The 144,179-nt window shown below is 38.7% G+C and overlaps 1 protein-coding gene across 1 annotated transcript; it reads right to left on the reverse strand.

The window, feature by feature from the left end:
* Positions 1–7,169: 7,169 nt before the first annotated feature.
* Asxl3 (ASXL transcriptional regulator 3) lies at positions 7,170–115,260 on the reverse strand. Its single transcript, XM_027400552.2, has 10 exons — positions 115,168–115,260; positions 113,407–113,515; positions 94,426–94,547; positions 82,930–83,047; positions 81,812–81,931; positions 71,684–71,847; positions 21,976–22,072; positions 18,933–19,038; positions 13,064–15,017; positions 7,170–10,916 (listed from the first exon to the last, which is right to left on the reverse strand). The coding sequence occupies exons 1-10, from the start codon at positions 115,243–115,245 to the stop codon at positions 7,170–7,172; spliced, it is 6,615 nt and encodes a 2,204-aa protein (XP_027256353.1). The 5' UTR covers positions 115,246–115,260.
* Between the last annotated feature and the right edge of the window lie 28,919 nt (positions 115,261–144,179).

The following is a 144,179-nucleotide window of genomic DNA, read 5'->3' on the forward strand; positions in this document are numbered from 1 at the left end:
TTCCCTTATGAGGGGTGTCCACTGATCTACTTAGAAAAAGCCCAAAGGGAAATTCTCAAACATCTCATTATGTGTGCGGGGAAGTGTACTTTGAACCACCCTGTTGGGACCCTGCTGGGTGACCTACAGTGCCCTTGGGGTTGGCTGTCCTGTCTGGTGACTAGGCATTCCTGTAGAGATGCTGCTAGGTGACCTAAGGTGCCCTTGGTCTCTCTCCACCTAATGACTAGGCTCTCACTTCCTCCTTCCACCTAGGCCTGAATGCAAGAATGCAAATTATCCACCCATTGCCAGGGGGCTTGGTGATATGGACCTTGACCTGAGTAAATTTCCACTGTGGCTGCTGTTGGTATATAAGTCTACTCCCTTCTGAAATAAACGGCATCCTCCTTGCAAGAATGACCCGTTGTCTTGTCTTTATTTAACCCTCAGATTCCCTCTCCAGAACCCGTGAAATGTAGTGCTGGCAGCTACAACACCACCCAGAAATGATTACCTTCAAAAGTGTGTGAGGGCTGAGGAGTTGGCTCAGCAGGTAACTTGCTCACTTGGGAAGCATGAGGAACCTGAGGCTAGTTCCTCAGCACACATGTAAATGATTGATTGGGCATCCATATGTACACTTGTGTATTCATATATACACATATGACCCCACACATGCAAAACACCAGACACACACATACATACTGTATACTTAGGTACTTCGGTACTTCTCTCATATATGTGTGCCTTTGTGTATGAGGGAGAGATCTGTAATGTGAGACAGTAAATGGTGATTTTTGCATAAAACATCACCATATAAATTAAATTTCCTGCAAAGGCACACCACGCACATCACATATTTCCTGATCACTGAGAGGTGTGCATGCAGGGAGCAGTTTCATCCACAGTGAATCCCAGCCAATCCTACAACTTTGCTGTCAGAGACATTCAGGTTGCTGAAGACCTCCTAGGATTCATCAGTTCCTTCCAAGATTAATGGTTGCTTTGCATATGAGGTTTCGGTATGAGTAGGCAGGATGGGGTATCACCAAACACAGCTACAAAACTTTATCGGAAGTAATGTGGCAAAATAGCCAGCCCCTGCTTCTTGGATCAGACACTCTTCTACCCAGTGAGCACCGGTGGCAATTAACTCCATGAGTAATTGGATAAAAGTGTTTTGAGGGACTAACAGCCATTGCTCACCTTACATTTCTGTATTAGCTATGACATTTGATGACCCCAACTTTTCATTTTTCTTATCAGTCTGGATAACTGTGTGCTTGGCAGTAGAGATCTTGGATCTAGGTGATCTTGGGTCAAGCAAAAAGACTCCCAATTACTTTTATGGACTGAGAAATATTCTACTAGGCTTTCTATCCTAGAAGAAAGCTTACAAATTATATCAATCACTTTCCTAGTGAGGTTGATTCTAATTTATTCTTTTTAGATTGATTTACATTTTAAGTGTATGACTGGTTGGCCTGCATGCATGTCTGTGTACCATGTGAATGCAAGGCCTGTGGGTATCAGAAAGGGTGTCAGAGCCCCTGGGTCTAAGCTGTACAGGGTTCTAAGCTGTTGTGTGTGCTGGTGATCAACCAGGGTCCTGTTTAGAGCGACGGATATTCTGAGACACTGAGAAGTATCTCTAGCTCTGAGAGTGCGTTTTTCTAAAAGTCTTCATTACCTTTGGTTAAACAAGATAGGCAGGTTAGAACTAAGGAACTATGAGACCTAGACAAAGGCCTTCATGGACACAAATAAATAATTTATAACCTAAGAAAGCCTGTTACTCAAATAAGGCCATATTAATAATTAAATTAAGGAATTTTTATGCAAAACTGTATATTCACTTCTAACTTATGAGAATGAATAAATTAAAACACATAAAACATTCAAGTCATTTTAAATAAATATCAACCTAAGGAATGATACTGTTCAATTTCTTTCTAAGGAACCTTTTAAATTTGTGTGTGTGCAGAGATCAGAAGAGCATGTTGGATCTGCTAAAACTTGAGTTATAAGTGATTGTGAGTCACTCAATGGTGATGCTTCTCTCCACCCTCATAGTTTGCTTAATTTGATATAGTGGATTTTGGACTAGATTAAGTCTGTGTAATAACAACACAAGCATGTACAAAGGCCTGTGATTGCAAATGAAATGAACTATGTTGCTAACCGGTTAACAGTGACTGAAAATACAGTGCAATTTAGACCCAGGCTCCAAAAGCAAACATACTCTTTCGCCATCTGGTGGTCAAAACGATGTTTTCCATGTGCATGAGGCACAGTAGCTGTGAGTTAACAATCAATTATATTTAATGGCTTATGAATCATCTTACCAGAAAGATGTGCATATTTCCTTAGCCTAGATAAACAATTTTGTTCTAATAGTTCACAGCACTGCACACAAATAACTACAGCTACAATAGTTCAGCTAGAACATAATATTAGCCAGAACAATTCTCTTAAAAAGATTACTTTCATTTTGTAACATAAAATGAATTCTGGCAGTAACAATTCATTTAACACGAACTTTTAATATAAGAAATTAAGATGTTTTTGACAAGGGCCTAATATTGCTGTGACTATGTAATTTATCAGACATCATCAATTTCAGTTTTTATTGTGTTACCAATACTTACAATCACATGCTGACAGTTCCTTACACCAAAAATAAGAGTGGCTAATTCAACGGTATATGCTTTTTCTCCATGTGTTCCTGAATAGAATGTTCAAATCTCATGACATTTAAAACAAATTAAATGACAACTCTTTCATGTCTTCATTTCTTTATTTTCTCCAGAATATTTTGAGAGTGAAACCAAATTCTTACTTGGAGAAAAGGAAAAACATAGAAACATAGAGAGACGGACGTTCCATTTAACTTACATTATCATGAGCAGTTACTTTTGTAGGCAACACTTTTTATTCTTTGTAGAAAAGAAGAAATAAAAAAAAACAAACAGCACCATTAAAGAATGCATGATCCCTGAATTCTAAACAAAACACTGCCTAAAACCTTCTCAGATGCTTGTCGCAGCCAGTCACATTTAGCAAGCATAACATTATTCAACTGTAGCAGTCTCATGGATTAACTGCTCCTCCTCCTGAGGGTTTTACACACCTTTCTGAGTTTTTCCTGTGGGAATAATATATTCTTTGGTAGAGGACTGAAGGAGGGCTTCACTCTTCTGTATGCTGATAGGAAATGTCTGTGTACAAGCAGGGCCTGGGCCCCCAGTCTGTGTGTGCCATGCGTGCTGTGTTCGGGTTGACTTCACATTTTGCTGTTTTACTGGAGGAGGAAATTCCGCCTTTGAACAAAAAAAGAGGCATTACATGGCTAATGTCAAACAGATGTAAACATTTAGAATACTGACGCAAAGAAAGAACAATACACACAAACACATTTAAAAAAAATGGTACTGAAAACATGAATGAGATCGGATTTCTGCGAAGCAAGGAGGGAATACAGCAGAGTTGGGGAACGGGGAACCAGGTAAAGCACTTTTCTGGGACATTCATGAACAGCACAAACACAATGAAGTCTCTCTACAGTCTAGATTATTCTGTGACTATAAAATATAGTTCAAAGCTAAATAGTGTATGCTATTAAAAAAAAAGCAGCTCCTTTAAATTATAGTAAAAATGCCTTTTTGTTCGCTTTACAGTGACAAACAGGAGGACAGGAGGCAACACAACTCTTACAGTGACATTTTGGCTACATAGGCCCCTGACAGTTGATGAGTTCTGTCGCAGGACTCTTTCACATTGTTCTCGGGGAACACAGATGGACCTCGAGTCTGAGCTCTGCGAGTTTGACGGGGTAGGTATCCCCGGGCAGCTATTAGGATGCTGGGCTTCCATACCAGGTTAGGACCAGGAAGTAGTGAAGCTTGGCTTCAGCATCTAATGCCTGGCCTTCATCACACCCCACTCAGAGAAGCAGGGAGACGGGCCACAGCAAGTTCTTCTTCTGAATTTGTGCGAGTGTTTGTAAAGGAATCAGGCTTGCAGCATCATGTAATTTAAGGAATCATAGTTTTGACTACATCATGAAGCACTGCAGGCACCAGCTGATTTCTCTATGCTTATTTGGAACTAAGTGAGAATAGCCAAGGTCCAGAAGTCAGCTATGCCTCTCCAGCTCACCCCAGAAACAGGTCCTGCAACCTGCCTCAGCCTTGTCAGTTTTCAAGTTTGTTTCTTAACACTAGGCCTTCACAGGGAAATATTCTACGCAACTATGGTGCTCTGGTCACTGTATTTTGCATTCTCACTTTGGGGAGGGAATATATTTTCATTTTGAAAATGAATTTGCATCAGAATGCTTTTATTAACATGCCCATTAACTAGCTAAATGTTTTATACACCTCAGGCATATGCATATCACATGGAGGGGAATAGGGCATGGCAGTCTCCTTCCCTCCCCTGCTCCAAAAGTGCTATTTTGAGAAATACATCCTTTGTGATTAAAAATAAATACATATTACATGTGCAGGTTAAGTTCCTGGTAGGGGGCTAACTGACCAATGATCAGGAAAATGCACATGAGAAGTTTGCACATTACATCACCATAACCGCATAGTAAATAGCATTGTCCAGTTGCACACACTCAGAAACATGTAGAATCAGGAAGCTGGGAAGCTGCTCACCTAATTCAAATATGCTGGCTTTCATAGAAACGTGAACGCATACCTACAAAACACCTAGCCGACATTTTGCTTCTGAATTTCATTATTGTACTCACTCCAAAGATAATGTCTCAGGAAAATAAACAAGAAGAGAACATTGAGAATTTGAACTGGGGCAGCAGAAAGAAGGAAGGTTCTAGGAAAAAATTATGCTCTTTGGACCTGGGTGACAGAATCCATGCACTATCAACATTTCAATTTCCAAACTTACTATGTGAAATATCCAAACATACAGAAGGACACTTTTCTTTATTCCCAGGAAGCAATTGGCAGGCAGTATTCAACAAAGGTGCAACTGACAAAAGACCCCAGTATCCCTTCAGCCTCAACTGTCCCTCTCATACAGAGTGCAAAGGCTTCGTAGACTTGGGTTTCTTTAACAGGTGTCAGGTACTGATGTTGTAGTTCAGAATCTGCTGGTGTAGACAGTATCTGACGCTGGAATAGCAGCGATTAAATAGGAAGGGGTAGGCATGCAAGTGTCACTGTGTATTGGGGTGCCCGGCTGTGAGGCTAAGAGCACAATCTTCAAAATTAAGATGATATCATACCCAAGCAGACCATAAGGGCATCACTGATAAGCACAGCGTGCAGATACACCAGGGCAGGCAGGCAGAAAGCTCACAACCTGGCCCTAAGGTTGCAGTCCTTGGGATATAGCTAAGTGCATCACTGACTTTTTCCATTGTCAATTCTGTTAGTTTTAACATGAAAGGCAGTAACAGACTGAAGCAGGGAGTCACTGCCACAGACAGGCCTTCCTTTGCTTTTCTTTCTTATGAGAAAGGATCTTTGACCTTCAGTACTTGTTAGAAAAATGTCTCTGTCACCTAAAGAAATTTGGCAACATCACAGTAATAAATTTAGAGGAAAGTACCCCACCCCAGTTGATTTTTTTTAACATAGTTTTTGTTTTCTTTCAGGAATGCTTTTTTTTTTTAACTCATTCCAGTTCACTTTTTAAGATACATTTTCATTGAATGTCAAAAATGTTTACATTGACACGATGATCCAGCATGAAAATAGGTTTCACTCTTACCCTGGACACAAGTGATCTTTCCCTCCAAATTCTTTTGTTTTTAATTCTACAGGCACAATCAATGGACTAATGGCACTGCGCATTTTTTGTGCTGTGAATCTGAAGTTAAATGGGTGTACTTTTCCTTCCTTTCATCTCCTGTGCTTTGGAGCTTGCTTTTGGGAACGGAGCCTTGTCAAGCACAGCTGCCTCCAGGGTGAGGGTAGTCAGTGTGTGGAAGTAGGTCAAACCATCAGTTTTCACTGCATAGACACTGGAGATAACTGTGAGATGCAGCATCCCTTTTCCACCTCCACTGTCCTAGGTATGAGGAAAGAAACAGCAACACATGCAGGAGGGAACAATTGTTTAAAATAAGGGTTATTTCAGAGTCAAAGACAACTGAATAGACTGGGCATCAAGAGGGGAGAAATGGTTTGGAGAAATGTTAACCCTTCCTTCAGCCTTCTGTAGTCCCTATCATCAATGACATGTGCAAAAGTAGATGGGCCTCTCTGCAAAGGTCAGAGGGCATTGGTGTGATTAAGAGCTCTAGTTGCTTTCCCCACCCCAACTGCCATGTGTTAACTGGATTAGAGTGATTAGAATGGCTAATATTTTATATCATCAACCCACTCACATGCATGTACAGTATTCTATTGTTTATTTTAAATGTCAGGGCATGGATTTCATATTTGCTCTTAAGAGCCACAGGTGGAATACCACAACCACAACACTCTGGGCCATGATGATCAGCCAATGGATCTTACATTATTGGATATTCAAGGGCTAGAATCAGACCCCCTGCAGCATGAAGCTCCTTTGTCAATTCAGATGCAATACATGATCAACCACAATTTGGGGACAAAATCCAAAGCCAATTCGGGTTTTCTGCCAGTCTCTGAGAAAGAGTGAGAAGAGAGCTAGAAGGGTGGACTCCACTGACACATCCTTCATGTACCTTCTTGATCAGGGTCAATAGAAATAATCACATCTTTAGGCTCCCATTCCTACTGTGACTCAAGCCACGGGGTAAGGATAGTTCCCACAGAATCGCTGCAGAAATGCTTGCTGCGGCATCCAATCTATGGAAAGACACCCGGCCAACTTAGGTCATGTTTGTCAGAGTTTTTCAACAACTCAGGATGCCCTTACTGTCTAGGCTTGGATTGAAAGAAAAGAAAAGAAAAGAAAAGAAAAAAGAATGAAAAAGAACATGGCAGTGATCTGTATACACAGACAGAAACACGTCAAAGCTGTGAATGGTAACTGAGCAGGCAAAAGCCATTCCTGTGTGCTGCACCTTCCTCTGGATGAGAAACATAAGAAAATAATCCCCTAGGAGAAACAAATGACTTGCTCCTCAATGAAATATGCCAGCACAGAAGCCGTATTTGACCCCTTGCTAATGCTGTTGGGCTTTTTCATGTTAAAACTGGGAGGGGAGCACTGCATCTTTCACTTGGCTCTTATCGGACAACCAGGCAAGCTACACAAAGTTTGGAAGGGCCTATGCAGTCATCGTGGCAGAAGGCCCCACAGCCTTTGCACACAATCATGGCTTTGAGCCGGCAGGAGCATTTCAGCTCTAACTCGTCGGTGTTGCTGCTGTCTGTAAAGTTCTGTACTGGCATCTGAGTGTTCTGGCCTGCCAGGCCTGGGGTGGTGGCAGGGCTGGAACCACTTCCCAGAATCCCAATGGACTTTTCAATGGCAGATGCTGCCCGTTTGAAACTTGTGCTCCCAAAGTGTATGGTGGGGTAACTTCCACAGAGCGGCTGCTGCTGGGGGACTGGTATCTTTTGAGCAGCTAATTGGGTGAAAGGCTTCTGAGGCTCAGAGAGCAAGTAGGAAGAAAAGTCGGCATTTTTTAATGCAAATGCCTTCAGCTGCTCTTTCACTTCATTCTGGTCGTATGAAACTTGTTTCATGCCCAGTTCGCAGCTGCTGCTCACACCTTCCTCAAAAGAAAGAGGCTCTGATTTGATATTGCTACATATGCCGGTGGACTGGGGCCAACTAAGTCGCTTAGTGGTTTCCATGGTAACTGGTGGTTGCTTTTGATCGGGCGGGACTTCTACAGTAGGGAGAGGTGGAGGTAGTGGAGGTGGTGGAGGGGGTGGAGGAGGCAAGGCCAAGGGTGGAGGAGGGGGGGGAGGAGGGGGTGGTGGAAGTGGCAGTGGAGGATGGACCACCGCTTTGCTTGGCATCGTGTGTGTGGTGCCTCCCCCATCCTCGCCTTCTTTTATGGGCATGTTGGGGGACAACATATTGGCTAGTCTTAGCTGGTGAGGTGCTGAAGGAAGAGTAACATCTCCCAATGCCTTTTGTTCAAGATGCCTATTGAAGGCAAATGCGTTGCAGCCCCCTGGGGTCTTGGGAGAGGTCTGTAATAGCGCAGCGGTGGGAAGGGGTCCCCTGGCAGCCATGGACATTTGGTAGAACTGCTGTCTGTGTGAGGTACTAGTGTCAGCGTGGAAGCCATCGTTTTTGTTCACATGGAACAAGCTGGGCTGGAAGCTACATGCAGGCAACAGCCGTTTTTGTTGTTTGACCTCAGGGCTGGGCATGACCCTATTGGTCATGGAGGACTTGTTAAGCCTCTCTTGCTTAAATGGCTGGCTGTGTCCTAGCTGACTCATGCCTGGACTGATGACACAGGGTACCGCTTTGACATCTGGCTCCATTGTCATCTTTCCTGGCTCACATTTAACTTGAGCATGTTCTCCCATGGTCCTAGCTGCTCTCTTTTTGGGATGGTTTTCTCGCTTTCTCATTTGGAGTGGTGCTAGAGTTCCTGCCAAATAGCCTTTACCGTCTGGATTTGGAGAACTGGACGGCATTTCTACCATGCTTCTCTCCAGCCCTGTCTTACCCACTGAGGTAGTTTGAAGGGGCAGAGGGAGCCTGTTGATTTCAAGTTTGGCTCCCAACCTTGGTTGTGGTAACACCTTTTCCAGAGGCAGGTTGCCCTGCAGTAACTGTGTCACCAGTGGGTTATTAGCTTCCACAGAAGACAGGCGGCAGCTTGAGCTGCCTGTGCTTGGAAGTCTTTTCAGGGTGTCTGTAGTCAAGGAAATAGCCTCTTCTGCTGGACTTGTAGCAGAAGGCTTCATGGCCTGTGTTTGTTGCCCAGTAGCATTGTTTGTCACCTCTGTGGCTTGAGGAGGACGCTCGGGGCCAGGGAAATCCTCAGTGTCCATTCTAAAACCCTTGTCTATTTCATGAGGTTCCGGCTTCACAGGAAGACTGACATTGGTGGTAAGATTCCGAGGGTGGAGATCAGACACATGTGCATAGTTGGCATGCTCTGTTTTGACAGCCTTTAGACCACTCTGCTCTGCATATTCTTTCTGTTTACTTGAACCTGAGTGACTAACCACAGGCTGTCCTGTGTTTCTCATTGGGTCTTCACTCCAGCAAATCCGGTTTCCTGGGTTATACTGATTGCTACAGGTTGTGTCTGTTTCACTCTTGAAAGTACTTGAGTTTCGTGCCTGCTCTGTAAAGCCATGGCTAGGTGCACTCACTTCGTTGACTTTATCTGGAAGAGCAAGGGGCAATTCTCGAAGACTGGTGCAAGCGGCCTGCAGTGTCTTACAGTCCTGTTTGGCTGTGGAAGTAGCAACGAAAACAGAACCATGGTCAACACCTTCACTTGGGACCTGCTCAGGTCTACTAATGACAGACACCTGAGGACATGCCACAGGCTGTATGGATATGTCTGTCCTCACTGGCCTACTCTGGGGATCCAAGCTTGTTTCTGCATTTCCAATGGATACAGTCAGAGACAAATTTGAGGTCAGTGTCGTGCTGTGGTCCACAATGACTTTACATGGAATGGATCTGTTGATGGTTGCTGGGGCAAAGCTGCCTGGTGGCTGCTGAGGTTTTCCAGAATTGTCTGTCCTGTTTCGAGGCCCTGAATTTTTGTCCAAGCTTTCCCCACTTAGCTTGGGAGGACTGTCATAAGAGTTTATAGCAAGCATGTTTCCTGAAAACATTGCAACTGGTGGGCGTGAAACCAGTGGGTCAGTGACAGCCACTGAATCACCACAGCTGAGGGCTGCTCTCATGGTGGCACTAATGGACACGGTGGTCTGTTCTTCACTCCCGGACATGGCTATCTTCTCAGAAGCAAATCTGTTACTAATTCCCGTGGGGGGAATCAAGACCGAGCTAGTGCAGAGATGGTTTGGCAAATTACTTCCAACGGTGGGAGCTGGCACAGAAGTGTACTGACTGGACACTAAATTAGCAGCCTTGCTACTGGGTACAAGCAGGGTCTTACCATCCATGGAGTTAGGCCGTCCAGTACCTTCTGGAGCAGCTGGGATAGGAGTTCTGTCGATACATTTTGGTACAAGGGCTATGCATGGAGTATCAGATCCCTGGATGGACTTCAACATGCTTATATTACAGGCAGAAATGGTACTGTTTGCACTGTCAACAGACATGAGGACAGAAGATTTGTCAACGGGACTCACAAATGGATGTTCTTTAATTGCTCCCGACACAGCAGTGCTGCAGACAGACATAGGGATGGGGTTGATGGGATTTTTATTAAGAAGCATGGGTACACTGCTATTTTCAGAAGAGGTAGATGAGACAATTTTCTCAGTTAAATGTGACACAGGAATGTTGTCATCAGAACTATGCACAGACAAGTTAGTGGCAGTTTCTGGAATCTGAGGTGGGTTCAGAGGCTGCTGTAATACAGTAGTGGTCTCCCGGAGGTGTGCGGGCTTGTTGCTAGGAGATCTACAGTTTGGATTGATGATGATGACACCAGTGGAACCTTCCATTTTTGTTTCTGGGGTAGAAGAGGCTTCCATGTTGAGAGGCTCTTCCTTGGAGCCAAGAGTAGGCAGCCGGGTCTCCTTGGAGGTCTGGAAGAGATGGACTCGGGCCTGATGTTTCGCAAAGAGCTTAGCTTTGGTCTGCTCTTTGATGTGGGCCAAGGTTCTTGCCTTCCCACCCTCTACTGGGCTTCCCATGGCTCCTGAGACAATGCTTGCTGCAGCTGCAACTGCAGCCGCTGCAGCAGCCTCTCGCTGGGCACGAGCTTGTTGGGCACGGGCCTTGATGTCTGCCAGGGTCCTGGCTCCTGTGTTCCTCCCACTGCTGACTGATGTACTAGTGGATGTTCGGGACTCTGCTTTAGAGACCGGCTGGCTCTTGATGATAAAAGGTGGCCCAATTTTAGAAAGCTGTATCTGAAAGAAGAATGAAATGACTCTTAGTATGTAACCAGTTAGGAGGATTGTGAAGCATGGTAACTCAATGGGGGCTGGTGGTTTGAAGACTATGGATGTAGCCCAGTTGGCAGAGTGCTTGTGTAGCATGCATCAAGTCTTGGGTTTTATCTCTGCAGTTCCAGCACTCAGAAAATAGAGCCAGGTGGTTCTCTGTGATTTTAGAGACAGCCTGGCCCACATAACTAGTTCCAGGCTATACAGTGAGATTAGATCCTATCATATGGTATGCATTGCACTTAAAGCAAGCCTGACCTCCATGAGAACCCCTGCCTAAAAGAAGGTGGTTAGTGCATAGGGGTGATCTGCACTCAGTGATAATGTGGATTGAAAGATATATCAATGTCTGAATGTATATTCAGGCTATAAATAAATAATAAATGCAGTGTGAATGCAACAATGAAGTCTTCATCTATGAAGGCATGAACCAGTGATTTAATTTAGGAGAACTTGAAGAATCTTCTTAAAGTCATGTATGAATAGAGCAAATCTTATGCTTCTTAGCATAAGATTATTTCATATATGGTAAAGCACACATATGATTGGGATGCCTGTGAGAGTCTGAGGCTAGCCTATGTTAGACAGTGATTTCCAGGTCATCCTGGGAAACACAGGGAGATCCTGACTCAAAAAGAGATAGATAGATTATAGATACATAGATTATATATACAGATACATAGATGACAGATAGATGATAGATGAGATAGATAGATAGACAAATAGACAGACAGACAGATATAGATAGGTCAAAAGACTTAGACATACTTAACTTACCTTTAAAATTATCTTCCCTGGTAGAGAAAAACAAACCATCTGAGATGTTTACAACTAGTTTAATCTCTCTTCATTTAGTTCAAAGAAAATAGCTCTGGCCAAGAAGCCTGAAAACCACATTTCTCACCCTTGGTTTGTATAAAGGTGACCTTCCTCTGGTAGGTCACTGTGTGTCTCAGTGGCTCCAGGATCAGAGAGAGGTATGGTTTGGACGGACTTTTATAACACCCGGCATGCTGCCTAACATGTATGTAATAAGCATACTGTGGAAGTTTATATTATAAATCAGTTCAGTTATTTCTTAAGATGTTCTTAATTCTACAAGTCCCTGTGATGAGGAAATATCCACTGTATAACTGTATCTACTGTATAAACATAAGTTGGCATAGACAAAAGCCACAAATACAGCAAAGCACAGCAAAATTTGTAACCAGAGATTTCTTTTGAATTAACGTTGATATTCAGTTTCCTTACTCATCTACAACGTTTTCTTTTTAAACTATTTTCTTAAAAGTAAACTGATCCAGGATAAAAGTATCTAAACAGGGTTATGTGTCTAACAAAAGCTTTGTAATTTGGTGACATTTGAGACCTCTTGACTATCTCAGCAAATAAATCTTGGATTTCTTGGTACTTCTACTGCCCCCTCTCTCAGTTAATAAAGAAATTTTGTTAATTTCCTTAGGAAATATTCAAAAGTGCACTGTAATATATGTTCCTTATCCTTGGAAGTGGTGGTTGGATGTTGAATGCTTGTTGGACCTTCCTTCATCTCTCAGTCCTGGCTTGGCTTCTGACAAACCCCTGGAACTTTAACATGTCTTTCCCAAGTTTCTCATCTGTATCTGGAAATCCTCAGAAGTACCAATCCTCTCCATGTTGTGTAGGATCTCCTATGCCCTGCTCTGCTCTGCTCCACAGTGTTCTTAAATCTTGCTGCCAAAACTTATGGATGGCTCAGATCTTCTTGCATGGGCTCAAAGTGTAGTATGTGTATGTGTGTATGTGCCACATTGTGCTTGCAAGTACCGTGGAGGACAGAAGGCATCAAATCCCCTGGAACTGTAGTTATAGGTGCTGTTGAGCTATCCGATATGGATTCTAGAATTAAGTGTGGGTCCTCTGCAAGAGCTTTAAGTGGTCTTAGCCACCAATCCCTCTCTGAATGTTCCTCTATGAAGTTTTTAAAAAGAAAACATAATGTTAGAGTGGATACGAATAGATGAGTTTACAGTTTGCTATGTGAAGCCTAAAAAGAGAAATACCTAATTGATTAAATTAAGTTGCCAGACAGGGGACCATATTTCCAGAATACTCTGTTTTAAATACCATACCTTGAGAGGGGGAACCCTAGGTTCTTCTCGTGGAGGCTGCTCTTTCTCAGGTGAACCGCTGGATGCTAGGCTTCGGGCTGACTGGTCTTCTTCTATCCTGGCTCTTTTCTCTTTACAGATTCCAAAGCTATGCTCCACAGTTTTCCTCTTTGATATCTCTGACTCTCTACTGTCAGTTCTTATCCCATCGGGTGACTTGGAGGGCTCTGATGTTTTGGAATTATGTGAGGTCTCCAGCCTATTCAGTGTGCTGGCCTGCTTATGTATTTTGTTTCTTGAGCCTTCTAAAAATGGAGCCTTATCTACTGACAAGACATACTGCTTGTCCTGTAGTTTAGCTGGAGGAACCTCATTTCCCTTAGTCTCTGCCTCTTCAGAAAAGACAGGGACTTCTAATGGTGAGGACACCCCTTTCTTTTCAGTTCTCTGCAGGACACTGTGGTTTTTAACTTTCATTATTTCTACAGTGGGAAGTTCTGGGATGGAAGGAGGATAAAGCTTCTCAATTTCAACATGAGAGTGACAAGGCTGCTGACTCAGAGTCTGGCTGTGTAATTCCTCAGGTGGAAGTGCTTCAGGCCCAATGGAAGAACTCATGCTGATGGGTTCCGGGATGTTGGACAAAGGCTTAGGGTGGGAGATAAGGTTCTCTCCCAGGGGCTTGGTAGGGATAGAAGGTTCATCTTTCTGTGGAGAGAGAGCTTCTTCCAATCCTGAAGGTGATTTTCTCTGTTGATGCACTGTTCTTTCATTCAAGGAAGCATTAGAAATTGGAGAAGTCTCTGCAGGAATAGGCAAACTGGATACAAAAGGTGTCTCAGAGGTGAGAAGCATGGAAGACACTGAGGAAGTTTCTGATGTCAGTGGTAAATCAGACATTGGAGATGCGTCTGATGTCAGAGGTAAATTGGACACTGGTGAAGCCTCGGATGTCAGAGGTAAACTGGACATAAGAGATGCTTCTGAGATTTCCGGTGAGGTGGCTAGTGGAGAGACTTCTGACATCAACGATGCATGAAGGCTTTCATCAGTAGGGTTTCTCTGGTTGTACTTATCTGCATTCTCAGTGCTGGACACCTCAGAACAGAATGTTGTTTCCAGAGAGGCTGGGGTGCATGACTCTTCAGACGTGGACTGTGTTTCCCCACCTGGGGATGGAAGGCTGGCACATGCTCCCTCTGGGCTCTCAGAGGAGAAGGAAGTCTCAGAGACACAAGCATTTTCCGAGAGCTGTTCTTCGGGGTCACTCTGTAGCTCCATATCTACAGCAATTCCGTCATTTGGAAACTGGCTTTCAAGAGAAGATGGCCCTGCTCTCAGGGTTATAGTGCTGGTCTCTATGGTGGTTTCTTGTTCCTTCTGTTCTGCATCAAGGATATGAGTGACAGATGAAGTGCAAGGAACAAGAGAGTCACAGATTTCTAGTTGGTCAATAACAACTGACATTTCTTCTTGGGGACATTCCAATTTCTCATCTATCTTCACTTCAATATGAGGTAAAGTTTCTAAAATATCATTCATCACAACACAGGGCTCCAAGCCCTCTTCAGGGGCTGCTAACTGAGGCTCTTCACAAGAGGTGGCCGGACTTTCAGACTCCTCAGAAAACTCTGGAATGGTCTTATGATGTTCATCTTGGCATTCACAGATACTCGTCTCCACCTCTTCTGCCACTTCCTCCTGAATCACAGATTCCTCAGGGATGAAGATGTCTTCTGCTCCTGATTCTATCATTACATCCTTCACTGGGACCTCTAACATAGGACAGATGGTAGTGCAGAAGTCAGGCTCTGAGGCAGCTGAACTTTTCATGATTTTTGTTTGCTGTTCTTCTGATGCAGTCTGTGCAGAAGCAGCTGGAATGCCAGAATTTCCATGTGAGGAACACCCCTCAGCTCCATCATGGTTTGGTCCAGAAGTGAGCTTTATGGATTCTTCTCTGGACATGCCCAATCTGAACAGAAATTAGAAACATCATTATACAGTCACAAAGCAAAAGGCTCATATTGGATCTCTTACAAGTTCAGTAATCAATAAAAGTAAATGTATCGAGTTAATCATAAAACCACTAAGTCACATGATTAATTTATGCTAAATAGTTCCTGAAAGCCTCAGTGCTGCCTTTATAACTAAAAGAAGCTTCAGCTAATTAAGAAAGGTAACATTTTTTATAAGCAAAGGGTTACAAATCTTACCAGGTATTAGTAAAGGGAATTGGAATGTTCCAAATAACAATGAATCAGAAAATATGGCCTGAGAATTAAAGAATAAATAAAAGCCTAAGTTTTTTTGAACTCAGAAAATAAAAAGATGTTTTTTATAATATAAAAATTACAGACTTGAAAGTATGAAACAGAAATAATACAAACGGGAGTTTAGTGAAATATATCAAATTTTAAAATCAAAATGACTTTTAAAGTTTAGATGTCTTAAAAACAATCTAAGAAATAATACTTGATATGCCATATTTGATATCTATGGTAAGCCTACCCTCCTCTGAATAGAAACGGAGGAGTGGATGGGGGGGGCAGAAGGGAGGAGGGGGAAAGACTGGAAGGAGAGGACGGAGGGGAAACAGCAGTAAGGTTATAAAATAAATAAAATAAGAAGAAATGCTTCTCAGTCTTTATCTTAGCATGTGATTGTCTAAATATGAAGAATAATAAAACAACTTGGAGTTATTAAAGTTATTCTACCAGATGGTACATGTGTCCATCAAGTGTGTGTGCATGTCTTACTATGAATACATTCCATATGGTTAGCAGAGAAAAATCCCAAGATAATCTATCCTAATGTTAGGTCTCCAAGTCAAAGCTAAGTGGAATTATAGTGAAGTTTGCAATGAATCACTGATTTTTTTTTCTGTTTTTTGAGACAGGATTTCTATGTTTCTTCATTTTTAAGTTACAGCATCAGCAGCAGATGGTAGAAAAACACATTATAAATGAAACCAAATTGAGGTGCAGGCAATGAAAAGGTTTAGACAGCAATATTCTTAGAAAAACAGAGCAACAGAAAGACAAATGGCACAAGTCAACTGAAAAAGGTCTGGTGCTACGGTGTATCTCTCATAGAGTGGGGAGTCTAAGTAGTGTAGGAATAATGAAATAAATGAGGAATCTATTGTCATGTGTCAGTTCTCCAATATGAAATTAAGACAGTAGAGAACAAAGAACAAGCTAACTTATGTCACGGAGTGTAAAACCAACCTACCGATGGCCTACAGCAGTGGTTCTTATGTTACAACCCTTCAAAACAGTTCTTTATGTTATAGTGACCTCAAATACAAAATTATTTTCATTGCTACTTCATACTGTAATTTTGCTACTATTAAGAATAGTAATTTAAATATCTAATATGCAGAATATCTGACATGAAACCCCTGTGAAAGGGTCATGACCCACAGGTTGAGAACCACTGGTCTATATAAATATAAATATAAATATAAATATAAATATAAATATAAATATAAATACATGCTCTAGACTAATTTGTATTTCAGAGCACAATAAAGTCGGTGGGAAGTTGTTACTCATGGTATGGTAGTTTTCATTTGTCTTTTCATCAAATGTCCTTGGGAATCTGGGAAGTACCCAAACTTCTTGATAAAAAATGTGCATGCTTGTGAATTTCTTTTTATATTGTTGTTAATTTTTATTTTTATGTGTATTTGTGTTTTGTCATGGGTGTCAGATTCCCTGGAACTGGAGTTACAGACAGTTGTGAGCTGCCATGTGAATGCTGAGAATTGAATCTAGGTCCTCTGGAAGTAGTCTTAAACACTGAGCCATCTCTCCAGCCCCCATAAATTAGAATCCATGCTTTTTTGGGGGGCTTGGTTTCAAGCCTGGGTTTCTCTGTGTAACAGTCCTAGCTGTCCTGTACTCACACTGCAGAGACCAGATTGGCCTCTGCCTCCTAAGTGCTGGGATTAAAGGCATATGCCACCACTGCCAGGCTGTGAATTTTTATAAAAATTATTTATGAAGTTATGTTTTTGAGCAAGTTACTGAACTTCATTATATAAACTATAATATTACTTAGCTTCATTTTCCCTGTTATCTATCTAACCTTTTATAATAACAACAGTATAGATGCATCTATAGGTGGGCTTTAGTCTTGTCCTTTATGGCTCTTAATGCTGCCAGGATTCATTAGGACCTACCTTCAAACAATGTGAATTTCTGGGTTCAACTCTAGAGATACTACCTCAATATATTTGAAATCTGTATTATGTTTAAATTTCCCATTGAGGATTCTGATGTAACTGCTTGAGTAATACTGCTGCTGACAACATAGGAAAACATATTAGTAGCCTGCCTCATTTTTGAACTTTGAGAAAATACATTATCTCTATTTAGTTTTGCATGTGTGTATATAAATCTAAGAATCCCGCTAAAGCAGTCAAAGGAAGAATCTTCATTAGCAATACTACTAATGAGGACAATTCACCAAGGTTGGCCCATGCTGTATAAGAAGCCTTTTGTAGCATGGCAGTTGTGGCCAGCCCAGAACCTGGGAGGCAAAGGTAGGCGGATCTCTTTGAGTTTGAGACCAGCCTGGTCTACAAGAGGTAGTTCCAGGACAGCCTCCAAAACTACATAGAGAATCCCTGTCTCAAAAAAACCAATAATAATAATAATAATAATAATAATAATAATAATAATAATAAGCATTTTGTGAGTATATTAATGTGTATATGTATGTACACATTTTATGTGTGTGCAAGTGTACATTGCTATGTGTGTGCATTCAGGGACTAGAGGTCAAACTCCACTGTTATTCCTCAGACATGAGCCACTTGGTTTTATAATATTTAGTTATTTATCTATTTCTTTAATTATATGTGCTCATGTGTCTACATGAGTGTATGTGTGCATACAGGTACATGCACAGAAGCCAGAAAAAGGATCTCTTGGAGCTGGAGTTATGGGTGTTTTCAGGATGCCCATTTTGTCATGTGTGTATTAGGATCCTCATGATTATACAGCAAGTGCTGTTAAATGCTGAACCATCTGTCTGCCTCCCACTGTGTGTGTGTGCGCGCATGCAACTTGGTTCTGGATACAGGTTTTGTCACTGACCTTTGAGCTAACCAAACAGGTTAGGTCAACTGACCAACAACTCCACCTTCCAAGTGCTGAGGTTGTAATTGGGCCATCACACACACACCTTTCTCATTAGTTCTGGAACTTATCTGAATCCCTCATAGTTGCCTAGGAAGCACTTTATGGAACAGGCTACCCCTCTTGGCACATACACAGACCCTTTAACAAGGACTCCTTTTCTAACCTCTACATGGGTGCTGTGCGGATGTTCTTACATGTGCCCACACATCATTCGCATACACACTGAATTTAAAAACTAACCCAACTCACTTGCATATCAGCATATTAAACAAAACCAGGCTACACAGACAAAGTGGAACATAATACTCAGGTTCTTTCCAACACACACTTACTACAATGGACACATGAAGGGACACTATTTAGAAGGGACAAGCATGAGAATTAAATGTGTCTAAAATTACTTGTCTTTACAATACTCATTAATTGTATGTGGATAAAAACTAAGAGAATTTGATCAAAACCCACTTAAGAAAATAGCAATTGACTTCTTTAAGATTCCACATGTAATTTTTGGTCTAAGATGAATTTTTGTGAACATGTTATAAACCTTGAAAAGCCATTTTTAAAATTTAAGTGCTGCTATGCCACTATAATTTTACCTGCAATTTTGTACACTGGGGGACCATTACCTTTTATCACAGGTTTATTGAGTTTTACAGCATATGAGGGTGCCTCGTGAAGCAGAGAATTATATTTTCATTTCCTTCTAAAAGAAATGAGAGAGAAGCTCTAGTACTTACCTTTCTCCATAAAATCTCTCAAAGAATTTTTCTTTCCAAGGTTCTGTTTTCTTTTCCTTCTCAATTTCTTGCCTTATTCGTAATTGCATTTCTGGGGTAAACTCTCCTAGAAAGAAATTGCAGTAAATTGAATTAAAATGGTCATGTCTTCGGCCAATTCATGAAGAGCACGTCATTCATTTGAGTAAGATTCACTGAATGCTACAGGTAAGAAGTGTAATGATCACATTTCTAATATTGCCCCTTTTATGAACACTGCTCAAATGGTCATTTTGCATTAGACCACCTCTAAAACATTTGGCGAAGGTATTACATGCTATGGGCCGCAAATGAAACTGTATATCCACTGTGCTGAAGGAAACCATCCTGAGGGAAGCAGAAGGTGAACAATGGAGTATGAAATGTTGTCAAAAGTCTGTACAGGCCGTATGAATGATATATGCATTGACAGTAGAGAGAGGACAGCACTTAATTTTTCCTAAGTCAATTAAAGAGGATTATATTTAGGAGTAAATTTTTGAGTTCACTTGTAAAGGATGATCAGGCTGCTGTAAGTGATTATTATATCACAAGGCATGGAGACATGAATATGCATATTTATGTCCTTTTGAGTGGCCAATTCTGAGCTGAATATTGGATGAAACTGAATAAATAGGAAGGCTGGAGTCAGTTACCCAATGCACATTATAAAGAGAGATCAGCATTTCCTTCAGGAGATAGGAGCTCCTGATGGCAGAGCACAGCCAGGTATATAGTGTGGAAAGATAGGTGACAAGATGGTGGAGCAATCAGGACTCCTCCCTGAACAGCCTGGAGGGGAAGATGCGTGTTACAAGTGAGCCAACAAGGGTGGGGAGCCAACATGTCTGAGATTCGTAGTAGAGACTCAGATACCATAAGTTTTAGAGTACACAAGTGTGAGGTTGGGAAGGGGTGACAGTTCAGAGAGCGCAGAAGGAAGAACAGAAAAGCAAGGAGGAAATCTTAGGTTTAGTACAGAGCATTTGGGTTGGGACTTGAGAGTCTGAGAAACAAGCAAGCAATATCTATACACTCACACTCTGGAAAAGGACCAGGACGCGGGGTGTGGGGGGTGATGCAGAAGGGACCCATCAGAACTGGAAGCTTATAGACAGCAGCATAAACCTAGGTGGTAAACAAGGCTGCTTGGAGAACATGTACTGTTCAAAAGAAAGTGTTGTGTTAGAGGTGCCATCATTTGCTCTGAAAAAGGACTACACAAAAGAAACTGTGGAAGGCTGTGAGACTACAGGCCCAGGGAACAATTTGAAATATACTATGAATGTCTAATGTATATTGGTTGATATGAAATGGGGTAAAAAGTACAGATCAAATAGAATGAAATGCAGTATGAAGAAAGGAAGTGACACATGAGGACTGAGGGGAGGGTGTGAACTACAGCCATCAGAATTCACTATGAGTAGTTTAGGTATCCAAATCGGGCCAGCAACTGGGAGCAAGGGGTGTAAAGTGCTGCATTTGATTTATTAGTTCTTCTAAACCCTGGGATGCTTTAAAGGAAGGAAATGATGACAAAAGGTACAGGAAAAGGAGTGTCAGAGTTTCCCTAGAATCCAGGAGATTTGGAAAATTAAACCATGTCATAATTTCAAAAGATACATCAAAATGTATATGAAATGTCTATGGTTATTACATATTCTTCAATGCCAGGTATCATCAAAGAATTAGTGAGCTCCATTAGAAAAAGGTGGAATTGCACTAAGTGAAAATGTATTTCAGGGAGGAATGGGGAAGACATGGAAGTCAGAGGAAGACACAAAGCTCAGTACAGCATGAGAAAGTCTACACTACAGAGTGTGTAGTCTATAGTGTGTGTGTGCTCCACAGTTTTTGTATGCCCGACAGTGTATGTACTCTACAGTGTGTATACTTCAGAATGTGTGCTGTACAGAGTGTGTACACTCCAGAGCATGTGATCTACAGTGTGTGCACTCTACAGTGTGTAGACTCCAGAGTGTGTGCACTCTACAGTGTATGTACTCTACAGTGTGTAGACTCCAGAGTGTGTGCTCTACAGTGTACATGTGCTCTACAGAGTACATACTCTACAGTATGTATGCTACAGAATGTGTGCTCTACAATTTATGTATGCTCTATGCCACATGTACTCCACAGTGTGTATACTCCATAGTGTGTACTCTATAGTGTAAGTATGCTCTATGGAGCGTGTAGTCTACAGTGTGTATACTCCAGAGTGTGTGCTGTACAGAGTGTATGTTCTCTAGAATGCCTTTAGTCTACAGAGTGAGTGTAGTCTACAGAGTGTGTACTCTACAGTGTGTGTACTCTACTGAATGTGTGCACTGCACTGCTTGTGTATTCTATATAGTGTGTGTACCTTACACAGTATACTGTATAGAGTATTGTGCTCTACAGAGTGTGTGCACTCTACTCTAACATGTGTATTTCACCATAGTATGTGTACTCCAGCACAGTGTGTATACTCTAGCACAGCATGTGTACTCTAGCAGTGTGTGTGTTCTCTAACAGGGCATTACTAATGTGTTCTCTAGCAGCATATGTGCACTTTAGCATAGTATGGATGCTCCAGTAGTGCATATAAATTCTACTAACATAGCACATGCGCTATAACATATACATGCAGTGTATGTGTGTGCTGTGCTAGAGGAGAGCATATGTATTCTGACATAGTGCATGCACTGCAGCAGAGTAAGTGTACTCTAACATAGCACATGTGTTCTAGCAGAGCATGTACACAGAGTGTAATTTGTGTATTCTAGTAGAACATGCACACTCTAGTATAGTACCTAAACTCTTACACAGTACATATGTCCTAGAAGAGCATTACATTCTGATAGAGTACCTACACTCTAACATATTACAGGTGCTCTAGCGAACATATGCACCCTAACATAGTACCTACACTCCGAGACAGTACATATGCTCTAGCATCATGTGTACACTCTAACATAGCACCTGTGTTCTAACACAGTACACATGCTCTAGCATGTCACATAATAACAGGAAAGCTAAAATTTACCTTCTGCCAGTCGCTGTTTCCACCCTTGTGCTGCGTATGCAAAGAATTCATTATTTAGAGCTGAAGTACTGAGGCGTAAAATTCCATCACTTCCCATCTAGGAAATAAGCGGACAAAACAATAGTCCATCAGAAATAATTCAAAGTGAAAGCATGCAAAAGATAAGCAAAAACTGAGTAGTATTAAGTGTGTGAGTGTGTGTGTGTGTGTGTGTGTGTGTGTGTGTGTGTGTGTGTCTGTGTGTGTCTGTGTGTGTGTGTGTGTGTGTGTTAAGGACTGATAAAGAAGGAAGAAAGGAAGGAAGGAAGGAAGGAAGGAAGGAAGGAAGGAAAGGAAATGGAACTCAATAAAAGATGACTCCTGGGACATCAATCACATGCACTCTGCTTGCTGACTTCCAGCACAGAGACAATTAGTTCTGTCCCTGACTGTAATTGTGGACTGACTATAGAAGATAAAAAAAAAATGAAGCAGTGCCAAGCAGCTAAACATTTCGTTGCTGGGAATGAAGAAGATGGAAAGATAAAGGCTGAGAGAATGCATAGGTGGGCAGGAGAAGGACAAATCTATGTAAAAAGTGGAATTGGTGTGGTGTGGAGAACATAAGGACAGGGTCTTTTTCTACTTTGCCAGCACCCACATAAGGAGCAAACATGTAAGTTCATATAGGTGACACAACAATGATCTGTTAAATAACTTGTGTCAATGTATGTGTGTGCATGTTTGTGTGTGTTTATGTGAGTATGTACATGTGTATACAAATGTGTATGCTGTGTGCACACTGTGGTGTGGATGTAGAAGTCAGTGGATGCCTTGCTAAGTTGTTTCTCTCCTTCCACCATCTGGATCTTGGTGATCAAACCCAGAGCATCAGGCATGACAACAAGTATCTTTACTTGGGCCATCTTGCTAGCCCACAGATACATATCATATATGCAATTTTTATTATTTTTCTACACTCTATTTTTATCCATACAATGATAACTATCTTAAATATTTAATGCAATGACTGCATGAATATAAGAGATAAGTCATCATTCAGGAGTAAAGAGGAATGTGGATTCTGAAGACACATATTATCGGCCTAAGACCAGATCACAGAAATCAAAGTGAGAGAAGGCAGACATCAAGGATATAAGAGTGTTGATGACTAACTTGAGGGTGTCTCAATTTAAGAAGAAACTGGCAGCCACTAAAATATTCCCAAGCACAAAATTTCATTCACTTGTTTACTCTCCATTTTTTACCATTATTCAACAGATACTTTTGATGTCACCAGTATAAGCTTACATACCTGGTCCTTGTGTGGGTGCTAGCAATGAAGAAAAGTCCCTCTCTTTAAGTTATTAATATATTCTACATAGAGCAAATGATTGTTTTTTCCAAAGACTTTCCATTCACTTGGGTTCTGTGTGATTGGGATGATTAATACTGTCACAAAATCTAGAATATACAGGACACAAACCCTGGGAGAATTTTCTAGATTGGGCTAATTTATACAAGAAAACCCACTCTAATGTGTGACATCTGTCCATTATTGGGAGCAGGAATGCAGAGAAGAAACCAAGGTATGAGCTAACATTCATCTCAACCTTGCTCCTAGCTACAGAGGCTTTATAATCAGCTGCTTCATGCTGTCTCTACTGTGAAGAACTGTATGCTCAAGCTATGATCCAAGATGAAGCCTTTGTTCCTTGCTTCTTGCAGGGTATGTGGTTACAGAAACTTGTAAAGTAAGTACTTATATCTGTTGTATAGCTTTATGGTCAGCATGGCAAGGTGAAAAACACCCAAGCCATTCTTTTGACTGGATAATTATTGAATATCATTTTTAGAATTTACTCTAACCACTGAACAATTAGGTGCCACTTGGTGATAAATTTACAATGGCTAGGATACATGGATCTGAGAGCTAAGAACAGAATGAGCTAGATGCGCTAGTCCCAGGACCCACTTGGCTGTTTAACGCATCTTTATGCTGTAAATTCTAGATTCAGTGAGATTAGAAGTCCCCCTTCCAGGTGGATCACTTCTACTGGGCTGTGTTGTTCATTTTGGTACTACTGTTATTTGGGGGTCAGAATGCCCTGTGCATTATAGGAAAATTAATAGCATGCCTAGTGCATGAGCTACCAGCAGCAATCATTCTCCACAATGCAGCACCTAAAAGTGTCTCCAAATGGAGGCACAATCTCTAGATTAGAAATACTCTACTAATAGACAAAGTGATGAGTTAACACTATGGTAGCTAAGTTTTGCCTGGATACCTTGCACTTCTCATGTGGTAGGACCACAAGGCAAAGATCTATTACACAGATGGAATCATCCAGGGGCAGAGAGCTTGTTTTCAACAGAGGGATAGGTAGGAGGATGCTGGAAACACTGAGCATTTACTGGCACATCTTGCTGCAGAAAAGGTAGCATCATAGAGGTGATTAGTGCCAATATGACCATAGGCTCAGACTCTTCAGGGGTGATGTCTGGGTCCTGCTTCCAGGCCTATCATCAGAAGAGATGGTATAAGGATAATCAGAAATGGATTTTAAGGGGAGACAGGAGGAATGTCAATCATAGATTAAGTCAAGTTTAAGACTAGTGCAGCCTGTAGTTAACCCAATCACCCTTGTTCTTTTTTTCCTTCCCCCTTGCTTCAATTCCTTGTCCCCACAATAAAGTATTTGTGACAGAGTAGTCTTCATTCGATGCACTGCAAGTGTACAAGTGCTAGAATGAACCAGCAGTGGTGAAACTCCATCTGTGTCAAGAGGTCTATGAAATACATACCAGCCAGGATAATGATTGGATGTCCCAATCCCACCCATTTCTATAAAATCTTGGACTTCTGCTCAAGTTCAGAGGTCTCAAAGACAATCTACAGGAACAATCTGGGAGCCAACTCGGGTCCATGGGAAACAGGAATGATTAGAAATAAGACATAAGCCAAAGAATTCGGGCTTTAACCTCTACCTGGGACTGGACTACTGAGCGCTTCTCAAATAAATTGTGAGGTTCTAGGATAATGGTTTCCAGGTCTAAGTTTCTCCCTCCATTTACTTCTACATTTCATGACCTTTTCAAGTCTTAGCCACAATCCAGGGAATCTGTGAGGCCCTACTCTAGGTATCAGAAAACTCCAAAATGTTGAATACTCAGAAAAAGCTAAAAGATCTGTGCCTGCAAAGGTGGCTTCGGGAATGTGTAAAGATGAGGAGGAAAGGGGAAGTAGATCTGCAGACATCACTAAAATGCCATCAGAAGATTTTGGTGACAGATGAGCAAAGGAGGATAGGTGTTGGTGATACCAAGGATGGGTAAAGTTCTTCAGGATCAAGGAGGCAAACACACCATGAGCATGTTAGAGAATGCTCTGAAACACCCAGGATCACTGGCAGCAATAGGTTAACATCTGCCCTTGAAGCAGATCTTCCAGTATGTGCAGTGATATGCCTCTAAGCCTGAGATATGAGTGGAGGCTGCATGCGGACCTCGGTGGTGAAGGAGAAAAGCTACTCCACTGAGAGACATGAAAATACAATTAGATCCTGTTTCACAGGTGGATTAAAATAAGATTAGCAGGTGCAGGGCAAGTTCCCCACAAAGCAAAGGAACTGGTGCACTGAGCAGTACATGTGCATAAGGCATGGAGGGACAGGCCTGACTTGTTCTACATTTGGGATAAGCATGGAGCTGATGCATCTTCAACAGCCTATGCAATGTGCAGAATCTCTGGTGTTCTCCATAATTGTTTCCTCACTACCCTTATTTTGGTTAGTGAAAGATATGGAATTTATCTCTGGCAGCTCACATACAGAATTTCTGTTTCACATATTCTGCCAGGCTGGGGGCTTGGTTACTAATTTTAAGACACAAAGAAACAGCAGATCCAGTTTAGCTCTGACAGATTCTCAAGATCTGAGCACATGAAAAAGCAAGTGTGATATAAACACATTCTAGAACATGGAAGCTAGCCCTGGAGGAAGATCATTTTCTTTTGAAATAGAAAGCACATGAAAAGAAGGTTCCCAACCTATATAAGACAGCACAATTAAACACTTCAGCTAATATAGACTTAGGAAATATGTGCCGATAAAACTTTTAAAATACACAATTAATTTTATGGCCTTTAAAAATACTGTCTGAAAGAAATAACACTTTAATGAACTAGAACAATAAATATTTCTGAAAGGTTAGTTATTTATTGATGAGCTATAAATTCTGATTTTTATTAGCTGTGATAGAAACATTCATTCTGAAAAATATTCTCTCATGATGAAGTATCTAGCTAAACTATTGATCAGCTATTCTTCCTTTGAAGTGATCAAGGGAAAAACTGAGTAATATAATTCCTGTAGGGAAAATAATAAGAGCAAAGAGAAATATGTTAATGCACAGATCCTGGCATGATGTAAAGATTTAAATTTTCTTGATGAGTTTATCATCTGTCCTTGATGTTGGTTATTAAAACACTTTAGCTGCTTATGTTAATACATGTCTGTAATCTTATACTTGGGAGGTTCAGGCAGAAGAATTGTTGTGAGTTTGATGACAGCCTGGGCACATAGTGAATTTTAGGCCATCCTTGTCACCAGGGCGAGATTCTATTTAAAACAAAACACCCAACAATGACAAAAATATTTAGACAAAAACACTTAGGAATGGATGGATGTCAGAATTAAAAGCATTAAACAAACATTTTGAACACTGTGCAGTATCATCTAATATTTGAACTCACGTTTGATAAAATAATCTTTTAAGTTATTTGTGTGTGCAAGAGGGAGGATGTAGGGTGGGCAGGGTCTCATATAGCCCAGGATGGCCTCACCCCATTGATAGTGATGAATTTAGACTCCTGTCCTTCCTCGTTCATCTTCCAAGTGCTGACATAATAGACCATCAAGCTAGACATAGTCTCTAACACTTTAACACTTTCTCTCATTTTGTTTCTCTTCCAGATGATTTCCCAACACAGTAAGAACACTTATTAGTGGAGTAGTGAGAAGTGTTCCAGATGTGGAAACCTGGCAAAAACAACTCACATCTAGAAACACACACAACTTAGATTTCATTCTATAGTCAGTGGAGAGTTGTTCAATGTAAAGTGAAAACCTGATGAAAAGAAGCAAATTTCTGTGCGGTAGGTAAGCAGGGGACTAATTTTGACAGTGTCAGGCAGCCTCCATCGTACTCACTGTGGCCACACCTGGACGAAGTGGGAAAGAGCCAGGCAAGGAATAAAATCGCAGTACTCAGGTATAGGTGAGGGGAAGAGAGGGCATGAGGCACTCTGATACCATGGGAGGAATAGGCAGCAACAAGACCTCCTGAGTCTTGAACTCCATATAGCATTCAGCATCCTGCCCCAGTGGAGTCAGAAACCATTGGCGCCTTAAGCCAGAAATGATAAAATCTGATGTTTCAAAGGGACAATTCAGAATTTTATGTATGGGAATACTACAAAGCAGATCTATCTGGCAGTAATAAAACAACTTTCTTGTGTGAATTTAATTTTTGTTCTTGCATCTCAAAAGAAAAAGGAAACATGAAATTATTTTGAAGAATGCATTTTACTTCATTTGGCCTTCTTATAATGTTATTTCAACATGCAACTATTTTTAAATATTTTTGTAAGATATTTTCTATTCTCTTTAAAAATTATTTGTTATTCAGTTGATTGTTTGTTCATGGAATCTCCACACAATTTCACCACATCTCCAGTCATGAGCAATTAGCTCTGTGGCTGGCTAATGGCCACCGTATTGAACCGTATAGCTTTACACAACAAGGGCTATCCAGAATCATTCATGTGTTGTGAGGTTGTGAATGCTAGAATCTGTGAGAACATGAGAGCATCTGGGCCTGGTTGTGATAAGGGCATAGTAGTCCACACATGTTACAACCCCCACCAGACTGAAGGATCCTTCAGGCTTATTGACAACCTAACTAACCCCAGGTTTATTGAGTGACTTTGTTCTCAGGGTAAAGGAAACACACACACACACACACACACACACACACACACACACACACACACACACACAAACAAAGTTAAAAAGCTCAGTAATAAGAGAGCAATTAGAACTATCAGGGATTATTTGCACAGAAGGCTTAATCATAAATAGGTATTATGAGACTATCCAAAGAACACCAACCAAATTATAAGATGGCTTCAGGTGGAGCTCTGAAGGGTATTTCTCATATAAAGTGGGGAGAGGAAGGAGACACTACTGGGAGGATGAAACAAAAACCATAGATGCAGGAAGAAAAACAGAGGAGCATCACAGGTGTAAGAGGGTGGGAGTGTTGGGGAGATTATGTGTATCACTCATGGGTGAACACCCACCAAACCATTTAGAATTATTTAGGTGAACATTGTATGCAGAACACCATGCAAGCCATTGTTTCCATTCAAAATAATCAATCTGATCTTTAGAGGTAAAGCAACTTAGACAATGGGACACTAAGCAGGACACTAATTCTAATACAGTGTCATACTAGAAAGCAATGAACTCTGAGGTGTTGTCACTGAGTCACTTAGATTCTATTTAGTTAAGAACTATGGTGTGAATTACAATGAATACACACTTTTCTCTAAAAAGTGAGTTCTCATTTTTATACCCTATCACTCAGTGGGATGTAGGCAGCTCAGGAGACTGACTATATATGTTCAGGGTTCACTTGCAAGGGGAAATTTCTTTCTTCAGAAGTACAAGAAGAGGCATTAAAAATCAAAGGAGACTGTTAGGAGAGAGAAAGCATCAAGAAAAGAAATGGGATACAGAAATAGAATAAAAATGTGCTAAAGAATGCTTCACAGGTGATGCTTGATAATTATTTCCAAGTATAAACAAAGCCAATATTCCCAAAACTGTGCTTTCCAAACCAGCTAGGACAGTGGACAACTTTTGGTAAAAGCCTCTAAGAGAAACTTATTTTTATAAAAAGTCTAGTTTGTGCCTATTATTAAATATAGCTATTTATTTATTTTTACTATAAGCATTCTATGGTATGCTGGGATTTATGGCTTCTTATGCATAAGAATATGTTAAGCACTGTCTATCAAACTTATCGGTTTGTAATCCTTTCATGGGTCAATTATTGATGTCTTGTGGAACAACTGCTTTCTGAGAACACAGTTGGGAAAATAACACACAGCAATGTGCAAGAACAGTCACAAGCAGACAAACCATTAAAGTCTAATGAGCATGCTTGTGCTTCATATGAAATCCCCGTTTAACCAATAAATGAAGACATCTTAAGATCTAGACTTGGAATAATTTTAAGATATTTCTCGGACAGCAGAATTAAATATTCAAATCATCACATGGGATGGGAAAAATACTTGGAAAAATGGTATCATAATCCTTCCTCTATTCCCTGATGAACATGAAATAAAAACCGCACTGCAGATAGCAACTCAAACACAGTGACAGCTGGTCAGAGCTCAGAGAGAAACTGACAGTGAGTACTCATATCTAAACAGGACATCTTCCCCATGTGCCCACCTTCTTGAGGCTCAGGGAACAACATGGAAGACAGGACAAAAAGACAGCAAGAACCAGAAGTCTGGGAGGACTGATGTGAAATAGTGTTTCCTGGATATGGCAGGACTGTAACACTTTTAATGTCTCAGTACTTGTGCTGCCCTGCACCAGATCTGCGCAAGGTCAGTCCAGTCAGTATTCTTTCAAGGGTAGGGACAAGGTCACAAAGCCCCTCCCTGATCTAGGGAGCTATTGACAACTGATGGGTGTAGAGGATGGAGAGTCATTTTTCTTCAGGGATATGAGCCCTGGTAGGCTGCTCATACTCTATTGGGTAGCCCCCAGCTCATGCACACATAGACAGTAGTAATTAGAGTCAGCAGGCTATACAAAAAGAGGACATGAAGTGGGGAGGGAGGTATGCTGGATAGAGGGCCAGGGAGGACTTGGTGGGGATAGGAAGTAGATGTGTTAAAAGGACACGTACATATGGATGAAACTCCCAACAAATAAATAAAAATATTATTTAAATTTTATTGCAGGCAGTTTCATTATTTTCTATTCTTTTTTAATCTTTATGTGCACAGCAACTTTTTAAAAAATGAGATTTTCATTATACTTAAATAAGGACATACAGGTTTTTTTAAGTTATGTCATATTCATCCTTTCACCCAATTTTTAAAAATGCACAGAATCAAAGTAAAATGAACAAAAGAAACTTTGGAGAGAAAATATTATGAAAAAAATCAACATTGAGATGGAAAAGTGGAAGGCTTTTGTGTCATAATTGTTATGACAGAGTTTCAAAGCTCATTTTCATAATAAAAGCCTCCCCTGTTCTTTGCCTAGATGATTGCCTTTCTTCCCACTGTCTGCTGCTTTTGTGATAGGCACTCAACACCAGGATGAACTCAGGAGGTACAAAGTTCAGCAGAGAAGGTCGGGAGCTGGATCTGCTGTGGCCAGGAGGAAGCTAGCTGTCACTCTGAACTAGAAGGAATTCTGGCAGAGGCATGGCCAGGAGTATCGGACATCTTATTATTGAGATCTGAGTATATGTATTGAAAAGGGGATCCCAAAAAGCAAAAAGGATTTGCAGTTCTCAGGCAGCATAATAGGAAACAGACTTGTGGGAAATGATTCTCTCTCTCAAAAAAAAAAAAAAACCTGTGTGTGCATGTGTACTGTATGTACATATGCATGAATTCATATGGATATTTATTTCATGTGTGCATGCATTTATAAGTATATACTATACACATACACAGATACTTGTTTTCCCTCTGAAAATTCATATTGTACATAACTTAAGCACCTGGCTAAAATGATGGCCTCCAGGCCAACCACTCATCTCTGTTAAGATGATGAACCAGATGTTGGGAAGGCCATTCTTTAGAACAGGGAACATAGGAAAGCAATTTCTGTAGGCCTGGGTGACCAGGAAAATGGATTTTGTTTCTATAGGGATATCAAAAGGTTTTCTCATAGTTTCAGTTTGATTTTCAGCACATACAATGAGGAAACAGTGTGTAAAAGCCATAGAAGCCCCTAGAAGACAAACGGCGAGAGAGAAGCTGACTATTGGTTTGTGAAAGGGCTCCGTTATTTGGCGTCCACCAGGAAACCTGTATGAGTTTTTAGTTATTCTCCAGAGCAAGTTTATGAGTAACAATAATTACTGTCCAGTGACACTGTCCTATACTTTTAATATTCTGAGTCCCTTTTAAATAAGTAGTCTGCCCTCAACTTTCCATTCACAGTGGGCTTATTTCAACAGCAGTCTGTTCAGAAGAAAGGTGGCCTATGGCAGAATAAGTAGAAATAAATAAATGAAATACATTCAAAGGCAAACACAATCATATTATAGATGAATCTGAAGTCAGAATGGTTTGTTTTGATATTCATGGAGCACCTAATTCACGGTATATCTGTAGACAACTTCTGGTGACACTGAGCCATTCCATAGGCATTTGTAAGAAGAGATGCTTTCAAAATGACCCAAAGGCAGATAATAAAATCTGGACACTTCTAAGCAAATATGGAAAGGTGTACATATAACTTCTTTGGTTTGTTTTCTGAGATAGGGTCTCTTTGTAGTCCAGGTTGGCCTTGAAGCCCAGGTATAACCAAGGATGAACTTGACTCCTGATCCTTCTATTTCTATCTCCCCACTTCTAGGATCACAGGTCTGCACAACTATACCCTGCTTGTGCATATTTATTAAAGGGCAATCTCTCTTGTCAGTTTCACCAGTGTTCTAGCTGTAGGAGGGGAAGGGACAAAGCAGATTTTAAATGTACTCAGCCATTGAGCAGGACATAAATGTTCTAGCTGGTGAAACTTAAGCTCATGTTCTCAGAGATAAAATAAGGCTATGTTATAATGTAGTGAGTCACTGTTTCTATCTGTAAGACTCTGAACAGCTGTGTTTAAGTGACTACCTATTAGTCACTCATTTCTTTAACAAACACTTCATAAGAATCAGCTACGTGCCAGGAACCATGAAATGGACAGACGGCTTCTGTTTCCACAGGAACCCTAGAGTAGAAAAGGAAAGCATTTGATGTTGGCAATACAACAGAAATCCTCAGAGTTAAATGGACGCTGGAAGAAACTCCCAACTTTGGCACTGGTCTGTTTCCTTCTTTGTGGCTTATTAAATATATTCCCTTTACTGTACCTGGGTCTGCCCATCCTCATTTTATTAATGACCCCTTCTCTTTATTGTCCATTAAACCTAGAACCAATAATAATAACAACTGTCACTAATTTAGTGATTACAACAACCTCAGTCTCATTTTGTATTTGTGGCTATAACAGAAATTACACACACAGGAAGCTTATAAACAACCAAAATTGATGGCTCAATTTTGGAGGCTACAGTGTCTAATATCACAGTGTCTGTAGATTTGGGGTCTAGAAAGGCTCATTTCCTGGTTCATAGATTTCATCACCTTGGTATCTAACTTCAATCATCCTATTATGCTCCCAAAGGTCACAACTAATGCCATCATCACAGGGGTTTGGGATTTCAACATATGTAATATGTAATAGCATAAATTCTAATATATTGTGTATAATGTATCATATGATATATATTATACAATATAAATGTGTAGGATGGGCACAAATATTCTACCATGTATCAAGGCAGGATCTAGTCCCTGGAAGGCTTCCTTTCAGATGACACTAGAGTGATTTCCTTTAACATGAAGCTATTCCTTTTGGTCAAAGCTAGGAGCTGGGAATAGCACAGAAAAGTCAGGGAGCTGAGGACTCTGCGTGGTAGAGGAGGGAAAGCATGGCAGCAGGGTTATATCCTTGATGCTACCATTGCTTTAACTCTTTTTGGTTGGGAAATTGTAGCCCACAAAGTTCATCTCTCTGCAGGTCAATTCCATCATCTGTCAACTTGAAATAACTAGCAATTTGCTTCAGAGTTTTAGCAAGTGGTAAATGAATAACTATACACAAAACACAACAATTGGCCCTTGTTTGGACAATAGTCTCAGGACCTTAATGAAGGGCTAATGACATGAAAGCCTCAGATGAATTGAGAAGCTGTAGACAGGAAAGCTGACTTTGATGCTAACACCTGTGGACTGCTTTGATGCAACAGACATTCCTCCAATGCACACCTGTGGACTGTTAGGATGCAGCAGGCATCCCTCCAATGTACACATATGAACTGTCAAGATGCAGCAAGCATCCCTCCAATGCATGACTATGGACTGTTAGGATACAGCAGGCTTCCTTCCATCATATCTACCACTTTGCAACTGCAGAAGAGCTAACTGATGGACACTTCTATCCCAATCCTCTGCCCTATAAAACCGCAAGTCTCTGAGCCACGTGTGCACGCACAGTCACTACTCCTGAGGAGGAACTAGCACCCTTTATCACTCTGATTAAAGAGCAATCTGTCTCTAGAGACACCTGTCTGCTTTCTTTCATTTCCATGTAGACTCTGTCCGTCCAGATCTACCAGTTTAGGATATAATAACTATTTAGTGTGAAGCTGAGACAGAGAAAATGTGAGTTTGAGGCAGCCAGCTACACAGTAAGATCTTTCTCTCAAAAACAGTAGAATAAAATAAAAAAATAAAAACTATTTGTTAGAGTGTATGACAGACCCTCTGTACCACTATAAAATGCCTCTAATATAGTGGTGCTCAACCTTCCCAATGCTGTGACCCTTTAATACAGTTCCTCATGTTGTGGTGACCCTCAATTTTTGCTGCTACTTCATAACTGTAATTTTGCTACTGTTATAAATCATAATGTAAATATCTGTATTTTCCAATTGTCTTAGGTAAGACCTGTGACAGAGTTGTTTATTGCTCCCCCCCCCACACACAGAGACTGAGAACCACTGGTCTAATGGGTCAAAAAAAAACATGTATAATTCCCTTCCACTTTTGTGCATGAGGCAACTGCAATTTGCTTCTAAATGGAACACAATGGGAGTAGTGATAGTTGCATGAAATAAGAGTCATCCCAGGCTGGTGGCAAGCACTGTCATCCCAGCTACTCTGGATGGTAAGGCAGGATGATCTAATTCAAGGCCACTTGGAATACGAATTGAGTTGACAACCAGCTTGGATATCCTGAAAAGACTTTATCTTATAAGTAAAAAGTAAACATTGGGCTGAGCATGCATCTCAGTGATTGAATATAGTGTAGTGTAGCATGTGAAAGGCCCTAGTTGTCAAAGAGGACGAAGAGAAGAAATACTTAGAGGAGGAGAAGAAGGAGGGGAAGGAGGAGGAGGGAGAGGAGAGGGAGGAAGAGGAAAAAGAGGAGGAGAGGAAGGAAGAAGAGGGGAGGAGGAGGAAGATAGAGGAGGAAGAGGAGGAGGGGAAGGAAGAGAAAACAGGTGAAGGAGGGGGATGAGGAAAAGATGTGGAGGAAGAGGAAGAGGAAGAGGAGAAAGAGGAGGGGAAGGAGGAGGAAAAGGAGGAGGGAAGGGATGAGAAAACAAATTCATTTAAGAAAGGAACACCCACGCTATTAACTCCCTAGGAAAGCTGAGAGATTCTAACTCACAATAACACACTTCACATCTAGTATCATACAAGGAACCTAGATTTAAAATTGTGCGAACGTGCGTGCGTGCGTGTGCGTGTGCGTGTGCGTGTGTGTGTGTGTGTGTGTGTGTGTGTGTGTGTGTGTGTTCATGTGTGTATGTGGGCCCTCACATGTGTGATGAACCTAGAAGGGGTATCTTGAAAAGCCAGTAAGTGATCTCAGGAGAGGAGGAAAACAGGGTGAACACCTGTAATAGGAAGGCTGAAAGGGGAACAAAGTAGGAAATCTTAGAGACAGAAGGAAGTCAGATTGGACGGGGAAGAGCTGGCCTGACAGACTGTGCAGAGAGGTGTCAGTTCCCTCCTGAGCCATAAAAAGATGCTAATGTGCTTAAACTGTGGACCTGGAGGTGTGCTATGGTGGAGAAGACAACTCAGGGCAGGCAGGAAAACTGATTACATTACTTCTTCCTAATCGGGTGACAGACACTATTTGCTGAAAGCCTGGCTGTTTGGGGTATGTATTTAAAGAATACAGGGAGATAATATAGGTATAAAGGCCTATGGCAAAGTACCAAAGAGAGGTGTTATAAACAGGTTTTAATCTCTTGGAGGGTGGGAGCAAAAAATTCAATAAACCCAATTTTTGTGTATTTAAAATGTGCCATTATCTGACACATCATGACACAAAATCCTGTGTTTGGATAATCCTGCCTACCAGGTACTTTTGTTAAATGATCCCAGAGAGAACATCCAGATACGAGGTGCTAATATTACTACTGGCCTTTTTGTTCAGTGAGAAGGAGAAGAGGGAAAGAAGTGAGCTCCAGTGTCTGCCACAGTCACCCACACTCACTGCTGCTGGTGTGCACTATATTCCACAATGGACCATCCATGTCTTCAAATTAAGTCAGACAACTACAGGCAATCTCGAAATTGGAAGGCCCCCTTCTTTCTATTAGCCCTAGAACAATTTAATTGTTATGTCTAACCCAGTTCCTCTAACACTATAAAAAATAAGACCTTTGAAACATTTGAGACATTCCACCACTCCCACTCTGTCACCCACAGTTAAGTCACTCAGTGTGTCACACTGGGACTGGGTTTATAGTGACAAGTCTGTTCTGCCAAACCCACTTCTACATCCTACATACTCTATAAAGATCCAGTTTCTTAACACTTGCTAGTCTTTGTTTCATTATTCTAACACATGTAACTTCAAGATTTAGTTTGCTTGTGGTAACATTAGCAAACATAAAAGATTTTACATACTGTCCAACAAGTGACACATGAACACTAAATTTTATAAGAGTAGAATCAATCATGGTCATTTAGTAAGTGTGTGTTTGTGATTATTCTCTTTTTCTCTCTATCCTTTAATGGGTTTTAACTTATGTATGGGGCTACTCCAGTGCCTCAGCTGTACAATTTCATGACCACCTGAAATCTAAGCCAAAATAAACCTGTCCTTCTTCATGTCATTTCTGCCTCTTGTTTTGCTAGAGCAACATAAAAGTAACTAATATGGTGATCTGAACAGTTAAGTATTGTGCAATGTGCCAAATTCCCTGTGATACTTTCCTTTCTTCTTTTCTTCCTGCGTTCTTCTTCCTCTTCTGCTCCCCCTCCCTCCTGCCAAGTAAGGTCTCCCTATGTATCCCTGGCTGGCCTCAAACTCACCAAGATCCTCCTGCCTCTGCTTTCCAAGTGCTGGAATTAAATAACATGCAACAACACTCAGGTCTTTTCTTTCTTATAACACAATAACAACATGATTTGCATGTATCCCATGCTAGTTCTGAATTCATCTTGTAGCCTCAGCAAGCTATAATCTCCCAGCAATTCTCTAGTGTGCTAAGATCACAGGTGTGTGCTACCACCCCAAATCTAAACAAGCTACATTTGAAGGAACTGTAAGGTTTGTATCTACATAGTACAGCAAGAATGCATATCAGATATTTCTAACTTTGTCATTGATATGTGATATTTTCATGTACAAAGTTGACATTTGGGAACTATGCAATTGAGTAACAGAAAAAAAAAAAACCTCTTTTTTTAACATTGTTAGTGAATATCGTACTTTTTATTTAGTATTTTGTATCTGGCTGTAGCAATGACTGTGGGTTGAACACCTCCATAAACTTTTGACTAACTGCTTCCTGGTCACATGATCTTAGGTGTCACCTTTTGAGTCCCTATTCCTTAACCTTGAGAACTATCCCCCACGCTACCACGGATGGGCTGTGAGGTCAGCACTCAAGACAAAAGTATTCTAGACTATATTCTATAATTTAAGATGACCAGACAGTTACCTCTTCCACATGCAGGAGAAAAGGATAGGGTCTAAATGCCAGAGGAGGGGTCTGGAAAGCAATAGTGATGCCCTAAGATTACATGCTGTTGAGCAGATGCCAGTACATGTATAGAACTCTCCTACCAATCACATAGGGTCTCCTCCCTCCCAGAAATCTCTTATTTCTTGCTACTGGCAAAAGTACCACAATCAGAAAGCAGTACACCAAATAATCTATTGCACGCTTACCACTTTAAAGATAGAGTTCAGTTCACTGGAGTAAGAAATTCCATTTGCAAGGAAAACTCAAAACCTTGAAGAAAGTTGGACTGCAAACTAACAGCAAAGCAAGGGTTCAAGTTTAAGAATCTTACAGAGGTAAACATTCTCTAAGTCTCCAAATACAGCTTTAAATTCACAGAATGAAACACCAATCATGCCAACCACACTCATCTAAATGGTTGCTTCCATTTGTAATAGAGAACACACCTGATTTGATATTATGTCACAATTAACACTATGATAACATATCAGACCATTCTTTGTTCACTTTGTATTTCTGCACATTGCTTTTAGAACAGCATACAAGAGAGATGCTCCTGAGGGAAGAAGGGACTTTCATGAGATAATAAGTTCCATGGTAGGGGCCAAGCAGGCACCTTAGCATCCATGCAAAAGCCCTGTGTGCAATCCCAGACATGGAGACACAGAGACAAGAGGGTACATGGAGCTTTCTGGCCAGCCAGCCACCCAAATGGGTGAGCTCCAGGTTCAGTGAGAGACCCTGTGTCAAAATCAGGTGCAGAACAATTGAGGGAGATATATGAAGTCAATGTCTGGCCTCCACAAGCACTTACACACACATGCACATATGTTCACATGACACAAACACACACACAGAGAACTCTGGAGCTCTCTCTAGGCAAATGAGCATAGTGTTTTCCAAACTCCAGGGTGCTCTGAGGAGATTCTCCTTTGGATAAGCTTCAGGAATGAGGAGCTCACTGTAGGAAATGTTACCTTAAAATTCACAAACTACAGCAGGTTGGAGCCTCAGAGAAATACAAACCTAAAGCAGCCTTTATCAGTCAAGCACTAACTGTGTGATGCATCTTTAGAAACTACTATTGATAATGGTGAAACTAAAACTCAGTCCTTGTAGAAATGGTCCTCGAAAATTAACAGAATTATTACTGAAGCATTTATTACTCAAGTGTTTGGCATCTCTCTATGCAAACTCATCATTCATTTTAAGAAAACACAAAGTCCCTCTCCGTATAACCTTTTGTTTGTCTTTTTCACTTGTTCTTTGGAGCCTCTGGAGGAAGTGTGTGATCACACTCAAGGCACGTCCAAAGTTGTCCTGCCACAGTGGTTGCATCTGGCCCTTTCCTCTTTTTGATCTGATAGTCTCTCTCTTTACCAATTTCCCAAAGTTCTATAACTAAAATATATAATTAAGTTATAACATCCTAGGTTGTCTGTAGATATTTACCTAAAAAAGTATTGTTCTTAAAACTAAAGATGATAGAAAATTACATATTTTTGGTCACACAAAAATGAGCAATCTCAAAGTCAGATTGAGTTTTGCAATAGTGACAAGTCAGCATTGGGCCTACCTCCTCTAGCAAAATCACCCTTCCAGCCAGTTGCTATGGCTTCAAGTATAATTGAAGGCTGAATAAGTTGTGAATAATCTATAAATGTTATTTACACTAGGTAACAAGACAAAGAAAGGGCTGTTGGGGAGCAGTATGTGTTTATGAGGCTCGTTTAATACATGCATGCTCCTATATAGTGACAGAACTGTGCAAGTTCATGTGCCAGAGGACTAGAAAGTATCTTTAGGAAACATGAAGCTTCAAAACCAGGAAAAGAACAAAGTCCCTTGGAGAAAAAAAAAAAGATTACAGGAATTATTTTGTCCTTTTCTCCTGCTTCTGAGCTAGTAAATTCTATGAAAACGTATAAACCAGTATGGTGGTATGGAAGTCCACTTTGAGGCTATCCTTAGGCAGCCATAGTAGCTTATGCCTTTTTGTAACTCAGGAGGCAGAGGAAAGTGAATCTCTGTGAATTCAAAGCTAGTTTAGCATAACCATCAGTGATTTCCGGCCCAGCCAGAGCTACATAGTGAAACTCAAAGAAACAATACCTTAAGGTCATCCTGGACTACATAGCAAGTTTCAGAGCAATCTGGGCCACCTAAGACACCCTCAAAAGAATTCATTTTTAATAATAATAAAAGCAAGAGCTTAAGAAGTCTCTGTAGGCTCAAACAGACCCAGAACAAATAAAAACACATTCATACATGTAAGATGGACAAACTACTCACAGGGCTCAGCAGAGCAGAAACACTGTGACCTTTTGTAAATATGAAGTAAGATATGGATAACCAGTAATGTCACATGACCTTCATGCCCACAGGAGTCATTTGCTGAAAGGGTGTACCAGGAATTCTAAGGGACGATGAGCTAGACTCTCCTCCTCCTTCGTTACATCAAACTTGCTCCTAAGTTTGAAAATTTCAAATTTTATCTAAACATGTTCTCAAAACATGGATCAGAGACTTGAAGGTTCCCACCTTCTCAGAACAAAATTGACTCAAGGCAACATTTACAAGACAAGTGAAATAGACAGGAGTAGGTCCTTTGAGTTCATTGTGTGCAGTATGGATAGAAAGATCAGTACAGAGGAAGTAAGAGAATAGTGAAGAGGCGGCCAGGGACATCTCTGTCATGCTTCCAGACAAGACAGTGACTCAGAAAAAAGGCAGTGGTCTATAGCTGAGTGGGAAGGAACTTGGACACAGTAAAAACTTTGTCTGCTTTTCAAGGGAAATATTGGGGTAATAAGAGAGACACTTGGACTGTTTTGTAGCTAGCACCAACCACATGTCCTTCGGCATGTTGTTCTGACCACATGGAAGCAATTAAAATACAAGGTCTCTAATGTTTCTTTCAGATCCAAAGTTCTAGAATGTAAGTCAACTGAAGAAAAGGACAGTGAGCGTCATTGGTTCAAAGAAGTTCCATTTAATGGAAATGGCAAAGAAACTAGGTGTATATAGGCTCAATGCCAAGTGCATGACTGGGTGAAGCTGGGACCTGCTGACAAGAATGGTAATCTGAGCTGGTTGCTGCACTAAAACATGCAAAGGATTCTGCAATGCAAGGCTCTAGAGTGAGTTCCTACTCAAAACACAGAAGGCAATGATTTTGAGGAGAGAAACTTTAGAAAAATAAGAAATACCACTTGGAAGTATTTGTGGGCTTAGTTCCACAATTAAGGTAAGCAAAGAGAAGGGAGAGAGAATACCAACTCTGAGCATACAGTTACACACCAGGGGGAATTCCCTCACAAACCATATGCCTTCCAAATGACTCAGGGGATATGCATGCAAGTAAAATGCCTGCTGTGGTCAGAAACCAGAATAGAAACAAGAGTTTTGCATGGGTTTGATATATACTGAATTTAATGGTAGGGGAATGAGCGTAATCTGTATTTTTTCTAAAAAATGTACTTTACTACATGTTCAGAAACTTATACAAATGTTCATGTGTAACAATAATACTGCAGTAAACACCACTGTAGTATTATGTGTGCCCCTGTGTTCCTCTGTGTGTGTGCTTGTGTTATATGAATACATGTGCATATGTATGTCCAAGTATGTATGCAGATGGGGAGGCCAGAGGATAACACTGAGTGTCCCCTTCCATCCTTCTCCACCTTAATTTTTGAGACAGGGCCTCTTACTGATTCTGAGGCTTTCAAGTTTAGATAACTATCTGGCCAGCAAACTCCAAGGATTGGCTGCCTCTGCCTCCCCAGCACAAAAATTACCCATCTCTGTTACCACACCCAGGTTTCACAGGAGTAGAGGAGGTTCAAAATCAGGTACCCTGTTTTTGAAGCAGATACTTTCCCCCACTAAACCATCTCCCTAGCCGCAATTATGGCATTTCTATTAGAAATAAGGACTTTAATGTAGCCAGTGATGAACAAGAGAAGAGAAGACTTAGAAGAAGCACATGTTCCAGCAGGTAAAAGACCAAAGCACCGTGTTCATACTGTCTCCTTGTGGGTTAGAGTGAGAGGAAAATGGCCACCTAAACTAAAGACACCCATAAAACAAACTAAGTAAATGTACATATATATGTAAATGTACAAGTATGTATGCATGACACCCCTATACACACACACACACACACACACACACACACACACACACACTCACACACATCTCAGTAGGCTACCATTTCAGAAGTTTCTTGAAGCTCTGAATGGTTTTTTAATACTCAGAGATAAACATTTTATGGCAACCTGAGTGAGGATGTCTCAGGAAAACGAGCTAGAGACATCAGAGAGTCCTTTGTCTTGGAGCAGTCACAAGGAACCTCATTTTGTCAGCTAAGATTGTAACACAGAGGTGGAACAGGAGAGTACTATGCTGTATGAAATATGATTAAATGATTGGCTTTTCCCCCAGTGACCTAAATTCTTTCATATCTCATCTCCATTCTCAGGCCTGCAAGCAAGCAATCTTAATGAATGTCAAAACTTATTTAAGCGTGTCATTGTAAATACCAGGGGCAACAATCATTTAGACTCAAAACTACAATGCTATTCACATTTAAATGGAAAAAATCATTAGACACCATTATTCATATTCTATTTCTGTCATTAATTAAAAGGTAGATTTCTAAAGCCAACATTTTTACAATAAATGGATGGTATATAAAACAAAGACACATAATCATTCTTTATGAGTAAATACCATGAAAAATATGTCTAAGGAATATGAAAATTCTAGGAAGAGCAGCTTACCAATGAGTCATAAGTTCTGGCCAAAATATTTTTGCATTTCCATTTTAATTCAATATCTCACTTTAATAAACAAAAATGGTATCTAAAGAAACATCTATCACTTATAAACCAGAAATCTGAGAAGTACGGAGAGATCTTTCATTTCACATAGAATTAAAATGTAAGGATATGTGGGTATCATATGCTATAGATCCCCTGCCATTTTTTAACAACTGCAGGGATGTGCAGAATTTTAATCTTTCTGACAGAAGTTCTGTACTGCAATTGTGGTAATGTGAGCCCTCAGAAGACCTCCTGGGGCAAGATCCTAGGCAACGCAGTCCTGGTTCTGCCCTGGATGCCCATATTACTTCCTGATTGCAATCCGGAGCTATCTAATCACACCATGTGCTCTCACCCACAGGATACATACAACAATCGGACCATGCAAGCAATCAAGTCAACATTAATTTTGTTCAAACAATAAAGGGGAGCAGTAGCTGTTAAAATTCAAGCTGTTTAAAAATCAGTCACCAGGCCACAATTCATTATCACAATAACCGAAATCTGCTTCCATTTAATTAAATAATAACCACATTCTGACAAGTAAAGAATTCATCACTTGGGAATTTGAATTATCCATGATATGGTATTCATCTTGTAATACGAATATAATGCAATTAATATAAACTGTATGTCTAATTGGGAAGCCAATCAAATTTTAGAAGATTGTGCATACTTTAAAATCAGGTTTTAGGCATATGGCACAAAATCAAATAAAAAATACAATAAAAAATCATCAAATTTGCATACAAAGAATAAAAAAAAGATAGCAACTGTGAATGTCTGTCATGGACATTAGAAATTAAAACCAATTCATGTCCTCAAAAGGAACAGAGAAATCAGATCAATAAAACAAATACAAACATCTGTTAACAAAATTAAATATAATTTAGCTTATTCAGAAATCAATTCGAGGGAAACCATGATATCTGCATTCATCCTATATTGACACAATTGCTCTGTTAGGCAAAAGTAAAAGAAAATAAATGGAAAATCTGAATGAAATAAAACTTGCAATTTTTAATAAGTAATTTTAGCAATGTGGCTGCTGAAACAATACCCAAAGAAACACAACATCAACAGATATGCTAACATGGAAGGGGGAGATATCAGACACGCCTAAACAAAGAACTACAGTCAACTAAGGAATGCTAATAAGGGAGAAAAGTATTCCCCAGAGATGAGCATCTAGTTGGTTATCTAATATCAAATGGTTGTTCCTGAAATCAAATAAATCCAACCAACATTAAACAGACAGAGCAGGTTGCATTTATATATTTAGATACACACACACACACACACACACACACACACACACACACACACATCTTTTGTTTCTTTTAAACTTCAGCAAAATAAAATTATGTGGTACAAGGGCCTTTAGAGCCAGCACTTACGTCTCCATTGTGTTTGTGAGATGCCTCCACATTGTTGCATAGGTGAGACTGCTTGTTGCCACTGTGGTAAATGTAAGTGCAGGAATGCTGTGCAGAATGTTCATGGGCTTTTGGGGAAGTTCAGGTTTTGGATATGGCAGCGGTGGGTGTGCTGCAATGTTGTTTGAGTCTTTTGATATATATGATTTGTGTGGCCATAAGAATACAAATGCAGGCTCAACTGTAGTAAATACTGTTAAACATGTTCAAAGCACCCCATTACCCTGACCAGGATGAGAGTTCTGTTTCTCTTACTGCCATCCCCACAATGGTTTTGTGTTTTCATAACATACATCTGCCTGAGTAGGCACTTGCCCTGCACACTAATTTCATCCAAGAAATGTCAACATCTAAGGAAAATGAAAGTTTAGAAAGATATTACACAACATAGTACAAAATAGCCTTGAATAATTAAATTTGAATGAAAAGTATATAAAATATAATAAGTACCCATGAGTGGTTCACAACATCTCAGCTTTGGGGATTTGTCCCCCAGAGCCCACATGGCAATGTTTAGGGCACATATTTGACTGGTAGTGATGTAGGAAGGGGATGCTATTGACATCTGGTAGGTTGCAACCAACTATGCTAGTATTTATCCTGCCAAATACAGAAGAGTGAACTCAATCCCACAGCAAAGGAATGCCTGGAACAAAATGTTAGTGCTGAGGTTAAAAATCTTACGTACCCATAAAACTATAAAATGAGAAATAAAAGTAGTAAAGAAGACATAAGTAGATGGGTATGTAGATTATCCAATGCTTATGGCCTGGAAATTGGTATAGACATCATAGATGTCATGACACTTTGAGACTCTTAAGGTGTGACAGACGTATTTATTATCTTGCCTGTGGTAATGGTTCCATGAATGGAGTCCTGGATCAATATTAATAAATTGTATATTTCCAAAATGTTTGGATTATTTTATTTCAACTATTTATTAATAGAGCTATTTTTCACTTCTTCAAAATTATTTCCAGATGGACTAAATCTAACAAAAACATCAACGTTCAACAAATATTGACAGAACTGAATCTCCAAGTTATCTGAAAATCTCTTGGCCTTAGTGACTTTTCGAGAGATTTTTCATCTAAAATATTAAAGTACTATGATATAAATATTCTATAAACTCAGCATCAAATATAATATTTTACAACTTATTTTAAGTTTTGGGGCCCAGTCTTATAATTCCAGCTACTAGGGAAGCTGAACCACGAAGACAGAAAATTCAAAGGGAGTTCTAAGATAATCTACATAACTTAGTGAAGTTCTGTTTCAAATTTTTAAAAAAGTAGTTTGTTGTTCAGTAGTAGAAAACCTGCCTAATATTCTTTGAGACTTAGGTTTAATCCTCAGTACCTACAAAATAATGGAAAACATTACCAGACCCCATGAAGGACATGAGAAAATAATGTAGGCTAATTTCAATCCTGTTAAAAGTCTAAAAGCCAGGAACAAATAATATGAAATTGCACATGGATGTAGATTGCATTTTATTTTAGGAATTGAGGTTTCTTCAGTATCTGAGGAACAACCAGACCTTCTTAATGTTTACATAACAAAGGAGAAAAACCGATCTAAAGAGATGCATAAAATATGGTTAAATATGGAAAAGATACTAAGAATAGAATAAATTTTCATAACATAAAGTATCTATTAATGGAACTTGCTTTAAGAATCATGTGTCTGGGAGAAGTCCTGGCACCACCACCAGGGACCCGCAACAGATCAAGCCACATAACTGTCACCCACATTCAGAGGGTATGACATGAACTGACTTTTTGAAGCCCATTGCCTATGAGGGAATACCTTGCTCAGCCTTGATATGGGGAGGGGCTTTGTCCTGCCTCAACTTGGTATGCCAGACTTGGTTGACTCCCCAAGAAAGTCCTTCCCCCTTCTGAGGAGTGGATGGCAATGAGAGGTGAGAAGGGGGAGTGGGGAGGTGGGAGAAGTGGATGGAGGGTGAACTGGGGTTGGTATGTAAAAATGAAAAATAAATTGTTAAATAAAATTAAAGAAAAAGAATCATGTGTCAAGATAATAAGACTCCTTATTCCAGAGATTTAAAGGTGTGGTAGGGGGCCAGTGGAATGCTCAGCAGGTAAGGTCACTTGCAGCCAACCAAGCCTGACAGCATGAGTTCAATCTCCAGGATTCATATGGTTGTAGAAAAAACTCACTAGCTCCCCTGTGATATCCACATGTATGCAAGGTCATGCCTGTACCTGCAATGACCCAAACACACATGTACAAATAGCAACAACAATAAAATTTTAAACACGTGAAGGATTTTAGGTACTAATACTTCTACCTAACACTTTACTGAATATAGTGAAATAAAGAAATATAGTACAGGCACTTAAAATAATGAACAAAAGTCCAACTATCATAGTTACAATGATCTCCTGAGAGGATTTCCACCAACATGTGTACTATTAGAGTAGATGAATTAAAAAATTCCGTAGAAAACTATAAATGCACAAAAGCTAATGCCTACAGTAACAAAACCCAGAAACAACTTAGCCTAACAAGGACTCAATAAAGCCACAGGGACAGATGTTAAAATATTCCCAAGACCTACTCCAAGGAACTGTGGAACATCACTGGGAGAAATGAAGGAAAATCTAACAAACAGAAAGGCAAGCTCTATTCATGACTTCTTAGATGCACTGTGGTTAAGTTTAAATTCTCCCCTACCTTTATCTGTTTTACATGGCTTCTTCTGAGAACTCTAAGGACTCCCAGGCAACCAAACTGAACAGAACAGGTGAGCTGCCTCTATGTGACAAGCTCCCAGTAAGAACTGGACTGTTTTGGTGTAAGAAAAAATGTCTACAAATGGAAGGAAGTGTATCTGGTCAGTTGTGTTTTGACAACGGTGATGGAATGTTCCAGTGGTGGAACAGGACCATAATTTTAGTAGGAGAAGTTTCTGGTTTTATAGAATGTACATTTCAAATAATAACAGATTTCTATAGCTCTAGAGAAAGCTATGTGGTTAAGAGCTCTTGTTTCACTCTCAGTGTGGTGCCTGGCACCAATATCAGATGGTTTGCATCCACCTGTAACTCTAATGTCTGTGGATATGATGTCCTTTACAGACACCACCTTCATAATGTGGTACCCAAACAGACATACTCACATTTACATGGATAAACAAAAAGTAAATCTTAATTTTCTTCTAATATTTTACACATTTATCTGTTTTTTGGCATATGTTAAACATCTAGACTTCAAAATTGTTTTTAGTGTTAAACTTCTCATTTATATAAATTAAAACCTTATAGGACTCCATTGATCATGACTTAAATTTAATAAAATTATCATACATGTTAGGAACATAGAAAATATTTCCTTTTTCGTCTTTTGATGGTTGTGATCTGTTTGTGTTAAGACAGAGTCTTACTATGTAGCCATGGCTATTCTGGAATTGACTATGTAAACTAAGGTGGCCTTCAACTCACAGAGACCTGCCTGTCATACCTCCTGAGTTCCAGAGAAACTACTTTCAATTAAACAAAAACTATTGTAACATATTATATAGATTGGAAAACAAGTCTGTCTAAAGATGACATATGCTATCCTGGAATCCCCTTTACTTAAAGAAATGTATTTACAATAGACATCTGAAACAATAAAACTAATATCACTGCTATAAACTTACCTCATTTTTTTCTTTGATGGAAAGTTCCACAGGTATTTAAAAATATCAAGCAGTCAGAAAAATCTGTATTTTAAGAAACAAATGTACTTATACATAAAGATAAATTAGTTTTATAAATCTAATAGAAGCTATGAAGCTTACCAAGTAAACTCAGTGTCATAATATTTTAGTTCATTTGATCCTGTTTAATAGATTTTCCTTTTCTTTCTTTCTTTCTTTTTTAAATTTGCTTTCCTTTAACTGGAATTTCTAAATAGATAGAGCATTACAGGAAGAATTTAATGAGAACACTGAGTACAGAAAGTGCCATTCCGGAAACCCTCCCAAGAAGAGGTTTCAAAAGTGAGAATATCTAAATATTGGAAGCCATCTCCTCCCCCTTCCATCAATGTACCCTTCCTTTCATTCACTTTCCCTTTATTTAATAACTCTACTAACAACACCATGTAGGCTTGAAACAAAGCTTCAGCCTGAACACTCAAGTGATGAGATGCATCTATCAAGGGCGTATACAAACTTGCTCTATGTAAGAGTAACTTCTCACTACCACTAACCTTGCCGATGTGCTTTATCACCAACATCATCAAGCTTCCCTCTCATAAGCTCCATACCAACTTCCGATTCTCCTTCTAGATGTGTTCATGCACTGTGTCTGTGTCTGTATCTGTTTATCTTGTCTCCACTGAGAGCAAAGAAACCACAAAACTAATAGGCTCAATAGTTAACATTAGCCAAGTATAATTATGCTGTGCCTACTGAGAATGTAATAGGAATATTATGTTGTCAGAAGGAAAAAATAAAAAGATTACCCCTCAAGATCATCACCACTGATGACACAATAAATATAAAATTTTAAAACATGTTCTTCTCAGAGAAAAATAGCACAGTATTCATACATCTACTAATCATGGGAAGTGTCATGCCCCTGTGTTGGCTTTTAGATCATCTGCCCTTTAGTAATCCCTATTAGAGGTTTCTGTGATATAAACTGTATTAGTAATACTGAAATGTTCCTGGTGACTTAAGAATGTAAACTATAAACTAATATGATGTGGAGAGTATGAAGCAGTTTTGGGGTGAATTTACTCAGAAATAAGATTCTATTCTGAGTCTCTATCAAAATATTAATAATGTTGAACACCAACTACATTATTGCACAAACAGAAAAGAAGCCTGCATTATTAAGTTGCTTTGGGGAAAAGGGTTTATTTAACAAATGTCTTTGGCATATTATTAGGAAAAAATAAACCAAGATTTGCTACCAAAAATAAAAGGTAACATGACAAATCCAAAGGGAGTGAGTGGAATTTGACTTGCAGATTGGTGGCATGAGGAGCCTTAGGCTAAGGTGCCTCAGGTAAACTACTGGAATGGTGAAAACTATTTTAAGAAATAATCACTTAGTGGTTACAAATGGGTGCTGTTGCCATACAGCAAGAGAAAGACAGTCATTCAAAGAACTGTTGTGTTTAGTAACCACTATGGTCTGTGTCCACAAACTGTCATCCATCCACACCCTCTGCCATGCAGGTTCCCATGGGCAAGGCTCTGTTGTAGGTGACTATGGCTCTCGGGACTCCTCTCTCTTACAATGAAGAGAGAAGGCAAGGGAATGAGAGAAGGCTTCCAATTGCCCTTCTCATCCTAAGTCCACCATGATCACAGAAGCTAAAGTATTGGCTATTTCAGCCAAGTGGCAAGGAGTTCCTTTTGTTCTAGGGTTCTAGATATCACTTGTTCACTAAGTGGAGGCTCTAATAATACAGGAAGTCACAATGAGCAAGATCAAGGCTATCTCTCTCAGTGAAAGCCCTGCTCAAAAGTGCCCCTGTCACTCCTTGTCAGTTTTACAGCAGTGACCCAAGCAGAAAGAAGACCTCCTTATTTAGTTTCTGAAGTCCTCTGAAAAGCTAGTTCTTAGAAGGCAAGAAGTTGGAGGATGAGCTTATGTTCTATACAGTGGGGGCTGAGCTTGCCCTCTACACAGTGGGGGTTGAGCTTCCCATCTACATAGTGGGGGGTGAGCTTGAGCTCTACACAGTGAAGGCTGTAGTAGGAGCCTTCAGCAGAAAACTGCTAGCACCCCAAGAGCAACAATCTCAACTTCCGGACAGTGACTTTCTTTTAGAGATGGCTGAGAAGAGACATCCTGGGATCTGAGCCATCAGAATCATCTAGCAAAAAGTCTTAATTTAATTGAATAAAGTATGAACCACAGCAATACTGAAAACAACAAAGTAATCAGGCAGCAATGGATGGACCTGAAGAGCTGGGTATGATATCAAAGAAGACTGTAAAATTTTGAATACAGTCCTATCAATCCATTAATTTTGTTCCCACTGCTTGCCAAGGAAAGAGAATGATTGATAGTAGTGTTACAATGTTGTGAATGGCAGATGAAATGACATTAGGACTGTTAAAAACCTCACAGAAATTGTTACACCTCTCCACAAAAATACAAATTCTTAAAAAGTCTTGTAAATAAGGATAAAATACAGCTAAAACCAAAATAAACATTTTCTTTTTGTGAGGAAGGATTTAGGTAATCACTACATCTATCATAGTTGTTTATAAGTATTTAACATAACATCAGATACAAGAACAAAGAGAGTATTAGTGAAGGGACCAGAACCTTATCTAGCCCCCTGCTTTAGCAGACATAACAGGCTCCAGGAAAGACCCAACAAGAGGTAGGCCTCAGACTCAGTAACATGTGCTGAGCCTTGTCCTAGTCACTAGGAAGCCAGATTTCCTCCATGTGGCAAGAAACCAATCAGAAGTTAGCTGGCCAGTATCCAATTATGCCAGCACCATTTGTTGAAGATGCTTTCTTTTTTCCATTGTATAATTTTAGCTTCTTTGTCAAAAAATCAGGTGTGTGGGTTAATATCACAGTTTTCAATTCAATTCCATTGGTCTACCCGCCTATTTTTGTGCCAATACTAAGCTGTTTTCAGGACCATAGCTCTATAATAGACCTTGAAGTCAGGGATGGTGATGCCTCTGGATGTTCTTTCATTATACATGTTGTTTTGGCTATCCTGGGTCTTTTGGTTTTCCATATGAAGTTGAGAATTAGTCTTTCAAGGTCTGTGAAGAACTGTGCTGGGATTTTGATGGGGATTGCACTGAATCTGTAGATTGCTTTTGGCAACATTCCCATGTTTATTATGTTGATCCTACCTATCCAAGAACATGAGAGATCCTTCCATTTTCTGGTATCTTCTTTAATTTCTTTCTTTAAAGACTCAAAATTCTCACAACACATGTCTTTCACTGCCTTGGTTAGCATTACCCCAAGGTATTTTATGTTGTTTGTGGCAATTGTAAAGGGTGATGTTTCTGTGACTTCTTTCTCAGTGTGTTTATCATCTGTATATAGTAGGGCTACTGATTTTTTTGAGTTAATCTTGTATCCTGTCACTTTGCTGAAGGTGTTCATCAGCTGTAGGAGTTCCCTGATAGAGTCTTTGGGTCACTTATGTAGACTATCATATCATCTGCAAATAGTGAAAATTTGACTTCTTCCTTTACAATTTGTATCCCCTTGATCTCCTTTTCTTGTCTTATTGCTCTAGCTAGAACTTCAAGGACAACATTGAAGAGGTATGGAGAGAGTGGACAGCCTAGTCTTGTCCCAGATAGATTCAAATCTATCGCCATACACAAAACTTAAATCTATATGGATCAAAGACCTCAACATAAATCCAGCCACACTGAATCTCTTAGAAGAGAAGGTAGGTGGTACCCTGAAACAAATTGATGCAGGAGACCACTTCCTGAACATACCACCAGTTGCACAGACACTGAGATTGACAATTAATAAATGGGACTTTCTGAAACTGATAAGCTTCTGTAAAGCAAAGGACACAGTCAGGAAGATGAAATGGCAGCCTACAGGAAAAAATATTCACCAGCTCCACATCCGGCAGAAGGATGATTTCCAAAATTTACAAAAAAAACCTCAAGAAGCTGGTCTCCAAAACACCTAATAATCCAATTAAAAAGTGGGGTACAGAACTAAATACAGAATTCTCAGTAAAGGAATCTAAAATGGCAGAAAGACACATAAAAAAGTTCTCAACATCCTTAACCATCAGGGAAATGCAAATCAAAACAACTCTTAAGATACCATCTTATACCTGTCAGAATGGTTAAAATCAAAAACAACAATGATGGTTTATGCTGGAGAGGATGTGAAGAAAGGGGAACACTCCTCCACTGCTGGTGAGAGTGCCAACTGATATAGCCACTTTGGAAATCAGTATGGTGGTTCCTCAGGAAAATGGGAATTAATCTACCATGAGACCCAGCAATTAGGCTTATACCCAAAAGATGTACATTCATACAACAAGGACATCTTCTCAACCATATTCACAGCAGCATTATTTCTAATAGTCAGAAACTGGAAGCAACCTAGATGCTCCTCAACTGAGGAATGGATGGAGAAAATGTGGTACATTTACACAATGGTGTACTACTCAGCAGAAAAAATAAACAAACAAACAAACAATGGAACCTTGAAATTTGCAGGCAAATGGATGGAACTAGAAAAAACCATCCTGAGTGAGGCAACCCAGTTGCAAAAAGACAAAAATTGTATGTATTCACTCATAAATGGATTTTAGATCTAGAGCAAAGAAGTAGCAGCCCACAATCCATACCACCAGAGAAGCCAGGAAAGGAGGACCCTAACAAAGACACACATGGTCCCCCGAAGAATGGGAAAGATACAAGATCTCCTAAGCTAATGGGGATCATGGGAGGAGGGGAGAAGGAGTTAGAAAAAAGATACTGGGAGAAGGAGAGAGGAGAGGAGGATAGAGGGAGCAGGAAGATCTAGTCTAGTCAGGGGAGGAATAATGGAGAGCAAGAAAAGGGATACTATCATAGTATCATACATAGTAGCCATTATAGTTTTAAAGAGAATTCTGGCACTAGGGAAATGTCCAAAGATCTACAAGGTCAACCCCAACTAACAATCTAAACAATAGTGGAGAGGCTACCTTAATAGCCCTTCTCCGTTAAAGAGATTGATGACTACCTTATATGCCATCCTAGTGCCTTCATCCAGTAGCTGATGGAAGCAGAGGCAGACACTCACAGCTAAACCCTGAGCTGAACTCTGGAATCCAGTTGCAGAGAAGGAGTAATGAGCAAAGGTATGAAGAACAGGCTGGAGAAACCCACAGAAAGAGCTGACCTGAACAAGGGGTTTCTCACTGACTCCAGACTGATAGTTTGGAAACAAGCATCTGTTCCAGCCTGTTCCAGACCCCCTGAAGGAGGAAGTCAGTTTGGATGTCTGGACAATCTATGGGGCCACTGGTAGTGGATCAGTATTTACCCATAGCACACAAATGAACGTTGGGAGCCCTCTCCTCATAGAAGGATACTCCTGAAACCTAGACACACTGGGGAGGGTCTAAGCCCTGCTCCAAATGATATGACAGACTTTGAAGACCCCCAAGGAAGGCCTCACCCTCCCTGGGGACCAGAAAGGGGTTGAGATAGAGAATTCAATGGGGAGCAGAGGAGGAGGGGAGGGAGAGGAAACTGAGATTGATATGTAAAAGAAGGTTGTTTTTAATTTAAATAAAAAATATTTAAAACAAAAGAAGTTAGCTGGAAAACTCCGGATGTGCTTTATGGTACCAGTGGAATTCAGAACATAGCAACTGCCTTGGGAGGGCCTACAAGCATAGCAACCTTTATGCATCTGCAGTTGACCAATCAACACAGGGCAGGCAACCAGAGCCCAGAGGTGCACCAATCCTGAGACTGTTGTGGACCCCAGACACTGCCCTTGCTTTACCCCAATATATTCTCTTCCCCATTGCTATTCATGGTTCTCTGCCTGGTCCTGCCTACTTCACCTGCTGTGTTGGATGGATGGGAGAACCAAGTTAACTCAGTTAGAATTAAAGACTATTTGCTTTTGCATCTGATCGGGTATCTTGGTGATTTGGGGGCTCAGAGTTTGGGCACAATACTAGGGTGACCAGCTAATGGCCACAGATATGCACTTGCAAGAAGGAAAGACAGAGGCCCAACCTGTACACAGAAAGGAATCCAACTGCACTAAAATAATCCAGACACGTCTTCAGAAAATAATAAGAAGGGACTGGATAGATGTCTCGGTGGCTAAGAGAACTTGCTGCTCCTACAGAGGACCAGAGTTCAATTCCCAGCACCCACACAGTGTGGCTTACTAATTCCTAAGACCTGGGCCTCTCTCCTGTCTTCTGCCAGTATCTGCACATGTGTCCAACTTTCACGCATGTACACATAAATAAAAGTCAATCCAAAAAATGAAATTAATAAGAAACAGCAATGACCACAAGACCCAAGAGGGGTTCAGGCATCAATACACAGGTGGGGCATATCATAAAACGTCAAATGTTACTTTAAAAAACAAAGATATGGACAGAAAGATAAAGAAGTGGACTATGAGGGTAGAGGACCTGGGTTCTAGTCCTAGCACCCACATGGCAGCTCACAACCATCTGTAACTTCATTTCCAGGGATATGGTGCCCTCTTCTAGCTCTTTCACATACATGTGGTACACAAACATGCAGCAAGACACCATAAACATAAAATAAAATAAATATTATACACATAATATTAAATATTTAATGCAAGCCATGATTAACCAAGTAAGCTGCAATATTGGTATCTCATGAAGTATATGAATCTGTCATACTGAGACAGTGGCTATGATGAAAAACCAGATAGAAACTCTAGATTGGGAATTAAGATAAGCTAAATAAGAAAATTTTCTAGAGTAGCTAAATATTGAATTTGAATAGTCAGATGTAAGAAACGGTAACACTGAAGAAAGAGCAATGGGTACTACTATGCATCTGCTATGGTTTGACAATTTTCCAAACAAAAACAAAACAAAACAAAAACCCTCAGGCTGAAATTTAATTGTTGCATGATACTAAGAAGTAGTCATCTTTTTTAAAATTGTTATTTAATTTAATATTTTTGTTATGGCTGTTTTGCCAGCATGTATCTGTGCATCTGTGTGTGCAGTGCTCCAGGGAAGCTAGAAGATGGTACCGAATTGGCGGGAACTGGAATTATCAACAGGCATGAATCACTAGGTGAGAGCTGGGAATAGAACATGGAGCCCCTGGAAGGACAGTCAATTCTCTTTTGGTTCATTTCTCTAGCACCTGAGAGGTGGTATTTTACAAAGCTGATTCAACATGAGGCTCCACCCTGAATAATGGATTAGTGCCTTCATCTCATCAAACACTTATGTGATTTCTTTCCTAGCAAATAAATTAAGTGGCTTTCAAAAGGTACACAAATTGGAAAAAGTAGATAAAAGATGTAATTCTTAGTAAGTGAAGTGACTATTTATCCGAAAAGTTAAAGCATGTAAAATAACAAGTAAGAAAGAATTATCAATAGCATAATAAAATGTCTATAAAATGGACATTTTATATACTTCATCTATAAAAAGAACAATAGCCTCAATGTACCTATTATTCAAAGTGTTCTTCCTAATAGCTCTAAATTGTTCCCGCTAGTTCAGATCACTAGTCAACTATATGAGAGGTGATGGCTAGTTCTTGGCCCTTGCCTCACTCAGTCCACAGCGAGTGAGGGCATGGCCTCCTGAAGATACTTCTCTAGGCTTCAATGATAAGACTCTTTTGATTTCCTCTAACTCACTTAAATGGCTGCTGCTGTATAGTCTTCTTTGAAAAGCCATTTACCTTTATGTAGTCATTAAGATGTAGAGGGCTTAAGTCTTGGTCACCTCATCTTCCGACTTTATAATCCATGTCATTTATGTCCAAATGTTTCTGTTTAGTTCTGGGGACTGAATTAAAAGCTTAACACAGGTGAGGCAAATGTTCTACCACTAAATTACAACCCCAGGCTTGATCTATGGTTTTAACATATAAGCAGTACCAATTATTTTAAGTTCTACCTAGAACTGCAGTTCAACATCCAAACTGCTATAGCTAACATGTTATTTTCAAATTCTACATAGACATCTCAGATCTGTGTTCAAATTTGAAAACTTTCTGCCTTCATCCACTTGTACTGCTACAACAAACAACAGGAGACTATGTAATAGATAAACAACATAAATGTATTCATAGTTATAGAGTCTAGAAGTGGAGATCCAGGTACCAGCCAACACAGTGTCTGAGGAAAGCTGTTCTCTGCTTTCAGAGTGATACTTTGTTGCTCTGTCCTTCCTTGGTAAAGTATATGCTTTACCAAGGGGAGAAGCTCCGAGAAACTTCTGTTACAAGGACACTAATCACACTGACAAGGGCAGGATCCTCAAGATTTAATCACTTCCTCCAAACCTTTCTCTCTTAATACTGTCATCACCAGGGGGGGTCAAGTTTAAATATATGGATTTGGATGGACACATACACTTCAAACACTGCACACATTCTTCTCCCAGGTTTACCTATCTCAGAAAGCAGCATCATTCATTCACTGTGACAAATGAAGAATGCAGGTGAGTATCAGGTACCTAAGTTCACAGGAGGAGGAGATAGCACTGGATGGAATAATCATGAGTTCTTCAGATGAATGCAAAAAGCACTTCCCTCCTGCAATATATCTGCTGCATTTTATGTATGAGAAAGCTAGTGTACTTGGATTTGAAATAATCTTTCATTGCTCTTTATTGCATGTTCTTGAGATTTCCAGATAAAATGATAATGTGAAATTACCAGAGAAAGGCTGGACAAGAATCACCTAAAAGAAATAGAGTTAGCAGTGACCTTTGCTTGTACAGGGTCCTAAAGGATGCCTGTTCCCAGCAGTTAGACTGGAAAAGCATGTTCCCCTGTGGTCAAGAATAATTTACTCTTATGTTTGCATCTGTCTGGGATCTGAGAATAAGTGCTGTTATGTTTGTATCTGTCTGGGATCTTAAGCTCCCAAAATATCAAGCTGCTTCCAGATAAATATATCATGCTTACTTGTGTTCTCTTTCAATCTCTCTTACTCTCCCCGTTCTTACTCTAATTTATATTCCCAGGGAACTGAGTGCACCTCTACTAATCTTAGTGTATATTTTCTGCTAGACTGTGAAGTCATGACCAGCTCATGAAATAGAATATCCCTGTATCTAGCACATTGCTCAGTCCACTGAGTAAAACTGGTTTATTTTTTATTTATTATTTACTGGTAAAATAAATGAAGTCTCTCGATGATATTCAGCTTGTTAACAGGCACCATTGAGAACATTTTCAGTAGTTGTTGAATCAGACATAGATATGGATGTGGCTTTTGTCAGGAAATCTGTCGGACCTTGCAAGAATTATTCTGGCCAGCTCAGCAAAAAGTACAGTTTACCAAGTTCATGCTTGACCAAGTAGGAGCCTGGTACTTGTGAAGAGTAGAGGCTTTCTTAAACAAGAGGCATCTGAGTGATTCATGAATGGACCAGGGTTTACTTCAACTCACAAAATAGCCTCTATGGATGACAAAGCAACCCCAGAGAAAACACACCTCAGGAACATTTTCTGCAGTGGGCTCTCATTGTAGATACTACATCACGAGGAACATTTCCAGGAAGCAGAATTTGTATTTAGATGTTTAATGCTGTCCCCAATCACTCAGAGCTAGTTTTATACAGGGCAAATTGAGAGTCCACTGACAGTTTCCCTCCTTCATTAACACAAATTACCTGATGTTACTCCTACAACTGCCTCAGATATTAGAAATATGAAAAGAATTAAATGTGCACACTGATGTAGAGATCCAAACACCACTCCCCATGACTCCTTGCTTATGTTTGAGTTTTTATTCCTTCATGTCTTCTTCCTTGGAGTTAGGGTGGGTTTTTTTTTCAGACAATTACTTATTTCTTAAACAGGACTGAATAACCATTAGGGATTTAAAGGTGGCCTTTAATTTTTTTTCTTCTATCAACCTTAATTTTGGAGTTTCTACATGATACCTGCTCATAAAAGTCCATGGTTGCCTTGATATGAAAATGCTCCTCACCATGAAACCAACAGGTGTCCTGCCATCTGAATTAACCCTCACCATGTAACTACAGTGCTGTCCTTTCCACAACCATAGCAAAGCTAGTGGAAGGCTATTCTTCATACAAGACCCTATTTTCCCTGTCTTAAAAAAAAACTGAAAGTTACGCTATACGTATTTTATTAAATGAATTAGACAGCAAAGTGTCACAATGGAAATATCACTTGGTAACATAAGGTATCAGTAATTAAATATGCTAGTGGTAGTGGATTAGACATAGTCAAGGATACCCTTCCATGCTATACAGTTACCTCGTAACATCTGTATGCAAGGCACAGGCCATGTCTTATCATATGGAATGACTTTTTTCCAGGCTGAATTTGTTTGTGTTCCCTTGTTAAACACTGGGTATAGGAATAAAAGAAGCACCATTTGTTGAATTGTCCATTATTTGTAACACAGTCTAATGTATACATTATCTGACATAAGGTGAAGCGAGATACTGGTTAAACAAAATTGGATGTTAACCACGAGTGAGCTAGGAAGTGAATAATGTAGATAAAAATTGGTTGTTTGCATAAGTCATTTCCATATTATTAAATAAGCTATGTATACCTCTATGCTTCCCCTACAGTATGGATGGCAAGAATGGGAATAGCAAGCCTCAAATTGCAAGGTTATTATTGGGTACGTATGATTTAGTATCACCAGTAAGTGACTTAGGCAAGAAGGAATAATGGATTTCCTAAGTACCTTAAGATATGCTTTCAGAAGCAGGGGAAAAGCCAATGTGTCCATTCCATTAAAATAATTACATTTCAAGTACACGCTTACTTTTACCTAAAGGCTTAAGATGCTAGTACTTTTCATATCTTTAATACATTTGAATTTTATAATCTTCTAGGTAAATTGACATTTCATTATATATGCTATTTGTAGAATAAAATAACAGTATAATTTTTAAGTCAATATATACAGTACGTGGAGTGATCTCTAAGAGGAGCCTGGCTTATGGAAAATGTATGAGCTATTTCATGGAGGAAAAAGAACCAAAGGCCCTTTCCCATTTGCATTTATAAAGGCTTCTTTAAATATATACACCGATGCCAACATAGCCATCAGAAATCAATAAATCACATTCTCGGCTGCAGTAAATGCTTGACATACACATTCATTTTCCTGGTCCAAAATTCTCTGTAAAAGGACTGTGTAAATGTTCCATTTTAGTTTAATGACATTCTCCACAGTTAAAATTATGTGCATTACTGCCAGTGAGTGCAGATAGGGTTTTAAAGTACCTATGCTGTACATATCCTTCAGAAGCTAACCATTTAGCAGACCATAGACACTCAGATACAGACCCAGAATAACAAACAAACAAATAAACAACAAAAAAAACTATAATGACTCAGAACAGACTGAAATGCTGCAATTACCTTTTGGTCAAAAATAAAGGTATCATTTATTGGGATGTTACTGGAGGATGGTCTGATAAATGCAGACGGTCCTGTATGCCCTGGTGCCACTAAATGGAGGTGGGGAAGATCGTCACTTAAAAGTGATTCAGGTGACAGGAATGACAACAATCTATTCATCAGTGAGCTTCAATTTGAAAGTGCAATAAAAGCCTAAATGTGACTCCACTTTAGGTGACATTTATTCCACTGACTGCCATATATTTTTAAAAGGTCACAAAATTGTTCTATGTAGACACATTGATAAAGTGCAAATTCCTAAAGGAAGATCGGCCATGCATCATTGGGGAGTGTCCAAAATTTCTCCCACACATCTGCAGACAGAGAGGCACAGCTGGCCAAGGAGTCAAGCACTGAGATTTTGGAGGCATTTTTCTTTTTAATATGGGGACTGGATGAAGGGTGGGTGACTTCTACTTCCTTGTTTTCCTGACCAATACTATCCTGACCCTGTGGGGTTTTCTCACTTGAGGTCAGAATCAAAGTTCTGTGACTGAAGAGATGAATTTTGGTTTGTGTTTATCTAATTGATCATATTCAAACTTGCGGCTCTGTACTTCAATACTTCATAGTTAATATACTTTTCTTCCTTGAGACCTACAATTTCTTCTTCCCACACTTCCATTTGGTGCAGTTCCACCCTTTCAACCTTACTAGCCTGAGCCCCATAGTCAGTCATGCATCTTCCAAACTGCCGCTCTCCCCCTGCAAAGGCATCATTTGAGATTTAGAAAATAGCTTTACTCTTGAGAAACCCATGTTCCAGCACATCTGCTAACAAGGTAACTGCATAAAACATTATTTATCATTGTTGGGGTGAAAACAGGCAAGAACAGCATTTTCAACCACCATTTAACCTCATCATCAATACTGACAACATTACTCAGTTGTCCATTCATTTGGTATATTGCTGGTCCATCATGTGCCTTCCAACACATCTTCATTCTCTGAGCAGAAAGAATCACTTTGCACTGCACTTTCACACTTAATGATGTCTTCACTCTTTTCTGCTCCCCTTTGCTGTCAGGAATCAGCACATATATGCATATGCATGCCCATGCAAGAACATGCATGCGTGCACACATGTCTCTCTCTCTCTCTCTCTCTCTCTCTCTCTCTCTCTCTCTCTCTCTCTCTCTCTCTCTCTTTCCTTAAAGCCCTCTTTCTAGCTGCCCAAGTGTTGCAAGTTATAATCTCAGCTACTAGCAAGTTATAATCTCAGCTACTAGGAGGTCAAAGCAGAGGGATCACAAATTCAAAGCCATACTGTCTCCAAATCCTATCTTCTAGGGATAACACAACCATTGCAATCAGGAACCCATAGCATCTGTGGTTGCCTATACCAGGTCTGCTCAAGGTTAGATCTATTAACAGTCAGTCATGGATAAAGGGAGAGCTTATAGGGATAAACCTCTACCTGCTACATTCCTGGCTACTGATGGATTCCTGAGGAGGTGTAGTGAGAGATCTAACTAAGCATCTGTGGTGCTGACCATGCCAATTTGGTGTTTACTGAGACTGTGGGGTTTAGTCTGGGGTCCGGGACAGGCTTGTGCTCTCTTGGTTCCAGTTGGGTCATGGTGAACAGGTGAGCTTCCATCCTCGGAGCTGGAACTTGGGGTTATCAGTTTCTCGTGTAAGTGACTTCCCCCTGAATAAAATTAACCTATATTATCATAGTCCCATGTATCTTAATCTGTTCATCCACAGGGAGGAGAGTCATAATCTCTAGGTGTACACCTGGTGAAAATAGTTCCATCTCCATGGTAACTCAGATGGTCCTAGAGAAACTTAGTGGGTTGGGTCACAAAATAAGGCAGAAAGTCATGAACACGAGGAAGGAAACTGTAGGGAGGGGGTAATAGATGTGAAAGAGGTAAGAAAATGTGAGGTGATGAGAGTCACCAGATTGCATTATGTACATGTGTTAAATGACACTCAAAGAACAAATTTGATTAAAAATGAAAGGCCTTTGTAAAGCAGTAATTTGTGTTCTGATGAGTGAGAGAGAACTGATCTGACAAAAGGTAACAGCAAAGACATAAGAGAGACTACAGGCTTACTGCATGAGTAACAAAAGGAAGATGGCATGGCTAGCCACAGCCAAGGGTGGAGGCCTCAATCCAAGCTCTTTGAAAATGTAAAGCTATCCATGCCATACCTCACTAAATAATCCTTGTCTAATTTAAGCTGTTTAGGGATCCTAACATCTTCTGAAGCCATTCTTCCAACTCACTTTCGTAGCCTAGTGTCATCATTTGCTATCCCCACCTTCCTGGTATAGCTAGATCCCATTGCCTTCTTGTTCTATGTACTGGGTATAAGGAAGAGAATGAGGGAAAATAGCATGAACTTGGAGTTCATGTACCTGGTCCTAGGATTCTGACTCCCATGATGATACTTGGAGGAAGTTGAATAGGTCTGGGTCTTGTCCTTGATCATGAGTTGCATGTAAAGGAACTGGGGATAAATAGCACTGTTACTATTTGATGCTTTATTATAATGGCTAATAGTTACATATATGGAAAGTTGAGCATTATAAGTCATCAGTATTCTTGTTGACATATGTTTCTGCCTCTACTTATAACATTCTCCATGATTCTTTGCTGGGTACATACATATCCCTGATTCTTTCTAGGTCCCTCTATCCTTAGTTCCTTTAGGTCCCCATCTCAGGATACATACATCACTCTAGCCTAAGTTCAGGATGAAAGGCTTTTCTATCTCTCTCAGAACAGGAAGTATGACTTTGAAACATACTATCATCAATGTTTAGTAGAGTCTCATACATAAGTATCAAATGAACATAGGTTGAATAATTATTTGAATATATATATTCTATTTCTACTCCCAAAACTAGGATTGGCTTATGGCCAAATGATTCAACTTTACAAAAAAAGCCTGTTAAGAGCCTGAAAATACAGTTCAGTGGTAGCACATCTACCTCAAATGTCCTGGGATCAGGAGGCAGCAACAGATACGCCTAAGAGGTCTGTCAGTCAGGAGTACCAGAAAGCACAGTTGGTTTGTTTCATTCAAGGTTGGACCATTAGAGGAGAGAAGATTGAATCCAAGGTTTATATAGTCACTGCGAAGTGGCAAAAATACTCACAGAAGAAGGTCCAGTAAGTCAGGACTAATAGTATGAAGTGGTGGATTGATGTGGTAAGAGGAAATACTTCCAGAACTCTGCAGAAAGAAGGGTCTGTGGGGAGGACCTCCCTGCAGGGGTGGCCAAAAGATATACCCTGCACTGGTCACACAGGGAAGGTATGGGGATCAGATTCACTCTTCATTATTTACTTCACTTCTGAGGCTTTCAAACAATCAGAAAGGAGAGGGATTCCTCCTTTGCCTTCTTAATATTTAAGGCCTCAAGTTTAGATTGATATAATCTCCCTTTTCGATAGCACCTCTCTCTCTCTCTCTCTTTCTCTCTCTCTCTCTCTCTCTCTCTCTCTCTCTCTCTCTGTGTGTGTGTGTGTGTGTGTGTGTGTGTGTGTGTGTGTAGTGAGGTAAGGGGCCAGTGTGGCACAGCATAGAATTACAGACTAATGCAGTGGGATGGGAGTTGGTAAAGGAGGCACTTAGACAGATATTTCAAATTTGGGGTTGGTGAGGAAGTACCTGCATAGAGGAATGTCCTGATGTACAGTTGGTTAGGAAAGGGAAGGGGCCTAAATGAGGTGGGTGAGTAAGTGGGGCTTGTCTGCAAGTCATGGCCTGACCTGAGACAAGGCCTCATCCACTTTGGGAGGTTACCTGGCCAGTTTAGAACAATGGCTACCTATATGGAGATGACACAACATATTTAAATATATTAAAAGTAATAGAAGTCAGTTTCTCACTATCAGAGAAGAGAGCTTGAAAGAGTAACACTAGAATGAACCACAAGGAATTCAATTTGTTTGAATTCATGCTTTACAAGATAGAAAGCTACATCTGGATTCCATCCTGCACTACAGGAAATCCTGGTTTCTTAGTGGTGGATTTCATCCTGGACCGGTACCAGTAATGTATAAAATGAAATCAGACCACCTTGACCTTGATGTGCTTAATAGTAAGGACTACTTAGATAATAACAGGAACACATCTGTAAGCACAGGGCCCCCTTTAATGGTCTCCTACTGCATGGGTATGGGATAATTTAGGCATAATAACCTATTAAAAACAGAAAGCCATGATGTCATACAAATATAAATTAGTAAGTGGGATGTCTGAAGAGCAACAGGATATTTACGTGGCTAAAATCATCTTCCTCAAAATACTACTTAATTTCAAAGAGGGAAGCAGTAAGTTTTTCATAAGGGAAACTGGGCAGCAGCATGGGTGAACACAGATTCATTTATTGTCCCCTTCCCAAGTCCTGCAATCTGAATCTGATCTTGAAGTCCTGAAACACTATACCAGCCCATATTGGCTTACAGGCTTCAAAGATGTCACTGGAAGACTGACATCAACTGCAGACAAAGGAGAGCAGTAACAACATTTAATATAGTTGCAGATCTGTATGTGATCTTGTTGATCAAAGATGTCTCACTAGGACTCCTGGCTAAATTTGACCAGAACAAAAATCACAAAGAAACCATCACTTCTAATCTGCCCTCCAGGGCTTACAGTAGGTTTATGAAAAGGACATCCTCATTTCATATGTATTTGTATCATACATATATGCCATTGTATTTTTTTGTCCAGCCTCTATTGCCATCTCACTACTTATCATCCTTTGCCCAAACAGTCATCTTTCTGCTTTTCTGTGACAAATATTACACCAACTCTAATATCCTAAAATATTGGATAGGAATATGGCAGTGCAGAAACACTATGACATGCACCTTCTAAGAGTTTATGGCTATTTTTATTTTAGAAACTAGAGGAGGAGGAGCAAAAGGAGAAAGAAGAGGAGGAAGAAAAGAAGGAAGAGAATGAAGAAAAGAGGAAAATGGAGAGGGGTACAAAGGGGAAGACAGAGAATCAGGCAAGGAGGAGAGGGAGGAAGGGGAAATAACAACCCTGTGAGGACTGCAGTGTTCCTCTAAGGGTTTGTTATGGAGCAAATCAGAGTAAATTGGGGTGGAGACATGGAGCAGAGAGACAAATGGAAGACATCCTCCTTTGACTGAAGTAGGACACAAAGCCAGGGAAATTAAAGGGTTATGAGAAAGACCAAGATTGGGCTCATTCAGGATGGTATGGCTGCAAACTGCTTCTGAAAAGGGAGAGGAGCCCCTTAACCCGGAACCCAACAGAAGCCTCCTAGCAGCTGAAATAAGAACTCTAGCACAATTAAAACCTGTTGCAAAGGCTTCCCACTCAGAGTTAATATTCCCTTTATATATAGATACTATTTTAAAGTGGCAAAAACCCATCCTTAAGAGATGAAGGTATATGATCTTGGGTAGGGACACTTTCTTGCATAGAGGTGGTCTGAGAATCTCAAACTTAATTATGTTTACAGTAAAAGTTATACTAGCTTCCAAGATCCCTTTTATCTTACCAATTATTTGGGAATTACCCAGTGATAAGATAGCAGTCAAACTCCACCACATTCTGTATATTCCCATGTACATATGACTTGTAAAGAAAATGAGCAGACAACCCCCTTTGAGTCCTGCCTTATTCTGAGCACAGCCTTTTCCTGCTGCTTCAACCTATATTAAGGTAGTTTTAATACAATCTCCAACTGTTATTCATAAACCAGCTAGTTCTGAAATCTTTGCAGAGTTCAGGTCCCAAATCTCAATTTGATCAGGGTCAAGGTCCTTAACACTCTAGCAGAACTCCTTAGGCTGCTGGGGGTAACACTAGGGAGCTGTGCCTCATTTACCTGTACTTCAAAATGCAAATAGTCCCTAGTCTCCACCTCTTAACCTCCTGTCCTCTGCCTATATATAATCTCCACATTTAATAGGTTTTATGTGCTCCATGCCTTCCCCTACACTTTCTGTGTACACCCTTCAATGTGCAGGGTCCCCTGTGGACACTAAGTTACCTCACAGTCTCATCAAATCTCAGAGGTGACAAATATAACTCTGTCAGCCTAACCCAAGTCATCATCTATAGTCTCAAGCTGAAGACAGCACCCCTTTCATACAGAGGAAGTGGTTTACTCCAATGTGTTACAATGCAAACCCATTTTTGGTTAGTGTTACCCCAAGGTACTTTATGTTGTTTGTGGCAATTGTAAAGGGTGATGTTTCTCTGATTTCTTTCTCCGCCAATGTGTCATCGGTGTATAGTAGGGCTACAGATTTTTTTGAGTTAATCTTGTATCCTGCCACTTTGCTTAATTTTGAGTCTCTAAAGAAAGAAATTAAAGAAGATACCAGAAAATGGGAAGATCTCCCATGCTTTTGGATAGGTAGGATCAACATAGTAAAAATGGCAATCTTGCCAAAAGCAATCTACAGATTCAATGCAATCCCCATCAAAATCTCAACACAATTATTCACAGACTCTGAAAGAACAATTCTCAACTTTATATGGAGAAACAAAAGACCCAGGATAGCCAAAACATCCCTGTACAATAAAGGAACTTCTGGAGGCATCACCATCCCTGACTTCAAGCTCTATTACAGAGCTATAGTCCAGAAAACAGCTTGGTATTGGCACAAAAATAGACAGGTAAACCAATGGAAAAGAATTAAAAACCCTGATATTACCCCACACACCTATGAACACCTGATTTTTGACAAACAATCCAAATTTATACAATGGAACAAAGAGAACATCTTCAACAAATGGTGCTGGCATAACTGGTTGCAGACATGTAGAAGACTGCAGTTAGACCCAAGCCTATCGCCTTGCACAAAACTTAAGTCAAAATGGATCAAAGATCTCAAAATAAATCCAGCTACACTGAACCTATTAGAAGACAAAGTGGGAAATATCCTTGAATTAATCCGTACAGGAGATTGCTTCCTGAACATTACACCAGTAGCACAGACACTGAGGTCAACAATTGATAAATGGGACCTCCTGAAACTGAGAAGCTTCTGTAAGGCAAAGGAGACAGTCACAAGACAAAACGGCAGCCCATAGACTGGGAAAAGATATTCACCAACCCCACATCTGACAGAGGGCTGATCTCCAAAATGTACAAAGAACTCAAGAAGCTATTCTCGAAAACACCAAACAAATCAATTAAAAATGGGGTACAGAACTAAATAGACAATTTTCAATAGAGGAATCTAAAATGGCTGAAAGACACATGAGAAAGTGTTCAACATCCTTAGTCATCAGGTAAATGCAAATCAAAACAACTCTGAGGTGCCATCTTACTCCTGTCTGAATGGCTAAAATCAAAAATACCAATGACATTTTATAATGGATAGGATGGGGAGAAAGAAGAACACTCCTCCACTGCTGGTGGGAGTGCCAACTTGTACAGCCACTGTGGAAATCAGTATGGCAACTCCTCAAGAAAATGGGAATGAGTCTACCACAAGATCCAGCAATTCCACTCCTAGGCATATACCCAAAGAAGCACATTCATATAACAAGGACATATGTTCAACCATGTTCTTAGCAGCATTATTTGTAGGAAGCAGCCTAGATGCCCATCAACCGAAGAATGGATACAGAAAATGTGGTACATTTACACAATGGAGTACTACTCAGCAGAAAAAACAATGGAATCTTGAAATTTGCAGGAAAATGGATGGAACTTGAAGAAACCATTCTGAGCTAGGTAACCCAATCACAAAAAGACAAACATGATATGTACTCACTCATATGTGGTCCTGCTTTATGATACATAGTAGTGACCATGCTTTATCAGAGCTGTTTTTAATGATGTTGCTCAGAATGGTTTCCTCCCAGATGATGACTGAGAAGCTAATTAAAAAAAAAAATGGTGCTGAGTACCACAAGAGTAACAGAACTGCGCTGTTTTCTGGGATTTTTTTTTTTTACTTTTTTGTTGTTGTTTTTTGTTTTTTGTTTGGTTTTGGTTTTTGGTTTTTAAATGGAGTGTACTGGATGTCTCTACAATTTTGTTAAAATGACTGCAGAACCTGGAAAAGCTGTTGCTGCTATTGAGGCATAACATATTGCCATTATTGCTCTCTCTCTCTCTCTCTCTCTCTCTCTCTCTATATATATATATATATATATATATATATATATATATATATATGCTAATTGAAACTCAAATATGTGATGAATCCAAGGTGTTTCAGAGAGTGCTCACCTGTGCATGCAAATTTGATTTCATCCTTAGTAAGTAGTAAAGTTATATGCTTACCAAAAAGAAAAAATAATAAGTGACACACTGGAAGACAAATGTCATACAATTTCAATTTATGTGTAACCTAGAAATAATGAACTTATGGGAACAGAGAGCAGAATTGTGGCTATGAGGCTTCAATGTGGGTCTTTTAACAATGGGGAAACAATTGATTCAAGGATATAAAACTGCAGTTGGACAAGAGGCATGGACTCTGTGAAGTCTTGAGGTCTACTGAGAGCATGATAAATATGGTTGATAACAATATGCTATGTTTTAAAAGTTGTGAGATAGTATACTTTAAGTGTTCTCAAAACAAAAACGATGAATATGTGTGATATAACATGTTAATTGGTTCAAATTAGCCATGCCATTGTGAACATACTGTATTGTGGATCATAATTGTGCATGACTTTATTTATGAGCTAAATAGATGAATGAAAAAAAAAGAAGGGACTTTGACAGCCCATCCCAAGTGAAGGGATGCTCTCATCTGGGACACATGGGGGAGGGCCTAGGCCTGGCCCAGGATGATGTTGTGGAATTTGGGGAGCCCCCGTGGAGGGCTCCCACCTCTATGGGTAGTGGAGGGGGGAAGGGGATGGTGGGGGATTGTGGTGAAAATAAGAGGGAGAAGGGATTGATATGTGAAATTATAATTTGTAAAAATTAAATAAAAAATTAAATAAAAAATCAAAGCAAACCCAATCTACCCCCTCTTCCGAGGGTATAGTTAGTTAACTAGCAAGAATCTATTCATCCCTACTGTGTACCCTCTAACAAAGCTTCTTGAAACAGAACTAAAAGTGTCTCTGACCCTAATACAAGTGTACAACTTCATGGCAGTGGCAGTGAAAACAACGTTCCAAGAGCAAGACCTCATTAACTGAAACCTGTCTGTGTCTTCTATTCCCTTGGCTGTAGTCATGATTGGATAACGGATCAGGTGAACTCAGCAGTGTGAACTATGAGTGTGAATCTGTGGCTTTATTCTAAATAGTGGGATAGATTCATTTTCCCCAAGAAGATGTGACAAAAGGTAAACATCCATTTTTTTTTTATTCAGATAGTGATCCTATGACAACGGAACTCATATTTAAAACATCAACTTTCTTATAAAATTTACTTAGCCAAATAATGTAACGGTTCCTTCACAATAACTGAATTCCAAGATAAAGAAACAAAAACATGCCCTAATTCACAAACCCTCATTATCTCACATACATGAAACAATAAATCCTCTTAAGGCTTAAGTCAGTTTAGATGGATTTTCTGTTACTTGCTATATAATATGTGGAGTAAATTCAAATGTCAACTAGATGTAACAATATATTAAAACAAGTAGAATGAGAGGGTCCAAATAGCAAATTTGACAAAAAGGCCTATGAACGGAGTAGGGAAACTGCAAAAAAGGAGGAAATTGGACAAGTTGGCTTTGTGGCAGCTGGCAGTGGCAAGACAAATCAGGTACCTAGGTGATTTGTGAACTCCAAGGCTGGGGAGCTTTTGGGGTTGTTTTAGGCTGGTAAAGAGGCTCTACTAAAACTCCTAGGGATTTCATATAATTATAGACACTTTCATGGGCTCAAATACACTGCTGCAATCAGATTGCATTCACCAGCCTTCCCCACTCATTCTAATCCAGGTAACTGTTGTTTGTAGCAATCTGGAAACTTTTAAGCTAAACTCAGAGAGCAGGATCACAGAGTTTGTACCAAGTCAGCCATATATTATTCTTCAAGGTGACAACATCAAGCCCACTTTGTTTGGTGGAAACAGAAGATACATTTTTAGTGTAACAGAGGGAGAAAGGGAGATAGAGAAGGGAAGGAAGAAATAAGGGGAGAGAGGTGAAAATATGGCCTAAATTTTTCTCTTCCAAATGCTGACAATGTCAACAGCAGGCTATACTCTTCCAAATTCCCAAGGATAAAAGCTCAGTTGTTTTCTGCCACTTCAAGAACCCCACACCACAGACAATTTGCTATTTGGACCCTCTCATTCTGTGGTGAAAATAAGTATAGAAATCTGTCCTTTATATTTCCAAGGCTAATGCCCAAAGTCAGACTACCATCTCTTTTTTTTTTCAGACCACCATCTCTTATCTCAGCAACTGCACTGTATGCAACCCAGTCCCACTCTGTCCCACATGACCTATCTATCACTCATGGGCCACAGGCTCCTGAGAGAAAATCAGCATTGCATGTTTATTAGTCCTCTTTTCCTCCTCTATGTCTAGGCACTAAAATATCTATGTAATTTTGTGTGTGTGAGTGTGTGTGTGTGTGTGTGTGTGTGTGTGTGTGTGTGTGTGTGTGTGACTTCTCATTTGCAAAGGAATCTTTGATGCCTCCTACTGGTTTCATACAAAGTTCCAAGAGTCTATGAAGCCTACAATCAGGTCTTAAAGTTTACATGGCAATGACAGTCACACAGAAGGACTGAATCTACCGAGAAGTCATGTGGGCAGTTTGCAAATGCCATGCCCTCTTTCTGGAAGATGCTCTTTAGTTAAAAAGTACTTCCCGATGCTTTCAGGCTTCACTTCACTGTTCTTCCCCACTATGGAATGCATCTGGGTTAACTGTTTTCATTTTCAATGACTTCAGAAGACTTTGTGCTTCTGTTTTGACAGTTATGTGGCCCCTGTCATTTTGCTAAATTTGGTGTAGACCTACACATCCATTAATCTTATTCCTTAATTATGGAGAAAGGGCACTGCATTACAAAATTTTCTGCTGTTATATTTAGCCACACAACTAACTCTCATATATAGTGTCTGCATGCATCAAGTAAACAACACTCAATGTATGCTCTGTAAATATTTCTTTAATAAATAATCTCCCAAAGGAATAAATGTTATTCACGAACGGGTATTGTGCCAAATCTATGTATATTTCTTTCTTACAGTAGCTAGGAAATAAATGGGGTAATAGAAAGTGCTGTAGCTTGAATAAAATATCAGGTTCACATTATGGTCTCTTGGGTGAGTGCATCCTTGGCTAAATCTACAACAATTTGTTATTTCTTCATTCCATTAGTACTTACTATGTCTGTGGTGTATGTAGTGTAAACAAGATAAATCACATACATGTCAAAGTGGATAAAACAACTGGACATGCTAATAAATGAACCTCCAAAGTTTTTCATGACTCTTGAATTCCATTCTCAATCTAACAAGCAAATAAAATGACTGTTCATTGCTCTTCCTTGTAACCTGCTTCAAAGGTTATGAATCAAAACTGAAATTATATATTTTTGAGGAGGAAGATGAGGTAGAGGAAGCAGGCAAGAAAGGGGAAGAGGAGAAAAAGGAGGAGGAGCATGAGGAGGATAATGATGACTATTCTTTCCTCGTTTTTATTTTCATTGTCAATCCCCCCACCACACCCTCATTCTTCCACTTTGGGAACTAAAATTATGGACTGATTATTCCTGCTTTCATGTTTCCCATGCTCGGCATTCCTTTCCAGTACTAAGAAATTACTTTCTTAAAAAGCAGTGCTCTTAAAATGACATGAGATAGAAGGGAGCCTCCTTGGGAAGAGATGGGGTCAAGGATCTGACAGATGACAGGGGCATGAATATAATTAATGCTATTATATATCTGTGTGGAAATTTAATAACGAAAATCATCATTTTGTACAATCAGAATACACTAATAATGAGGGGAGAAATGTTACCTAACAATTATATGGGAAAGTCTTCAAAAGCAATGGTATTATTAGATTGCACTCTACTTTGACTGCAAGTAGCTGAGGACAAAGCTCAGCCATTTCAGCTCGACACTAAAGGAATTTTCCAGTCTATTTCTAGTGTCTTTACATGGTCTTTTCTACTGTTCTTCTTATAATGGAGACTCCCACCAGTTACCTCTTGCTTTTGTAATTCTGGATCTTTGTTCTCAATATTTTATTTCAATTATGTCTGTATGTGCAGATTAAAGAAAGACTCTTAAGTTTGTCTCTGATATTTCCATTGGCATTTGTGCTTAGAGAAGCACCATGGAGCTTCTATTCGTCTAAGCTTGTCCATTTCTTCTCAGGCTTGGGCAATTTGAAAAAAGTATATGCAACCAAGTATGGTGTATTTAATCATTCATGACATAGGCATTGATTAAGCATTTACTGACTACTATCTTAAAGCATCTAAAATATATCAGAGTCACAATAAAAGCTTATGGTTTTTTGTTGTTCAACAGTAAGAAGCCCCCAATAAAATATAATCTGAAGTAAAATTTATCTCTTGGAAAATATTAATGTACTCAAGAAATACATGGAAAATTTAAAAAACTATTAGTTATCAAATGAAATTTATATGAAAAGAAGTGGGCAATTTAGCAGAAAACTAAACCGTATATATATAAAGCTATCAGAGTGATTCAGAGAGGTTTAGAAGTATGGAATCAGTGTTGCCCAATTCACAGATGGAACTATCTGTTCAACATATAAATTCCTAAGTACATATATATCAGTTAAATATATGAACTGAAAAGCACAGTGTCAGAATTTACTGAAATAAGAATTACAGAACAATAGATATACTGTGCCAATAAAAAAGAATCACAGTACATTTTTTTCAAGATAGCACTTAATAATTTTTGTGACATTTAATAAATGTTTATGTGAAGATTTTTTCCCTTCTCTTTCCTAACAGAATGATTTAGAAGTTGATTGATGCCTCCATTTACATGTCTATATTTGTATTTCTTTACTTTAGAAGCTTTCTAAAAATATATTCAGGACATCTCTAGTTACAGCAAAAAGATAAAAGGTGATTATTTATAGGCACCATATTCTTGATGATAGGCTCTCAGAAGAAAATGCAAACATAAATTTTAAATGCCATTTGGAAAGAATCAGAATAAAAACATTAACATAATTTCTCAGAAACACTGGCTTTTTTTATTACCAAATTTCAATATTCCCTCAGGCAATAGCACAGTTACTTCAAAGATTTATTTGATATTGGAATGCTTGATTTTTCTCTTTTCCTTTCCCAATGTTGGTAGGCCGAGTTTTCATTCTACTGTACTGTGATTTGAATTTTGAGTAGGCTCATTACTGAGAATTATAAAAATAATAGTTCTATTTTGGCAGACTGAAGACTTAAACCAGCAGCAGCAACTAAACAGAATAAATAAGTTATATACTACATTTTGTAAAGCAGTCCACTCAGACACCAGTTGCCTTGACAACAGACCAGCCACTGTCCTGTATAATGGGGACTGGAATGGAAGGTGCAGAATTCCACTTACCTGCCTGTCCACTTCTGGGAGCAGAAGCAGGAGATACTGCTGAAAATGCTGTGGGAAGGAAGCAAAGGTGTGCTTGTTTATTAATGCCCTCAGGTTAGTGTTGACAAGAATAGATCCAGGGGTCTCTATGTCAATGTCCTCAGCTTTGGTCCATTTCAAGTGTCCTGTGATGAATAAAGCAAGAGGTATGAATTTACTACAGAATGAAGAAACACACACACACACACACACACACACACACACACACACACACACACACACGAATACATGTATATATGTACTCATTGAACATATATATCCAGTAATATGTTTATTTCTATCCCTTCTAAAATGATTTCCAGAGAACAAATCAGAAAATAAAACCTTTATTTTTAAGGTTAATATCTATCTTAGTTATATTTCAACAGATACTTATTTAATCAAATTAGCAGCCCACCCCAATTCAAAAGCCTAATAATTATGAATGTCTTATTTTTCATTTGGTTTTGTTTTTCTGAAACAAGGTCCTACAGTGCAATCCAGGCATGCCTGGAGCTCACCAGAAATTCAAGCTGGCCTTGAACTCATGACAATCCTCATACTTAAGGCTCCTATGATTTTCAGAACATTTAGAAGCATTAAAAAAACACCTGTGGATAGGCATTCTGACTGGCAGAGAAGTCCCTGTGTTTCTGGTTTTTTTTTTTTTTTTTGATGGTAGAAAGCTGTTGTCTGATATCACTGAGTGGAATATTTTAAACATAAGGGCTGTCAGCTAAAAGCAGTACACCAAATCTCATGGAAGATGTGTACTCGTTCCCATTTGCATGTAAGTTGAAATTTGTCCAAACATCAAAAATAAAAATTCTTTGCAGCCATTTTGTACAAGAAATAATCATCACTGATAACCATGAGATGAACAGAAAATTTCTAATGATGATGCTGTCTTCATAGGACCAAAAGAAAATAATGATCAAGTTAGTCTTGCTAGGTACTTACTTTTGTATTTAGAATACCTTTCACTCTCTACAGGTGTTATTCCTATTTATAAGAGGAGGGAAGGGAAAATTCAGATGGTATGCAAAATAAAATATTTAAAATAAAAAACAAAAAAGATCAACTTAGAACTTCATCAGTAGCTGTGTTTTTCACAATGGCAAATCCAAGAACATCTAAATATCCCAAACAGAAATTCTATTCCTAAGGAAATATTGCTAATAGAGCTACTACTTGATGTTATCAACCAATAACTTCTACCAAAGGATCCTTTCTTTGATACACAAGTAGCAACACATACACAACTGTAGCAGCAATGGGAATTGACAGTCAAATAATTAGGAGTGTTTCTATATAAATACTAATTTTAGAAAAAAGGACTAATGACTAACAGAAGTGAAAGCTAAGTCAAAATTAATTATGTATATGAAAATAAGGTATGGTTTATGTGAAATGAGAATACATATAAAACATAGGCATTGAGAATAAGTTTTGCTAAAACTCTACTGGTAGCCTCAGAAGAACAGAAAAAGAACAAACTGCCAAATTGATGAACAGAAGGAAAATACCAGTCAAAGGATAGGCATTGAAGAAGAGGGAAGTAAAACTAAAATGAAGTCCAAGAAAATAACAACAAATATAACAAATTTTTATATTAAAGATGTAAAAATTCCAGATATCCATTGCTTTCACTAGACAGTTAAAAATTCTCCTACATAAGCTATAAAATACTAATAATGGATTTAAAAAACAAAAAAGAAACAACACAATATTGAATTAGTCAATACAGAATGAAGTAGAAACACTGCTGAGAAGGAAAGTGACCATCCATTGCATGTATAAGTGACAATGATCTGAGTCTGAATAAATAGGACAGGCTCAATACATAGAGTTGAGAGAAATAAGAAAACAACTTGTCATTACAATGGTAGGAGAACTCTCAACAGACATGGATAAAGACCAACACAGCAAATTTAGCAGTAACTTTAAAAGACATATGGCTTTCATAAATCAGCACCTATACTTATGCAACAAAATGCATACAGTGAACTGTACTATAACAACACAAATGACTATTGAGTCTCAATCAACACTGAAGTACGATCATAAAACCACAGAGCTCTGTCCAAAGGAAAAATCTTACTTTAAGCTTCACCACACAAGGCCAGCTACTCTTCAAGACTCCCTACAAAAAATATGTTTGGGCATTTCAGAGGGTCTGTAGTACTTCAAAAATTGAAGAAAAATAATACCAGTATTTGTAAAATGCCCTGCTAATTGGTTTTAAAACTAAACTGCCTATCTTAGAGAGGGAAGGGAAAAGTTTGAAAATTTAAGAGTTAAAAGTTCAAATCATGAATTCAGTAAAATAATCACTGAATAAAAACTCAGCAAAGGAGTTAATCATATAAACAATAAGAGTGGAGACCCATGTGGTATAGAAAATAATAATGATGTCTAGCAATATTAAAAGGTAGTATTTTTTAATTAAGCAAAAAAAATTAGAAATTCCTGAGAAGAAATTGCATAACATAAATAGTAATAAAAAAACAGGGACACAGGACTAATTGAATGGGAAGATATAATTAAAGGCAGATTTTTGTAATGAATAGTACAGTATTGTGAATTTTTTATAATATTTCTGAATAAAGATAAACTAATTTTACTGTATGCACATATTCATCTGTGGAAGAGGCTAGGCATGTATGTGTGCACACCTGCACATGTATGTACATTTAAGGGGAAACTAGAGTTGAGAAGGGATGCCTTTCTCAATTGTTCTCTACCTCATATTTCTGGGACAGTCTCTCACTGATGCTAGGAAATCAGCAATTGGCTAAGCTACATGACAGTGAACCTCACAAATCCTTCTGGGAAATGGGATTACAAGTGTATGCATTCATAGCCAGCTTTTCACACGAGTGTTGGAGATCAAACTCAAGTCCTCAGGCTGGTCCAGGAAGTACTTTATCTACTCAACCAAATCCCTAAGCCCTAAACTCCTTTAAGTAAATACATTTCCTAAGCTAATTTTAAGACAGAAAACAAAGTTCAACATAAAAAAGTGAGCAGTAGACTTTCTCTCACATACATACAGTAAGCAAAATATAAATTGTTTAAGAATTAACTTAATGCACTATAGGCAACTTTATCTTTATCTAAAAGTCTCTAAATGAAAGGTGAGAAGGACGAGAAAGGAAGGAGGGGGAGGGGAAGGAGAAAGAGCAGAACCACCCCCATCACCACACATTCCCCAAGTGGCACACAGTCATTTATGACTAAACCAAATAAAGATGTATGTTCAAAATGTCCACCTAAGCAAAGCTATGTTTTATAATTCCAAAGAAAAGACAGAACAGCTTAACTAAATTTGCTCTTATAGAGATCGTTTAATTCCATTTTAATTATCCTCACTCATGTATTCTTAATTGGCTTAAGAACAATCCAATTATGTATGATTGTCTTATCTCATTAAAACTGGCACTACACATCTCCCTACAGTGCCCACAGAAGGAGAAGTATGAAGTCCCTTTAGTGTCTAATTCCCAGACACTTAGCCTAGAGGGTTGTGGCAGCAGAGGCAGGCAGACAAGACAGGAGAAGCCACAGGGAGACTCAGCACTACACTAGAGGGTCCTTGTTGTGGTAAAAATCAGGGGCCTGTGTCCAGGCAAGTCCCTAGAACTTAATCCCTTGCTATAATGTACTCAGAGAGTTTTGCAATCACATCCCACTTGGGCACATGCATTTGTGGATTGGGTGGAGTGTGCTGCCTTAACGACTCTCATTTCCTGATAGCAACATGCCCAAGAAGTAGGTGCTAAATGCACCAAAGAACAGAAAGAACCAAAGTGATGAAACAAGCACCCACACACACGTGCGAGCACAAACACACACACACACACACACACACACACACACACACACACACACACACACAGGCAAACAAGAGGAAAGGCCCAAACATGTAAGGGTTCCCAAACAATTCTGGTGTAGTCCCTATCTAAACCCCCAAACAGGCTTGACAATAGGCATTCTTATCTGCTCTGCCATCCTGATTTGCCCAGGTTTTCACAGTTTTAATGACTTTGGAGAGCTACCTATAGAGTTTAAGGCAGTGTTTAACAAGCTGAAGTTTCCATTTTTACATGTTCACCATCTGGTCTCTTTCTTAAGATATGTCCAATTGATAATCACTCAAAAATTGAAAACTCAGTTTTCTCCAATAGAGACTCACTGGGGATACAAACCATTCTTAAGGCTAGGCCCATGCCCAACAGTAGAGAACCAACACAAAACAAACTTAACTGGCAGGTTCTTTGTCTCATAAGGTTTTGACAGAGAAATATATTGCTTTAGCCGCACAGGTCCCTTGCATATATACATTATGACTTCCATGTTGTGGGTGGATTCCTATGTGAAAGAACATGTTTGTCACTGTATCTACATGTGCATCTTATGCAATTTCTTCGCATCTTTTTCTTGTGTTTGTTTGTTTTATTCCTATTTGCTTTTATTTTATTATTATCCTTTAAATGTCTGTCTGTTTTCTAAGGAGAGAGAGAAAGGGTATATATTCTGATGGGAGGGGAGGTGGGAGAGATCTTGGAGGAGTTGGGGGAGGGAAAACCATAAATAAGATACACTGTGTGAAAAAATATTTTAATAAAAAAAGAAAAATCTTCAGTTTCTTATTTATCTCCAAATTAATTATACTTGGTAATTAAAAAAAAAAAGATGAATCCAACCAACAGGCCTGGGATAGCTTTCAATGGAGCTCAACATGAAATCATAAAGTCATTAAAATATTATGAATGCAGTTCTCAAGACTGTAAACTTTGTAGAGGACAACGCCCTGTCTCAGCCTTAAAAGGTTGAATATCTGGCCAACCAGTCAATTAACTATGGACTATGACTCTCTTCATCCACCCTAGAAAACAGCACCATTATTCCTCCTTTTTTCCTTACAGGCAGCAAAATTGTCTAAGAAACTACTCCAGTATAAGCTTGAACATGTGAGATGGCCATTGGTGTGCGCAATTACCTAGAGAGGCTGCCTGACACCCAGTCTTTCAATTGACACACAGAGTCAAACGGTATCAATAAAACAATAATATGTTGGTATATATAGTTTCTGGAAAAATAGATAGCATTAATCAATGCCAAACAACTTCCAGGAAATAGGGTATTTTGAATGCGATATAAAATTATTATCTGATTTCATTTTTATTTTTCTTCGTTAATTTATTTTTTAAAATATGGAACATTTTTTAAAACCAGCAGAATTCTAATTCTTTATTACAAAAAGATTAAACAAAAAATTAATGTTGGAATGAATCCCAGAAGCTGGGTTCAATGAGGACATTATTAAAATTCCCTCAGAGACATCCATTAAAAGATTGGGCTTTTTTAGCAAAAAAATTTAAACTTCTACTGTGTGACTGGGTAGAAGGTACAATTGAGAATTGGTTTAGGTCAGTGACCCTGAATTTAAGTCACTTATATTTCACCTAGGGGGGAAGATATGTGGAATTAGGAAACACAAAAGAGAGGGGGGGAACAACATAGAAGATAGTTAAGCCAGCTGAAGTTTTCCACAGAATACGACACTGGTAAATGAATGTGATTTCATCTTCCATGCTTGACATGCTCTCTCGGTGACAGAGACCATTGATTCAGGTTCACCAAGTGCAATAGTGATACACTACTATTTTACATGCTGCCAGTCCTGAAGAAGGCTGGGCATGTGTGGGTGCAAGGTGACACAGTGCATGGGAGATAATTAGAAGTGACTTTTTATCCTGTCAGGGGAATCTTACCATGAAGATGAAAATTTAGGCTTATACTATGAAGTCTAATTTTGACTTCATTTTGTTTTAACATCACTAATTTAAATTAGAAGAAACATACAGTATATCTTTTAATGTAGAATAGCTTCAGCACATAAGGACTTGTATACTGCTACCCATACTGAAAGAAGGTAAAGTAAGTTCAAACCAGTTCTGAGATTAAAGTGTATCTGAGTCAGGTGGGAGACATGGATGGGGGCAGTGCTCCTAGCTGGCTGGTTAAGGGGTTGGGGAGTGGGGTATTCCTTCCCTCTGATTCTGCACTTTTACATGAGTTCATTTGGAAAGTTTTACCTAAAGACACAGATTCAAACAGGGGACAGACAGACATTGAAAACTTAATTCTTATTTATCTTGACTGACTTACTAGCACATTCAGTTGACAGTATTGCACTCATTCATTTATCCAGTATTCTTTCAGCAGCCACCAATCAGAAGGGATACAAAATGGTGTGGGAATGACAGGAGGAACTCTGTCTCAAGGACCCAACAGCACCATGGCAAGGAGAATACCAAATATCCTGACTCCAATGCAACATTTTTTTAATGTACAAAGCCATGAAATGTTTAGTGATATATCCAACAAGTCATACAAATTTGCACACTAAAAACCAGAAGACATCATTGAAAAAAATTAAAGAAAGCCTAAGTAATTTGAAAAGGACCCAATGTTACTGGAATTCATGCCTTAATATTTTTAAATGGCAATATATTCAAATGAATCTGTAGATTCAACATAAAATGTATCAAAATTTATCTGGCTTGGGGGAGGGGAGAAATCAACAAATCAACAGGGAATTCAAGAGGTCCAGAACAAGCAAGAAAGTATCATTAAAGTGAAGAAGTGGACGGCCACCCTTGTTGATTTCTGAGTTTATCATGAAGGTAAGTAATAAGGAACAAGGACTATGTGGCACTGACATGAGGGTAGAGGTACAAATCACTATCTGGGCTGGGAGCATGACTCAGCAGGTCAGGCTGCTTGTCACCATTCCTGAAGGCCTGACTTCAATCCCAGGAACTGAATGGTAAAAGAAGGTAATCAACTACCGGAAGTTATCCTCTGACCTCTGCGTGCATGCAGTGGCCTGTGTGTACCCATCCACTACTATCTAACAAATAATATTTTTAATAATTTTTAAATATATTATTTTTAATAATTTTAAAATCTGGACAAGATAGTTTGTCTGAATATTGTCAGCCTGAGAGTTTTTTTCCTCTACTTCTCATTTTTTATTTATATTGTTGGTGCATATAACAAGGTTAGTGAGCACAGCCAACTTCATTTGCACAAAATAAGCTACTCTGTTCAGCAGCTGCTAGCTTAGGCAGTCACAGTTGCTTCCCTGGTGATCACAGGCTGTTGGTGTTTGACAGGTTTCTACTTTAACAGATTTATTCTAAATCCCACCACATCTTTCTTTTGTTTGATACAGGGTTGGCCAAGAGATCTTAGAAGGGCTGTCTCTCTTTCTACCTGCAACTAGAGTGCCTGCACTTAAATACTTAGGCAGACTCTTCAAGTAACAGAATGAGGGGGTTCCCCAATCACAACTACAGTCATTGGATGCAGGGTAGATCTGCCATTCAAAGTCTGTTGAACATGAATGATTCAAATTGGAGATGCACAGGCCTTAGCCTGAATCTTAGCTGTGATATTCATAAGAAGCCTTCTTAACCTTCTGGGCCTCATTTTTTTTTAATGAAAATGGAAATCATTATTGTATAAAACTAAAGAATTAAATGAGACAAATTATATCAAAAGTTGACCAATTGAATCCAACCAACAGGCCTGGGATAGCTTTCAATGGAGCTCAACATGAAATTATAAGGTCATTAAAATATTATGAATGCAGTTCTCAAGACTGTAAACTTTGTAGAGGACAACGCCCTTTCTCAGCCTTAAAAGGTTGAATATCTGGCTAACCAGTCAATTAACTATGGACTATGACTCTCTTCATCCACCCTAGAAAACAGCACCATTATTCCTACTTTTTTCCTTACAGGCAGCAAAATTGTCTAAAAAATTACTCCAGTATAAGCTTGAACATGTGAGATGGCCATTGGTGTGCGCAATTACCTAGAGAGGCTGCCTGGCACCCAGTCTTTCAATTGACCCACAGAGTCAAACAGTATCAATAAAACAATAAACCCGAAAGTAATTCTGATTCTCTCCACTTCAGTGTGGACTTCAAAGCAATAACCACAACACACAAGATCTGATGGATAGAAAAGATCCAGGCTCTGGGGCTTCTGATAACACAGCATGACCAAAGCCAGGCATGCCAAGGAAGATCTTTGTATGTCATTCTTTTTGCTGAAGTTGTATTGGATTATTAATCAATTAATTAATTTTGAGATAATACCTTATTATGTACTATGTAGCCTTGGCTAGTCTTGAACTCACTAAGATCTGCTTACCTCTATTTCTTGAGTGCTCGAATCAAAGTCATTCACCACCCACCCAGATGTTTTGTTTCGGAGAGGGTCTTGCTATGCAGCTGGCTAGGTTTTCACTTAGACTTGAATTCCTGGCACAGCTCCAATCTTGAACTCCCAAGTGCTAGAATTACAGAGGTGTGCCATCCTGCATGGATACCACACTTTTTAATTAAATGTCACTGATCTTTAAATCATACCTGGATTGGTCACACGAATGGATGTGTGTGTAGATGTGGCTCAGATGTCATTCTGTACATGTCATTTAGAATTTCCCATTTTAGGAGTGACTTAAAGCACTCACACTGGAAAACCTATTAGTGTTTATGTATCCATGGTGATTACCCAATGCACAGAGATACATTTGGGGTTATAGGAGATAACTATAAAAGCCTTAGAAGTGTTGGAAAATAGGTAACCACGCCATATTAAAGAGTTAAATTAATTGCTACTCCTTTCCCACAAATCTTTTATCTAAAGCTCTACCAGTCCCATCCCAATGCTTTTTAGTGAAAGTGTGTCCCAGAATTTAGTAAATTTTCTAGCATACAGTAGGCAATAAATAAAACTATCAAGCCAATCAATCAATCAACCAGTTACAATCTTGCTGGGATTTACCAAAAAGAAAAGCTCTGCAAATAAAAAGAATCCTACATTGCCAAGCAGGTGACAGGCATAGTAAAGGAGTCAGGTCAGTAAGTTCATGGTTTTCACTGAACACTGTATCTCAAATATCCCTGTGTGTATGAGGGAGTTGTGGCTACATGGGGTGATAGGGAATACACATGTGTGAAAGCAAACATACATACACACACAATACACCCTTACACATCATGTGGGCATGCATGCACATGGGTGCATGTGGAGCTAGGGGTAGACATGCAATGATTTCCTTGACTGTTCTTCACTTTATCTCTTAAGGACAAGGTCTCTCATTGAACATGCTGCTGCTCATTTACTGGCTAGACTGGATGACCAGTGAGCTTGTGAGCTGCCTGTCTCTACCCACATTCCCCATTAGTGCCAGGGTTGCAGACATATAAGACTATGACTAGAACTCATATAGGCTCTTGGGATCTGAATTCAGATCCTTAGCCTTTTGCAGAAGGCACTTTATCAATTGAGATATTTACACACCACACCCAGCTCTTAAATATTATATTGCTCTAAGTTTTACCATTATTGTGTATATTCAAAGGTAAAGTCAGTGGGCCCAAGTCCCCAAACAAGGCGCATGTGTGGGGTGAACAGGAGTCAGCCCAGGAAACACTCATGTTTGTCTTAATCCTCATACTTCAGTACATTCCTTACAGGTCCTTACTAAAGCCAAAGCAAGCCTTCAGAACTAAATCCATTGTTAACAGAAAGACCCTTGTCCAGTGTCCACCATAACTCTCAGGGATTATACACCATTTGTGTTTTGTAGACAGGTATAAGAGAATATTTCAAGCACCTCAAACAAAAACCAAGGCAGGGCAACCCTACAGCAGCAGACCCCATGACAGCACATTCTCCAATTCAATTAATCCTTCCAAGTAGCTTCATCTTTTTCCCAGTCTAGAATATCCTAATAAGAGGAGGTCACAGTACAATACAGCACTAGACAGAATCTTACTGACACAGGTAATTACTAGAATACACACCTCACATTCAGTTTGCTATCTTTATCCTCTGCTTTGTCCAATAACATCACATTCTGCTACAAGCTTTCGAGTCAACTGAGAAACTACAATGTTCCCCAATTTAGCAAATTTTTTGTTTAGATGAATGAAGGGTATTTTCAGTTTCCTTGTTTAGCCATAAAAAGAAAAAGTCTATGTTTTTTTAAAAGACACATATCTGTAAAATGTGAACCAGTACTCACCTAAACCAGACTTTTTTAAGCGTTTCAAGTGCTGACTTGTTTGTTTTCCAGTGGGAGATTTTTGCCCATGTTTCATTTCTTTATCTGAACTGTCTGCTTCCCCATTTTTAGACTCGGATCCTAAAAAAGGAAATAGTTATTATGCCGTTATCTTTCTCTCCCTGTCCTTGACAAGAAACACCTAAAATTGTTTTAAGAACCAGATATCATCTCCTTTTTCTTTTCCTGAGTTAGTATACTACCTTAGACACAATCTGATTCCCCTATTGGCTATAAAGAGAAAAGGCCAATAAATCAATCATCCTGGACAAAAAGCAAGAGCAGATGGCCTAATAGCATAGTTTGACATGCATTCACTGATCAAATAGCTTTTAAATAAAAGAGCTGGAGCTTTGTAAAAATACATGAAGAAGCTTTAACACTATGATGCCATTTAGAGATTTGATACCAGACAGAAAGATGAAGAAAAAAAAGGAATTGGACAAAAAGGAAGGACCAGACCTTAATCAGTAATAGCTTCATGCTGAAGCAGGGAACAGAAAATGCAAACACTAATCCATAATGAATTCAACAGTTCCACAGCTGATAAAGTGACAGGAGACAAATTAGAAGAGCAGATCAGGGCTTCATGGAGGTGAGACGGATGTTGCAAGAACACAAAAACTCATAAAGGATTCTAGGCTTTTACAACAAGCACTGAAAAACAAATTTACACTCAGAGAAAAACTACTTTCGGTGGTGTTGCACACCAGTGTGTGGTCCAGAACTCGAATTCAACATTCAAGAGAAAGCTAAAGCAAGGACAGAAAACCCACGAGCATCAGGATCCACTTGCTCACACCTACTGACATTAACAAATTCAGTCACTTGATGACAAATAGGCTGGTGACTTTAAAACACAGCAATTGGGAAAGGCTCTGCATTTTTAGATAAATGATCAAAGAGAGGCACCCATCTATAACACAGATATACAGTCTAGATATATGTATAAAACTGAACCTCACAGGAAAGTATCTTTTGAATTTTAAAAGAAAAAGAAAAAAATCAAGCCATCTCTCTTTGTGAGGAAGTCTCCTCCAGGGAGGAACGGCCAAGCATACAATATTTTAGCGCTTTACCTGAAGGCGAATCCGACTGCTCATCAGACACCTTTAATGGTGTCAAAACAACACGAGGAACAGTCTTGTTCACCATCATTGAGACTCCATTTCTTCTTTTCTGCTGCTGCCTCAAAGCCTATAAAACACGATAATAAAATATAACATAAAAATGTATCCACAGTGATTTCTGGTTATTGAATTACATGATCCACTCGCTCAAGACTATCTTCAATTCCACAGAGCCCCTGACTTGTCAGGATTCTTGGTAATCACCTTTGTCCATTTTCCCTCAAAAGCATAAAACTGAGCTTTGGCAAATGGGTTTAAGCCTGAGGCCATTTTCAGTCTAATTCTGCTAACAAAACACCACAGAACGGTTTATTCTACCTTAGCAGTGTGGCTTGAAAGCCGGTAGAACTTGATACTAGGGCTCCCAAATAAAATAAATGTAAAATAAATGTTTCAAAACCAGGATAAAAATATATGTGTCTGTAATTCTCTTGCAGGTGCTTCGTCTCCAGTGTGCTGCTCAGTCAATCAGTTAACACCGGGTGTCATCAGTATGTACGGCATGTAAGAACCACTGTATTGATGCATTCACTCAGCCGTGGGGAGCGCTGCACAAAATCACCGAACATGGCAGGAATCATTTATTTCTGTGAAGGGAATCAGTCCTAATCTTGGAAAGCTTGCAGCCCTTGGCTTCTGTCTGCTTGACTTTGGCATTAACCTTCAGAACACGAACATGACGGAGTTTGGGCAAATCCAAGAAAAAATAGATAGAATAAATCTCTTCAAATGGGAATGCTTTGTGTTTCATAAATGAATTCGCCATGGTGATGATAATATAATAAAAGACATTTAAAAGTTTTGAAATACAGTTTTATCTAGCAGATCGCATTATGCAGAAAATTACCTGTAATAAAGAGGGTTTTAAGCACACGAAACAGGGAAAGCCATTAAAACCTGAAGCCGTAGGAATGCTGAAATTCCTCAAAAGGTTAAAAGGCTGGCCACGGGCTGGTCTCAAACCTTTTTATTCCTGGTTTCTGTACAATTTCTACTAATTTTACAATGTCTCAGTTATATGATTAATGTGTTTTGACCAACAGTTGTCACAATCCTCTGAAATACTGCCTTGACTGTGTATTCCTTGGCTGTCAAAAATAATGGGATCTTATTTACACAGGCTATGAGCTGTATGTTTGACTTGTTGACCATAAGACTTAGCAATGACATAATTACAGTAATGTAAAGTTAAACAATACTTAGAGGAAACTCAGATGAGATTTAAAGCCACATGACAGAAGGAAGAGTTGGAGAATTTATTATAATGATATATATTAAAGATAACACCCTAGGATTCTGATATTTATAGAGTTTTCGTGAAGTCCCAGGCACTGTCAAGGAACCTGAGATACAAATATTCATATTGTGCCATCCATCTCACCTTAACCTGCTGTCAATAATATATTTATTAAGGCTATGTATACTAGAAAGTATTTAAGAATTTACTTTTTCTTCAAGCTGTGTGTATAATTGGGCATAGATTGTGGAACACACTTACATAAATCTTTCTCATCCTTTATATAAGAGCTCAAAACACTCTATAGGCATTAACCTGACAATATAGGAGAGTTATGCAAATCAGTGCTTCTAATTACAACTGAGGCCTTCTTCACCCACTGTGTATGTCTCCATATAAGAGAATAAAGGCAGTCAGGAAATACAGCAATGGATTTTATGTGTCCAGGTATCATGGATTTCAGTTCTCCCTGGAGAAACATTAACCTTCTAAAAATACTGTCTCTCTGTGTGTATATGATGTTATAGGATTATATTATGAAAGTGTTGATTAACAGTAAAAGAAAAAAAAAACTAGACCTAATGGCCTAGACCTACCTATACAGACAGTCAAAGATGCTATGCTTCTTTTATAATCCATGGTCAATAATAATAACAAAAAATAAAAATTTTCACCTTCTGTTTCTAGGGATGAGAGGACTCTACATGCAAAGATTTAATAACTGATAGAAACCATGGTAGATGGAATACTAGAATAAAAGCCATGGCTACTATGATTTATTGTCAGGTAAGGATAAAGAAATGCTAAGAAGTAATTCATTCAAATGACATTTCATAAACATGTAAGTTTGAACAGTACCTCCCATCACAATATTTTAAAACTTAATAAAATATCCCACTGGGTACTTTGGCAACACAAACTACATATATATCACATATGAAACAAAATTGTTTTAAGTATATGAGAAGCATACATGGTTCTTTGCTATATCCTTGCAAAAAAGTACTGGAGCTGGAAGGATGTCTCAGTGAGTAGGAGTACTTGTTATTCAACTTGAGTTTGAATCCTCAACACCCATGTAAAAGAAAGACACAGCCATACACCATGGCTGTGTGATAGAGACCTATTATAAAGGAATAAAGCAGGTAACAATAGAAGAAGACACCCAGCATCCTCTCCTGGCCTCCTGGCCTTAGTATGCATGCAACATGCCCCTGAAAATACACACACACACACACACACACACACACACACACACACACTATATATATATATATATATATATATATATATATATATATATATATTTCCAAGCAATACCCAGAGGGTAAACAACAAAAACAGGGGTCATGTCTGTTACTTATGGCATCAGATTGTAAAGAGGAGGTCTCATGTCACAAACTACAATGTATCTATCTAGACTCCATTAGCAGCTGTCTTGAAGAGTCCAACTGTCCAACTCTTTCCAGGAAGAAGAATTTATTTGATGATGGACACTGGGTACCCTACATATACAACATGATGATGGACACTGGGTACCCAACACACAACATAACATTACCAGAAGACAAGCACTGCTGTTTCCACTGAGAGTCATTGGATAGATCAGTTGTCTCTAAGTAAGGGTATGTAGATATGCCTCCTGCCTACTAGGACCTTGGGCCCTTGGTGGCACAGTGTGTCTTTCCTTTGAGGAAAAACCAATCGTTCTTTGGTAAAGTGGCAGTATATAACTGTCTTCAGTTATGCTTACACCAGCTACTCTAACTTGCTACATATCAGCTTTTCCTAGTTCTCAGAAGGGCATTGGTGGTATGGAGAGGTAACAGAACAGCAGAGGGAGAGACTGGTTAGCAAGTCCCCACATGCTCCCTGGAGGGCTTATTTCTATAAGTACTGAGATTAAATCCAGTGCCTTACACAATCTTTGCAAGTACTCTAACATTGAGCAACATTATGACATTTTGTAAGTTATATTTTGATACAAGGTGTGAACACATTTCCCAGTTTGGCCTCAGACTTACAATCCTTCTGATAACCATGTCTGACTCAAATCTAATTTTTACATCTGTTTTCCTGTTTATAAATAATGTTTTAAAACAAGGTAACTACAGACCACAGGCAACCTGAGGCCAGCTATATGTGCTAGCTACTAAGTACCACCATGAGTTTATCTGTATACCAGGGGATGATAAACATACCTAGATTCCTCCCACTGAGTCTTCTGCTTCTTAGTGGTTCTCTTTCAATTCAGAAGTGCTTTTTACATAGTACATGGTCCATATATATATATATATATATATATAATATATGTGTGTGTGTGTGTGTGTGTGTGTGTGTGTGTGTGTGTGTAACAAATCCTAACATAAAGATATAATAGAATTTTTTTCTTTAACTTAAAAAAATCTATGTGACAGAGTAAATAAAATGGATTAGGAAAACTTGTTTGGGAAACTATGAAGCTACATAAAAGGGTTCCCTAGAAGAGGGAAAATGCTTTTCGATTGTGACATCTTGGGCACACTGTTTTGTTCTCCACTAGGCCAGTGGTGGCCCTATAGTTATTCATCTATACTAAGGTTCTGACTTCAGCATTAGCTACTTGGTCTTACTACTTTAGTCTACATTCATTTTAGGGGTGTAATACCACTGAGATAACTCTAATTGTCAAGCTAGTCTCTATTTTGGATGTAAACAGATTGTTCTATTGAACAACTCTACATCCAATCATTTTAAATTGAGAACAAAGCAAAGCAACAATCTAAATAAATAAGCCGATGTGGAGTTCAGAACCCTCTGAAATGAATAATAAATGTACCTTCTAGTTGGACATATGGACAGAGTTCTACTATTGGTTATCAATGTCAGTGCTAGAAAGTGCAGTTGTTTGAATGAGAACTGACCCTATTAGGCATTTGACCACTGTCAAAATCTGGTGACACTATTTAGGGAGACTTAGATGGTGCAGTCTTGCTTGAGGAAGTGTGTCACTGGAGGACTTACTGTGTGCCTAGGTGACTTTCTTTGCTTCGTTCTTTTGGTTCAAGATGTGACCTCTCAGGCTGAAGAGATGCATCAGTGGTTAAGAGCACTTGTTACTTTTTCAGGAGACCCAGGTTCAATTCCCAGGAGCCACATGATGACTCACAGCCATTTGTAACTCCAATTACAGGTTATCAGATGCTTTCTGCTGGACTCCTGGGTGTACATACATACATGTAGGTAAAACATGCATGTATGTAAAATTAAATTAAATTAAAATGTCTCTGAACAAAGTAAAAATAACTCCACACTTACTTCAAGTTAGCTGTGTCTTTCTGTGAAAGGGAGGGGAAACTGCCAGCTGGATATGCTTTCTCTACAGAAATTTGTACTGTTGACATCCAGTTATGCCAGCACCATTTGTTGAAGATGTTTTCTTTTTTTCCATTGTATAACTTTGGCTTCTTTGTCAATTATCAGGTTTTCATTGTTATGTGGATTAGTATCAGGGTCTTCAATTTGATTCCATTGATCCACATGTCTATTTTCATGACGATACAAACGTGTTTTTATTACTGTAATTCTATAGTAGAGCTTGAAGTCAGTGATGGTGATGGCTCTGGAAGTTCCTTTATTGTACAGGATTATTTTGACTATCCTGGGTATTTTGGTTTTCCATATTAAATTGAGTATTGCTATTTCAAGGTCTGTGGAGAATCATGTTGGGATTTTGATGGGGATTGGAATCTGTAGATTGCTTTTGGTAAGATTGCAATTTCTACTATGTTGATCTGAGCAATCCAAGAGCATGGGAGATGTTTCTATTTTCTGATATCTTCTTCAATTTCTTTCTTCAAAGACTTAAAGTTCTTATCATACAGGTCTTTCATTTGTTTGGTTAGAGTTACCCCAAGATATTTAATGTTATTTATGGCAATTGTAAAGGGTAATATTTCTCTGATTTCTTTCTCAGGCAATTCATCATTTGTATAAAAGAGGGCTACTGATTCTTTTGAGTTAATTTTGTGTCCTCCCACACTACTGAAGGTGTTTATCAGGTAGGAGTTTCCTTGTAGAATTTTTGGAGTCACTTATGTACTGTCATATCATCTGCAAATAGTGAAACTGTGACTTCTTCCCTTCCAGTTTGTATCACCCTGATCTCCTTTTGTTGTTTTATTGCTCTAGCTTGAACTTCAAATATTATAATGAATAGATATGGAGAGAGTGGACAGCCTTGTCTTATTCCTGATTTTAACTGGATTGCTTTGAGTTTCTCTCCATTTAGTTTGATTTTGGCTGTTGGCTTGCTGTATATTGTCTTTATTCAACATCCTTAGCTTTCAGGGAAATGCAAATCAAAACTCTGAGATGACATCTTACACCTATCAGAATGGATAAGATCAAAACACTGATGACATCTTATGCTGGAGAAGATGTGGATTAAGAGGAACTCACCTCCCTTGCAGTGGGAGTGCAAACTTGTACAGCCACTTTGGAAATCAGATGGCAGTTTTTCAGAAAATTGGGAATTAATCTACCTCAAGACACTCTTGGGCATATACCCAAAGAATGCACAATTATTCCACAAGGGCATTTGCTCAGCTATGTTCACAGTAGCATTATTTGTAATGGCCAGAACCAAAAACAACCTAAATACCGATCAACCAAAGAACGGATTTAAAAAATGTGGTAAGTTTACACAATGGAGTGTTACTCAAAGGTAAAAAAAAAAAATGACATCTTGGAATTTTCAGGCAAAAGGATGGAACTAGAAAAAAGACATCATGCGTGAGGTAACCCAGACACAGAAAGGCAAACACAATGTGTACTCAATCATAAGCAGATATCAGATGTAAAGCATAGGATAACAAGGCTATAACCTACAACCTACAGTTTCTAATCCTCATCAAAATCCCCAGAGAAGCTAGGTAAAAAGGGGGTCCCTAAAAGGGCACACATGGAGGGCCCTAGGAAGGGAAAACAGTTAAGATCTCCTAGGTAAACTTGGAGGGGCATAGAAGGAAATGGTGGGGATGGGGACATCAGGGATCAAGAAGACCTACTTGGAAGAGGGACAGAGGGGCAAAGTAAAGGAAGAGATATCTTCATAGAGGGAGCCATTACTGGGTTAGGGAGAAACCTGGTGTTAGAGAAATTCTCAGGAATCCACAAGGATGACCACAGCTAAGACTCCTAGCAACAGTGGAGAGGTTGTCTGAACAGGCCTCCCCTTGTAGTCAGATTAGTGATTACCCTAATTGTTAGCACAGAACCTACATCTACTAAGTGATGGAAACAGATGCAGTGATCCACAGCTAAGCATTGTGCTGAGCCCCTGGAGTTCAGTTGTAGAGGGAAGAGGGATCATATGAATAAGGGTGTGTGTCAAGGGTATGATGGGGAAAACCAGAGACAGCTGACCCAAGCTAGTGGGAGCTCATGGACTATGGACTGACAGGTGAGGAACCTGCATGGGACCAAACTTGACCCTCTGAATGTGGGAGATAGTTATGTGTATTGATCTGGTGGGGGGGACTGGCATTAGCACCAGGTCTATTCCAGGCACATAAATTGACATTTTGGAGCCCATAACTATGGTGGAATACCTTGCTTAGCCTTGATACAGGAGGGAGGGGCTTGGTCCTGCCTCAACTTGGAATACTAGACATTGTTGACTTTGACTCCCCAAGGAAGGCCTTATCCCCTCTGAGGTGTGGATAGTGGATGGGAGGGGAAAAGGCGGTGGGAGGAGGGGAGAGAGAGTAAATTAGGATAGGTATAAAAGTGAAAAATAATTTTAAAAATAAAAAAGGAAAAGAAAAAGAAAAAAAGAAAGGCATCCTCATGTCTACTCTAATGGGAACAAATGAAAAAAAGCTACATGCCCGAAATTTTTGTGTTGACTTGGTGCTTTAAACAATATATTTTCACTGTATTTTAATAAAGAAACAACACCAACAATGTAACTTAAGAATGTGCAGAATGCATAAGCCCTTTATTGAAAATCTTAAAATATCACAGGCAATGAATGTTAACACTAAAATAACTAGAAATGCACACATGGGAAACAGCTGCCTGTGTCAGGCACAACAGCAATCGTAGTGACTGGTGATAGAAAACTACTACTGTCACCATAACACAGCAAATTACCAAGATTGTATCTGCTCTGACAGAGCAGAAGGATGAAGGATCTGCAATTTCTACCATCCTAAGAAAACAGAGGGTAGACAAATCAACAGAGGCAACTACCACACTATTGCCAGAACACAATGCATCCTCTTTTACCCCTCATGTTTTCTGCTACTTAAGATTGCAAATATAATCTTGCTTACTTTCTTTGAAAGTTCAAAAATCTAATTATTTCCATTGTCCAAGGGAATTTTTCCTTTTTTAATGTTTTCATTTATTTTCCATACTGATCTCAGTTTCCCCTACCTCCTCTCTTCCTGGTCCCTCCCCCAACCTCCCTCCTATGCCCCCATCCAACTCCACCGCTTAACTAAATACCACAGTGGAAAGCAAACAGGGGACAAGGTAATAGTGGACAATTCTGAGAATGCTTACACAGAACAATAACAACAAAATTGCAAGGAAATAAAATGTTATCCATGCAATTATGTACCTCATATTAACTAACCCCATGCGTATTTGAAGGTAAAAGAAATGCAGATATTTTGGAACAATGAAAACATTCTATCCAGTAACCAAGCAAGGCACTACAGTTTCTATACAGTCCAGCCTACAATTACATTGTGATTTGCAGTTTTGAGGTCAGAGAACTTACTTGTTGTAGTGGCATCCTATGCCAAAGAGGAAGGAGCTAGACCTGGATGCTGTGTCAGGCTTTACTTGCAAGAGTTTTCTTTTGTTATTGTTTTTATACATTGAAGATGCAAAGGCTCCTGGGTTCTTAGGATTTTTTTTCACCTACCTCTTTCTATTACAGCTCTATTGAATCAGAACACTCACTCTAAGGACAGGTTTATTAAGCAAGGCACAGTAAAAGTGCACTCATACAGAGAGATACTGGAGCATGCTGACCCCAAAGGGCATGAGTTGAACATTGGGTTCTGTAGTATAGGACTGTTTTTAAGTTTGTATCCATATTTGTAAAGTGGGTTGACATTCATGGTGATAAGGTGATCTTCTTTCCCCATTTATGGTACATCAGATTCTCTATTTTAGGGCATTTTATCCCATTATCCCTTTGAAAAGCCTACAATAAGACCTAAATCATAATGTAAATGACATTATAATGAAGCCAGGGTCCGCTGAGGATTCAGGCTGTTCTTTGGTGCATATGTGTGCTGATGGAGGAAGTCCCCTGGCACCTGGGTTTCTCATAAAGCTGGAAAAAAATAACTGCAGCTTCAGAGATGTTTAACCCTAGGAGAGCAAGAAAGAGAATGCATTTTTCATAAATTTGCAGTGGCTAATGTAATGGAGTGTGAGCCATTACTACATGCAGGTACTCCACACTGGCAGTCTGTTTTTGGAAATGGTATTCCTAGTGACCCCAATGTGTTGCCCTCCTGATATAATACAAAGACTTAAGTATGTATAGTTCCATGAATAGTTTCAACACAGTTTCTGCCCAGTGAAATACCATGGGCTGCTAGAAGGATAGAATGGTGAGGATGGATCAGAAACTGCAATTTTAATTTCAAATGTTGTCTTACAGTTATTAGCTTGATGGTCTCAAACTGCTTAAGTTAATTCTGTGGGCCTTGGTTTATTTGAAAATCGGGCATAAGGCTAGGGATGGTGATACACTTAGATGTAGAAGCAGGAGAATGGGGAGTTCAAGGCCATCCTTAGATAAGTTCAAGGCCAGCTTGGGCTACATGAGACCCTCTCTCAAACAACAGCAATAAAGAAAATTAAAAACAGGCATATGAGTGTTTGCATACTTTAAAGGGTGAATAATAATGTAAATATCAGTTCATGTGATCATGTGATTTGGCTGCCTTACATGCTATGACTATGTTTTGAGATTGTATATAAACACATAGAACATATATTCACATACAAGAAATCATGTACAGACATTTATGCACATATTTACATGGTAAACATTGATAAAAATTCTATTTGGAAGTAAATGAAAGGTGCATATTGCCTGGGATTACAACATAAGTGTCATATGTTCAATAAAGTTTTAAATGCTGTCTTATGACATTCAGCAATTTCAAGAATCTCAGTAGAATTCTGCCTAGGGAGCCTTTCTTTTGAATGTTATTTACAATACAAATTAGTTATTAATGGAACATTAGCATATCTGACCTATACTGAGCCACATCTACTTGGTAGCTAATTTGCTACTTGATTATAAGATTAGAGTTTTAAGAAAGGAATAAACAACTCCTTCCCATAATTGAGAAACTCACAGGATACACTTCGAGAGACAAACTTTAAATGATAATCAAGATGTGCTTCTCATGAACACATGATCTATTACAAAAAACAGAAAAGAACAACGAAGGGAAGAAAGAAAGAGTAACCAACAACAACACCTCTAAGTCAAAGTTGTGCAACATTAATAATTGCGTAGAATTTAAATGACATGAAGCTGAAGCAATGAAAGTGGGAGAAAAATGACAGCTAGCATTACAGAGATGTGAATCATTCTCTTCCCACTCACGCACAGCAGGATTCACAGGCCGTGCGTCCTCTAGACCACACACTTTGTATTCAGGCATTTCATTTATGATCCAATTTATGTTTCTTAAATGCCACAGCCACAGGTGTCCAATTGTGTACCCTTTGTTTTATGCTGTTTAGTATTTCATTGCCTATTTCCTATTTGCTGCTTGAATGGGCATTTGCCTGGGCTTGCCTACCTACTCCATTCTTTATTTCACAAATTAAAAGAGGATATCAATGCTGATCGCAGTTTTGCTCCATAGCATCTACAAAATGTTTCACAAAATTCATAATATGAATGGCAAGTTACCAAAGAAGATTAGCCCTCTGCAGGAAAAATACTGTCAGGACCTTAAATATGGATGGGAGTACCATTATTTCAATAATTAATACAGAATAGAAAAATACCATAACTCAATATTAAAATGCTCAGTTTCCTTCCTGTACCTCATTCTTTGAGGCAGCAGGAGGAGGACTGCTGAAAGTTTAAGACTAGCCTAATAATAATAGCAAGATTCTATCTCAACAAAACAAAACAACCAAGGTTGGGAGGGTAGGAAGATGAGGAAAGGAGGAAAAAGCTACAAGAGCATCAAGGAGCACACTGCTGCTGGGGACTTCTTACAACTGTTTTGGAAAACATGGTCTCTCTTTTCCTAGTTCCAAACACATTACAGGAATTAGAACCCTGTTCCTGACTTGGTGGAACTGCAGCAGCGATGCATTGAACACAGGTCAGACAGGAGTGTAGGATGAAGCTTATATACCTAGTGTAGCCATTCCTCCACAGCCCATCTAATCCCTTCTTTCTCCTAACAGTTCAGCACTTGCTGGTGTGGTGACAGCAGCTGACACTCACCAAGTGAGGATCATTGGGCACCACACTCCATCACAGCTTCCTACATATCATTTGGACTATTCCTCAGATCAATCCTATGTGAAAAGTATTCTGGATGCTTCCAGTTTTGATAGGAAGTAAGATATTCAGAGAGCAAAGTGGTTTACCCAGATTCCCAGAACAACAATGATTTAAATCGGGCTGTGTCCATGCCCAGACTTTACAGCCATTACCTCTACCACCATCAAAGCAAGAGGCCACAAGGTCAAGGCCACCAAGGTCAGGTAGCTTCTGTGATATACAGATGAGATTCCATTCAGTATTGAACAATACCCATTACTGTGGCAATGGCTAGATTAACAGGGTGATCATAAACAGAAATATAATTTCCAAACACAATTAATGAGCCCAACTGGATTTGCTACAAATTGCACATACCCAAACACACACACACACACACACACACACACACACACACACACACACACACACAGGTTCTCACATGACTCCAAGCACATATCCTATTCTGTTTTACATCAGAATTCTTAGTCCAATCATCACCTAATTTCCAATATTGTCAACATGTAGTAAAACTATTATATTAAATAATCCAGCAACAGGCAAATCCATAGAGCCTCTTTTACTTTCTGATTTTAGGTTCCTGGTTACCTTATTTGGTTCACACCACACCCTTGACCTATAGGCAGAACTGAAGGGCTCAGTGCAGAAGGCAGCCTCTTACCTGTTTAAGAGCCTTTTTGGTGTGCTGCTGGAAGGAAGACACCAGCTTGCTTTGCACTGCCGTGTTTGTAAGGCTGCAATCTCGAGTGGAAGAGACTTCATCTGTTACCTGCTTCGTACACACTAGAAGCAGAGAGAGATAATGATATTACTAATTTGAATTCCTTTTTTTACACCCACTGTAATTAACTCACTTGGAGCTTTCTCTAGTTGAAAATGGATACTTAAAATACAGCAAAATAGCACAGTACGAAGAGACATATCTGGATTCAAAGGGAAGGGATCATTTAGTAGCTGTGGCCACAGTTCCACTTAACCGCTCTAAGCAGCTGGACTTTCCTTCCCACTGGCACTTGTGTCTATGTCTTAGAGCAAGTGAATGCCATACAAACAGCATGTACCTGCCTTACAGTTTGGGGGTCAATGCATACAATACGTATTTGCATATGTAGATCCAACATTGGAACTTTCCCAGTGAGTGAAATTGTTTTAAACAAACCCAGGTCCACAGACTAAAACTGACTCTTTTACACAGCAGCCCCTGGAGAATCCATGGTACCCCAGGTTGCATTTCTCTTCAATTTACACTCTGCAGACAACATGGGTTCTTCAGATTTTGTCAGATTTAGGCCTTCTTTTTTCCTATCCTACATAGGACAATTTCTCTCTAAACTCTGATATTGACAACTAATGTCCTTCTGAAGTGGGTGATTGAGGAGCATACAGAGGCCTCAGCTCTGTGCATTTGCTTTGGAGCTCTTCCTTCAGCCATCCTCCAGCTGGAAGGCTCTGGGCAGGAGCACAGGGGAGGACTCTGCTAACTTTTCCTTCAGCCAACCTGCAGCTGGGAGGATCAGGGCAGGAGCAAAGGGAGGACCCTACTATCCATGCACTAGAGGAAGGGGAGAGATTTGCAGACGCAAAGTAAGAAAGTGGCAGGGTACATGGCAGAATGGAGGCATATGTCAAAGGCAGGAGGCAAGAGGAAGTTTCGTGGAAGAAAATAACTCGAGAACATATTGTAAGAGCTCAGAACAAGACTTTTAAGGGCACTGGGTAAAAGAAAAGTCAAGACTACTTTCCAAGTGATGACAACTTGAGGGAGGAAGCTCTGAACAGATTTTTTAAGAAAACTGTAGAATAAACACTGTTTAGTTATCAATAATCAGCAATGCCTTCAGTAAGAGAAAAAATAGTTATTATAGTCCAAAATGGATATACTCTTTACTTAAGATTTGCTTTTGAAAGACTAGTATATCCCACCTAGAAGTGAACATGTAATTAATTGAAAAGTTTTGTTGAATCAGGGTTAATTGAGTTTTGTTTTAATACAGAAAGTAATTAGGAAGCCAAAATGAACATATTTAGCAAAAAATGTTAATTACTCTTAATTATGTTTTGAGAAACTTTACATATGGGATCTCAGTTAGTTCTCAGAGTTTTTTATAAGAAAAATGTGTCATTTCCAAATAGGGCAGAAAGCTAGAGTTCAGAAAGGCTAAGAAAGTCTCATACTGTTACAGACAATGAGATCATACTTGGGATCCCAGGCTAGCCCAGTCCCATAGCTGACTGTTTCTACCAAAAGTACTGGCCCCCAAAGTGAAGATCTGATTCAGAAAATGCCACATTTTAAGAATTATAATTAGCTGCATGAGGTTGCATATACTAAGCAGAAAGTTAATAGGGCTTTGAGGATTAGGTTACTGAATGGGAGAGTAAGGGAACCAGGAAGTACAACAAGAAAACACATTTTGGTATATGAATTAAAGATCATATGGCCTTTTTTCTGCTTGATGCAGCATGGCAGCTTTCACAAAGGCAGTCTAGATGATGTTCCAGTATAGACTCCTTTATAACCCAACCTGAGTAAACAGTGGGCACCAGGCTTCTTCCCTTGAAATGACTGCTGCACTGGTATGGTTGCTGATACTTCACCAAAGTTTCCTTACAAATACATACCCCTCAGATCATACTCCAAAGATAGAGCTATTTGTCTACCAATTACACCAATGCTGCTCTTAATATTCTGAAATCTCTATAATGTGTGACCAACCAAGGAGGTAACAGAAAGGTGGCAGACAGGATATATCATCCTAGCTGGACCAACTAACTACAATAGACATAATAAAAGTCCAGCTAAGAATAAAGTAGCCATTAGCAAATATGCTTTATGGCTTCTACATTCTTGGTACTGTCCCCACTTAGGAAACTGAAAATTTACTGACTGGGCTAATGGAGAGCCAAATGCAGTCCACAGATAATGAGAAACTCGAAAAATATAGGAAATTTCTTTAGTGCACTGAACATGTAAATTCAAATTTACTATCTATTTGTTTAGGAAACGCTTTTAATAGTAAATTTAAAAAAACTTTAAAAGTTTTCTTGTTCTACTTTGTTTATATGCATATGAGTACAGGCATGTCACAGTCCTTGTGTGGAGGTCACAGGACAACTTGCAGGAGTCAATTCTCTCCTACCATGTGAGCCCTAGAGATCTAATCCGGGTCCTCGGACTTGGTAATAGGTGTCTTTACTGACTGAGCCATCTCATTGGCCCAGAGTCATCAATCTTCCAAATGTAAACGTCAGTGCAGGGGGAACAAATAATAACATGTTCTGACTAAATGTCCCCAAACTTTTGTGCCCTTTTCATTATCTAACTGCTGTGAGAGCAGGGTGTACCTTTGTGTCCTTCTGGAAGAGAACATCTGTGGCTGTTTCCATCCTCCCTCTTGACTTCTGTGCTAGGATACCCTGACCTTGGTAAATCTACTTTAGTGTCAACATGTATGTTTTAGCTCTGCTATTGTCCTATGTGCATTTGAAGTTAAACACAGAAATTTATAAGAGTATGTTCAATGAAAAGTCCAAAATTCAGGTTTGCAGGGTGGGGGTGGAGATTCAGGCCCTATGAATACCATGAAATATATTCTCAAACTAGGCCTTCTCTGACCCCACACTACTAGCCTTCTCTTTACCCTTCCTTCAAAATGAAATGCAACACCACCACCAATAACCCTACATTTCAGGTACTGTTCCCCCCTCACACCTCCTGTTGATTTTGACATAATTCTCTGTGTCAAAAAAGCTTTCTCTAAATATCTGCTTCTGATAAAAATATACATTATTAAGGGAAAAGGAAATGCACTTAACAATAAAATCTATAAATGACTGTGCCTTAGCATTGGATATGGACCTATTCATTCCTAGACCACAAGTGGTAGCTTATAATGAACATACATCATTTTAAAATGCTGACAAATGTAAACCTAAAGTTTACTATGAAATCGGAATTATTTGTTCTTTTGCCAAACGTATGACATAAGGCTAGTAGAATTGAATGGAAAATACCCATCCACTGAGGAAATGGATTATGCAGATTCATATTCTGACAGAGCAAGGCTTTCACCTTTTATACTTATTTTGCATAAGTGGTAAGAATAGATGTGATAAATAAATAATTGGAGGTCTAAGTATGCATCTAAGAGGCAGAGATTGGTTTGTGAAAGGCAAACTGAAGATGAGTTAATTTTAGAGTAGAGATCAGAGAAAATTCCCCATAAGTGAAATTACAACAGGAGCCAGGAAATTGAACAACGAGGACTGATGATTTATCCAATAAATCTCAAACCTTGACACACGGCTTAGAACCTGATATCTTCTTGGCATTTAAGACAGAATGGGAGTTGGGATTTTTCTTTTCTTTTAAACTATGTCAGTATGATCACAGAATTAATGACAGATCTTTGCATGTAAAAACCCATGACATTAACAAAAAAGAAGGCTGCCCTTATTATAGATAGCATAGAGGAACATACTGAGAATGAGGAAACAAAAACAAGAATGTGAATTTTTCCTAGCTGAGCAGGTGTTTACTATTTCTTAAATGGTACAGACATATCATTGCATCCTACATTTTGCTTGCCTCCCAGGTAAGGGAAATTGAAAGCATAGTTTAAGTTAATTTTCTAGTTTAAAACCTGACTCTCAGCTATCACTCCACACATAAGCTACCCACTCCTAATCAAAAGGGCTGAGAGCACAGGTTATAGGCAGCCATGAAGTGTTCTTGGAAACCAGAGACAAGGTGATAGGGTTGCAGCAAACTGTGGTGTCTTTTTTCTAGGTGTCTCTAAGTTGTCCTCTGGTCTCTTTTTTTTATCCCATTGACCTTGAACATGCTATTGCAATAGTTGATGCCATAAAATCTGCATGTTTGAAGTTGAATGGTACCATGAAGACCCCCTTCTAATCCACTTGTTAGTTCACTGACAGAAGAACAAATGCCCCACAAATCTAGCTTTCATCTTCAACTGAAGACACAAATGAGGGAGGAATCAGAAAGTAGACTCAATCTGCATGTGTTTCTGATATATTTCTGGTTTCATATTTTGCTGTCTTGTGTAACTCCTACCTGATGGGGAAGGTACTTCTGTGTATATGTTTGTCTTATTTGTTGATAAATAAATCACTGTTGCCCAATAGGGAAGCAAGTTAGGTGGGACTAAGAGAGGAGGAGGATTCTGGGAAATGTAGGAAAGAGGAGAGTCGCCATATGATCCCAGGAAGATAGAATGCTAAGGCCTGTGTCCTCTGTAAGATAAGTCTTTATAATAGATTAGTAGTTATGGTTGATAATTAAGACTGAGCTAGAAAATAAGAAATCCTAGTCATTGGCTGTAGCATTGTAACTAAGATAAGTCTCTATGTGTTATTTGGGGGCCCTAATGTGGTGGCAGAACTCAGGCAGCTGGCGAAAGTGTTATCGTTACACCTACTACAACTGATGTAGCCAGGGAAAGCATTTGGTGATTGTAGCACACATGCCCCTGGGGTGATATATTATTTATGATTTAGTAAAGCCACTGGAGCATTGGCTTTCCCTGTATCCTTCCCAAAGAGTCACCCCCATCACTCAGTCTTGAAAAGTTAACTCAGAAGATCAAACTGAACAGCTTCTCCCACAGTTCCCCTAACTGCCTCTGTAGTAGCCATTCTTTCTCCTACCATACACCCTTGGAAATTAGGATACAGTCTTCACTGTCCTTGCAGTTATGGGATGTGCTCTTGCCACAGCAGCCCTGGGCTCAGCAACTCAGGGCATATGTATAAAGACAAGTTGCTGCATATTCATTACTTTTGATTTCTGAATCTGACTTTCATTAAACACATTGAAAGTATCATTGCAGTTAACTTTTAATTACTGCTTTTGTCAAGAACTGAAGGAAAGGGGGGAAAACTGAGGTAGTTTTTATTATGAAAAAGCATATTTAAAAGTTCTTAAAATTGTAAAAAAAACACAACCTTTTGAAAATTAAAAAAGTATATATACTAAAGTCATTTAAAACAATTAGGAAAGCAAACTCAAAGAATGCTCCCTGCAAAAGGGTTGGAAGTTGCAGGAGTTGGCGGTAAACATAGAAGTATTTCCCTGTGTCATCCTTACTCAGTGTCTTTCTTTTGGAGGGAAGTCACAATTTTATAGTTTTTGCATGAGGAAATACAAACAAAATTTTGAAGTCAAAGCTAAAAGTCATTAAGCTACATAAAATGGCAGGAGCAGTGTGGGCATGAACCACAGTGCATGCAAGGGCCTGGATCTCATCCAGCCACTGCCATATAGGCTTTTCATTCTTTTCATTGCTGTGTGGCCCTGAAAAGCCACACCCATAAGCAACAGTCATTTGAGGGATCTCTACTTCAAGCACCTCCTGTGTGAAAGGATGTAGACTTTGACCATTTTCATTTCTATCAATTTTCTTCTAACTCTCCCTATTAGTTTCCTAAATCAATCACAGAGGATGCTCTCAGGTCCCTAGAGAAATGCCACTATAGATACTGTAAGCTGAAAAAACATGACAATGAATGGACATCATATCAGAGAACTGGGGACAACACTATGGCCATCCATTAGGGTTCAGTAATTCTCTAAATGTGGACTGGTTTTGTTGTTTATTTGTTAATCACTAGTTCAGTTACACAGCTTTTACTAAATACTTTTCTTCATGTCCAGAATAATATGAAGTGCAAAAAGGAACAGGGTAAACAGGCATAATAGGACACTGTCATACATATGTATTATATGTTGAGCAGATTCACCTCAATCCTTTACCCTCCCTTTTCTCTCCCCTCCTTTAGTCCCTTTTAGTCCTTCCTTAGCCCCTTCTGTTCTCCAAAACAGTTTTATTTTTATTTTTATGACATAGCTGCATATATGTACAGCTGTGTGTATGTATGTATGTATATATGTATGTATGTATGTATAATAGGATTGAAAATTGAGAGAAAATATGTGATACTTGTTTTTCTGAGTAGATTCAAATTGCTTGATATGATAATCTCTAATTGGAACTCTAGATCATTCTCAGAAAAAAGAAGAACAAGGAGTTAGTAAATATACAAAAATGCCCATGATTGGACTGTGGGAACATAAGTCTTATCTGTAAGTCACCATATTATGTGTTAGATGCCATTTTTGATTAAAGCATGCTTTCATGTTTCCTTTCCCTAGCTTCCCCTCTCTTCTCCTCTGCACCCATCTGCCACTCATAGCTCCCCACAGATAGACACATTTCCTCTTCCATGTCCCATAAGCCCTTTAGCCCACCCCAACCTTCTTTATCACACAATACTTCCCTCTCTTCATCTTCTTCCTGTATTTTTAGATGTTATTCATAGATGCATATGCTCACACTGTAAAACCATAAGGTTTAAAAATCCCCCTTTTTTCAAAGAACAATGTCATAGAACAATTAATTCCAAAGAAAACTATGTCAATGGAAACATAATGGTGATAACTACACTTTGTCTTGAAAGATCAATAAGTGAGTGATTCCAGAGTAGAGCCCACATGGGAAATTGTCCAAAGGTCTCAGCTTGCATTACAATGTGTTTTGTGTATAGTACTTACATTTGAAATTATGTAAGCAGATATTCTAGATCAATGCAGCAACTAAATGCATGCCAAAAAGTATAAAAACTGACATAAAAAAGAACAGGAAACCTATTTGACCCCAATTAAAATTTCCCTGGACTGCAATTCTTTCAGAGAAAGGTAATTCCTTAATCCTTTTTGGATCCAGCCTATGGAGAGATGTCTTCACTAAAATTATTCTGTGCCAAGGTAGGTACAGTCAATTGGGCCTAAGGAAGTTTTCTTGTTGCATTAAAAAACACTCAAAGTGTAGGATATGCCAAAACAAACTAGCAACAGAGGACGGTTAGCAATAAAATAACGGAAATGGGAATTTTCTCCAGAAACTGTTGAAGAACAGAGTCTCAGCATTTTAACCATTGAGGTTCTTGATATTTTTAACACAATAATGGGTATGAATAAAATGTAGCTGAGAGAATGAAAATTTTACTATGTTTCCAAATGTGCTTCATTAGGTCTATGGAAACTTATTTCAGGAAAAAATAAACCAAAAGTAATGGAGGAATAAGATGCTAATATTACATTTTACTAGTTTGCGTTTCTATTGCAATGATAAACACCATGACCAAAAGAGGAAAAGATTTCATCTTATACTTCCAGGTCATAATTCATCACTGAGGGAAGTCAGGAAGGAACTCAAGGCAGAAATCTGGAGCAATAACCCTAAGAAAAGCTGATTTACTGGTTTGTTCTCTGGAGGGCTCATGGCTTTCTTTTACAGGTTAAGACCATCTGCCTAGGGATAGCATCACCCACAGTGGTCTGAGATCTTCTGTATCCATTGGAAGTCAAGAAAATGCCCCATAGATATGCCCTATATGGCCCCATTGGCCAATCCAAAAGAAGCAATTCTTCAATAGATGTTACTTCTTCCCAGGTGTGTCAAGTTGACAATAAAAACTAATTAGAACATATATGTGTGCATATGTGTGTACGCTTATGTGCTTTCGTATGCATGAGTATGCTGTGTGTGTACATGCATGTGTGTCATAAAAGACAATGTCATGACTCTCCCTTGTGATTTTGTGGCTAATATCGATTAGCAAATTGCAGTTGCCTACCACAGAACTGGGTATACCACAACTGGTGTAGAAGGTCAACAATTGGTAAATAAACATTTTGGTTTTACTGGATGAAACAATGAAGCTCTAAGAGTAGCTGAGAAGGCTTCTCACACCGAAGAGGTAGCTACAGGCACAACTCCTTGCAAGTACTGATTAGTCAGTTGTTTCAATTTAACGCTAATGTCTGTGAGTAACCTTCAAATCATACCTTTAAACACATATTAGAAAAGGAGGAAGTATCAAACTAAATTGACATATTTAACAAGAAAACCACACATAAGGACTTTCCCCCAATCCCCATTCTATCATAGAAATGGTAAGAATTTCCCAGAATAATGGAATTAAAGAAAACCAGATTCTGTTTGTATGAGGTAAAACACACCATAGGCATTGGGCAGGGGGCAATGTGGAAAGCTAGTGCAGTGAAACTCCCTGTTATCTATGAGGGTGACCTTAGTAAAGACTTCAATTAATGGAGGATATGGAACCTGAACCAGCCATATTCTGTAACTTGGCAAAGTTTCCAGTGGTGAGACAGGGACACCAACCCAGCCACAAAACCTTCCATCTGCAACATGTCCTGCCTGCAAGATGTGCTGGGGTAATTGTGGCACAGAACTTGTAGGAGTGGTCAACCAATGACTTGTTCAACTTGAGGCTCATGCCATGAGAGGGAGCCTGGGCCCAATACAGCCTAGATGGCCAGAAATCAGAGACTGGATAGCCCAGAGACCTAAGATAGAACCAAACACACCTGGCAAAAAAGTGAGTGAAATGATTTCTCATGACATTCTGCTATATTCATAAATCAGTGTCTGGTCAAATAGTCATCAGAGAGGATTCACCCAGCAACTGACAGGAGCAGATGCAGAGACCTACAGCCAAACACTAGGTGAAGCTCAGGAACCCCAAAGAAGTTTGGGAGGAAGGATTATAGGGGCCATAGTGGTTGAAGAAACCAGAAGAACATAGCTCACAGCATCAACTAAGCAGTGCTCACTGGGGCTCACAGAAACAGAAGTGGCAATCATGGATCCTGTATGGGTCTGACTTACAGCCTCAGCACATATGTTCTGCTTGTGTAGCTTGGTATTCTTGTGGAGCTCCTAACAGTGGGAATGGAGGGAAGTGTTTCTGACTCTTTTGCCTGCCCTTAGGACCATTTTCCTCCTACTGTGTTGCTTTGTCCAGCCTTGATATGATGGTTTGTGCCTAATCTTATGGCAATTTTTCATGCAGAGTTTGGTTGAGATCCCTGGGAGGCCTGTTCTGGTTTAAAGGGAAACAGAGGAGAAGGAGATCTGGGGAACAGGGGAGATGGGGAGTGGCTGGAAAGAGTGAAGAGAGGGGAAACTGTAGTACAGATGTATTGCATGAGAGAAGATAAAATAAAAACAATGATAACAGCAACAAAAATGCACTGTAAGTTGCTATGCATGTGTGTCTGTGCATGTGCACATGTGCTTACTTGTGTATGACTGCATATGTTTGTGTTTACATGCACTTACATATACACACACATGGAGAGCAAAAGTCAATTTCTGATGTCTTTCTTCAGAGACTGCCCACATATTTCTTGAGACAAGTATCTCACTGGGACATGGAGGCCACTGATTCTGCCAGGCTCTCTGGCCAGTGAACAATGATCTACCTGTCTCTACCTTCCCAGTGCTTGGATTACAAATACATGCTTCCATATCAAACCTTTAATGTAGGTAATGGATTCAAACTCAGGCTCAGCTCCTCATCCTTGTGGGGCAAGCACTTTACCACCTGAGCTATCATGCCAGCTCCCCAATCATTTCTTTTCTACTGGCATAACACCACTCATCTTCAATACTATTCCATTTCCTGGAATAGCTGCATAGAAATAGAGCAATAGACAGAGAAAATAAAACATAGAAAAGTCCAGAGAAAAAAATACAAGCAGGAAGGCTAGTGTGGGCCAAGGGTAAGAGCTTCACTAATGGGCTTATTACTAATCACTTCATATGTCAGAATGTAAAATATCAGGTAAGGGACACAGATAGCTGTTTGAGAAACAGTTGTAAAGAGTCACTTTGCAGACAGAGAAAATTGATTATCTGGCACCAGTGAGAACATGAAGTTTTTAAAGAGCATGTCTGCCTTGTTCTGATGTGGATGTCTCTGACCATATAAATCAAAGTGAGCTCGTTAAGATGAATAATTGGGGGAATACCTTTAATTGTATTTTTATTTGAGAGGGAGCTTGTTTTTCTTATGAGATCACACTCCTCTCATCTTTATCGTTATTATGGAATTTTAGTCTTGCAACACAAGAGAAGTTAGGAAATAATATGTAACGGGGGAACTTTATCTGCACTGAAAACAAACTTTCTCTTCCCCCATGGCTCTGAGCTGTTAAAACTGACTAAAATCCATTTATACATGAACCAAGTTCACAGTTCAAGGAGGGAGATGTAAGAAAAAGAGGCCCCTGATGGATAAAAGAAATGGAAGTAATATCTAAGTCATGTTTGAAGGAGTAGGAGTGAGTCATTTGGAGAAGACAAAGGGGGTGGTGAGGTGATGGTAACCAGCTGTTCACCATCATGGGCAGCAGAAGAAAAGAGAAAATTGTTTTAATTAAAAGCACAAAGACTCATCATAAGGAAATCCTTCTTTACTATAAAGGTTATCAAAAACACAGAGGGAGAAACATAAGAGGACTGGACTTGAAGATTCTTACCCTCCCAGGACATGCTGTTAGGAAAATGTCTCCTTTAATGGACTGGGTACAAGAGAAGTCAGAGAAGAATGATCTTTTGAAATCTCTTTTATTCCTCATGAACTGTGAAATCCATGGACAGGGATGAAAGTGTGAGGAATGGGAAGGAGTGGGCAGAGGAAGTCTGACATCCCACCAGTGGTCATTTCTCTGAAGAATATTCTCCTCCCTCTGTACTTTCTTCCATATGTAGCTAAAACAACACTATTCTCACATAAGTTTCCTCAGCCCACCAAAGTAGAGCAGGTGCCTCCACTGGTTAACAAGCTGTTGACTAAAATGCAGAGACATTGGATAAAGGACATGTTTGTTTAACCCGAGGAAACCAGGTGGCCTGTTACAAACCCTGAAGGAATTTCATTCCCATGCCTCCAAAATTCTCAGGAAGGGATGTCAGGTAGACAGTGACAGCACTGTCTCTTCTTCAGCAAGCCACTGGAAGCCTGCCTACAACACCCTGCATCCCCGCCCCCTGCCTCAAAATCCCACGTGTGCAGACACATAGCATCTTGCAAAGTATCACATTGGGGCATCACAGGCAAAAAAGCTAAACAATACCCTAGGGTGGTTAATCTTTATTGTTAGTCTCACTCACTTAGGAGACATATGTCTGGGTGTGTCTTGTAAGGGTGTCTCCATCGGGATTTAACAAAGGAGGAACACCTGTCTTAGATGTGGGCTGGACCAGCCCATGGACTGAGATCTGGAGTGAATTAGAAGGGAAAAAAGGAGCTGAGCACCAGCATTTATCTTTGTCTTCCTGACTGTGGGAGTAATGTCAACAACTAATTTGTGGCCTGCATTCCCTGCTCAAGGTGTGAGTGGATCTAAACCCTCCTTTTCTTATGCTTTTCCAGATATTTTGTCACATCAAGAGGAAAAGGGAACTAGTATACTGAGTAGAGTCTACTTAGTCTACTTACTCGAGTCATTGCCCTGGCAATCCTGCTATCCTATGTTCCCACCCCTTACCAGTGAGAATATGCTATATAATAAATATACACAGTGACCACTCCTCCTGGGGGCCAACAACTTCATTAGAAACTCCCTACTTTCTCCATGAAGCTCCTGGTATCTGTGTCATTGATGCATCAGTAGAAATCTTACCCATATACTAGAGCCATCTTAAAGCAACTTTTTAGCTTTCTGTATAAAAAAAGACCCTCTCCAACTGTAACCTCTGAGCCAATGAAAACAAAGAGTGAGCTGAATGAAGTTTCATTAAGTTAACACAACTCTGCCAAGAATCACGCAATCAGAAACCCACTTATAAAAGTAGCTATAAAGAAGAATGAAAAGGGGTCATATAAAATTCTTGAAATGGTGAAATCATTATACATACTGGGATTTAAGGTCTAAACATCATTGCATATATGTTCCTGCTTCTCCATCTGTCCCTCCCTCCTTCCCTGTCTCCCTCGCTCCCCCTCCTTCCCTCTCTTTGTTCCTCTTTTCCTCTCCCCTCCCCTGTCCTCTCCTCTCCCTCTCTGTAAATGGAGACTTTAAAAATACTAATTCCTTGGCCTTAGTGTGGCTTCCTCCCTGAAGCCATTAGGGCTAATAGCAAGCAGTACTTTTTTTTTTTTTTTGATCTCTGTAGATGAAAATTAAACATTCTCCGGTTTCCTCATTAAAAAAAGGAGGGGGCTTCTTGCAGTTTATCTTAACCCTGAAACATATTACAGCTACAAATGAGACACTTTTCTTATTAATAACACTTTTAAGTAGAGGATGAAGAGGGTAAAGACTGCCAACTGATGACATTATTTAATATAAAATATTAGGGGTTCTGCAAGAGAGTAATGCATTGTGAATCATCTTAACATGTGAGGAAAGCCATGATATACCTGTGTATTATGCTCAGAAAACAGCTCAGACACAAATACACTCATAAATCTCTGCCTAAAATAGACCATAAAATTCATAATATTTTCTTCATGTGACACAGATATATACTTACACAGGCATAACTTGTCATGGCTTGTCAACACAGATGTATCAGCCAATTCACCTAAATCACTCTTTGATCTCCACAGCTTAGCTTATAAAATTTGAGCCATTTACTTTCTCAAGTCTGTGTGTTCAATACTTGTTCAGGTGGGATACTGCTCAGACGTCAAAGAGACATGGGCATAGCCATAGCTCTTTGTCCCATAAATTTCACAGTCAAAAACATGCCACTTTCCCTACACTGTGAATTGTTTCAACAGAACTTTAATAAAAATACCTTGGCAAAGCAGCGCCCATTTTCTAAGACCCTGTTTTGTTGGTCAAGTGACTCCAACAGAAAGACTATGACAGGCCTTTGGTGACATGAACTCTACCACAGGGAATGGCATTCAGATACTATAGACTGTTGCTTGTTATAGCTTTATCTCTAAGATTGATTTTTAAGTTAAGTATATGCATATGTGTCTGTTCATGCTATGATAGGCAAGAAGAGGGTATCAGATCCCCTGGAGAGGAAGTCACAAGTGCTGAGAAGTGAACCCCACAAGATCAGTAGTCACTCCTAACTAATGATCCATTCCTCCAGCCCCAGCTTGCTATCAGTCGATGTAAGACACTTCTTTTTCCTATACATATTTGATTCTCTCTCTGATGGTGTAAGAATACATTTATAATAATCTTTTTTTTTAATTTTAAATAACTTAGTGATGCCAGACTGATTCTTTCATTTGTGCCAAAGGTGTCTTACCAATCACTGATTGTAATTCACATAGACACTTCTGAGCCTCTACACCAAAGAAGCAAAAAGAGGGGTTACAGATAGAAGAACAGGTAATTGGCCCATCTCTCTTCCTCCTCTTCTGCTTTTTTCTCCCTCTCCTCCCTCAGGCCCACATGCACACGTGTAGAAAACTTTCTCAGGAAGACAATTGGAACATGTGAGGGCTCACACTGGAAAAGCAAATCAGTTCTACCACTAGGTAATAACTGTTTCCTGCTGTTTCATGCAGCATTACAGAATAGTTAGAACCTGCCTTTTTGTGTCACATATACACCTGGATTTGTACAATGTGAGAGGTCCCCATGACAATTCTTTGTGATTGAATCAAGAAACATAACTTATAAATACCATTTGTCCCAGAGGAATGCTCGGAATATCAAAGTATGTGCAAGTACATGCAATGTGGACTGTTGGCAAAAGCTGGGCACTGTCAGCTCTCAATAGATTTTTCACTTTCTAGGTTTTGCATGCTACACATGGCACTTTGTGGATAGGAAATATGCTTGTCCTGCAAGAAGCAATTATGGTTTGCAATAAGATACAAAGGTGGGTGAGCCAAGGAGTACTCAAGGAAATAGGCTATTTACTATTCTTTCAGTGATTTCCCCAAAGCAATTTCCCTAATGCAACTTCAAAGGAGAGGCCAGGAAATCTAATTTGGGTCACATTAGCTGGATATCTGTGGGTCTGAGTTATTTTGTGAGGTACCTAATCACATGTCAAATTAGGAGAGTCTGCTTATCCCTGCTTTGACTTAATTACTGGCTGAGGTCTCCCTCCCATCTTCTATCCCTGCCCAGTCACTAAAATCCTTGTCTACCCCAGAATTCAGGGTCAGTCATTAGCAGGACTTCTGCAATCTCAACATTTTCTCTGAACCACTACTTTGCTTCTAGATAAACAAATCATGGCTCTCTCCCACATATACCAGGACCCTAAGACACTGCCATGTGGCAGACTTTTGTCTTTTATACACACTTGTAACATGGGGCCTGGGTCACTTGTAATAGGGCAAGTGACCTATGTGACCCTCATAGGTTCCTTTGGACCATTCTTCTTTCCTGTTCCTTAGATGCCTCCAGCACCATATTGTGTGTCATCAGAGCATATGTGTCTTGTGTGACTCACTCTGGGTGCATGAAAGGGTTCATTTACTCATGGATCTGTTCAAGTTCAACCTATGAACCCTAAGTTTACTGGAATTAACTACAAGGACACAGATGACTCAAAGGAAGTTGGATCCAATTTAAACCCTTCATACCCAGTCATTCACCTCTTCCAGAGTGGTTGCTAGACTTTTAGGGAGAGAAGGGATACCATCAGCAACCCCCCCCCTGGTCCTACTAAGCTTAATTTGGTGGGCACTGTTTGTGAGTTAGCACAGTTGTTCTACTTCAAAGTAGCCCTGCCTGTGCCCAGTCCAGGTGAAATAGTTCTGCTACAATCACAAACTCTTAACTATACATTCTGGCCAACTCATAGGTTACCCTCCATTTCTAGAAAATTTTAGCTCTTTCTTGATACATTATTTCTGTCATATTTTTGGTGTCAATGTGGAAGAAGATTATTCTTAAATCTCATAATCAGGCCCTCTATCAGTTTTTACATCTTTGTTTAAATTTTACAAAGGTAATCTTTCCTCTAAGTAGACCCATCCATCTAAGACACTAGTAACATCTGGCTTAAACACTATGGAAATCATAAATCTCTCCTCCACTCTCTGTTCCTTCATTCCTATGCTGTATCATCAGCCATACGTGGAAAGACCTCAAGGGCAGTCAAATCCACCTGTGCACTTATTCAGTGGTCCAGAACATACTGAGAAATCACAGTAGGACTGCTGTTTTAGTATACTCTGCATTGATAAAGCTTGGGAATGCGGCCTTAATGCTTTTGGATGCATGCACAGACCTAATTATTCTTCTCCTTAAGTATCTGAGAGTGCTTCCCCTATCCAAACTTTGGCTACTGAACTGACATCCTTTCCATTGAAAAAGCTAGAGGAGAAAGGGTCTACTTCTTTGGGCTCCTTCCATGTCTGTGTACTTAACCCACTTTCCCTTCTACTCAAACAGCATGGCTTTTCTGCTGACTGCTTTCCATCATGTCTGTGCCCTTAGCTAAAACCAGCCTCTTTATCTGCATAGATTTTTCATCCTCATCAACATTCTCTCATCTTATTAAGCACAAGGCAGTGCAATGTCCATCGCATTAGATCCATTTCTCCTTCACTGAAATTTTCCTACCGGTAAACAATGATTCTCATATTTTTCTTCATTAAACAAAAAAGTATTTATTATATCCCACTTCCTTTTTCTCCACCTCAAAAATCCTTGAATCCTTAAAACTGTCTGCACTCCATCCTGATTTCCTTCCCACTCTCATGAACCTGTCACGGGCAGGCAGGCTCTGATCAAATCTTCATAGCGGTCTGTTTCTGACCTCACTATGTGCATCGACAAAGCATAAATCCAGTAACAATTGATTCTTCCCTTCCCCCATGATTCCTACCTCTCTCTTCCCTTCCTCCTCCTCATTTCTGTCCAGCTGGGGACAAGGCATCAAACACCCTTTGTAGGTAAGGATGACAATGCACCTGTTCTTGTCTTGGTCAAAAGTTAAGCAGCTTTGGATAGGTTTGTGCTTATAGGGGCGGAAGTATGGTCATTTTTAAATCTCTGCCTTCGAAGAAACACACTGTTTCTGCTTCCCACACAGAAAGCATGATCCATATCCCTTTATCTGCAACCTCTTTCACCTTTCTCCAGATTTGCTGCAATCAATTAAAATTCAAGTGCCCTTGAGATCATGATCCTCCTTCATTGTGCTTTATCTTTAGTGACTTTAATAAATTCCATGTCTACAAATGATTGCAGTCAATGGAAAATATCCAGGTATCCATTCCCTGGATCTTTCCTTTGCATTTTTGTGACCATTTAACATGTCTACCTGAATGATAAAACACAATTTCATGCTTTGGGCCTTGACCTGAGCTCCTGGTCAGTAAACCTCCCCCAAAGCAATTATCATTTGGAAATTGGGCTTTCTCACTGGGACAGGATTGAGAATCACCTCAAAGATGTGTCTTTGGGTATCTCTGTGAGGAAGTTTCTTGATGAGTTTAACTGAGGTGAGGTAAGAAAAACCATCCAAACAAATGGGTTGCAGTATTCTATTGCTAGAGTCTCAGGCTGAACTAAAAGCAAGAAAGCCAATCTCCAGCCTTCATCTTTCCCTGTTCTTCACAGCAGATGCAATATGACAGCTGCTGCTGGCTCTTGCTGCCATGGCTTCCTTGCCATAGTGAACTGTACACTCAAACTGTGAACAAAAATAAACCACAAGCTTTTGCCAAACAACAATAAATGCAACTGATACATAAGGCATTAAGAATAATGTGATTATTTGATTACTCACATGCAAAGTCTAGATTAACCATCAACCCCTTCATGTTATTTCTATATTTGTCAGCAGCTCCTGTTGGATCATCCCTCAAATATATCCAGAAACTAATTGCTGTCATCCCACCCATTCTTTCCTTTTCAGTGCTGTAACCCCCTCCACACACACACACACACACACACACACACACACACACACACACACACTATGACAAAAGCTCTCTAACTGGCCTTCCTACTTTTTTCCTTATCTCTGGTTTCCTTATATGTTAGTGATCTTAGTAGAATCCAACTAAGGTCATGGTCCTTCTAACTTAGAATCATGCAATGGTTCAGTATCCCATGTAAAACAATATCTGGACATCTGAAGATACTACATAATGTGGCAGTGAGTCTTTGCAATTCACTAAAGTCCCCCTTGTGTACCCATCACTTGCTGTTTCTGGGACATGCCTGGTACTCTGTTGCCTCCAGGCCTCTGGAATTGCTGTCCTTCTACCCAGAACTCTCAAGCCTTAACCCCTGCCCCCTCACTCCATGAAGGAGTTTATTCATTCCCCAGTAGAAACTTGCTCATTCACATCCTAGTATCAGTTGTCACCATTGCTTAAGAACAACTTTTATGTGTTTGTTTTGTAATTGTCTGTCAAAGCACTCAATTTTCACTAAAAGCTTGCTTTTTTATTTTAGAATATTTTATTGTTTCTATTAAATGCAATTTTTAATTTCATTTTATATTCCAACCAAATTCTCCCTTCCACACCTCACCCACCCCTCTCCCAGCCCATCCCCCATTCACTCCTCCCAACAAGTAAGGGCTCCATGAGGACTTGACATAACAGGAAAATGGATGGAAGAAAAAAAACAGAAAAACATCTAGAGTGAGGTAAGCCAGACTCAGAAAGAGAAACACAGTATGTATTCACTCATAAGTGGATATTAGATGCAAAGCAAAGAATAACCAGACTACAATTTATAGCTCCAGAGAAGCTACGTAACAAGAAGAACCCTAAGAGGGATACATGGATCACCCCAGGTAGGGGAATTAATGAGAAGTTTGCTTTTCTGTTTATACTGATGATAACAGTACTTGGCTCACAGGAAAGCAGAGTATATGTTGAGAGAGAATATACTGTGTACTCATACATGAAGTCAGCACAACATGAAGATACACTCGGGTAGATGCTTCTCTACCTTGTATGAAGACAGGAAGAAGCCGTACTAAGCAGTTCATCTAGAACGCCAGAGTTGTGTTTCTCTGCCTTACCAGAGGACAACCCTGCCAGCTGGAGGAGGGCTCAGAAGAGAGAGAAGTAGGGACATCAAGTCAAATGCAGGAGAGTAAAAAGGTATGAAACAATATAGCCTTTCTAGTGAGTCAGAATTTGTTTCACATGCTTCTCGTCAGTTGCACCTGGCTTCTGGGCCCTCTAAGAGGGCAAAAGCAGTTAAAGGTGTTCACTGTGCCAGGAGCAAAATGAATGAGTCACGGTTATTACAGAAATGCAATATTTCTGCAAGGTTTGTTCATTTAAACATAATTTACTAATTCCTATGAGTCCACAGATGAGACTTTAATTCTCTAGCTTCCTCCCCAGGAATAATCTGTGGCCAGTTGTGGGACCAGTGACTTGGCTGGGAACCAACACAGTAGCTTCTATGAAAGGAAAATCTAGCTTATGTTTTCTTGATCCTGCGAGGAACAGCAACACTAGCCCTCACCTAACAAGAAACTAGGCAACAACAAAAACAAGAACTATAAGTCATAAGAACCTGTTGATCTTAGTCCATCCATAGATAAAAAGCAGAACACCAACCAGGAACCCTCTCTTACTATATGGTAAGAAGAAAAATTTTCTGGTAACATCCAAGAAAGTTATTCAGGAAAACATACTACGTACTGTTAACAAAAAAGGAAAGGATGTCAAAGTTTACTTAGGTGCTAAGCTTTTAATAAAAAATGATGGATAATAAATCTTAAGTGATAAAAAATGTAACAGAAAAACTGTATCTGTAATGGTGGAGAAAGCAAGTAGTGACTTAACTCTTAAATGATACAGCTTTCAAGAGAGCAAGGGTGTGTACTCTGGAGCCACTCACCCCTGTTCTCCTCTCCATTGGTACTGGCCTCTGCCATCTCAGTGCCATCCAGGTCTGGGTCACAGACTAGATCCAAGGTTCCATCCACTGAGCATGACGACTCCTCCTTCTGTATTATTTTGAAAACAAAACAGCAACAAAGATGTATAGAGATTTATTAGCAAATAGATATTATTTTTAGAATCCTGGAGTATTATCAAAGTTATATGTGATTCAGAATTGAAATATTGATTTTTAATGTAAAAATTAATTCTTGGAATGAAAGAAGGAAAAAATTAAATCACTGAGAAAAGACCATCACCATTGTTGATGTCTCTGGACAGTCTTCTAATTCCTGTCAACACACAGGAATGCAGGGATGTCTCAGTGGGTAAGAGCACTGGCTCTTCTTCCAGAGGTCCTGAATTCAATTCCCAGCAACCTCATGATGACTCACGATCATCTATAACTGTAACTCTATGGGCTCCATCACCCTCTTTTGGCATGCATATACACAGACAAAACACCCATATACATAAACTACATACATAAATATTCAGTATACATAGACACAAATACTTCATTTTGACATATACAGATCACATTTTCTTTCAATCTTATGTTCCAATATAAAGCAATGATAAAGGGATGACAACTCAGAATTTTGATCAATAAATGAAATTTATCAAAGAAACTTATCAAAAAAAATGAAAAAAAATAATTTAAAGAGCTTGTGTTATTTCCTTAAACACACAATGTGACAAGAATGGAAGGAATTTCTTTGCCAGGTACAAATCTTGGCATTAAAAAAAGTCTCAAGAGAAATTCATGAACTTTAAGAACAACCCATCACATATTAAAGCAATAACTTATTTTTAACTTATTGAATCTACTAAAACATACTGACTTCAGTTATTCTTGTGGACTATAATTATTTTTGGTAAAACATATTCTTAATTGCTTTAGCAAAAGCTGCTGTCCTGAGGAATTTTGTATTTTAGATGCCACTTTGCATTCTCAAGATCAATGAGGGGGTCCACCAAATAATTAAGGTTCTTTCATCCAAAACTTCTAATATTTTATCTATGTAACTCATATTTGAATTTTTCCTCTTTCCTTTTTCTTTTTGTTTTTTGAGACAGGATTTCTCTGTGTAGCCCAGGCTGTCCCAGATCTCACTCTGTAGAATAGGCTGGGCACGAACTCACAGAGATCCACCTGCCTCTGCTTTCAAGTGCTGGGATTTAAGGAATGTACCAACAGTGCTGAATGAAATTTATTTTCTATAGGTATGATTTGTTTATATATCTATACAACATGCATTCATTATTGCTTTTAAAAGACCAATTTCTTGAGCTTACCATTTATTACCACATTGAGTATCTGATTTAAATCAGTGCCATTTCAAGCAGAAGGGCATTTTCTTCTTTTTATAGAAGGCTCACGGGTGCAAAGTGTACCTAACTGACTACAGTAAAGTCAAGAAGTGGATGGCAACCATGCTCATTTAAAACTCCCCGCTGATACTATGTGACATGCTTCCCTAGAAATGTCAAAGAATCAAGATGTTCCAAGGAAGCCACAGCTTTTCTTCATTACCCCATGTTACAATGTAAAAGCCCAGGTTTTACTTAAAGAAATCCGGCACTGTTTATTCATCACATAAAATCATTTGCATGGGAACTAAACCTTCATGTGCACAGAGGTCATTCACAAAAATCTAATTGTTTACCTTTAAACCACAGTAAGAACACATACAGCATGCAAAACCAGACAACTTACTTTGAGTGCATAGAGGCCTGACTTTCCAGGGATTTTGAAGAATGTTCCATCCCCTATTCGAGTGTTAGTGTGAAGCATGGCATTCAGACAGGCTAAGGGAGAAGTTCCACTAGAAAAAAAAATGTGTGCAAAAAATGAGTCCAGCTGAGACACAACGGATTAAGCAAAATGATTCTCTGAGTCTGAGAAAAAAATAAAAAACAACAAAACAAAACAAAAAGCAAAACCCAGCTCCTTACAAGTATTTTACAATTCAATGCCACCCATGAAAACATCTACATTACAATAAAGGCCAGTCCAGTTTCCCCAAAGTTAATCAGATTCTTCTGTTTTACAGGCTTCAGGCAAGAAGTCTCCCAAACTCAAATTATGCTTTTTTATTCACAAAGCAACCAACACTGTACTTTAAAGAAACCAAAGCTCAAAATTTATGTGGTATTATTTTGTCAAATAAAGCTATGAAGCCTCAGTTTTAAAATTTTACAGACAACTTGGTGGTTGCACTTGAAAAAGAAAAAAAGTTCAAGGCCTGCTCCATCTCATAGGTTAAAACAACAAAAGAATAAGAAACCAGGAGAGAACTGATTTGAAATTACAAGTATTTAGGCTGCTTCTAGTGTTGAATTGCTCATATGGCAAAGTAAATTTTACAACTATGTTCATATTCTGCTATAGCTTCCACAGTGTCAACCTTTCCTTGGATATGTGAAATAAGGGAATGTGTGTTGGAGCATTCTGTCCAGATAACAATTACATCTGCAGTAAAGATGTAATGAAATAAATTGTTAAAGCAATATTTAAAAGAAAGCAAACTACACTAAGTTAGTGATTGAAAATATCAGAGTACATATTCACAAATATGTGTGCATTATATGCAAACCCTTACAAAGATGTTAATAAAATATATGCTGTGTGCACACTGCAGTTTGTTTGCAAGTTAATGCCGTTGCAAGCTAGAATTTAAAAGTATAAATATTGCTTTGACTTAATTATGTGTCTGTGTGCATTTTATTTTCTACTGTTCCAAAATATCAGTACTTGGTCAAATCAGCATGGATCACAAGCCCCTTAAGAGTTATAGGATTTAACCCTAAATATTTTGAAACAAAGGAGCCCTTAAGATATGATTGTCATATAATTCAATCTTGTTTGTAATTCAAATAAAAATGATAAAAAAGATATGTAACTTTCAAATTTTGAACTTTAGGTAAAACTACAAGTTTATGCTTCTAAATTTTTCTAAAAGCCAAGATTATCCAATTAAGCTTTCTGGTAAAATGAAAAAGACAAAATTGCTGAATTGCAGGAATACACTATCGCAAGTCAGCATGGCAATGCATCGTGGTCCTGGGGGTTGGAAGCATTATAATAATGTGAGTATTCTTTATTATTTTAGGAAGCAGCTTTTCTGTGCCAACATATAAATATAATTCCATTGGGTTTGACAGGAAACAAGAGTCCTAATATAAATTTGGTCAGAGAACAATGTAGCTGTAACATTGTGACTCACATGGGAACAGTGCTATGGCCTTATGCAACATCTCTCCTCACAAAAATCCTACAAGCTCACTGGCCTCATTTCATTATTTTCCCTCATGAAAAATGTTTGCTCATATGTAAGTGGGCCCAGCCGTAGCTATAAAGAAAAATAGATTCATCTCCCAGAACTATCTCTCTACAAATGAATTCTAGATAAATAATGCAACACATGTTATACTGAACACTGCAAAAATATGTAATTTTTATACTCTATTCTCTAGACAAAAGCACAGAAAATCTGAAGCTGAGAATGATTGTGCCAGATTTCGGGAGTTTTAAATTAGTAAAACTGTCAGAAATGCAGACTTTCCACAGGGACCTGACAAGATGCTAACACGACAAGTCACATACAATCCAACCCATAAAAATTATACAGTGTAGATCTTTAAAACCATAACTTAATAAAATTGTCCACCTAGCATGAAGCCCCACAAGAATCTTCCTGTCCTTCATACTACATTCCTAATGTACATAATTCTAAGTGTGTAGATTTAGAGCATTTAAGAGGAATGTAGATTTAAAGGCAACAAAGAATAGAGAACAAATTCAACACAACTATAGTTTATATTTTCTAAGGTACACATGATACTAGATAGCTATGGTAGCTTAATGCTATGGTTAATATGAGCATATATGCTAAGGACTTCATCTCATACAAATGATAAGCTCTAGTGAACACAAGTACATTATTAAGTTATTATGTTTACTAACTTAATAAACTCAAGATTTACCATGAAAAAATCGTAAAATATATACTTCACAATTATAAGATAATACAGCTCTAATACTCTCAACAACTGTTTTCATTTCTCCAAACATTTCCAAAAAACATACAAAATTTGTTTTGATTTAAAATGACATTATATTCACATTTTTGAAAAAATATGAAATATCCTTGTACCTCAAATCAGTCTAATTAGCCACCCACAATCAAGGCACTAATTGCATTTTATACAGAAAAACCATTAGTTTGATCTATTTCACTTAAAAACAATAAAGTTTTCATCTAAAGATTCTTGTGGGGCTTAAAAGAGCCAATCAATCCAATGTAATATACATATTAGGAAAACACACCTTAGTAATAGGCTGACCCCAATCTGTACTTATGGCCATTAAATCTCAGTTCCATAGTCTCGATGACATAACCTCCTTTTCTTGAAAAACAAGTGTGTGATCTCACTTAACTGCTAATCATGGTATAAATGAAATCCTTATTTGTGCAATTTTATTATTTTATATTCATAAAACATAGAATATCATGCACACAACTTTGGCTATGAAAGGAGGGTGAAGCAAATATATTTTCCATGTCTGTGTCCTCAGACATTTCTGTAAAGTTAATACAAAGATTAATCCTGTCCATCAGAATTGAATGTATGAGCTCAGTAAGAGAACATGCATTGTGGGTGGAATCATAAAGCATCAATGTTTTTACAAAACATTTCAGGAATTTCAGGAGCTACTTACTTTCTAACAGGATGGGTTGGAGGAACGGTGACATCCAATTGTAAAAGGGAAACAAAGGACAAAGAAGGGGGAAAAAAGTTAGTTTTCTCATATGAAGAACAATTTACTTCACCATGTCAACAAATAAGACAACGTTCAAGAATGGGACTAAAATCTTGCATTCAGCTACCTGTGGGGATTGTAGAAGGAAAAAATGACATTAGGCTATAGGGTGACTGTGACTCCTTCTCTAGCACTAGATGTTTCCACTTTGCTGACAATGCACATGTATTTCAATATGGAAAATACAATACAAAATAAATAAGTAGGGTATTTGCCCCATTCCTCTGTTTAATAGGTCCTGTAACTGTACAGTTTCCTATACACCTGTCAGGATAGACCTATGCTATGTGGTCGCTTTTCCCCCTGGAGTGTAGGGTTGTAGAACCCTTATGGTTTGTTTCATTTCCCACAACCCCTGAAGCAGAACAGGGGTGGAATTTGGAGGCAGGGAGCAGGCATAATTTAAACTGTCTAGACATCAAAGAACCCCCAGAGACACTTTGCAGAGCCCCAGTGCTATGTGAAATACAGAGAAAAAAAAACATTTCTTTCTATCATCAAATTGCTGATGGAACACATAAAATTTACTAACAATGAATTCTGAGTACAAAGAATGGACAGCTTATCTGCTTAAGTAATGTTAAAAACCAGGAAAGATGCTGGGAAATGTGGCTGAAAGATATTCATGATCTGACAAAGACTATCTCAATCACAGGTGTCCATTCTTTCACATATAAAACTAGTGTTTCAGAAGAATATTGAAGTCCCACAGATCTTAAACCATTTTAATTTTGTTAATGTGGTTTTTGGTAAAATGTTAGAGCCTGTTTCTAGTAAATGTTTTTAAAATCTCATTTTCAAATATATGAAAAATTAATGCTATGTGACATGAGTCTAAAAACCCAACACATTCAATAAGCAATTATGAGGAAGTCTTATAGAGAGAAAGTATGCTAAGTGCTATTAATATAAATAATTATATGCTCACTCTCCTTTCAGAAAGGAATTATTAATAGCTTCTTGCAAATATTTCCATGGTAAGCTTTGAGAAAATATATTCATTTTATAAAGAACATATTTAAAAATAAATTTGTGAGATCTGTTGATAGAAGTAAGAGTTTCAATCAAGAGAGAGGATGCTCTACTAACTTGGTGAAAACTATACGTTCATGCTTGAAAGTGTACACTTAACTCTGTTACATTTTACAAATTATGTTCTTGAAATATTAAAGAATGAATAGTGTATCCTTGGTTACTTGGATATTTGTATGTTTACTAGGCATAGGCCTGCCAATGGAGAAGAATTAGTCACATTACACATGAATGAGGTGCCTTCTAGGCACACTGAGTAACAGTGTATGCTGACTGATAAATCAGTAACTTAGATGACTGAAAACACTCTGGAAAACCACAAGCACACTAACTTGTTGCTGTGAAATATTACTGCCAGTGGGAACTGAAATAGTTTCAAAACTAGATACCTGTGAATACATTATGTGAATAATCCGTGCATGTAAATATGTAGGAGATGACAGATAAGTAACCCCAGCACAGACTGCACATCTCACAAGACTACAATAACTCTGACATTTTATTTTTGAGAACATCATCTTCATGATTTGTGGAAGAAAGTCTCTAGAGAGTTCAATAAAGTCTGAGATGTGGGGAATAACAAGATTGTATTCAGAAATATAAAATAAATAGGAACCAAACTGACTCAACTAGGAGATGGCTCAAAGGAAGATATTTTGTAAATTTATATGTGAACATATGTATAGCATACTTTTGCAGTGCGAGATATAAAGCCCGGGAATCTGTATATTAGGCAACTGTTCCACCACTGAGTTACATCCCCAGCCTATCCATGACTTTCAATATTTATTGTATCTCTAAGGGAAAGTTAAAAGTGTATCCTGAATGCTCCTTTACCAAGTGGAGCCACCAAAGCAAGGGATAATTTTCAAATGGGATGATTAATTGTATTTCAACTTCATGCATAAATTTCAAGAGAATATTTCAGAATTAAATCTTAACTCTGTCTTCCCTGACTTACATGGAAAAATAGCTTCTTAGAATACTTGGTATTCTTAGATAATTGAGGCTAGAACTTTCTCTGCTTTATAAAGACTATCAAGTCACTGCCTGATGGACTGCAGAAACCCATAGAGACACTTACTACATTGATATTTCATCTTGGAAAGCAAAAACTTCTATGGAAGGACAAAAGTTTGCTTATTATTTTAACTTAGTGTTTATGTGGACAGCAAGTAATCTTCTAAATCCATTCTAAGTATAAGCAAAGGATATAATCTATATTATGTAAATTTTCAATGACTTTCAAACAGAAGGCAAAGTTGTCCCTTTCAATTACAGACACCTGTAAGCTATATGCCACGTGTGCCAATTGATACCAGCAACTGTCCCATACAACTATGCATGTCAAGATGGGCCAATTAAATGTGATACATTTAGTGAAAAGTCCAGCCTCGATTGTACTGAGACTATCTCAGAAGTCCAGAGTCTTACTTATATTCTGGACTAGTAAGGAAGTAGTAGAATATAAGTGGCCCATCTTGATCTAGGTCCTTTAAATACAATGTGGAAATCAGAAGTTACTATGTCATAGAGGACTATTCTGACATTGAGCTAAAGCATAGAGAGAACTGAGGACTATGTTTGGTACTTTGCAGGTGTTCAAGGACTGTCTAAGCTATTAATACATGTCCTACCTTCACTACTCAAAGTAAGCAATAGCTCAGTGTACAAATAATGTCAACTGGGAAGAAATTGCCATTTCAGAGTTCATGTGAAAACTTGGATGGATACAATTTTATTTAACTTCTATTCTTATCTCATAGTAAAAATTAAAGTGAACACATGCACATGGGGACACTTTGAGAAGAGCCTGTTTTATGTAATACAGAAAATGGGTAAGGAGAAAGATAGCAATGGATATCTAATGTTATGACAGTCTTTTGTTCAGAGTATCATATAGTATGTCTAGGCTGTTGCAACCTCCATATTCTTTACAGTCACAATAGAGTGTCAGCATAGTTCTCAGGTCTATAGCTGTGACTGAGGCCCAAAGACTAAGAAAGACATCCAATAACAACCAATTACTAGAGCAAATTCTAACTTCATTCCCAAGCCCATGCACTCTGCACCATCTGTCAATCTACAGAATTGCTCCTTCCACTGCATATTAGATGAAGGTAGTTGAGTCCACTTTCACCTAACACGGCATATGGTAACCACTTCCTGAGGGTTGATTTCAGATGTTATAAAGACCTGGTCTGCAGGAGTAATGGTTGTTTGTCTTCAGGTAATACTAGTCATGAAAAGAAAGAAAGAAAGAAAGAAAGAGAGAGAGAGAGAGAGAGAGAGAGAGAGAGAGCGCTTCTGGAAAACAGACTAGAGACTTCAGAACCATAATTGAGATGCCTCTGTATAACTAGATCATTACAGAAAAATTCTATTCTTTGAACAAACATTTATGCAAACCCTATATAATTCAAGCTAATCCTCAAATAAATTTGCACTCTGACAGTGCTTTGCACATAATAGAAATGTATGCTGAGCTGAGATGAATTTTCTGAGTACATATGAAAGGACAGGGGACTCAAGAGAAAGGCAGCCTTGAGGCATGTTTCAAACCAGAGAGAAATCGTTTGGAATTTAAATACTGTCTTTAGTATATTCCAAGGGGATGACTGCCATCAATCCAAATGCAGCAACAGCTAACCACTGAAAACTTTGTACCATTCCCCACCCATGAAAGGCCAAGGGACATACTTCTAAAAACTGATCTTCCAAAAATAAAATATTAAATTTCATATACCTGTGAACATATATTAAAGCCAGCATGGTAGATTAGTGTCATGCTAAACTGTAAGCACATACTGTGCTCCACCCATAGCTGGCCATCCTGTCACACCATGTGAGAAATGATTACAACAGCAACAATCCCACACCCACCTATGGGATATTATCGAAGTGATGATGCTTCAAAAGTACCACCAAATGACTTTAGAGAACATAATGTATTATGTTTCTCCTCCACATTCACCAAATATATCAACAATACATATCAAAATTACAGAAAATATATTTTAACTTTGTTGCCTACTCATAGACTAAAAGAATACCTTAAAACACAGCTATGAAAGGTGTGTCCTATTGTGCTATTCCAAAAGCTTTCACCGGACAATCCCATCTATATTTACAGGATTGGAGTCACTAGGAAAAATACTTAGGCATATTCACTCCAAGAGATCTCCAATTTGCTGCACAAGTCTATTTTTAAAGATTTTGTTTAGTTTTTGTGTATGAGTGTCCAAGTGTGTATTTATGCACTACATGTGTGCCTGGTGCCTGTGGAGACCAGAGAGGGATGTCAGATCCATTAGAACTAGAGCTTAGGATAGTTGTAAACCTCCATGTTGGTGCTGGGAACCAAATCGGATCCCCTGCAAGGGCAACGAGTGCTCTTAACTACTGAGCAACTGCCCATTCCTTAAACATCTATTTTGCCACATAAACTTGATATAATGCAATGGTTTCTCCCCTATGCAGATTTTAAAAATCAAATGATATGGCCAAGAACTTTAAGCAGCACTGACAAATGTACCTATGCAAAACTGAAAATGGCATATGTTTTCAAAATTGCATTATCAGAAGACACCCTGCACAAGGAAACCACCTTTCTCCTGTTCACTGTCAGCTCCTCCTCACCACTCCTAAGAACCTTAGATGATTATTCTGTTTCTTTTCTCTTTTTTGTTTTTGATTTTGAGACAGGGTTTCTCTGTGTAGCTTTAGAGCCTATCCTGGCACTTGCTCTGGAGACCAGGATGGGCTCGAACTCACAGAGATCTGCCTATCTCTGCCTCCCCAGTGCTGGGATTAAGGGCATACGCCACCAATGCCGGGCCTATTCTGTTTCTTTTACCTGTACAAAGGATTCACATTCCTTATTTTCAAACATTCTAATTCACTCTATCCATTACTCACAAGAGGAACATTTCATTGTCTCCAAATGCCCACTCTGATTTCCATACCTCCTGTTTCAATTTGTGCTACATACTTGGCCAAGCAATTCTGCTTCCTTAAAACAAATGTATAATGTCTCTTCCACCTATAGCAATCAGGGACTGTTTTTGTTAACAAATGATTTTCCCTTTTCTATCAAAGTAAATAGAGAGTGCATTGACAATGGAGTCTCATACAGTCAGTCCACTTGGCACCCATCTCAGCTTTATGTGCTCCAACTCTCACTCTGCTCAGGAGGTTGTCAGGCTTCTGGAGCTCCCAATGTTCTGCTTTGGCCCATGGGAAGACATCTGGCTGGAATTACCACTCTCACCAACAATGCTTAATTTTTGCATTCAAAATATAATTTCTAAAGGAAATTTTAACTACTAGTCACACTGTGGCAACCTTGTGCTTCAAAGAGATCCCCTTTCCTCTGGGACAGTCTCAACACTTCATTTCTTAGTCATTCTTTCTTTAAAAGGTGTTTACACAGCTTACCTTCCCAACCTGAGCATTTCCAACTTGTTTGAAAACTCCATAGGGACAAAAAAATTTGTCAATTTCTCTTTATACTGTCTGACCAGGCACCTTAATGTACTCGGAAGGTGTTTATTACTCTAATGCTACTGCAATCGCAGAAAGAAAGACACACAAATCCTGAATAGATATCATCAATAATCCTTTTTAAAATAGGTACTATCAGGTCAGCCAACTTTCTACACACCAAGCAGTCTAGGGTGGAAATGTTATCCTAGCAGGCACAGCAGCCCTCTCTTTTAGACTCTTCCTCCTTAATCATGTGACTCCGTGTATCAGTCAATGAAATAATTCTCGTTTCCCCTCCAGGAATGATAGCTAGATGAAACTAACTCTGTGGTCATAGTGGTTAGGAGTTTTCATACTTTTTGGAACATTCATATATAAATACAGAGGCAATGTACATGACTTTCAGTTGGAATATTAGCTAAGAAAACAAAAACAAATAACTTGTATATACCTAGCCTCCACAAGGACAGAGCCTGTTGATAATAAAGCAAGGTAAAGTGAAACCAATCATGGAAAAAGAAGAAAATGAAGTCCCTGAAATTCCTTACATCAAGTATTAAAGATGAACCATGGGATGCCTAAGCTAAATACAGAAAAAATGCCCTGCTGACTCTTACCTGACTGACAGAAATCCCAAAATGATATTACATAATTCATCCAAGCTATGATTTCCTCATCTTTCATGTGTTGAGTTTAAAACAGGTATAGGAATTTAAAAGTTATCTTATTACATTTACTTATTTATTTGCTTTGTGTATGTATGTGTGTGGTGTCAATATGTGCCTTTAAAACTGTGGAATTTACAGGCTAACTGGTAATAGTGGGATTTTTTTCCTTCCACCATGTAAGTCTTGGGAACTGAACTCAGGTAATCAGGATTGGATGCAAGTGCCTTTAACCACTGAACCACCTCACTAGCCCAACATAGGTGTGTTTTATGGCTCCCTTAACACATTTGCAGTTAAGGTTTTAAGTCAATCTGTAATCGTTACACTACTAGATTTTCAAAGTGTATTCCAATTGGGCACCTGTCTGCATGTTTGTCTCACATCAACCCTCTTTGTTAGTGAAAAGCACTAATGGCTTTACCTGTCCATCATGATCTTTCCAACCCACTACAAGCACTGCAGCTTAACCTGGGCTGACAGTGTTAGCTTCTGGCTGGTCTGATACCACCGTGTTCCTGCTGCCATTCTGACTTTATTAACCACTCTCTGTGTTCCCCACACAGGCCCTACCAGCCTTGACTACTCAGAAAACATCCAGGCATGGTTGAAAAGATTCCAGTTCACAATTTACAGAGAAGAATAGAATTGGAAGTCTGGAAATTCCCAGAATTGGGCAAGCCTACCCAGACATGGAAATTGCAATTATCCTTCTGAGAATATAAGCTAATATAGCACAATTAGGAAAAACATTTGGCAATATCTAGTGAAAAGAACTGGCATGTTCTGTAGATCAACAATTCTAGAAGAAAAATCATATTTTTACTGACACTAGCTACAAGAAAATTATAAATGATCTAAACATTTACTAGGATATAGCTATGAATATAGATAAATGTTTATATAAGTAATCATAGTAAAATATGGAATCTAAAGTATAATAATATTTAGCTAACCTTTGATATTGGTTACTTCTGAGGAGAAAGAGAAGTTCAAAGAGAAGCCAACTCTTTTCTATTGAAATTTATTTAAAATAAATCAGAGACAGATATGGCAGTATGTCCACAGGTTAATTACAAGTCAGAATTTTCTTAGTATATAAGAATTCTACTTGTTTTCAGTTTTTTCATAATAGAAAACAGACTGACTGTTACCACTACTTATTCACAGATTTGCCTACAGTTATGTCACATTTTCTCTCCGGATTTCATTTTTAATGATTATTTTATACAAGAAAATAAGTATTTATTAGCATGGGAAGTATAAAGGCACTTTATTATAAACAGTTAAAAGTCCTCCCAACATTTCCCAACCCCTGCTCCCACCTCCTCAAAATTCCACATGCTGCATTAGGAGTAATGTTGGCCTTGTATTTTTACTGAAAACATACATTCAATACTACAGATTGGGCAAATCTTTTAGCTATTGAATAAAGATAGGCTTTTCTTTTTATTGTGACTGGGAGATTTTCCAGTAGAAAATGTTTTATTTTTGGCTTTTAATAAGTGATAGAATCTTAGATGGTTTTAAAAAATCTTCTCACATAGACATACTGTGTAACAATTTAAGTGTTTATTATAGAACACCTAAACAGTGAAGTAATATAGAATATTTAGTTTGCATGTCATCTTAATGGTTCATTCAGTGAAATCATAGAGACTTGTATATGCTGATTATTTGCACAGCTATCTTTTCTGAAACAAACTTCCAAAGTTGGGCTATTAATTCAAGGGGTCCATTAAAAAGGTTGAAATGTACCTTCTAATAAAAGTACCTCATCAATGATGGATAGTATCAATCTTTATATCCATGTTAACCTAATACAGGTGGGAATAAAGGGGTTATTCCAAATAAAGGGGAAACCATAAAGGAGAATTGGCAGGATGGAATGTCCTAGGAAGCTGTTTTATTAGTTACCATTTCTAAATCAGTGCCTTTGAGAGAGAGGGAAATTGAGAGATCAGAGTCCACAGAGAATTATGGATCGCGCAATGGTACCTGAGGTATGGTATAATCTTTTCTTTTATTATTCATTTTATTTTTTGAGATTATAACATAATTATATCATTTCCCCCTTCCCTTTGCTTCCTCCAAATGCTCCCATATACCCTTCCTGCTCTCTCTCAGATTCATGGTCTCTCATTTCATAATTGTTATAAATAACATATAAATATAAGCTAAATACAAACTGTTCAGTCTGTATGTTATTTGTATGTATGTTTTCAGGGCTGACCATTTGTTATTGGATAACCAATTGGTGTGCTCTTCCCCAGGGAAGACTATTTCTCCTACTGTTAGCATTCCATTGTTGTTTGTAGTTTCTTATTTAGTGTTGAGGCCTCTTGAGCTTTCCCTCCATCCACAATAACATGTCTATTACTGACCCTGTTCACCTCCTGTTTAGACAGTCATGTTGCTGAGACTTTATGGGGATAACTTCTGCATTTCTAGGAGACACACCCTCACAGTTAACTCTCTACTTCTCTGGCTAATACAATGTTTTCATGCCCTTTTCTGCAATATTCCCTGAGCCCCAGGTGCAGGAGTTATTTGGTGATGTAACTGTAGGCACAAAGCTCTGCCACTCTGTATTTTGATTAGTTGAAGAAAATTAGACCTAGTACAGGAAACCTAACGAGGTACTCAGGACTAACAAAGATGTGTTATAATCTTTTCCTTTTGTTTTCCTAAGACACGGTTTGTCTGTGCAGATTTGGTTGTCCTGGAGCTTGCTTTACATACCAGGATAGTCTTGAATTCAGAGATCCATCTGCCTCTGCCTCCCAAGTACTGGGATTAAAGGCCTGTGCTACTGTGCCTAGTTGACATGATATATACTCTTTTATGAATCACAGCAAATGGCCTAGTGTTCCTGCAGGAGATGACAGTGTGCCTGCGAGGATTTTTAATGTCCATCAGTATAAGCAGAGATTTCAATTTCCAGGTAAACCTAGAAGAATATACACCAATGGGAAACCCATGCTATTGGTATGCAGGAGAGATGGCAAGAAGTTCACCAGCATGGCCATGGTATGGATGTGAGGGATGACTTAAGAAACTTGTTATGGACAGAGAGTTTAGAGAGGGCATGGTACAGTGCTTATCTAGCAAGGGTGAGGCCCTGGGTTCTATCTCCTACAAAGTGAAAAGGGATGTCAGATAAATGTTGGGGGTAAAATTTATGACTGTTTCTGGGACTACAGTTAAACTGCAGTATAATTAATTAAGGCGGGAAATACAAAAGGGAAAGGGTTGGAAGAATAGGAAATTTACTTCTGGACTTTGAAGGTATACAAAGTTTATTTATACACATCAGAGTTGATGTTGGGATTGGAGATGCATCCTGGAGACCATCTACATACAGAAGACACTTAGAGTGGAGACACCTGGGAAATGTCAGACAGAGGGGAAAAGAACAGAACTACTAACTTTAATTCTATTCCCAACTTCAAAACCATCTTAAAATATTCCTGACATCAAATAGAGGGGAAAATGTTATAAAGATTTCATTATATTATTAGATATACCCTAATATAAGCACATGATGATTTTAGAAGCCGGAATAACTCTCAATTTGCCAATACAAATAGGAAGTAACCTAGAAGATCTTGCCAGCAAGATCTTAATATAATTTTCCTCTTGAAAATAACATAAGAACATAACTAATATTTGCCAATGGAAGAAAGAGAAAAATCACTCCAGATCACAACTCCTCAAAATAATTTCAACTTTGTATTTTGTAAACATTTTTCTAAACTGTTTTGCTTTATCCACTTTTTAAGTTTATAATTTACCTAAGTAACATACAAGAATATTTCATATTTCAAGAAAGTTAGAGACAGAAGGGACATGTCCAGATAGAGATAACAATAGGAAATAAATAATAAAGAAGGAAACCAAAAAAAGAATATTTCATGTTTATAACACACTCGTATACTACTATAAAATCTCGAAAAATAAAATGTTAAAATGTTGATTGGTTGAAAATCCTATTTTCTTGCTTCATTCAGTGGTCTTAAACCCTTCTGGACTTCAGAATTTTAGGGGAAAATTTTAAATGCCAATATCAGGTCTCCATACCTACTAAACAATGACAACAACACAATGTCAGTGAGGCCCAAGTGTTAGCATTTTCTATTATCTTTTAAGTGACCTTTGTAAGCAGTCAATTGTCCTACTGATGTCACCGGTGGGAATCTAAATTTATGCACAATTGAAATAAGTAATGATAGGAATCTCCCAATCTTTATTTTTTGCTATAACTAATCATATATTCTTAGGATATGTCTATAGACATGAAACAATTTGCTCAAAGGCTATGGGTTTAGAAAGAGCTCTGTGAAAAATATCAAGAGGATTTGAAGAGAGTTGCTTTGGTTCATGCCTTCAAGAGTAACAAATGAATGGGTAGAAGTACATGTGAAGATAAATCAAAACACATACATTTATGAACTAGTTAGAGAAACATGTAAACAGAAAAGTCACCAAGGACAGGTTTATCTTTTTATTATCATTGTTGGTAAGACTGAATGCTAAATCACATACCTGTTTACTCCTTTACTCCTTTGTTTTGCACATTAGCACACCCTTGTGTTATGTGCCTGGACCATGAAGCTCCAAGGTCATTATGTTTTTCCTTATTATTTTAATAATGTCTTCTAAGGCATTTAACATATTCACTAAATTATTTTCCTTGTGAGTTAATTGTAGTTTGCTGTTACTCCTCATGAGAAATCCTGGGATGTCCCTCCTTCCCTCTGTACTTCACAGCTGTTAAAGGTCATTCCCTATCAAGGAGGGATCTTATAATTCTTATAATTCTTCCCCAATGGTATGAACGTCTGGTATCTGAATTTTCTACCATGTCTGTATCTTTCTCAACATCAAACACACTAGCACAATAGTTTAATAAGAACTTATCATTTGCCATGGCTCCCTACAGTTCAGAAAGGAAGAGTGGCTCTCCCCAGGCCATTACTTCATGTCTGTTCCCTCCTCTCATTCTGTCTCTGGCTGTATTCATCTAAAATTCCTTGATCAGCAGAATGTCAGGAGAACTCAACTCAGAATTTTGCTAGCTATGAGGAAATTTTTACCTTTAAATGTTTGATAAAGGAAACAGCTAAAAATAATTAGAACAGCCACTGCTATTTAAGATAGGTGTTCATAACAATGATTTAATTTAGCTTTTATCTTTCTTTAACCATTTATATTTTCAAGATACTTTGTTTACTGATTTCATCTTTGATTGAACATATGAACATATTTAATTAAAACACTTTAATAAAATGCTTGGTGAAATTCAAATATCATAGTATTACTACGCTGATATAAAAATACATTTGCAAAATATGGATAGAACTATATAGTAAAAAAAAAAAAAGAACTATTTGACAAAAGACCTAATTTCAGGATAAGGCTTCTTGTGGAAATTACATTTTGAAAAGGAAGTATTAATACAAAGACTTGTGAATTCTAGTGTTCTTTTCCTTCCCCAAACTTAGTATGTGACACATAAAAACAGCAATTAAGTATCAGTAGCAAGGCTAAATAAGCCACAGTTCACATGATTCTTGTTTTAATTCCATCATCATGGAAAGGTGATACAGAAAAGACAGAAGTTGACTGCAGTGATTTCAGAATTGTTTAGGCATGGCACATACTAAGAGCAATAGTCTTAATTCAGGAGGTGTGGTGCCCAGTATGACAAAGGAGAGGATGGATAAGATCAGTGCAAATGTTTAAAGAGAATATGGTGTGTCAGAAAGTTTGTGTGTGTGTGTAAATAAACTCTTGCTTTAGTATAATAAAATATTCCTTAAAAGAATATGTAATTTGATAACCCCATGAAGAAAAATGTAGTTTTGGATGAAACAGACTTTTGAATACTGAATTTGTCAGCAATACCACCATTCCAACCAGTCCACAAAGAGTCCCACCAGAGAACAACTAACTCCAGCCAGGATAAGGGATAGAATGGACCATAACTATGATCAAAGTAGAAAGCAGGCAAGCTAAGAAGACAAACCACTGTAAAAAACCCATGCTTCTACTTCACTGACCAAATGGCAACTGACTTGACAGCTGTGGATGCTCTAGCACACTATCTCTGTTCATGCAAAAGTAGGAGACCTGATTACCTTCATCGTGTAATCTTCCTAAGATCAAGACTGGGAATATCACAGCTTCTGGGTATTTGTCAGACATTAGGTAAGGGAAGCTTTCAGGAAATAGTTCCTTGATGCGCCTGCCATGCACTTTCTCAGAATCAATATTTTGTTCCAGCTAAGGCAGGATATCTTAAGGGGCTGTGTCTGTCTGTAAACACTACTTCATGATCTGTGAAGACAATATGGAGCATAGCTCCGTTTAAATGCTTCTGGGGTGAAGAGAGTGTACTCTTAGCTGCCAGTAACACAAGTAACATCAGCATACTGGGAGAGGCTAACTAACCATAATGACTTAAAAAGCCTACCTGCACCTTCCTATTGCCAATGATGGCTTATAAGTATAAGCAACATCAGCTCTGCTTTAGTTGGGGAGGAGGGATTCTATCTGATGTTAACGGCTACAACCACATCAAAAACAACAACAAAAACAAACAAACTAACAACAACAAACTACCTGGATACCTAAAGGGCTCCAAACTCCTCCATGAGAATGGAAAGAGCCATTATGCCATATGGGAGCAGAACACCCAAATTCTCTACATGTTGTTCCACATAAATCCACATAGGAACAAATGTGCAGAGATATTTAAAACAAACAAACAAACAAACAAAACACTCAGTTATAAACTGTAAATGCCTGATGTTTGCCTTCAAGCTTTATGTTTGCTTGAATAATGACTACCTGATGGACTTCACAGATTCCTAAAGCAGTTTCCTAAGATACAATATAAGGTACCATTACTTCATTTTCAATACACACACAGGGAAAAAATGTCAGAACAAAGATGTAAAATCCAAATTCTAAAAGGGTAAACATTTACTGATCCTAAAATCATTCCTTTTATCACTGGACTTGTCAAAGGGGAGTTTTAAGCAAACTCTGGAAGTTTTCAAAATAAACATTAAACTAGTACATTCCTGTGTCTCCTATTTCCTCTTTGGTTTGTTCCTGCCTCCTAATAAGCATGTTTTTCTTCTTCTTTTTCCCCTTCTTCTCTCTGGGGACCCCCACTTCAAATCCAACATTTTCTTGTAGCCTATTGTGATGGAAAAAAAAAAAAACAAGCCAAGGCTCACATACCATCTCTTCCTATTGGATTGTGGGAAGTTAGGCAACATACCCTTACTTCGCTCAGTTCCAATTTCCTCATCTATAAAATGAAGAAACAGCACCCTCTTTCTCAATGCTTCTGTGACTATTTAATGAACTAAAAAATAGAAAGTGCTTGGCCCTGTGCCTGACACTGATCACTTACTGCACAAATGTGAGTTTCCTGCCCTTTTGCCAGGATGACATTCAACCAGCAGCTCTAATGATATTTACAGACACACACATCTAAGCTTCTTTTCAGGTCTCTACCTGAACTTCCTGTATGTTCAGCACTCAACACACTTCATTCCCTAATAAAAATAGCTGAAATAATATTATATGAATAATTAGAAGCCAAGATCCACCAAATTCCTAAGGAACAAATGTGAAATGGAAGAAACTCTAACAAATTCTTTGTAAAATCTTACAGTGCTTAAGCAGCAGAAGAAAAATTAGAGGCAGTGTGTATGTTATGATACTCCTTAAAAGTACAACCCTATGTGGTTCTTAGTACAACAGTCAGAATAATGCAGTGCTTTCAGTGAAGAAAAAGCAATCCATCCACCCTTAGCCTTAAAGTTAATTATTAATGTAGATAGGCTACTTTCTTTCAAAGAGTCCTATACAAATGGGAAATGAGTAGACTACAACTTCCACCAAGAAGACCATGGGGATGTAGTCAGTATTCACAGGGAAGAAGCCTTGGAGATATTCTAGGGGTGAAAATATTTCTATCTAATATTAGAGGAGAAATTTTATGATTAGAAAAATTGTGTATAACATATGGCCACAGTTGACAAAGACCGTAACTCAAGCAGAAAAATTAAAAAGCCTTTCTTATTTTCACTTCCCAACAAATCCCACTGTCTGAGTTTCCATTCTAGTCTGCATTTTCACACTAGAGCAGCAGAAATGACAGATGTGAGTGACTTCATTTGGGGAATCTCTCTCATCACCTTTTGATCCAGTCATTCAGCTCACACTGCCTGGCCTTCTGGCATCCTGTAACTCTCTCATGTCCACTAATTTGAATAGGGGAAGTGAGTGACTGCTATGGGGTTCCATACAGGAAGACCCTCAATGTCCATTTCACCCACAACACTAGCTGGTACCTACCCGGAAGGAATGAACGGAACCACTCCAATGCAATCCCAGCCACTCCTGCTAGTTCAAGCATTCGGTTCAGCATCACCTCATGACCACCACGAAAGCAGCTGAGGCTCTAATACAATCATCATGGAAAGGTGTCCCAAATCCTTCATTCGAGGTAGAGCCTTCATACACACCAACGCTGTCTCCAAGCCATGCCGGGGTCTGAAACCAGACTGGAAAATATTATATATGTGTATATATAGTAAAACTCCCATAAACCACTCCTACTATGTCATATTTATTTACAGCCACTGAATCCATCTCTATATATATATATATATTGCCTTTTCAGGGTGAAGATAAGAACACTCAGGGAAAGGTCCTTTCCAGTAGAAGGGATGCAGTAAAGCCAGGAAGACCTGGTGCTGCCCGGTAAGGCGTTGAGGCAATCCCAAATGGAACATATTTTGTCCTGAAGGGAAGAGAGAAAACACAATGTAGGTTTCCAAGCCTGATCTTCTAAACTCATTAAACAGGATCAAACTATGCTTATATATTTCTAAGGAGTCTTAGATGTCCCAGGAAATAGCAGTGGCAGATTAACTTGTTAGGCACCATTTGATTTTACTAAGCATCTCTTTACTTGTCCGGAATCTTACTGTGTGGGCAACTCTTTCCTAATCCTAGCCACCAGCCTCAACTGCATTCCTATACTGTCCACTATGAAGAGCTCTAGACTTATCATGGGCACAGGCTGAACAACAACTTCTGAAGTGTAAACGAACCAGAGCCATCCTAAGAGCTATTACGCCTTAAAAAGTAAAAAGAATTGAAACTAAAACAAAATCATTTTGTTTTCTCCTTACTGAATAGGTTTCTCAAAAACAACATGAAAGACACTGCAAGGATTAGACAGAGAGTTACCCATTCATCTTTTCTTAGGCCTTTTGCCGAAAGACTAGAGACTAGATCCTTTCAGCATGTCCCTTTGTCTAAAATCATGCAACAATGACTACTACTACAACTCTCAGTCCCACCACAAAATTTCCTTTCTGAAGATATATTCAGAATAATATTAAATGATTTAGATCATCACAGCTTCATTGTCCATGTACTTGCCCTAAAATTATTATTGTTTTTTATATAAAGCAAGCTGTGATGTACAAACTCTGTTATATTCAATTTCATTTAAAAGCTAATGGAATCCTACCTCCCTATCTCCTCTTCACTTCCTCTACTGGCCAGGCTCATCTCATTCCTGTCAGTAACATTCAGTTACATTAAAGTGAAAGAGCTTTAAAATGACCATCTGCTATATTACCTCTGCTGCCTACCTCATATACTTTCGCTCACAACTCAATTATTATGTGGATGTCAAATATCTAGAGATCTTTCAGACAGATCTGGACCTGAGATTTCTACCAAATATAGTAGTCATTATGTTTGTCTGCATGGTCTTCACAAACTCCATTTCATCTCACAGAAAGTGACATATCTTTCACTAAGCCTCATGTGAAGAATGACTGACTCTTGTTGATGTAAAAAGTCAGAAAATAACATTTTTAAATTCATAGGGATATAAAAATAAAAGAAAAATCTAGTCGTGGCATAGTTCAAAATTACAGTCAAGTTGGAACTTAGCATTGTGCCACTCATATTGGAAATCCTTATAACTGATCCCTGACTGCACAACCCAAGGTCTGGACCACAATAACACTCAAAGAATAAATCTTGTAAATACTTCCTGTACTGCCTATAGGTGTCTACAAGTAACAGATATTTGATCAAATGGATGTCTGCTGTGATGTGTACCATGATCTGGGAACTGCATGAAAAACACAAATATGAAGAAGGTGTGTCAACAGCTTTCTAGGAATTTAGCTGGGCTTAGAAAATCACGTAAATGAAAAAAACAACAACACTTCAAGGGTTCCCATGGGACAGAAAGGAAATTAACTTCTGCCAATTTATGGTGAAAAGAATTTCTCCAGGGAAGGTGACAACCTACTTCTTAAATGACAAACAGGAATTATGGTGATAGCTGCCATAATGACCAGCCAAAGCACTAAGATCTATGAAACTTATCAGAACTTTAAAAAGCACTACTCCTAACTAAAATACATTCTATATGCTCTATGCAGTTTAATGGGCATAAATCTATTTCAGTATCAAGAAAAACTCTTAATATATTGTGAACATTCAATAAATATTAAAATGTGAGACTCAATGACAGAACACAAATAACTGCATAGATTTACCAAGGAAGTTTTCCCTACACACATAAATGGAAGCCTTCTACCTTAAGATAGTGTTTTTGTTCTCTCTTTCAATCTATCTCCCCAAATTTCGTTTTCTGTGATTAAAGCTTCACGATCAAATTTCAAACAAAACTTGGATAACTCTAAGAATCTGGTTAAATGAAGAAGGATGCACTTTCCAGTACACTGCACATCAGGAAAAACCTTTCTAGAATACAAAACACTTGACTGCTGTTCCATGAAGAAGCAATTGTTTTAAATCTTGTCATGAAATCTTAATTAAGAACACAACTAACTATAATTCCCCTTTTAAATTTTGATAAAATTTCATGGAAAATAAAAGAAACTATCATATATTTCTATTTGAAATTTCAAGCATTCAGAACCAGTGTGCCAAAATGCTACTATATTTTATTTCAAAATACATGTTAGATGCAGTTCCATCATGATTAACTGTTTCCATGTTACAAACAAAGCAGCCAACAGTGAAATTTTCTGTACCAAATGTCTTAAACTTGGCAGCACATTTTCCAAGGTTTTCCAAACTACTTTATCTTTGTAACAACCTTATGATGCAAATAAAGTTGGATTTAACCAATTTTAGTGGAAAGACAAGAGACAAAGACTGAGTGAGTTATCTAGGATAACACATTATGTTTAAAGCAGAAATAGAGCTACAATTTGCATTTCCATTCAGTCAATCAGAAAATTTCATCAGCTTATTATATGAAGGGAGCCACAGGAGAAAGAAAAATCAATGAGACATAAATTCTGCCATCAATGAAATGGCAGTCCTATTACAACATGGGAAATTTAAGAGCTTATTAGACACCACAGCAAAGGAACACACACATCACATTAGCATGGAATAGCAAGGATAAAATGACAAATGGAGGCTAAGGAGGAAAACATCACATTTGAATTGGGCTGGGAAGGTAAAGATGGAAAGGGTTCTCACAAGCTAAGTAGAGTCTGATAGATCTAAAATATGTGGGAAGTACATGTTATATGCAATAGTGATTTTTAGTTGTAAAAATGTTGATACATATCTAATATAAATCAAACACAAGAAATAAATTGAATGACAAATAGGATGTGAGAGAGGCTGCCACTATTTACACATTGGCGCCCTTCCTTAAGTTTCCCTCCTCCCTTCATTTCTATTTGGGAACACACCTATCTCCTTCAGGAGCATGCTAAAATATATACCCCAGCTTCACGTTTAAGGCAATAAAATGTGCCTCTGGCTAATGGGGCACAGGAACAATTGATACATATTTCCAGAACATGCATTTAAAGGGATTTCATGCATGCCCCTTTTCAGCTGTAGTTTCTCTTAGACTCCTAGGATTAAAACAGAACTGCAGAGACAGCAAAGTAACACAATGCAAGGACCTGACTGCATGAGTATTCTGGGAGAATGGTTACCTATCTCACTGTACCTTAGAGTCCCTCTAGGGATGCTAATCTGAGAAGTGAACTTGAGTGTGACTATTTGTTCTAGTAGCCCACAACAACATAGCAAACCTACACATTAGTTTAGAGTTGTTAAGTTGTGGCTTAAACAGCAATCAGAAATCATTTGCTTGGTCTCAATTTTCAAAACTCATGAAAACAATCTGAAAGTACTGATTACAAATGGCTTCATAAAGTCAGCAACACACCTTTATAATATGTTTTACATTTTATTTTAAAATTTTAACTTATATTCAAATTTAATTTAATTTATGTATAATATAAAGGACAGGATCAATTTTATTATATAACTGAGGAATTAAACAGTATATGATGATTTAGTTATAAGTGAGATTTTATATCCTTGAATGAAATTGAATTTAATCTTATTATATATATATATATATATATATATATATATATATATCTCCAATATCATAACTATAATTAAGAATCCATTCATAGGAAGACTCAAATGATTATTGCTACAAGGAAAATCTGAGAAATGATTTTGCTTCAATTCTCAGGTAGCAAGCTTTCATTTATCAGTTAGGTCTTTCATGTCATATTAGAAACACACAATATTTTTTATTTAAACTAGAAACAGGCCTGCTTCTTATGTTAATCCTGCTCCCTCTTCCCCTTCCTTATCAGCTCCCCACCAACCCCCCCAACCCATCACCCCTCCAATACCCAGGGAGGGTGAGGCATTACATGGGGGTCCCCCAAAATTCTGTATTATCATTCAGGGCAGGGCCTAGGTCCTTCCCCATGAGTCCAGGCAGAGAGAGCATCCCTCCACGTGGAATGGGCTCCCAAAGTTCATTCATACACCAGGGATAAATACTGATCTACCACCAGAGGTCCCATAGATTGCCAAGGCCTCCTCACTGACACTCACATTCAGAGGGGTCTGGATCAGTCCCATGTGGGCCTCCCAGCCATTAGTCTGGGGTCCATGAGTTCCCCCTTATAGAAACACATAATATGTTAATATTATTATATATAAATATGTAATTGATGTTCATTTTATTTATATAGCAACAGGAAAGACATATAAGTACAAATAAAATAATACTGTAATTTTTAAAAACATGAATACATAAAAAAAACACAATAGGCCCAGTGGAAAAATGTGAGAAAAAGAAAAATATTTGGGTACAGTAGGACCTTTTGATTCAATTTGTCTACAGGCCAATGTACTGGCCCTTGCCTCATATAGCATATTCTTATATGTCCTTGAAAAATTAACCAGACTAAAGTTAGTGAGAAAAATGGTCTTTTCCATTTGGTAGGTTCAACTGACTCTCTGGATCAGCCCTTTGGCAAGATCTTGAAGGCAAAAAAGAGCCCACAGAACCAGAATTTTGGTACACATGTGCATTTACAATGCTGCATCTCCTTTATCTTAACTCCAACCAGTTCACAAGCATGCACTTCTGGAGGTCAACACAATGAATGCAGGCCAAGGCTGGCCCATGGAAACCCATCAGTGGACGCATGTACAAGACACATCTATCTGACCACAGCTTAAGACATTTCTCTTTTCTTCCTCAGGTCATCTTACCCAGTAACTACTATTGAACTTTTGTATAATGTCCTCATATTCCAAACTGATCAGTCTCTTTGAGGTTGAGAGAAAAGACAGATACTCATTCACTAGTTTTGCTAGTGGAGACAGAGCCTGTCACTGTTACAAGCCCAAGTTTACTTGTCTTTAGACACAAGAACCTATGGCTATATAATCTATCAAGACAAGAAACAAAACACTATAATTCTAAGTGAAATCCCATCACTGCTTAGTTTACCCTAAAGCAGAATGGGCTTTGAACGGGGAATCTGTGCTCATATAAAGTCTCCAAGTCATTTTCAGGTTGGAAAAGTACTGACCTTGGTAGATGGTCTTTGATAGAAATCAGTCTTGACCTCCTCTCTTTAGCAAGGACAGAACCCCCTCAGGTATTCAGAACCAGTCTCCCCTATGTGCTCCAAGCACAGAAACGGCTTCTAAATAAAGGTTAGACATGCTTGGGTAGGTGGACACAAGGGAAAGGAAAGAGTTGCTTTTACAGTTTAGGTACTTATGTGTTTCAGATGGTTCAGAAATGCCTCTGAGATTTCTTTCAAAATTCTTCATCCCTTTCATACAAAAAGTACACAGCACAACTAACCTTTTATACAAAATAATTTATAAAATACTGAAAATGGAAAGTTACAACTTTTTTTTGGTAGTATGGTCTAAAGACCATAAATAAATATTGATCTCATTTAAGTTAACTTCTCCAATAATAAAATTGGATTTTTAATTGGGCGCAGTAAGCTGGAAATGGTGGCACACACCTGTTAACCCAGAACATGGGCGAGAGACGCAGAAGGAATAGGGGTACAAGTTGACCTTATCTATTGAACAACTATGATGCCAGTTTGAACTTATAAGATCCTGTCTCAAAAAGAAAAAAATAATAAAAAGCAAAAACCAAAGTAAAAAGTGAGCAGTAATAATTGCACTTAGTAACTCCTAAAAGAAATTGTGTTCCTGACTCATTGTTTCCTTCTTAGAAGGAGTTGTTAGGGATTCCACAGCAAGCTTCAGTGCCAACTCCAGCAAGGAACAAACTCAGATTTGAGGCATGCTCTTGACTACTCATTGGTGACAAGATGTTCCAGTGACTCTTAGTGAATGCTGTTATTCTGTTTCTAGTAACCAGCAAGTCTGCTTCACTGAACACACATTAACTAGAAAACTAAACAAAATCCATTACACAAGTGGCTATATTTCATGTAGGAATGCTAAAGAACAACAGAGACGTGAATCCTAGATAAACACAGCCTGGAGGTTCAGCATATATTAGAAAAGGAGAAAGTCCTGCTTTTGTACCTCCTTGGAGAAAAGTAAATGTGTGGTAGGAGGGCCATTGACAAGTAGTCCTCATAGAGACTATAAATATATAGAATATTCCATGATGACTCTTTGAATAAGGAAATGTCCTTCAGAAGGCAGTAGTGCCACTTCTAAGATTATATGCATGTATTCAATTGGGCCTCCTTTAGTTTTCCTATCAGCTTCTTTAAAAGAAAAAAAAAAAATCCAAGAACCCAGCCCTCCATACTTCACTTACATGTGGTTCAAATAAGCACTATCCATTTTCATTCATTCTTCCCACGAGTATCCAGATTACAATTATATAAAATCAGTTTTTCCATCATACATACACTTTGTTAGCAGCTGTTTTTTGCCCATAATTAGCCTATTCCCTAGAAACAATTCTAATATAACATAAAAAAGAAAGCGATAACTTTACAGAGTCCTAGATTTCTCACTCTTCAAAGCACATTTTGCACCCTTGTAGCTTTATTTTTCTAAAACAAATAGTAAGAAGTTGTATCTGAAGTATGTATTCTGATGTTCCCAGCCCAGATCCCCACTGCAAGCTACTACCTTCGCATCCATCAAGCATGTCATTTAACATATGGCCAAGGTTGGGCATCTACTGAATCTGTGAGAACTATTAAATGTCCTTTCCCAGCCATCTACCACAGTTACAATGAAGCCATTATCTTGTAAAGTGATCTGAACATGCTTACCTCAAACCAGTCTTGAAAATCAGTGATAAACATCAGTATTATATATAATCTTGCATCAAAACTGAGACCAAGGATGGGAAGTGTGTGTGTGTGTGTGTGTGTGTGTGTGTGTGTGTGTGTGTGTGTGTGCTTATTCATGTGTATACGTATTATAGAATCAAATCATTGGTAACTTTTGAATGTATGTGCAACATGCATGTGCATTTGTATGTGTGGGAGTACCTGCAAAAGTGTGTATGGTTGGCTAGAGGTTGACTGCAGGTGTCTCCTTCAATTGTCTTTACGGAGGCAAGGTCTTGATAAACCTGGGGCTCACTTAATTGGCTCGTCTGCCAAGCCAGATTGCTTATGGGATACCGCCTCCATCTCCTAAACTCTGGGCTTACAGGTAGGCTGTCATCCCTGCTTGGCTTACCTATGTATGAAGTTCTGAACTCTAGTCTTTACACTTACATGACCAGCACTTTATCCATTGAGTCAACTCTGTCCAATTTTTTGCTGTTGTTGTGGTGGCATTTTTTGTTTGTTGTTACTATTGTTGTTGTTTTAGATTCAGGCTTCAAGTGTCCAAAATGGGTTAAGGATATGTGACTGTGGTATTAAACCCTGGGAGCTCCAAAGGCCATGATTATCACTTACTACTGAATGGACATTATCAAGTTATTTCATCTGCTTCCATGTCTTTATTGCCAAAATGTAAAGTGGCAGTATATCTACCCAAATCAAAGCTTGCTGTTAAAAGCTACTAATAACTCCCATAAAATGTCCTTAGCATTAAACTTAACCGGAAAAAAGAATTAATGCTAATATTTTATTATCAAAATCCTACCATTAATTCTCTTGACATAACTACATTAAACAGAGCTATTTCATCCCTATGCCAAAAAAAAAAAAAAAAAGAAAAAGAAAAAAGGCAAATGGGTACAGGTATGAGAGTTCCTTCCCTGAACGAACTTATAAATGCAGTACTGAAACAAATACTAACTAGAATATTGGAACATTATACATTTATGAAGACTTCAAAAATTCAAAAAAGTTCCCAAACCCAAAAACTTAAACGAGATTGTATGCACTGTGTTTTGAGCTTGCTTTAAAAAAGAAGCGGTTTCTTTAAAAAGAAAACTCACACTGCTAACTCTCAAGAATAGACCACAACTTTGCTCACCTGTTTTCCACAGCAACCAACTGTTAACAATCTCAAGAACGCAGCAGTAGCCAGAGTATGAGCAGAACCAACCTTTGTCTTAAAATGTCCTCCAAATTCTCCAGGCATTTAACGTCAACACTGATTAGATCCTTGACTGAGTCACCTCCTGTGATGATCTCTGTCTTGGGGAATTTCTTGTCCCTGATCCCTCTGCTATTCTGTTCTCTCTCTCTCTCTAATATCCTTTGTACCTAAATTCTAAACACTGTAGCCACCCACAATGCAGACTGAAAGCAGATGAGGGGATGATTATTGGCAGCTTGAAGAGCTCTGAAAGCAAGTGTGAAACTTTGGACACCCATCACATGTAGAACAGGCATATATAATGTGCGTGTATGGATAAATATATGCATTACACATGCATGTGTGTTAATCTCCTGAATTTGAGACAGAAATGTAGACAACATTTATCAATTTGATTTTGCCTAAAGTATGTAGGGGAAAGTATGATAGTCTTTTTTTTTTTTTTTACCTAAAAGACTAAGATTTATTAGGAATCATTTACTATAGCTTTTAGAAATCGTTGCTCCACAAAAATCTGTTCCTTTTTGTTGCCTGTAAAAACAAATCAATGCTAAAAAGAAGTCCCCATGTCAGCATACTGAGTGTTTTGCATTTGAATTATCCCATCCAGTTCAAAACACTGGAGCAAAACTAAAACTCCTTTTTGCATGTGACAGTGAAGCAATCAGAGAAAAAAAAAGGAAAGATAAAGACAAAAGCACCCTGACAAAAGAATTAAATAAGATCTCCCAGGTAAGTGCCATTTCCTCCATACAGACTTTTACCTGCACAGGATACTTGGAAAGACTCATGCACAGAATAATTTCACATCCATTTCTGGTTCTATTTCTGCACTGAAATATTTATAGGGTATTCAGTATTTCTGGGGAAAATTATACCTAGATCTTGGTAAAGCTGAAATCACTTAAATAACCTTTTTTTGTTCAATTACTTGGAAAAATGGAAAAAGAAAGCTTGACAGAATAAAAAGATGTATTAAGCAATGGCCATTTAGTAGCTATAATTGCACAGCTTAGTGGATATTGATGCCTTTGGGGCTGTAGGCAGTCACCACAGCTATTTTTACCAAAGGCTTCAAATAAAATCCAAATCAATTCATATTATTTAAATATATATATAGTATGCTTGAACATGAAACTCCTTAAGCTGAGTATTTCATTGATTAGTGTGTTAGAAATAACACAGGAAAACACATATTCATGTGTGTTTGATGGAGACACAGCAAAGTGTTTGAACATGTTGTTATACATACCTTCTAAATCAAGCTGGGTAATCAAGCTCTAGAAAACAGTCTTACTTTATCTCAGAGATTTTGCAACTATTACAAATTTGAATCACTGTTACTGATCGAATGTTGCTGTTTCCCAGAAATTCATTAGACAGATCTCAATGTGACTGTACCTCTATGAGATGATTAAGGGTAAAATGGTGGAGTTCTGATTGGATAGGGTTGGTTGGTTCCCTTGTAAGAAGTGCCTGAAGTCTGTGGATATCTGTGTGCTTTCATGAAGAAAGGCCAGATGAAGACCAGTAAAAGAGGAAGAGATACAAGACAGAGAGGTCTCCAGAAAAGACCCACCAGACCTCAATTTGGAACTTGGCAGCAAGAGCAGACTCAGGCACTCTGGATGAGACTCTAATCTTGGAACAGGAAAAGCTATCCTGGAAACCTACTGTATCAGTGTGGGGCACTACCTCTGACAAGTACTGCAGTCCAACCAAATAGCAACAATGTGAAAAATGCCAGGAGAACATGTGAGTGTGCATGAAAACACACATATACAACATACATACATACCCAATACACAGATATATACACACATGTACACAGAACACACACACATATACATACACATGAACAATGAACACATATTTATACATATGCTCATAAACATACATGCAAACACACATGCACACATGTACCACATATTCACAGTCACACACATACATTCACGAACAAATACTATACACATAGACACATGTACCATATATACACACATCACACACATACACAGATGAACAAATGTCATATGCATACACACAGAACTTTATGAATGTCTTGTGGGCTCTATCCTCCATCATTTATTTATATATTTATTTTGCATACTAATCCCAGTTCCCCCTTCCTCCCCTCCCCCCACTCTCCCCACCTTCTCCCCACACCATTCCCCATCTGCTGCTCAGAGAGGGTAAGGCCTTCACTAGGGAGTCAACAATGTCTGTCCTATCACCACACTGAGGCAGGGCAAAAGCTCTCCCCCATGTGTCAAGGCTGAGCAAGCTATCTCTCCATAGGAAATGGACTCCAAAAAGCCAGTTTATGCCCTAGGGATAAATCCTGGTCCCACTACCAGTGGCACCACAAACTGCTCAAGCCATCCACTGTCATCTGAATTCAGAGGGACCTATGCATGTTTGGACCTATGCAGGTTCCTCAGCTGTCAGTCCAGAGTCAGTGAGTTCCCACTAGCTTGGGTCAGCTGTTTCTGTGGGTCTCCCCATCGTGGCCTTGATCCCTTTGCTCATATTATCACTCTTTTCCCTCTCGTCAACTGGACTCCAGAAGCTTGGCCCAGTGGTTAGCTGTGGATCTCTGCATCTGCTTCTGCCAGTTACTGAATGAAGGTTCCATGATGACAATTATGGTAGCCTACAATCTGTTTATAGTGGAAAGCCAGTTCAGGCACCCTCTTCACTATTACTTAGAGCCTCCTTGAGACACAGTCCAGGTTAGTCCTGATGTCTAACCCTATCTTCTATATCTAAAGAAACACTGAGGGAAATTTTGTAATGAAAGGTAGACACCCAACTGTGGTAGTACCATCAGATGTCTGCTTTGAG

This window comes from Cricetulus griseus, chromosome 2 (genome assembly GCF_003668045.3).
Source record: "Cricetulus griseus strain 17A/GY chromosome 2, alternate assembly CriGri-PICRH-1.0, whole genome shotgun sequence".
Classification (NCBI taxonomy): Eukaryota; Metazoa; Chordata; class Mammalia; order Rodentia; family Cricetidae; genus Cricetulus; species Cricetulus griseus.

What these genes read in the sequence shown, in the direction of transcription:
- Asxl3 (XM_027400552.2), bottom strand. Translation starts at nt 115,245, where the DNA reads ATGCTTCACACTAACACTCGAATAGGGGATGGAACATTCTTCAAAATC. An exon ending in CTTAAAAAAGTCTGGTTTAG is followed by an intron (nt 71,848 to 81,811) that starts GTGAGTACTGGT and finishes TATTCATCACAG; the next exon opens with GACACTTGAAATGGACCAAA. An exon ending in TCCCAGAAGTGGACAGGCAG is followed by an intron (nt 22,073 to 71,683) that starts GTAAGTGGAATT and finishes CTTATTTCCTAG; the next exon opens with ATGGGAAGTGATGGAATTTT.